The 142,678-nt window shown below is 43.9% G+C and overlaps 2 protein-coding genes across 5 annotated transcripts; both read left to right on the top strand.

Moving 5' to 3' along the window:
• The first annotated feature begins 34,916 nt into the window (after window positions 1-34,916).
• On the top strand, window positions 34,917-110,675 carry SRRM4 (serine/arginine repetitive matrix 4). The gene is made up of 13 exons (XM_087913216.1): window positions 34,917-35,615; window positions 84,759-84,899; window positions 88,480-88,563; window positions 89,400-89,474; window positions 90,065-90,091; window positions 91,683-91,733; window positions 93,772-93,864; window positions 96,607-96,763; window positions 104,108-104,436; window positions 105,365-105,574; window positions 106,777-106,887; window positions 107,054-107,200; window positions 108,093-110,675. The coding sequence occupies exons 1-13, from the start codon at window positions 35,482-35,484 to the stop codon at window positions 108,418-108,420; spliced, it is 1,887 nt and encodes a 628-aa protein (XP_087769342.1). The 5' UTR covers window positions 34,917-35,481; the 3' UTR covers window positions 108,421-110,675.
• A 3,771-nt stretch (window positions 110,676-114,446) lies between these two features.
• Window positions 114,447-135,232, top strand: HSPB8 (heat shock protein family B (small) member 8). 4 transcript variants are annotated; one of them, XM_087913215.1, is made up of 5 exons: window positions 114,571-114,633; window positions 116,062-116,129; window positions 122,599-123,021; window positions 127,505-127,568; window positions 133,491-135,232. In XM_087913215.1, exons 3-5 carry the CDS (start codon window positions 122,625-122,627, stop codon window positions 133,648-133,650), a joined length of 621 nt encoding a protein of 206 aa, XP_087769341.1. In that variant the 5' UTR covers window positions 114,571-114,633; window positions 116,062-116,129; window positions 122,599-122,624; the 3' UTR covers window positions 133,651-135,232. The 4 variants fall into 4 exon arrangements, with proteins under 4 accessions (XP_026574419.1, XP_087769341.1, XP_087769340.1 ...); XM_026718634.2 differs by lacking the exon at window positions 116,062-116,129 and having other exon boundaries at window positions 114,447-114,633; XM_087913214.1 differs by lacking the exons at window positions 114,571-114,633; window positions 116,062-116,129 and adding an exon at window positions 115,575-115,652.
• Window positions 135,233-142,678: the final 7,446 nt, after the last annotated feature.

Genomic DNA, 142,678 nt, shown 5'->3' with positions numbered 1-142,678 from the left:
AAAATTGTATTTATGTCTGATATACAGTGCGGATTCCAGACAGCAGAGCTGAATTCAAGTGGCACAAACTAGACATCTCATCCTTTTTCTTTCCTCTTTCTTTCTTTCCTTTCTTTCCTTCTCTTTCTCCTCTGCCTCCTTGCTTCCTCCCCTTCACAGATTTAACAGATTAACAGAGTTGGAAGGGACCTTGTAGGTCATCTAGTCCAACCCCCACCCACCCACCCAAGCAGGAGACCCTACACCATTTCTGACAGATGGCAGTCCAGTCTCTTCTTGAAAGCCTCCAGGGACGAAGCTCCCACAACTTCCGAGGGCAACTTCTGTTCCATGGGTTGATTGTTCTCACTGTCAGAAAATTCCTCCTTATTTCCAGGTTGAATCTCTCCTTGTTCAGTTTCCATCCATTCTTCCTTGTCTCGCCTTCAAAGGTGCTTTAGAAAATAGCTTTACCCCCTCCTCCTCTCTAGGGCAGCCCCTCAAGTATTGGAAGATGCTCTCCTGCCTCCCCTGGTCCTTCTCTTCATCAGATAAGTTCCAGTTCCTGAAACCATTCAACCGCCTCCCAAACAGGACACCCTATATACCATTTCAGACAAATGATCTATCACGTCTTCCTTCTTTTTTTTTTTGCCTCTTCTTCCTCCTTTCCTTTTTCCTTCTCCTTATCACTGCTTCCTCCTCATCCTCCTCTTTCTCCTCCTCTTTCAGAGTGAGATAAAAGTAAAATATAACAGAAAATCAGCTGCCGCCAGCCTCCCCCAGTTCCTACCCTTCCCTCCAAATAAATAAAACATAAAAATATCCAGAGAGTAATTCCAAGGCAACAGGAAGGGGTGGGGAAATCCCTCTCGGATTTGAGTAGCTGGAAAGGATTTAGAGTTATGGAAAGATAGGCAGCAGAATTAATAATAATAATAATAATAATAATAATAATAATAATAATAATAATAATAATAATAATAATAATAATAATAATAATAATGGCAATCTTCTTCACCATAGCTGCCTCATTCCACCTCCAGCAGTCAAAACCTGCCGAAAAAGTACCAGGCACCTTGCAAAGAAGATTTTTTTGAAAAACGTGATTTGAGAGAAAAAAAACCACAAACCCATAAGGGAGAAATTGTGAGGCTGGTTTCAGTTGCGGGATGGAAAACAACCCTCTCACGCTGCAGTTCGCCACAGGCGCCAGTGACAAATCCACCCACGATCACTTAATCGTGTTTGTCAAGGATTTGCAGCCACGGAAATCACCTTTGGCAACTCCCGACAGTGCCAGGCACTCATAATCTCGGTTTCGCTGGCTAAGATTAAGGAGTAGATTTGCAGTGGCTCCATCAAACGTGAAGCGCTAGCAAGAGTGCCTCTCACCGTGGCAGACGGCTTTGTGCTTTGCAGTGACCTTCCAACAGCTTTTTCATTGGGTGGCTGCCCTCTGGCCCTGCTCTGGAGCTGCCATGCTAAAATCCTGGGTGTGCATGTGGGGTGGGGTGGGGGGAAACGAGATGTGTTTCCAAGAGTATTAGTGGTTAATCATGAGAAAAAGAGGAGCTGTGATGAATGGAGGGCAGGAGGAGAGAAGAGAGTAAGACTCTAGAGTAGCATTCCTCCATAGGGGGGGATATTTATAGTTAGGGTGGGAAAGGATGGGTCCTTGGTGCCTCCTGGGCTTGGCTGCTTTCATTACTCAAGTGGGTAACCTCATCAGTGCTGGAAGGGAGGAGGAGGTGGAAGAAGGAGAAGGAGAAGGAGAAGGAGAAGGAGAAGGAGAAGGAGAAGGAGAAGGAGAAGGAGAAGGAGAAGGAGAAGGAGAAGGAGAAGGAGAAGGAGAAGGAGAAGGAGAAGGAGAAGGAGAAGGAGAAGGAGAAGGAGAAGGAGAAGGAGAAGGAGAAGAAGAAGAAGAAGAAGAAGAAGAAGAAGAAGAAGAAGAAGAAGAAGAAGAGAAGAAGAAGAAGAAGAAGAAGAAGAAGAAGAAGAAGAAGAAGAAGAAGAAGAAGAAGAAGAAGAAGAAGAAGAAGAAGAAGAAGAAGAAGAAGAAGAAGACCACTGTGGGGTCCTTGGTGCCTTCTGGGCTTGGCTGTTTTCTTGTAGATGTTTCATTACTCAAGTAGGTAACATCATCAGTGCTGGAAGGAAGGGAGGTTTGTGGAGAGGAGGAGGAGAAGGAAGACTGTAACATCATGAGGAGGAGGAGCTAGAAAGTAGGGAGGTTTGTGGAGAGGAGGAGGAGGAGGACTGTGGGGTCCTTGTGCTTCCTGAGTTTGAGAGGGGTTGCAAAGATGATGATGAGAAGAACTGTGGAGCCCTTGGTGTTCTCTCAACTTGGTGACTTTCTTCCAGACATTTCATTATCAATCTTGGTAACATCATCAGTGCTGGAAGGGAGTGGGGTTGGCAGAGAGGAGGAGGAGGAGGAGGAGGAAAACTGTGAGCTTGGTGGTTTTCTTACAGACGTTTCATTACCCAAACTAGCTTGATGAGTGATTCAAGGGCAACTAGATGGTTTTTAAGCAAAATCCCAACTTTTCCTTTCTATGAGCCTATATATTTTTCTTGAAATGATTCAGGGGGCCCGAGGTGCAAAGCTCTTCTCTTGTCTGAAAATTCAGAGAACGGTCCACAAATGCACCAAAGACATGGAAGGCGGTGCACAAATACATGAAGAATTTCTGCGAAGGGAACTGGGTAGAAAAAGGCAAGAGAATAGGACTGAACAAAAGGAAAGAGAAGAACTGAGAGGGGTTTAGCCGGGTTGCCTGTTAGTCTTGGTTTGTCTCTTGAAGCAGCCAGTAACCAGGCAACTAGGAAAGACGATGGGAGGAGAGAAAAAATAGAGGAGAGGTAAGAATAGGTTATTTCTACCGTAACAAAGATTCAGGTAAATAAGGAATGATGCGCCAGGGAGAAATACACGTAATCTCCTACTTACAACAGCTCATCTGAAGTAACAATCGTCGTCATCATCATCATTTAACAACCCTATAATCCATTGTGGGGTGGAGTCTGGGCAATTGAATGGAGCTAGGAGAGTGTTTTAATGGCCGGATGCCTCTCCTGTCACCGATGCGGAGTTTTGTTTGGCAGATATATTCTCAGTGTGCCCAGAGAGAGAAAAATATCTGCCTCTACTTAGGATTGAACTCACAGCCTCCTGCTTGGGAGGAGAGAGCTCCACCTCTAGGCCACCGCGCCACTCCACTGTCCAAAGCTACAATGCTGCTAACTTATGACCGCTGCAGCATCCTCATGAGGTCACGTGATCAAAATTCGGACGCCTTGGCAACTGGCTCGTGTTTATGACGGTCACCGTTGTAAGCCAAGGACTTCATCTTTAGTCAATTTTTTTTTTCCCCTGCATTGCCTGCACAAGGAATGTGTGCACGCAGTGTGTGGGGTGACATCACAACGTTTTGCAGCTAATTAGATTTAGAATGCAAATCCAAATTGGAAAGGAAAGCAGAAACTGCGGGTTGGAAGGTAAGGACAGCCAAACAATATTTTTTTTTTTAAAAAAAAGGAATTTATGTTTTTCAACGCCACTAGAAGCATTTGCACAATTATACACACATACGTACGCAGGACACGGCCAGCGAGCTCAATCCAAGCTGGCTGGCAGATTGTTTCTTGAGCTAGTATGCTTTTATGAGATAGAACAGGAGAAGGGGTGCGGCGGGAAGAGGATTTATATTTCTTGCAGACAGCTGGTCAGTTGCATCCTTTTTAGAGAGCCGTTGAGGCCACTTGGGGGCTGGGGGTGATCTGTGTCCTCAGGATCACCTGAGTGGTACGAATGGGTGTGGAGCCTTCCTGCCTACAGGACGTTTTTCTTTCTGCCTTGTGTCTCTTCACTGCTGGAGACAGGCACAGTCTGTTATTCTCTGCGCCTCAAACTGAAGCGCACATGGTTAGTGCGCAATTTTTTTTCTGGAAATCCAAGGATTCTCCCGCACCATTCGAAGGTGGTTTACCCCAAAGTGCATAGCTAAATGTCTGTGGAGCTTCTCCATCATCCAGGTTGTCCCCAAAAGGCAATTGGACTTTCTGGTTTCTCTTTGAAGACATTTCTCTTCTCATCCGAGAAGCTTCTTCAGCTCCAACCGGATGGTGGGGAAGGCAAGGATTTATATTCCTTGCAGACAGCTGGTCATTTGCATCCTTTTAGAGGGTTGTTGAGGCCACTTGGAGGCCTTTCTCTGTGTCCTTGGGGTCAATGGGTGTGCAGCCTTCTTGGAACCGCTGAAAGGATGGTGTCGTGGAGCTGTGCTCTCTGCACGATGTTTTCTGCTCTGTGGCCCTTCAGTGTTGAAGACAAGCACAGGCTTTGGGGGATGTGTTTCTGGTTATCTGCATCTCAAACGGAAGCGCAAAGGAACCATGTGAAAGCACAACTCCAGCTCTCTTTCAGCCGTTCCAAGAAGCCTCCGGACCCATTGGCACCACTCAGGGGACCCTCAGGACATAAAACCTCCAAGTGGCCTCAATGATTTTCTAAAAGGATGCAAATGACCAGCTGTCTGCGAGGAATATAAATCCTTTCCTTCCCCACCAACTGGTCAGAGCAGAAGAAGCTACTCAGATGCACATGACCAGCTGTCTGCAAGGATTACAGATTAACAGAGTTGGAAGGGACCTTCTAGGTCATCTAGTCCAACCCCCGAACCCAAGCGGGAGACCCAACACCATTTCTGACAAACGGCAGTCCAATCTTTTCTTGAAAGTCTCAACTGATGATGCTCCCACAACTTCCGAAGGCAACTTCTCTTCCATGGGTTGATTGTTCTCGCCGTCAGAAAGTTTCTCCTTATTTCCAGGTTGAATCTCTCCTTGCTCCGTTTCCATCCATTATTCCTTGTCTGGCTCTTCGGGCGCCTTCTATTCCCCACCATCCAGTCAGAGCCGAAGCAGCTTCTCGGACGAGAAGCGAAGCATCTACCAAGAAAAAACAAAGGAAGTCCAGTCGCCTCTTGGAAAAGAAAAAAAAATAAACACCACCTCTGGGGCAACTGTGACCTGGATGACTGAGAATCTCCATAGATGCTCTTCTAAACAAGCTGTGTTTGACCTGAAAAAAACAACAACAAAATCTAATTGAGAAACTCTTCGCCAACATCCTTTGTTGGAAATGAAGAAAGTCAGCCTTTCTCTCTAGCCTTAGGGGGAAACCAGCCTTCTTCCTTGATTGTGGAAACCAGCCCCTGTCGTAGCAAAACTAAGAGCTCAGCACCGCTGATAACAAGTACTAATCATCTTGTAAGCAATGCTGGAAGCCCGTAGCTGGCTGGTTTCGAGCACACATCTCAATTAACGCAGAAGTTCCCCCCACCATCCCTCTCCCTATTTTCAGGTAGCTGCTGGCAAATTTGTCTTGCTAATTCAACCCCTTGCTGACGGCCAGCGGAGAGGCATAGCTTGCGATCGACAGCGCGAGATGCCTCGGAATATATTTATTTACTTGCCTTGCTTGTTTGTTTATTGACAGAGTGCAGAATAACGGAGTCGGAAGGGTCCCCAGAGCTCTTCTAGTCCAACCTCCCCAAGAATCGGTAGTTTTTTAAAAAAATTGAATCCTACCAGTGGAATAGACTCTCCTGCTCGAGCAAGGGGGGGGGGGTTGGACTAGATGACCACCAAGGTCCCTTCCAACTCTGCTATTCTATGTTCTATGTTAACAGAACCTTTCCCTTTTTGGGGGGAGGCCCCTTGTTCCACCGATTCTTTTCAATGCCGCTCGGTCACTGAACTGAACCGTTGTAAGTCAAAGACTACTTGTAATGGGGTAACTCCACAGACCCCTCTCTTGTTTTTAGGTGGGCTTCCGTTCTCCCCCACTCTCCCCCTCTGTTCCTGCCAAGAACCGGAACATCCGTTGCCTTCTTGATCCAGACAATAGCCAGATGCCCCAGGAGAGAAACTGCAATAAAATTTGGCCACCGCACTCTCTTCTCCTGTCCCTTGGCAAAGATAATGCTTTGCGCTCCAATGCTCCGTTTACACACACACACACACACTCCCCAAAGCAGCAGGAACTTCTAAACGCAGCTGCTCAGATGGGGGTCAGTTCCTTTGTGAAGAGAGTGTTTCCGAGATTTATGGGTCTAGTTTTGATCTATCTCTTCGGGCACACGGTGAGAGGCAAACCATGAACAAATGGAGATAGACTGCATCCTGATGGACAGTTTTTATCTATAACCAAACAGCTGCTTGGTAAAAGCAAACTGCAGGCAGCTTGGCATGTTCCTTTCGGTGCATTGGTGGCCAGAAAAAAATGGAGGTTTTCTATTCAGCTGTGATGTTCCAGCAAAAAAAAATGGGATTTTTTCTTCTCCTCTGATATACGGCTGAAAGGTCGAAGCAGGCCTTGACCAGAAGGCTCCTGGTTTGCAAAGTCTTCTGAACCAGGCTAAAAACAAGAAGAGGATAGAACAGAACAACGAAGCTAGAAAGGAATTTCCAGGAGACCCTAAACCAAGGGTCTTCAAAACTTGGCCAAGTTTAAGACTTGTGGACTTTCAACTCCTAGAATTCCTGAGCTAACAGGACTGGAGGAGGAATTCTGGGAGTTGCACTCCAGAAGTCTTCAAGCTGTCAAGTTTGAAGACTCCCTGGAATAGATAGATAAAGAGAGATAGAAGAGATAGAGAGAAAGAGAGATAGATAGAATAGATAGATAGAAGGAGAGAGAGAGAGAGAGAGAGAGAGAGAGAAAGATAGAATAGACAGACAGACAGACAGACAGACAGACAGACAGACAGACAGACTACACCCAGTTGACAGTGGAAATGGCTCTGTGTGTCAAATCTCACTAACGCCAAAGTTTACAAAAGCCGCACTCTCCAGTGGTAGCAGAACCGAGTCATGGGGTGACATTCCCAAGTTATCAAAGAGGCTATTTGCGGAGCAATTAATCCTCTTCTGATCATCTGCTTTATGAAACATTGGCTGGCAGGAGTTAATCATGCGTAGGAAACGGCTCCTTTTTCTTCCTTAATGACTATTGAATCATGATCAGCATCTGTTTAGTCCCCACACTTTTCATCCGCTTGGCAGTTTAAACAATTAATTGAACCAATAAACGGCATTCTACTATTTAAAGAAGAAGAAAGCGGGAGGAGGAAAACCACCCCTCAAAGCAAACATCTTCCACTCCATTGCTGTCTGGCTTCATCTTTTCAATTTTTATCACTTTAATCCACCTTATTTATCATACAAATGAATACCGTCAGAGGCAGTCCATGAATCTATACATTACTGCTTGCATTTTTTGAGCTAATGAGATCCATAGCTCACGGGCAGAACATAATCAGAAAGTCCATTTCAGATTTCCCTGTGTCAGATAAACTCAAAATCTATTGAGGAAATTGCTTTTACTGGAGATCTTGGACACTCCTGCCCTTTATTTGAATAGTCAATGTTAGACTAGAGTGACCACTTAATTATAAAGTAGGTTCAAATGCTTATTTGTCCATTCATCCATCCATCCATCTACCTCTATCTCTACAGTATATCTATATATCTACATTACTCTCTGTCTGTCTGTCTGTCTATCTATCTATCTATCTATCTATCTATCTATCTATCTATCTATCTATCTATCTATCTATCTATCTATCTATTTATCTCTCTCTCTCTCTCTCTCTCTCTCTCTCTCTCCATCTGCCCATCTATCTGTGTCTGTGTCTGTCTTTCTCTCTCTCTCTCATCTATCCATCAATCCATCTGTCTGTCTGTCTATCTCTCTCTCTCTCTCTCTATTTATCTATCCATCTGTCTATCTCTCTATCTATCATCTATCTATCTATCTATCTATCTATCTATCTATCTATCTATCTATCTATCTATCTATCTTCATCATTATCCACCATCTCCACCCATCGACCCATCCATCTGTCCATCCGTCCATCTACTGTATCCATAGTTTTGGAGTCAATATGCAGCCATTGAGAAAACATAGACTTAGTCTTGAAAGACAGGAAGAGATAAGGAAGAAACCCAAGACTGTCTCTCTTTGACTCTCTTTGGCATAAGGAGAAGGGAGACGAATTCTGATATGCTTTCAAGACTGCTATCAGCCCTCCAAGGTAAACTAGAAGTATACTGGAACACTTCTATATTTTTATAGGGCATAATAATAATTAAAAAAAGCTTCAAAGCTTGGCTGAGGTTCTTTACATTAGTCTCTGACCCAGGAAGCTGATTAGTGCCGAATTTCATTATTCGGGTTTAACCGCCAGAAAAAAAGAAGATATATTACACAATATTGGAAACTTGATAAGCGTGCCATATTTTGCGTTAGACGTTTTTTTTAAAAGACTACAAAGCATGAAACTTAAAAGATATATAAAAGGATTAAAGGAATATGGTACAAGAGAACAAATAAGACCGAGGTGTGTGATGTTATGGAGGTTACAGTTTTTCCGTATACCTTTAGGGAAAGGAGGAGCACTTTTAGACTCACAAGGTTTTGTTAATGTACATAGACAGAGCTAATATTCATTGTTCTACCTCTTGTCTCCGAGGGCTAATTATTAAGCTTGGATTAGGGGACTGGAGACTAAAACATAGGAAGAATGGTTGCAGGAATTCGGTATATCTAATCTGGTGAAAAGAATGACCAGAAAAAAAAATAAAACACAAACACACATTCTTCACATTCTATACAATTGAATTGAAAAACCCCTGACATTGCATTAATATTGCACTATATACAGGATAATTCAATAGAGTTCCTGCCCTGGGATAGAAGCTGTTTTTCAGTCTCTCTGTCCTTGTTTTTATTATTATCCTGTACCGTCTGCCAGAGGGTAATAGTTAAAAAAAAAAAAAGGTGGCCAGGATGAGATGGATCTTTGAGGATGTTTTGAACTTTCTTAAGGCAGCGGGAGCTATAAAGCTCTTCCAAAGAGGGCAGAGGGCAACCCATGATCTTCTGGGCAATGACATTCACATATAGGGTGAATGTTTGAGCAGGAGATCCAGCTAGAAGACCTCCAAGGCCCCTTCCAATTCTGTTCTTCCATTAAGCTTGCCTCTCACGGTTGTTAATGCCCCATCACTGGCTGGACAACCATGTGACCAGGATGATATAAGGATAGGATATAAGGATACTCCTGCCTTGGCCAGGGGGTTGGACTAGAAGACCTCCAAGGTTCCTTCCAGCCCCATAATCCTGTAACTCTAACAAAAGTCAGGCAAAATCGCATTCAAATAAAGGATTCAAATCCCTCGGAGGCTTTGATTCAAGGTGGGTTTTAAGTTCAGTGTATAAAACCGACCCAGTGCCAGTCTGAATCAAACGGTCCTGTTCGATAAGAGACAAATGTTAAAAAATGGATTTGGAAAGAAAAGTTTCTTTGCAGAAGCGTTCAATTTCTTTTTCCCAAAATCCATTTGCAGATCCTGGCTCAATTTGAGAGGTCAAAGGCAGCCATTGAGTAAATTCACAACCCAGACGTGATTGAATCGCCTTTCAGCCAAACCTTTGTTGTTGCTGAGTATTGCTCTTGACCCGAGGATCAAAAATCAAATCGCAAGCTGGAAGATTTGAAATAACCACCTTATTTTTTTTTTCCCCAGCCCGTATTTTAAACTCAGAGGGATCATACCACCTTTTCCTTCCTTTGATGTTCTTCTTGCTTTTTCCTCTTACCTCAGTGTGATCCTTTCACTGGAGGAAGTCTTATCCATCCTCAGAGGAAACCACTTTGCCAAAATCATAAAGATGTTTTTTACTTGCATTTATTTATGCAGTTGTATCCCGACGTTATTATTTTTACAAATAACTTGTGGCAGTGAACATATCTAATGTTTCTTCTTCCTCCTGTTTTAGGGCTGGCAGGGGTTTTGGGGATCTTGTAGTCTAACCTGGAAGTTGATCTGATACCATCTGATACCATCTGATACCATCCCAGACAAATTATGCACTCTTTTCCTTTAAAACCTCCAGTGGTGGAGTACCCATAACTTCAGGAGTTGGCTATTCCATTGATCAATTGTTCTTATTGTCAGCCACTCTAGTGAAGAGAAGGACCAGGGGAGACAGGAGAGCAGTCTTCCAATATTTGAGGGCCTGCCACAGAGCGGAAGGGGTCAAGCTATTTTCCAAGACACTTGAAGACCAGACAAGGAATAATGGATGGAAACTGACCAAGGAGAGACTCAGCCTGGAAATAAAGAGAAATTTTCTGACAGTCAACCGAACAGAAGTTGCCCTCGGAAGTTGTGGGAGCTTCATCACTGGAGGCTTTCAAGAAGAGACTGAACTGCCATCTGTCAGAAATGGTGTAGAGTCTGTTGGGGCAGGGGGTTGGACTAGATGACTTACAAGGTCCCTTCCAAGTTTGTTAATCTGTAAAGTTACCTGAACAAATTAGTGGAATGGGTTCCCTCCAGAAATTTGAATGTTCCATCGCTGGAGATTTTCCAGAAGAGACTGGACAGCCATTTATCCAGAATGGTATAGGGTCTACGTTCTATGGTGGACTTCCTGGTTCCCTTCCCATTCTATTATCTCCCTCAGACTTCTTCGTTAATTGAAAATTAGTGAACGCTTATAGTTCATGGAATCGTTTCCATCCATCCAAATCCAGGTTTGAACACCCACACAGAGTTGACTCTCTGTTACATTCAACTTGGCCAGTTGTGTAACCTCTACAGATAAGAAGAGGGGCTAATTTTCTGCCTCTGCAGCTCTTTACCCACCAAAGTTTAGCCTTTTAATAAAATGTAAATTTAGCCCACTTTTATGGGCCTTTGCATTAGCCACAAATGGAAGCACTTCGAAATATGCCAACGGACGTAGCTACCGGATAGCTGAGAGAAACAAAATAAAATAAAAACCTTTTCACATTTCATTAGTGCTTCTAAATGGAAATAGTCTGCTCTTGAAATTTGCTATTTATTCTGTGGAGTCATAAATGTTTTACGATTAGCAGTTGGACTGGAGATGATTAAGCCCCAATGATTCATAGAATCCAAGCTTTGTCCGCTGCCAGATGTATATAAGCAAAGGGAGTGGATTCAGGAGGACAGGGATTCTCGGTGAATTCAGAACCGGGAAGATATCGTAAGGCTTCTCATTTAAAACCCAGAAGGAAGGGATAGTACTAGAGAGAAAAAAACCATAAAATTAAAGTTTCTGGATTGAGCTCACTTTTGATAGGATAGGAGCTAGGAGCTAGGATAAGAGCTAGCATAGGAGCTAGGATAGGGTAGGAGCTAGGAGCTAGGATAGGAGATAGAATAGGTTAGGATGAGTGGAATGGAATAGAGGATAAAGGAGAGGAGAGGAGAATAGAATATATAGAATAGAATAGAACAGAACAGAACAGAATAGAATAGAACAGAATAATAGAGAATTGAGTAGAGTAGAGTAGAATAGAGCAGAACTGAACTGAACAGAACAGAATAGGAGGGTAGAATAGAATAGAATAGAATAGAATAGAATAGAATAGAATAGAATAGAATAATAAAGAATTGAGTTGAGTAGAGTAGAATAGAACAGAACAGAATAGGAGAATAGAATAGAATAGAATAGAATAGAATAGAATAGAATAGAATAGAATAGAATAGAATAGAATAGTTGGAAAGGACCTTGGAGGTCTTCTAGTCCAACCCCTGCTCAAGCAGGAGCCCCTATAGTATTTCAGACTAATGGATGTCCAACGTCTTCTTGAAAACCTCCAGTGATGGAGCACCCAGAACTCCCGAAGGGAAGCTGTACCTCTGGTTAATTGTTCTCAGTGTCTGGAAATTTCTCCTTAATTCTAGGCTGCTTCTCTCCTTGATGAGTTTCCATCTGTTACTTCTTCTCCTGCCCTCTGGTGCTTCCAAGAGTAGGTTGACCCCCTTCTTCTCTGAGTCGGACCCTCAGTTCCCGAAGGACTGCTATCCGATCGTCCCTACCCCTTCTCTTCATTAACGAAGCTGTCGATTGCCCTCTGTGGCGGTGGGATGTGAAAAAATTCCCTCCTCCCCATGTGTGTTCAACACAAAATCCTCACCTACCTACGCAATTCTCTCTCCAAGGTGTCCACTGTACCTATCTTCGGTCTACCTTGTTAAAGGTAGGTCTCCCAGATTCTCCCGTGAACCTCTCTCTTCTTCCTGCATTCTGCATTCCACAGCCTCCTTCTCCAAATTGAAATTTCGGGAAGCGGGGTGACATCTGCCAGCAGCCCATCATGTGGCAATCAAGGCTGAATGCTATAATCCTCCTCAAAGTCCTTCACTTGTACTTCCTTCAAGTTCTTTTTTTTTCCTTCTCTCTCTCTCTCTCTCTCTCTCTCTCTCTCTCACTGAACTACTTCACACCACATTAGCCGGCAACCAAAGCTTCCAGCATTCATTTGCAAAAAAAGATTGACATCCCTGAGAAAAGCAGGGGGTGACTTTGGGGGGCTCTCAAGCATGCAAGAAAAATCTCTTTAATCAAGGCAAGTGAGCTTCCTCCTCCTCTTCCTCTTCGTCCTCCTCCCTCTTCACCTTTCATGGTGGAAAAGTCAGGTCTCGGAAGTGACTTCTCTCCCTCTGAAGTCTTGAGGTTGGCTGGAATTGTCTCCAGCTTTTCTCAGATTTGGTCGTAGGAAAAGGTCTGATGGCAACCCTGATAGAAACAACCCACCATTTCTGCTCTTGGGCCAAAAGGAAGAGAGCAAAGCCGGGTCACACACACACACCCCAAAGAACCACCCTAAAGCAGATACTACCTAAAATATATACAGGGACCGAAAGCTCTCTCCATGCCATGGAAGACCCATGGTGGACCCAGGCCCACCCCCTCTTCATCCTAGGACACGCAGGGAGGAACGGAGAAGAGAGCAATGTGGGTTGCATGGCTTACGGGGCAGGAAAGGGCCCTGATTCCCTTCATTAGCCACAGCTGGGAAGGGAGTTGAAAAGAGATGCATGCTGAGTGCGGCAATTGCTGGGAGCAAACGTGAGTTTATCTTGTGTGTACTTTGGTTACCTGTGTTCCTGGCATCCTCCCAACCGGGTTGAATTACTACCGTTCCTTTCACATCTGGAATTCCTTCTCCTGCCCTGCCAAACTAATTACCTCATCTTGCCTTGATTGGACTTATAGTTGCAGTTTTTGTTGATGACATTTTGGACTTGATTCTCTGCAGCCCAAGGCTGTTCCTGGGAGAGTTTTTCTCCAGCTCAGCAGGTAACCAGGACATTTGGGGGCAAAGTTGGAGCTAATAAAGGGACTCCTATGGATTCTCTGATCGTGTTGCTTTTGTGCCACGCCCCTTTGGGTCATCACACCTCCTTCCAGCTAAGCTTGACCTTTTCTAAGCATTGTTTGCGAAGAAGTGGTTGCCAGAAGACCCTTGGAGGCAGATTGTCTACCAGGCCTGGTGTTCTCGCTCAGCTTGTAAAAGAAAATTACATTTGATCTACACCCTTCCTCCCACGTCTAATGTTCATATCAGAGCCGGCAAGAGGATGAGAAGGTGAGCTGAGGGCACGGCCACACCGCTTCTTACTCCCCGCAGCCAGCAAACCATCCGTCTTCCGATAACAGCGGGCGTCTGTGGCCGTGAGTGCCATCTTCCATCTCGGGCACGAAAACGTTGGAGGCCAGGAGATGCCACGAGGCTGGGGAATGCCAGCACCCAAGAGGCATTCTTGGACGTTCTTAGTTCCCGTCTTTCTCCACCGCCACCCTAATGATTTCCACACAACGGTGATTTTTTTTTCTCTTTCTTTCTTCCCTCTTGCTGAGTGGTGGATTTGCAGGTTTTTATTTTTGTCTTTCCTTTTAAATTTTTTTTTTAAATGTAAAACAGATTTATTAAAAAAATGTAATGTCTGTAGAGGGATAGATACAGTAGCTACTGAGAGTCCATTAACCTGATCCATCCTTCCTTCCTTCCTTCCTTCCTTCCTTCCTTCCTTCCTTCCTTCCTTCCTTCCTCCCTCCCTCCCTCTTTGTTCTTCCCTCCCTCCTTGTTTTCCTTCCTTTTTCCCTTTCTCCTCCCTCCATCCCTCTTTTTCTTCTTCCCTACCTCTCACCCTCCCTTTTTCCATCCCTCCCTCTTTGTTCCTTTTCCCTCCCTCCCTTCCTGCCTCCTTTCCTCCCTCCCTCCCTCTTTATTCTCCTTCCTTTCCCCCTCCTTGTTTTTCTTCCTTTCCCCTCCCTCCCTCCTTCCTTCCTTCCTTCCTTCCTTTTTCCTCCCTCCCTCTGTTCTTCTTCCCCCCTCCCCTGTGTTTTCCTCCCTCCCTCTCTTCCCTCCCTCCCTCTGTTTTCCTCCCTCCGTCCTTCTCACCCTCCCTCCCTTCCTCCGTTTTCCATCCTTCCCTCCCTCCCTTCCTTCTGTCCTCCATCTGTTTTCCTCCCTCCCTCGCTTTCTCTCCCCTCCCTCCCTTCTCTCCCTTGTTTCCTGTCTCACCCGTCCCTTTCTCTGCCTCAATAGGCTGCTTGTGCCAAGCGTCAGGCAACCTCTGTCCCAAACTTTTGATGCACGGGGCAGCTCTTCCCTAGCGCAATATGATGAGAGGCCTGCAATCTTTCTGGAAGGCTGCACTTCCAAACATGACGCCTGTCACTCCTTGATTAAGAACCTGGAAGAGAAAATATAATATCTTCTTCCTCTCCCAGGCTGGCGTTTGTCCTTGAGGTCACTTGCTAAATACAGCAGAGAAGCCCCCGCGAGGTTGAAGTGACCCCCTTTACCTCTAATCAAGAACATCTATCATGGATCTCACCACCCTGGAGCCCCACGCAGTCCTTCAAGGCATCTTCCGTGGCCGGAACAATACTTTGCAGCACTTATCTCAGAAAAGAAAAAAAAAAAGATGACATCCATCTCGTGATAAAACCCCAAAATTGGAGCTCTGGTTAATGAAAGGCCCTGCTGGCTATCTTTATTAAATGAAAGAAGAACTTGAGGGCAAAAGAGAGCTAGGAAACGGAAGCCGTTTCTCTGTTCCGAAGCTCTCTTTTCCTGCATTTTTTTTTTTTAAGTTTAATAAATACACATTTAATGACAGGCTCTGATTGTTTTGGTTTTCCTCCATGGAAAGTATTCTGAAGTGGTCCTTGCCTGGCCCTAGGTGAATTTGAGTTTTTCAACGTATAGTCACATTCTGTGTCTTGCAAATCCCCTAATGATACCTCTGTATTTTTGTCTTCCATCCACCCTGCAGACAAGTGGCAAAAAGAAACCAGGTTTCTTGGTGGTTGAATCATAAAATCATACAATCCTAGAAGGGGCCTCGGAGGTCTTCTAGTCAGAGGTGGTATTCAGCTGGTTTGGACCGATTCTACAGAAACTGGTAGTGGGAATTTTGAGTAGTTTGGAGAACCGGCCAATCCCACTTCTGACTGGCCCCGCCCCCTCTATTCTCTGCCTCCCATTGTGTCCCAGCTGATCGGCTGGCTCTTCTTTGGTTGCCCTGCACAGGAGAACGGAGCTGGAAAGCAGGTTACTGGGGTGGGGAGGGAATGGGGATTTGCAGTATCCTTCCCTTGCCACGCCCACCAGGCCACACCCACAGAACCAGTAGTAAAAAATCTTTGAATCCCACCACTGCTTCTAGTCCAATCCCCTGCTCACGACAACCATCACCTGGATGACTGAGAACCTCCATAGATTCTCCCCTAGGTTAGGTCCAAGTCATAAAATACCAAGGCCTGCAAATAGAAGTCAAACGACGATGGCAAAAGAAAGCGAAGATGGTGCCAATTGCCATAGGTGCCTAAAAATACCCTTTTGAACACCGTGGGCATTGACACAATCCCCATCGGTCAATTGCCCAAAGACAGCTTTGCTCGGAACTAGCTTACATCCTGTGGTGAGATCTTTAACCCCATTCAAACATCCACATCTGCCTACCCAGGTCCTTGGGAAGGACTGATCCAGGACTGGACACCTGGCTGATGAATCCCAACCAGGGGAGGGATTCAGCCGGCTCGGACCGGTTTGGGCGAAACGGATGTTAAATTTACATCTCGTTCGCCAAACCAGGAGTTGAACCAATTGGCTGGCCCCACTCAGCCTTCCACTCCCCAGAGTCTCCACGCTGCCCGTTTTGGACGCAGGTAAGTGCAGGATCTGTGCAGAGGCTCTGGGCCTTCTGAAAGTCCAGAAATGGGCCTGTTTCTGGCTTCTGGGTGGCCTCCACACCCCAGGGGAGGCTATTTTTGCCCTCCCAGAGGTCCGAGGGAAGCCTCCTAACCCTGGGGAAGACCAAAAATGGCCCTCTCGGACGTTCTAGTAAGCCAAGCCCACCCTGGCCACGCCCACCGAGCAAACCAGTTACTGGGATTTTTGAGTCGCACCCCTGGGTGCAACCAACTATAATTTCCCATCTGTCCAACCACAGAAACCACATGATGGGTTTAAAGAAAACAAGTCCATCGATGGGAGAGAGGGGAAGAAAACAGCAACAACAAGAAGCCGTTTTGTTTAATATTTTAGGGCATCATTACCAATGTTCTCCGATACATTATTGAGGTGTGCCGTGCTCGAATGAAGCAAGCTGACCCTCTCCCGAGATCCTGCCAAGATTTTCATAAATTGATGAGGTTTTGTGAGTCCCGGTTCTGAAATTGGAACCAGAATAGAGGTTGGGGAATGCCGAGCCCATTTTCAGCTCTTAATTGGTTTGTTCGTGGCAGCATTTCGTGTTTTGGAGGAACAACGGGGAACGGGAGTGAAAGGAAGACGACGGAATAGCGGAAAGGGGAGTCCCAGAGAAGTGGCATTCCCAAGATCACCTTTACAGGGCAATCATGGGAACACAATCACGAGAACGGATTTTTCACCACCACCCTTTTTAATGTCGTTTGGCGTCAGACATGCCTCTGGAGCCATGAGGGCATATAAGAAGAAGAAGAAGGAGGAGAAGGAGAAGGAGGAGGAGGAGGAGGAGGAGGAGGAGGAGGAGGAGGAGGAGGAGGAGGAGGAGGCTGGAGATTATTGTTTGGCTAACCTGGTTTACTGGACTTCTTGCTCTCATTACTGTTTGGCTAACCTGGCTTATTGGATTACTCGCAGACAGAGGCTCCTGCAAGCGCATGTGAGAGCTTTGCTCCAGGACTTGTAGTAAACGTGCGGACATTTGGGGGCAAAGTCGGAGCGATAAAGGAGGGGAGTTAGACCTGTTCTCTGGTTGTGTTGCTTTCATGCCGTGCCCAGGGCTCATTCCACTCTGCCTTCAAAACTGAACAAATGGTTGTAATCAAAGACTACCTGTATCCAAAGCAGGCTGATAACTTTGAAAATGGGATACCCTTCACCAGTGGTGGGATTCAGATTGTTTTTACTACCAATTCTGTGGGTGTGGCTTGGTGGGAATGGCTTGATGGGCGTGGCAGGGGAAGGATACTGCAAAATCCCCATTTCCCCCCACCCCACCCCACTGACCTGCTTTCCAGCTCCATTCTCCTGGGCAGGGCAACCAAAGGAGAACCCAGCCAATTGGCTGGGACTCAAGACGCAGAGAAGAAGAGATGGGGTTGGCGGGGCCAGTCAGAGGTGGGATTTGCCGGTTCTCCGAACTACTCAAAATTTCCACTTCCAGTTCTTAAGAACTGGTCTGAACCGGCTGAATCCCACCTCTGCCCTTGACAATCGAACGCTTGATTTCTGTGAACCAATTTATCCCTCCTGCCCTTCTTCGTGTTTCTTTTTTTAAAAAAAAGGAAAGCAGACTAAAGCATCGAGCTTTCTTCCACCCGTTCTTTCTTGATGGAACCCCGCTTTTTTGTTTTTTTTTAAACTGACATGGCTTTCAGCTAGATTTGGCAAGGATCGCGAATTACATTAGCACAGGATGTCCAGCATCAAACGGTGGCTGACAAATTCGGCGGAATATAATGACACCTTGCAGATATTAGCAAGGAGGCCTGGTCTCTAGATGACAGTTGATGGACCCCTGGCTGCTATTTGCATGTCTCTTCCAAACAACGGAGAAGGGCTTCCAAGCCCTTCACGCCAATTGCGCATGTGGCATTTTGCATAAAAGCCTGTCTCCAGGAGAGCTGTGATTTACAGTTGCTTCCTGACCGGGGGGGTGGGTGGGTGGGGGGAACAGTCGCACCTTTTCGTCTTCGCTTGCAATCTTCATCAAGATGCTCGGTGCATCTCGGATTCCTTGTCCGTCAACTTTCCCAAGTCTAGAATGTTCTACTGTCTACACAAAGGTTTGCAAAACTGCATATTTCTACAATTACTACCAACAAGAAAAACCAACGGCTGCCAACCTGCCTTCCATGGAGAACCTGTATACTGCACGAGTCAAAAAGAGGGCTGTGAAAATATCTACAGACCCCTCACATCCCGGACATAAACTGTTTCAACTCCTTCCCTCAAAACGACACTATAGAGCACTGCACACCAGAACAACTAGACACAAGGACAGTTTTTCCCCGAACGCCATCACTCTGCTAAACAAATAATTCCCTCAACACTGTTCAACTATTTACAAAGTCTGCATTACTATTATTTTTAATCTTCTCATCACTCTTTATCACCCATCCTTTCCCACTTGTGACTGTATGACTGTAACTTTGTCGCTTGTATCCTTATGATTTATATCGACTGTTTCCTAGTATGATTTGATTGCTTATTTGTACTCTATGACTATTATTAAGTGCTGTACCTGATGATTCTTGACAAATATATCTTTTCTTTTATGTACACTGAGAGCATTTGCACCAAAGACAAATTCCTTGTGTGTCCAATCACACTTGGCCAATAAAGAATTCTATTCTTTCCATTCTATTCTATATTGGCCAGTTGCAAATGGCGGTTTTACTTGGATCAGGTTGGATCCTATCCTTTAACACCATCAAACAACAACACCTGCCTTGCTTGGGCACTTGGGAAAGACTCGATAGGTGGACAAAAATGCCAATTCCGATTTAAACATCTGGCCAATGGTGGGCATGTAAAACCGTAAGACCTGCATGTAAAAATAAAATAATGGTGACAAAACAAAGTCAAGATAGGACCTGATACCGCTTGGCGCCTTGGGTGCAGTCCCAAGCGTCTGGAGCACCACTTGAACACCGTCGGCATTGATAAAATCCCCACCAGTCAACTGCAAAAGGCAGCTCTACTCAGAACAGCTGACATCCTGCGATGAGACCTTTAACACCATCAACGTCAAATAACAATGTCTGCCTGTCCCAAGTCCCTGGGGAGGACTTGATAGGTGGACATGAATGCCAAAGACAGTCTAAATAGCTCGCTGACTGTGCAACAAACCATAATAATTATAAATCAAATCTTTATTGCAGTCAAAAGATCAGCATAAGGAGGGCAAGGTACAATCAGCTAAAAAGTTTAGAAGCCTATCAGAGTATATAAACACATTATGACTTGCTAGAAGATATTAAAAAAAATATCTTTATAGCAATTGCACTTAGACTTGTATAAAGCTTCACCGTGCTTTAGAGCCCTCTCTTAAGTGGCTTACAGAGTCAGCCTCTTGCCCCCAACAATCTGGGTCCTCATTTGACCAACCTTGGAAGGAGGGAAGGCTGAGTCAACCTTGAACCTTGTGAGATTTGAACTGCCAAGCAGTTGGTCAGCAGAAGTAGCCTGCAATACAGCAATTCTAACCACTGCACCACCGCTAAAGTTCTTGTGTCGGATTGTTTATAACCTTCAACTCGGCAAAACTATGTATCCTAGGGCCGTTTTAAATCAGTGAACCTTAAATGAGCTAACTTAAAGAATGTGTCCAAAATCTGGGTCCGATGACTCCTTTGGAATTGAAATTTAGGAAAGAAAGGGCTGTTTCCTCTAAGAAAAGCCACTGGGGAAGCCAGCAGGAAGTCGAAAGTTGTTCCGGCTCCCCCTGCCGACCTTGGTCATTCTTTTTCTGTGTTTAGGTCAGGAAATAACTTGTGCTTCCTTCCTTTTTTAACGGAATTGTGTCTGCTCTCCGCACACACAATTGTAGCTAGTTTTTCCCACCAAAGTGGTACCCATTTATCTACTCGCAATATTGCATGGTTTCAAAACTGCTGGGTGGGCAGGAGCTAGGGACAGAGCAATGGGAGCTCACTCTGTCTCATAGAGCTGGACTCGAACTGCCCATTTCTGACCAGCAATTCTCAGCATCCTCATTAAGATGGAGATACACAGAAATGTTAGATAGAGACAGAGACACCCTTAGAGATGTGGATTGTCTAGTACGTATTGATAAGCAGAGAGTAGATATATATAAAAAACAAAAGTTTTAAAGAAGGAGTAGGAGTATTGGATGGATATTAGGGAAAATAAAGATTATTATGCGGAAGGGTACATCTATCAAATTACAAAACCCGCTAGCATGGCAAAGTAGATGCTCATTAAAAGTAGTTTATGACCATATCGGAATACAAAACACAGAACGATAAAAAGACCATTTGTTACCAAAACAGAGTAAAAGGCAAAACCAAAATGAAAATGCAAATCATATTTTATGTCACAATTTACTCCAATCTGATCCACACATGCAGTTCTTAATTGTACTCCTGAGTTCAGATAAAGGGTGACGTTATGCATAACATTTAGGTTCTGACCGCACATAAAATACGTTGTTTTAATCTAGGCATCAGAATAGGTTGTGCATTTAATGGATGGTCTGAGGTATTAAAGTCTTCTCTTTCTTATACAGTTGGCATCCAGATAATAGATGTGGTGCATTTTCTTATCTCTTAGAGTTCAGAGTTTTAGAAAACTGTACAATGTAGATGGAGCCAAGCCTGCAGAGATGGAGATACAGAGAAATGATAGATAGAGACCGAGACCGAGATGGAGGTGGAGATTAGACATGAGATAGAAGAGATAGAGACAAAGATGGAGATTCGATGAGATAGAAGAGATAGAGACAGACAGAGATGGAGATGAGAGACGAAGATAAAACAGGAGACGAGAGATATAGAGATAGAGATTAGATGAGATAGAGACAGACAGAGATGGAGATTAGAGATGGAGATTAGAGATGGAGATTAGACATGAGATAGAAAAGCTAAAACAGAAATGGAGATTAGATGAGATAGAAGAGAGAGAGACAGAGATACATTTAATTGGACTAGCCAATATTCTGCATGGTGCAATCAATTGATTCATAAGGTACTTCCAAGGCTTGGATTTGCGCATGCTAAGCCACCCACACAAAATATCCAACATTTAAAACAAGCCAAGGTTCGCCTGTACTACAAAGGAAGGCATGGGGGTTCATAGATGAGTTGGCAAAGAAGGCTGCCCGAATGGTTCCACAGGGTTTCTGAAGTAGTATGAAGATAGTTCAACTAACGCTCTGTGGAGCCAGCAGGCCAAATCTCTGTTTCAGGCACTAATTTATTTATAGAGCTTCCGGGAAGATTTGAGGATTAACGCGTGTGAAATCTGGGCTTGGATGCATGGACACAATTATTAATCTTTCCCAGGAGTTTCTCTCCCTATGTCTGTAAAATCGAGAGTTCCACTTCACAAGTAAACAGGGAGGGAAAGGGAATTTTCTCATTACTACTCTACCCAGCTACTATGCAGAAAGAGACAGTCCAATACGGAGGAGGAGGAGGAGGAGGAGGAGGAGGAGGAGGAGGAGGAGGAGGAGGAGAAGAAGAAGAAGAAGAAGAAGAAGAAGAAGAAGAAGAAGAAGAAGAAGAAGAAGAAGAAGAAGAAGAAGAAGAAGAAGAAGAAGAAGAAGAAGAAGAAGAAGAAGAAGAAGAAACAACAACAGAGAGACAGACAGAAAGATAGGTAAATCAAGCAAGAGAGACAGAGAGATAATAGAGAGCAATACAATGGATAAATATGAGAGAAAGAGAGAAATATAGAGAGGCAGAGATAGAGAGATAGAAAAAAAAGATAAAAGTGAATACAAACTAACATGAAGTCAGGAACTAAAAAGAAAGAGAGAGAAAGCAGAGAAAGCAAAAAGTCCAAGAAAAGAAAAATAAGTTGAAGAAGAATAGAAAAGAAAGGGGGTAAAAAAAACCCACCAAGAAGTAACTTCCAATCTTCTTTCCAGCAATTATAAGTGCAATTATATTGTAATCTCTCTCTGGAGTTCCATCACGGCTCTCTTCTCTCCACAATCCATCCTGTCTCATCATCAAAGCTATAAATCACCAGCTCATTTTTTTTTATGCAAAAAGTCCACCCGAGGTTTCCAGTCACTAATAAAAGCCGCTAATGTCATTTCTCTAATCAAAGAAGTTTAATTCATCCATCTCAGCTCACCAGCTCTTCTAGAGCCATGAGACAAGAACAAAAGAAGAGAAGAAAACACAAACAGGAGAACAATACCAAAAAAACAAACAAACCCAACCCAGAGCGTTTCATGCCGAGACCTTATCGTGTTTGTCTTCCTGTGTTTTTCCACCCGTAGTAAATCACCATTGCTTGATTTGTTTGGATAAGCCAAATAAACCAATGCATCCACCTTCTTTGTAATTGCAAGCACCTTTTACGCCCCTGTTTGCATTTTTCCCCCTGGTCACAAGCCAACTAAAGCCCTTCCAAACATCTTAAGCAGACAAAGACCCAGCAACTCCAGAAGAAAAATAAAAACAGGAGTTTTCTACAATAGTGGTCGCCAACCAGTGGGCCGGAGACCACTGGTGGTCCATGAGAAATGTCCCCCTCCCCCACCAAAGCAATTAATCCAAGCTGTGCAGGAACACAAGGCTTGCCTCGCTTGCACTGTGAACAACACGAGGTAGTGGGGGGGGGGAGGGCGGGGGAGGGGGAACTTGCCCCACTCGACCCACACACTTTGCCTGCTGGAATCCTGACATCTACGTATTCTATTCTATTCTATTCTATTCTATTCTATTCTATTCTATTCTATTCTATTCTCCATTCCATATTCTATTCTATTCTATTCTATTCTATTTTATTGTATTCTATTCTATTCTCCATTCCATATTCTATTCTATTCTATTCTATTCTATTCTATTCTATTCTATTCTATTCTATTCTCCATTCCATAGTCTATTCTATTCTATTCTCCATTCCATAGTCTATTCTATTCTATTCTATTCTATTCTATTCTATTCTATTCTATTCTATTCTCCATTCCATAGTCTATTCTATTCTATTCTATTCTATTCTATTCTATTCTATTCTATTCTATTCTATTCTATTTTATTCTATTCTATTCTATTCTATTCTCCATTCCATAGTCTATTCTATTCTATTCTATTCTATTCTATTCTATTCTATTCTATTCTACATTCCATAGTCTATTCTACTCTACTCTACTCTACTCTACTCTACTCTACTCTACTCTATTCTATTCTCTATTCAACCTACAATTCTGGGCATCATAAATTCTGGCAGCGTTTGTCAAAGACCGGAGTCAAGTTTGTGCTTTGGCCTAATCTAAGCTTTCCTGAAGGTACTTTTCCAAAACTCAACGCCCTTCAAATAGGTGGGTGACAGTCTCCATCTTCCCCAGCCAGCAAGCGCAGGTACCAAACTTGAAGGACATCAGATGGGGTTAAGGGAAAAAGAGAAGAGGAGCTGTCCGTGGTCCTGTTTGAGAAATGATGAATGTTAATTCTTGGCTGGCTAGGCTGGAAAGTGTGATGGCGCTGCTGATAAAATATAAAGACGTGCAATTAATACAGGCTGTCAGGTAAGTTTTAAAGGCAGCCTGTAGTCAGGGATCAGCAAGCTGATTTCAGACTGACCAGAGGAAAATCTCTCACCCTCCAGACATTGTCTGGCACTCTACCTTGCCATAGCAACTTCGTTTATGACAGATAGATGCGACTTTATTTTTATCAGGCCATTAATTCTCATACCATTCATGTCTAAACATTGCTTGCCTGTAAAAAGATAAGATGCTGGAATCCCTGGTGGTTTCAAATTTAAGATCAAATCCAATTTCGATTGTGAACGATGAGGCAGGGGACTGGATGTTCTTTTCCTTCCTTCCTTCCTTCCTTCCTTCCTTCCTTCCTTCCTTCCTTCCTTCCTTCCTTCCTTCCTTCCTTCCTTCCTTCCTTCATGCAGTCTCCCTTTTTTTCTTTTTTCTCTGTGTTGCTTTCTTTTCCTTCCTTCCTTTCTTTGTCCTTTCTCCTTCTCTCTTTCTCTTTGCTCTTTATCTTTCTATTCCTTCCCTTTTTCTTTTTCTCCCCCCTTCTCTTCTTTCCCCCTCCGTCCTTTTGTAACTTCCTTCATTCCTCTTTTCTTCCCTTTCTTTTTCTCCCTCCGCCCTTTCCTCTTTCCTTCTCTTTCTTTTACTTCCTTTTCTCTCTTTCTTTTCCTCTCTCACTCTTTCCCTCCTTCTCTTTTTTTTTTCTTCCATAATGGGGCTGTAATAAGACCAGGCACAAGCAGTGTTTTGACAGCTGCTTAATTCCATTTTAAACTGGTCATTAAACCAGTTGTGGAATTCTCTCTGTTCCCATCTGATGTTGCAGGACGAAGCTTGCTGGCAATTAAAAATGCCATATTGCAAATACAGAAAGCCATTTTCCCAGCCGCAGTGAAGGACTATCGCCATTTCCTAGAAGAGTTTGATAGTCAGGGTCATAGGCTGAAGGGGTCACTGTGATGCAAAGCAGAAACATCACCTGCTCGGATGGCTTTCTGATTTACTCTTAGGGAAAGCCTCACTCTTCAAGAGCACTTCCAGCTCCATCTGCTAAGGCAGGCATTCGAACCCTTTTCTGGCTGCAGAAGTTGAAAACAATACCAACGGGGAGAAAAAGAGAGAGTCAGAGAGAGAGAGAGAGAGAGGGAGACAGACAAAGAAAGACAGAGAGAGAGAGAGAGAGACAGACAGACAGACAGAAAAAGAGAGACAGAAAGAAAAACAGAAAGAGAGAAAGAGAGAGAGAGACAGAGAGAGAAAGAGACACACAGACAGAGAGACAGACACATAGAGAAAGACAGGGACAGACAGAGAGAACCAGAGAGGAGAGAGAGAGAGAGAGAAACAGAAAGAGAAAGAGAGAGAGAGAGGGAGGGAGAGGGAGAGACACCTAGAAGTGTTATCTGATAAATCTGATTAAAACCCCAGTGGAACAATGTCCTTTCGACAGCTTTGCAAAATGTCAGAGGGAAGAATGAGGCTCTAACTGCCAGAGGCGAGCTGAAGACAATACGAGATTTTGGGGGGCGGGGGGATGGATAGGAAGCCCCCCACTCCTTGTTGTCTCCTAGAACAGGGGACATGCAGGAGAAGAGCAAAAGGACCTCTCTTCCCCTTCTACCCCAGGAATGGGAAACGTTGAATGAAACAGCACGATAAGAAGAAGAAGAAGAAGAAATAATGCACGTGGTTCTTTCATCCATTCAGCTCATCTCCTGCTGGCAAAGATTTTCTGTCTCTGCCGTGTAACCCATTCAAGTCTGCAGCCTGTGGATAGCACCCCACTTCTCCGGTGTCCATCATCCTGTGTTCTCCCTCCTCCCCTGGATCTGTTTTCTATCCCAGTCTGTTTGTTTTCCATTTGCACTGCAGACACAAGACAAGCTCCCATCACAACCGCATGCTCTAGTGCTTTTGAATAAGGTGAACACAATGGGCCTGTTTACAATGGCATTGATGGAGCAAAAAAGCCATGGGGAAGGTGAACCCATGGCTTGGTCTGACTCCATTGAAGTAGGGCTTTAAAAAGATGGAGGAGGAGGAGGAGGAGGAGGAGGAGGAGGAGGAGGAGGAGGAGGAGGAGGAGGAGGAGGAGGAGGAGGGAGGAGTAACAACAGTCCTGGGTTGGAAGAAATGTGTCCTTTAGAGGCTTCCTAGTGGCAATTTTTATTCAAGGGGAAGGAGGAGAAGGAGAAGGAGAAGGAGAAGGAGAAGGAGAAGGAGAAGAAGAAGAAGAAGAAGAAGAAGAAGAAGAAGAAGAAGAAGAAGAAGAAGAAGAGGAGGGAGGAGGAGGAGGAGGAGGAGGAGGAGGAGGAGGAGGAGGAGGAGGAGGAGGAGGAGGAGGAGGAGGAGGAGGAGGAGGAAGGCAAACATGCCATCCCCATCAAAGGAAAATTTGGTTTCTTCTTGGTTCTCTCTAAGCGGGGTTCCTACAATATGCATGTAGTCGTTGACTTACAAACATTTGTTTAAGTGACCATTGGAACTGAAAAAAGTGACTTATGACCACTTTTCTGCAAAGTGTAACAGAATTGGGAGGGACCTTGGAGGTCTGGGGCAGGGACCACCTAGTGGGGCAGGGACCACTAATAGGCCAGGGACCACCTAGTGGGCCAGGGACCGCCGTGGGTTGGACAGGGACCACAGGTGGGCCAGGGATCACCGACCAACGTGGTCCTTGGTCCCTGGCTCTGGCCCACCCACGGTGGTCCCTGGCCCACTGGTGGTCCCTGGCCCTGGCCCCTTCCCCTCAGAGCTCTCAGGCTGCCTGGATGCCGACCCCCTCCTCCTCCTCCTCCTCCTCCTCCTCCTCCTCCTCCTCCTCCTCTGATTCAGCTGCTAGAGGGGCCGGTTGGCCAATAGGCCCCGCATCCTCAAAAAGGCGAAATCTATCAATAGGATGAATAGCGGATGTATCAATAATCCAAGCAGGCGACCGTCGCTGTCAACGATGCTGCCTTGGAACCAAGCCAGAATTGTCTCAGGCTTTCAACCACGATGGGTTGAAGGCTCGGGATTTGTCGCCTTCATAGCTACGCTTCTTTCTGCTTATCTCTTTGCTCCTCTTAGTTTACCAAAAAAATAAAATAAAAAAGTAATCAGAGTTGTTTTATCTCGGAAGCATTCCCCTTGGGAAAAACGTTAAGGAGAAAACACACGCCTAGACTCTGTTAAAATAAGCAACACATTAAGCTCAGTTTACAAGCTGCTGCAGTCTATGCTTAATGACACCAACATCAAGGCTCTGCCTTCTTCCCTGACCGTCGACGTTGCCAGCCCTGTTATCTCTCTTCCCATGCCCTACACACACACACACACACACACACACACACACACACACACACACACCTTTCAGGGACGTGCCCAATCCCGTGTTTTCTGCAACCAGCAACGTTGGCCATTTTTATCCCTCCCCCATCACAACGAATTCACGTCCAGATAATAACAGCTTTTAGTGGGCAGCAGCCATTAGGTTTGAAAACAGTCATCGCTTCCCGAGCCTTTTCGAAAGGTGCCCTTTAAAAAACACCCCGAGACTGATGAGCTTCCCATCCCGAAGGCTATTTGGTGGCCGACAGCTGCCAAGAGAAGTGGAAGCAACGTTTCCCTTTCTATCTCTCCCTCCCTCCTTCTCTCTTTCCTCTCCTCTCCTCTCCTCACCTGCCCACTCCCAGTTTTAGAGGAGTGGACATTTGTTTGCAAAAACAGCCAGGAGTGATGGTGATGGAGCCCCAGAGAAAACACTTCATCGAATTCTCCCAGGCTTCCTAAAAGCCCGGCGTGTTTCTTTTTTTCCCAACTGCAGGACACATTCTAAGGCAGAGTATAGATAGAATATTGGAAGGGACCTTGAGGTCTTCTAGTCCAGCCCTCTGCCCAAGCAGGAAATCCTATTCCATGCCAAACAGATAGCTGTCCAAACTCTTCTTGAAAACCTCCAGTGTGGGAGAATCCACAACTTCTGAAGGCAATTTGGTCCACTGGTTGATTGTTCTCACTTTCAGAAAATTTCTCCTTAGTTCCAGGTTGCTTCTCTCCTCGATGAGTTTCCATCCTTATTGCTTCTTGTCCTGCCCTTCAGGTGCTTTGGAGAATAGCTTGACTCCCTCTTCTTTGGGGCAGCCCCTCAAATATTGGAAGACTGCTGTCATGTCCCCCCTAATCTTTGTTTGTGCCCCCTAACCCTCTGGGTTGCTCTTCTCTGCACTCTTTCCAGAGTCTCAACATCTGTTTTTGTTTTAATCTGTGAACGACTAATGCACTTGTTTATTTTGCTTTTCCTCCAAGGAGTTTAAGGTGGTGTGTTTAATTTTCCTCCAATCTTAAAGACAAAATTTCCACCCCGCTCAAAAAAAAATCTCCATTGGGACCTGTAGCTCTGAGCCATCTTTCAAATTTGATGCCTGTTTTCTTTTTTCTTCATTCCAGCTGTAATCCTTACGGTCTGTAGTACCTCCACCGGGTTAGCGCTTCTTTCCATGCTCAGATTATTATGGGCTAGATTGCCACTTCAGCCATTCCCAGCGGGCTTGCCTTCCCTCCTGGGAGCCCTTGAAAAGATGCAGGATTCGAAGTATCTATGTACCCAAAAGCTTGTCTAATCGCACAAGTAAATACACAGCATAGACAAGCTATGAAGCAGAATCGTATAACGGCAATATCATAAGCAGTTGATATCCCCGAGTAGCTACTTAGAGATAAAATTAATCTGTCTTGCTGAATTGGAAAAGGAGCTTAATGCTTTTTTTTTCATCACCTTTTCCTAATAATTTTGCTCACCAGAAATATCCCTTCGCCTGTAATGGTAGGTTGATGGTTTCATTATACAAATAGGCCTCTATGTACCACCGTTAGTGACCGTACAAAGTTACGATGTCACTGAAAAAAGTGTCTTACAACCGTTTTTCACACTTATGACCACTGCAGAATCCTCATGGTCAGGTGCTGTTCTGGCCAAGGCTTCCCGAGACCATGATTAAGCACACGCTTAGTCCAAATAACTCTTGTTTTTATTTCAACGCTGGGAATTATGTTCATTCCCAGCCCATAATGAGTCCCAAACAGTTCCTTGAGATAAGCACCCACCTTTCTCTCTTTTGAATGGCTGCCAACAGCTAAAGTGCATCCAGTTTTGGTCGCCGTGATGTAAAAAAAAGAATGTTGAGACTCTAGAAAGAGTGCAGAGAAGAGCGACAAGGATGACGCGGGGACTGGAGGCTGAAACATATAAACTGGAACTGGATATGTCTAGTTTAATGAAGAGAAAGCTTAGAAGCGACATGATAGCAATGTTCCAGCATCTCAGGGGCTGCCCCAAAGAAGAGGGAGTCAAGCTATTCCCCAAAGCACCTGAAGGCAGGACAAGAACCAACGGGTGGAAACTAACCAAGGAGAGAAGCAACCTAGAACTAAGTGGAAATTTCCCGACAGTGAGAACAATTCATCAGCGGAACAACCTGCCTCCAGAAGTTGTACATGCTCCAACACTGGAAGTTTTTAAGATGAGACCGGACAACCAGTTGTCTGAAGGGGGTAGGGTTTCCTGCCTAAGCAGGGGGTTGGACTAGAAGACCTCCAAGGTCTCTTCCAACTCTGTTATTCTATTCTGTTCAAGCAGAAGGCTGGATCATTTTTCAGCCTGGGGGGGCGGTCATTCAAAAAGGAGGCAAAACCAGAGAACTGGGCTCTCCAATTCACTTGAAACCATTTTCTCCTTTCGATCTTGGCCCAAGGCCTCTATCTTTAAAACAAAAATAAAAATAAAATAAGAGCTATGCAAATCAAACCATGATTAATAGCCACCCTGAATGATGTGCGTGCACTAGACCGGCAGGATATAAAAAAAAATTTTTTTTGGCATATTGTCTCGTCTTGTCCTTGAGTGACAAAAGGACTGTGGTTGCTAGGATCTACCCGAGGTTTTTTAAAACTCGTGATCCACCGGAGAAGACCCGGTGGCATCATAGACAGTTCACAATGCACGATGTGCTTAATTGGTCCTTATTTAAGGACTTGCGGCTGTAATTACACAACGAGCTAAATTCAGGTCAATCTTTGGCAGTGTGTATGTGTTGGGGGTGGTGGTGGAAATGTTTAGGTTTAGCATTTGATATGCACACATTAAAAAAAAAAGCAGATTCAATCTTAGGCTGCATTAACAGAGGGATCGAATGAAGAATGGTTGCAGGAACTGGGCCAGGCTAGTCTAGTGAAGAGAAAGACCAGGGGAGACAGGATAGCAGTCCTTCCAATATTTGGGGGGCTGCCACAGAGAGGAGGAGGGGGTCAAGCTATTTCCCAAAGCACTTGCAAGCCAAACAAGGAATAATTGATAGAAGCTGAACAAAGAGAGATTCAACCTGGAAATAAGGAGAAATTTTCTGACAGGGAGAACCATCAACTCATGGAACAGAAGTTGCCTTTGGAAGTTGTGGGAGCATCATCACTTGAGGCTTTCAAGAAGAGATTGGACTGCCATCTGTCAGAAATGGTGTAGGGTCTCCCGCTTGGGCTGAAGGTTGGACTAGATGACCTCCAAGGTCCCTTCCAACTCTGTTATTCTTTTATTTTGGTCAATACCGATGGATGCTGGTGGGCAGAGGCAGAATTCCGCCCCCCCCCCCTTATTTTCCTCCCCCCAAACTAAGCCCGACCACATCGTTTCATAGCGAAGCACGAGTATCGAGCTAGTTCTTCATAAGAGAGATACTTTTTTGGTATTGGTAAACTTTGGACTCAGAGAAGCCAAGTTAACCAAATCACAGACTCGATCAAGATTTTATCAAAGACTTTCAGTCATCTTGGAGTCAAAAAAGAGCCCCCTAAATACATCCCCAGCTATATATGTATGTATATGTATATTTTAAAAAAAGAACACAGCACCTTATTTTTAATGCTTCTCCAATCCACCAGAGGGCACACTTAACCATCGATCTCACCTGGCCATTTACTCTTAAAGCACCTGGATATTTAACCTTAGTTCCTGTTCCTTCCAATCCCTCGCCCTGGTTTATTAGAGGACCATTCCTGGTTTATTGGAGGGCTATTCCTGGTTTATCATAGGCCTATTTCTGGTAGGGTAGCTTAGCTCACACTGGAGGAAGAACAGGTGGGAATACTTCTATTTTGGGGCTTGAACTGGGCGGGGCCTTTGCTGTTATTTGTGGAGTAAATATGGAGGCAAAATATAACACTAAGTTTTTTAATAGATTACGAAGAGCTTATTATTCCCAGTTTACTTTACCCTGCTCAGCATGCTCTTCCATGATAAGCTATTGATAACTCTTACATTTCTGAAGGATGTAGACCACGGACTAATAATAGGCTTGGAAGGGACCTTGGAAGATCTTCTAGTCCAACCCCACCCTTGCTCAAGCAGGAGACAAATGGCTGCTCACTCTCTTCTTGGAAAAGCCGTGGAGATGGAGCGGCATCCACAACTTTTAAAGGTAAGCTGTTCTACTGATGAATTATTCTCACGGTCAGCATGTCATATTAGAAGCAATATGCGTGTGCATGTGTTTAAAAGGATATAGGAGGTTTCCTTCACTGCCGATTTCTAAAACCAGGCTAGCAATTCTGGGAGGAAGTTAAATTGTCTCAAGAGGCAGGTCTTAGTCCATGAGAGAGAGTTTTGAATGAGGAGAAGGATCAAGTCTCCAGCTCGTACAGCGAGTTGTAACCACAAATAGGCTCATTATCCTTATTCACTAGTAGCCAAAATGTCCATTTGCTAATAGCTGGTACAGATCTGTTGTATAAATCAGGGGTGTACAACGGGGGCAGTTTTAAGACTTGTGGACTTCAACTCCCAGAATTCCCCAGCCAGGACAGGGAATTCTGGGAGTTGAAGTCTCACCTCTAGTATCAATATCTTGTGAGTAAGGCCACCGGATTTAAGCTGCAAAAATCCATTTGGCCACTAGGTGGTGGGATAGACTTATGTGAAACAATGCTCTGATAATCCTTTGAAGTTCTAAAATCTGGTAGTTCTAATTTTATTCCTCCTTTTTCCAGTGCTTGTTTTGCAGAATTTTCTTCAGACTGACTCCTAAATTAGTCTTTCTTTCTTTCTTTCTTTCTTTCTTTCTTTCTTTCTTTCTTTCTTTCTTTCTTTCTTTCTTTCTTTCTTTCTTTCCCTTTCTTTGTTCCTTCCTTTCTTCTCTCTTTCTCTTTCTCTCTCTCTTTCTCTTTGTCTCTCTCTTTGTCTTTCTTTCTTTCTTTCCTTCTTTCTCTCCCTTTTTTTCTCTTTCTCTCCCTTTCTCTCTCTCTTTTACATGTTTTTTTTCCACCCTGCTTCTTAAATCCTGAATATTCACCTTTGAGCTTTGCCTTTTTAGAGAATCTCTGTTAATTCTTCCCAGTGAAATACTAATGTTTGGGTTTCCATACAAGCTATTTGAAACAAGCCTATTTTCTGGGTTCATAAAATATCTTGGACTCTAAACTAATTGGCCTGGAGTAACACAACCCACAATGCCAACAAGGCAAGAGAGAGAAAACAACCGATGTCACATGAACCAAGCGTAGCCGATTGTTTAATGCAGTTGCTTGGTCTTTAATTGGCCGGTTGGGCAAGGAATGTCAGCTCTGCTAATATCAGATTTTGGCAGCTTAAACTAGCTTTCTGCTCCTTCAGCAAGATGTGATCCTCTTGACTCTAAAGTCAACCCCCAGTCCTAGTTATTAACCTCCCGTCTCTAAATCTGGAAGGTTTTCATCATTCTATAACTATAATATTTTTCAGAATCCCTCCTGCCTGTTGTGAGGTTTATTCTGACATCGTTCCTGTCCCCTCTGTTGATTTTATTTTATTTTACGGTGACCCGTCTTTGCAAATTTCCTATTCGAAGCATGGAGAACACTAAACTACAAATCACTTCGATTTTGGCCATCTGGGAAAAATTCTTTAGTAAGAGAAAATAACCGGTTGGATTCCCAAAGTAAAGAGAATAAACCAAGGTTGGACTCAAAAGGAGAAAATATGATCCAGTGACTTGGACTGTACATTAAGTAATTAGAGGTGGTCCTTTTGACTTACAGAGGCTCGTTTAGTTCATTCTATTCATCTAGAATAGAGAATAGAGAATAGGAGAAGAAAAGAGAAAAGAAAAGAATGAGGGAAAGGAAGAGAAAGGAAGAGAGAATAGAATAGAATAGAATAGAATAGAATAGAATAGAATAGAATAGAATAGAATAGAATAGAAGAACAGGAAAGAAAGAAAGAAAGAAAGAAAGAAAGAAAGAAAGAAAAAGAAAGAAAGAAAGAAAGAAAGAAAAGGGAAAAGAGAATAGAATAGAAAGAAAGAAAGAAAGAAAGAAAGAAAGAAAGAAAGAAAGAAAGAAAGAAAGAAAGAAAGAAAAAAAAGAAAGAAAGAGAAGGGAAAGAGAATAGAATAGAAGAAAGAAAGAAAGAAAGAAAGAAAGAAAGAAAGAAAGAAAGAAAGAAAGAAAGAAAGGGAAAATAGAATAGAATAGAATAAGAAAGGAAGGAAGGAAGGAAGGAAGGAAGGAAGGAAGGAAGGAAGGAAGGAAGGAAGGAAGGAAGGAAAATAGAATAGAATAGAAGAAGAAAGAAAGAAAGGAAGGAAGGAAGGAAGGAAGGAAGGAAGGAAGGAAGGAAGGAAGGGAAAATAGAATAGAATAGAAGAAAGAAAGGAAGGAAGGAAGGAAGGAAGGAAGGAAGGAAGGAAGGAAGGAAGGAAGGAAGGAAGGAAGGAAAATAGAATAGAATAGAAGAAGAAAGAAAGAAAGGAAGGAAGGAAGGAAGGAAGGAAGGAAGGAAGGAAGGAAGGAAGGAAGGAAGGAAGGAAGGAAGGAAGGGAAAATAGAATAGAATAGAATAGAATAGAACAGTTAGAAAGGACCTTGGATGTCTTCTAGTCCAACCCCCTGCTTAGCCAGGAAAACTGTCTTGAGAGACAGTTTGATGTAGCAGTTAAAGTCCCCAAGCTAGAAAAACTGGGAGATGGAGAATTTCAATCTTGCCGTAGGCACAAAGCGAGCCATGGGTGACATTAAGCCAGTCTCTTTTTCTTAGCCCTAGGAAGGAGGCAATGGCCAACCACCTCTGGAAAACTCACCAAGAAAACAGCAGGGATTTTTTTTTTTCTAGGCAGTTGTCCGAAGTCAACACTGATTCGAGCAGACAGGGGAGGAATAAAGGCTTTAGATTAAAACTAATCTAAGTGAAAAGCTTTCTGAGTAATTTGGGAGGTGTGTCCCCTTCATTTAATAGAGCGGTAGACAGGTAGGACTTTATTTTGGTCATTGAACAATCAAAACCCAATCAATAAAATGAACAATGCAGAACGATCCCCTGACAACAAGAGCTACGAGCAACCACCGTTTGTGGGCAAAGCTTCCACACCCACCACGGAGCAAAAATATTGTGCTTCAAATTTATCTCGGTTATTTCACAGGTAGCGCAGAGTCCAGCTCGCCGAGTGCTTTTCTTTTCCTTAATTTAAATTTGTTTAATTAAAAGACCGGCAGGGAAGGAGCTTCAGCATTAAACCTTCAGAAGCTTAGAGGTGGCATTAAGAATGACTTGGATTTCAAGATAAGCATATTTTTTTAAAACTGAATTTACCTTCTGCAACCAAACCTCTTTCTCTCTTCAAGAGATTCTGAGTTGTGATACAACCACCACCACCACCACCCCAAAAAAATCCATATGGCACCATTTCTGATGGCTAGGACTTCAGCTCCTTCTCCTGAAGAGGCTGTGGTTAATGGGGGGTGTAATCCAGCGCACACACACACACACACACACACACACACACACACCCCAAGAGGACAGAAAATTGAAGAGCATCACACCTTGCTACCTAAAGCAAATTCATAGCAATTCCCCACCGCCCAATTTATCGTGTATGCTTATATGCACAACTTTTAACAGAAGAGAAGAGAAAAGAGAAGAGAAAAGAGAAGAGAAAATAGAGAAGAGAGGTGAAGAGAAGAGAGAAGAGAGACAAGAAGAGAGATGGCAGTCTTCTCACTTACTCGCCAAAGCTTCTTGGCCGACAGTTGGCACTCCTCCCAACTAGAGAGAAGCAGGTTGAAGAAAGCTGACAAATTGGCTCAGTCGGTGTGTGTGTGTGTGTGTGTGTGTGTGTGTGTTTATTTGTTTGTGTTTACCTCCCTCCTGAGTGGGGAAGTTGCCCAGACTTGGGGCCCCCAAGGAGCAGTGCTCTCTCTCACCCTTCACTTTACCACGAGGTGACGGATCATATCTGCCACCTCCCTCCTCCTCCTCCTCCTCCTCCTCCTCCTCCTCCTCCTCCTCCTCCTCCGGAGTGTGCCTCCGCGCGCTCACCCTGCGCGTGTGTCTTTGTGTGTGCCAAGGCAGCTCGGGGGGCTTCTGCGCCTTGCTCTCCTCCTCCCTTCCCCCAGTTCTGCCGCCTCTGACTCAGCGCCCTCGCCTCGCCCCCTTCCCCTCTCAAGCTATTGACAAGCACACGACCACTACCCTCGCCGGCACCGCCTCGCCCAGGGGTGGGGAAAGAGGGGGGGGGAGGGAGAGAGTGGGAGGGAACACGGGGCATCTTTTGTGATGCCAATCGGAGCGAAGAGCGCGCCTGTCTTTTGTGTCCTTTTCTGAGGCAGACGGAGCAGGAAGAGGAGGAGGAGGAGGAGGAGGAGGGAGAAGAAAGGGAGAAAGGGAGAAAGGAAGGAAGGAAAGAGGAAATTGAGCGTCCCTCAATTGTTCGTCGGATTGAAGGGGAAAGAAAGAAACGCCTCGGTCAAGGTAGCCCCGTAGCTGGACCGGGAGGCAGGAAAAAGCCCCCTCCTCCTCCAGGGTCGTCTACTGGGGAGTCCCCGGACCCAGGGTCCCAATCCTGAAACCCCCCTCCCTTCCCTCCCGCGCCCTTTCTGGATGTCCACGCGGGGGTGTGTTTTCAGCACCCCGGAGAGCTCCGCGACATGGCCAGCCTACAGCAAGAGGAGAAGCAGCTGTTTGAGAAGTTTTGGGAAGGGACCTTCCGTGCCGTGGCTACCCCCAGGCTGGGAAGCATCATCATGACCAAGATCGCATCCCGTGCCAAGCCCCTGGCCAGGTAAGACCTCCGTCCCCAACCGGCCACTCGTGGACCCAAGATCCTAGGTCTCTCTGCTGGTTGGTTGGCGGAGATCTTCGCCGTTGGGAGAGTGGATGGATCATCGGAAGGATGTTCTCATTGGGACGTGGGGGGCCGTTCATCACCGGGCAGGGTTGCAAACTTTTGTCAAGGTCCTGGGGAGCAGAGCCAGATTTCGCCTCGGATTCCTTGAACCTTTTGTCGCAGCAAATTATATTAACGGCGGCGGCCACCACTACATGGATTGCATTGATTACCATTCGTATTATTTACAACTCCGGCTTTTATATGCGCCTCTAATTCCGTTGACATTGTGTTGTCGTTCTGTTAATACCGCTGTTGCTGATGCCGCTGCTCTTTATTTCTGAGGTCGATTTTGCTTGGCTCGGCCTTCGAGTGAATCTTCTTTTGGGTTGCTTTGGATTTGAGTTGATCTCAGACGCTTTTTCAGATGAATTTTCCCTTGGATGAGTCTTCTTCTTCTGTTCCATGCCAACTCACGAGCCAAAGGAAAAGGATGGTTCTTAATCTTACCACCCAGTGATGGCAAACATCCTTATGGGTACAGAAGGTCACTCTTGACCCAAGAATATCAATTTTTCTGATTGATAGATAGATAGATAGAGATAGATTGATCATGTAATGGATTTCCTGTGACCTTCAAAGATCCAGACAGGAAGGGACGTTTTCAAGAGACAGAAACGCAGATGTGTACAAATTATTTGGTTCAAAAAAGTGAAGGAGGAATATTCTTTAGCCATAAGTATTTTCCTTCTGTCTTAAACTGCATTGGCCGTGCCAGTTTCATGCATCCCCGAAATAAAACTCCAGCAGGGTTATTTCGATGGGTGAGAGAAGGTAAACACCCCTGGGATTTCTCATTAAGGAATATTATGGATTAAGAAAGAAGAATGTAGAAACTAGATGTGATATCCCCCTACGGTGTGTCAGTTAAGAGTGTCGGTTTAGGACGGTGAGAACCTCACTCCTTGTTCAGCCGTGGTTTTTTCCTGGCTCTTCGGACCAGTCGTTCTCTCTCCCTCCAGCCTATCCCATGTGGTTGGGAGGAAAACGAAGGAGGAGAGAGAGAGGAGAGGGAGAGAGAAGGAGAGGGAGAGAGAGAGGGAGAGAGAGAGGAGAAGAGAGAGAGAGAAGGAGAGAGGAGAGAGAGAGAGAGAAGGAGAGAGAAGGAGAGGGAGAGAGAGGGAGAGAGAGAGGGAGAAGGAGAGAGAAGGAGAGAGGGAGAGGAGAGAGAGAGAGAGAGAGAGGGAGAGGAAGGAGAGAGAGAGGGAGAGGGAGGGAGAGGGAAGGAGAGAGAGGGAGAGAAGGAGAGGGAGAGAGGGAAGTGGAGGGGGAGAGAGGAAGGGAGAGGGAGAGGAAGAGAGGGAGAGAGAAGGAGAGAGAAGGAGAGGGAGGGAGGGAAAGAGGGAGAGAGAGGGAGGGAGAGAGGGAGAAAGAGAAGGAGAGGAAGAGAGGGAGAGAGAAGGAGGGGGGGAGAGAGGCATACAGCTTTGAATTCTTGGAGAAATATAAGACTTGTAAAGACTAGAAACCATAATATGACTTCCCAGAGGAGGAATTCCAGTGATGGTTTCATCCAAGCTTTTATGCCATTACTCGGGTGTCTGTCTGGAGAAGACGTATCACCTAGGAGCTCCCCGGAGGGCAACTATATGTAGCCTCTTGGCCCTGGTAGCAAAGAAGGGTGTTCTTGATAGCTTCCCTGTCTGCTTTTCTCTCTCAAGTGGCCCAAAATAACTCTCGCTCATTAGGAACAGGAGCAGAGCAGTGGTAATACAGTGTGTGAGTTGTTGTACTACCGGAGTCTCTCTTTTTTTTTTTTCTATTTGCTTTCAAGGTAATTGACAGGAGGTCTCTGGAGAGGCTGTTTCAGGGTTGTTTTGCCATCCCTGACTAACACTATCCTCAAAATCACAATGCACCAGGGTATATCCTTATGACGTTGGGTCGGAAGTGAGGAAGCTCTTAGAGAAATGAGCCTCTCGTAACAGAGGAGCAGGAGACTACAAAACGTGCACCGTCGCATCTCATATTTACGTGGAAGTTGCTTTGTTGTCGTTGGGAAGAGTTTTGAAGGGGCTGCTTGTTTAACGGCTAAAATGACCAAGGTTGTCTGGTCTTGACCAAGGTTGGACTTTAGAGAGAGTGTGAGAGATTAGGAGAAAAGCATATGGTTGTAATTTAGGGAAGGAAGGAAGGAAGGAAGGAAGGAAGGAAGGAAGGAAGGAAGGAAGGAAGGAAGGAAGGAAGACAGAAAGGAGAAGGATTGAAGGTGGTAAAGAGAATGATTATAAAAGAGGAAAGAGGGAAGGAAGGAGACGAATTGAAAGTGATAAAGAGAATGATTATAAAAGAGAAAAGGAAGGAAGAAAGACAGAAAGGAGAAGAATTGAAAGTGATAAAGAGAACGATTATAAAGGAGGGAGGAAGGGAGGAAGGTGAAGAATTGAAAGTGATAAGGAGAATGATTACAAAAGAGGGAAGGAAGGAAGGAAGACAGAAAGAAGAATTGAAAGTGATAAAGAGAATGATTATAAAAGAGAAAAGGAAGAAAGGAAGGAAGACAAAAAGGAGAAGAATTGAAAGTGATAAAGAGAACGATTACAAAAGAGGGAGGGAGGGAAGGAAGGAAGGAAGGAAGGAAGGAAGGAAGGAAGGAAGGAAGGAAGGAAGGAATCATTTGCTGCGAGACATGTAAAGTTACAGAATACTGAATACCGGAGTTGTGAAGGTCCTTTGAGGTCCTCTAGTCCAACCCCTGCTCAGGCAGGAGACCTTAGATCATTCTGGACAACTGGCCGTCCAATCTTTTTCTTGAAAACCTCCAAGTTTTGGAGCACTCACAACTTCCCAAGGCAAGCTGTTCCACTGATTAATTGTTCTGGCGGTGAGGAAACATCTACTCCCTTTTAGGTTGTATTTCTCTTTAATGATCTCCCACCCATTGCTTCTTCCTATCCTGCAGCTGATTAATGGTGGAACTTGAACCTGATGCTTGATAAGTAATTCAATAAATAAAACCCCTTCATTATTCTTCCGCAGCATTGCCCCCGCCTCCAAATATGTATCCGTGAGGCCTCTCAAAGTTGAGTTTGACTTGACCGAGTCTTGGCTATAGTTTCTGTTTGTTTCCCACTTCAAAATGGCAGGGGGGGTTTTCCCCCCAAAAAATCTGAAAAGGAATATATGGACCTGCCATTGTTGGTCTTTATTTCTTTCCAATTCCTGAGAATCTCCTTAGAAGGACAGAACCCATGCACGGTTTTCTGGGTTGCGTTTTCCCATCTCTCTCTCTCTCTCTCTCTCTCTCTCTCTCTCTCTCTCTCACTCTCTCTCTCTTCCTCCCTCTCTCTCTCTCTCTCTTTTATTTAGCCATGGAGGAGTCTGTAAAAAGCCATGTGGAATCTTTTCTTCCTGAGTGCAGCTGTAGAAGAAATTAATCTGTATTTGGGGTGAAATTGGGGCATTTTGTATGAAGTGAAGCCTTTTCTACAAGGCGATGTCAGAGGAGAAGTAAGGATTTTCGTGGTCTTCGTGGCCTGTTCTCTCCTGGAAGCTGTTCTGCCTTAATTGACCCTATGGCTCTTTTCTATTTCGAACAGTTGACAGTCTGCTTGATAAAACAGCTTTCTTTTCACTTATTTTTTTTTGCTAGTTCTCCACCCCCACCCCCTTTCTAATCTGACCTTCGGATCGTTTATGGAGGAATTCTCTTCCCGCATTTCCGTGGTTGGCCCATAACAACGGCCGTGTTTTAAATGGCTTGTGATTTCATTTAATGCAGCCATTTGGAGTGGTTGGAAATTTTGAAAGAGCATCCTTTTTTTTTGTCTTCCAAAAAGGAAACAACAGTCAGAAAAGAGTATGGTTTAATTATGGAGAGACTCCCAAGGTCAACTCAGCTGCCTTTCTTACATCTGTTCTTCCCTCTCACTGTTTATCCATCCATCCATCTCTAACTCTCTCGCTCTTGTTCCTTCTTCCGCTCTCCATCTCACTGTCCTATCCATCCATCCATCCATCCCTCTCTATCTCCAACCCTCTCACTCTTTTTCCTTCCTCCTCTCTCCTTCTCAGTGTCCTTCCATCCATCTCCATGTCCATCTCAACACTTTCACTGGCCCCGCCACCCTCCCTCCCTCCTTCCCTCCTTCTTACTGTCCATCCATTCATCTCTCCATCCCACTATCCATCTCCATCACCCTCCATCCCTTCCACCTATCTCCATCACCCTCTCAAACTCTCCCATTGTCCTTCCTCCATCCCTCTGCCTCGTTGTCCATCCATTCTTCCCCCCATATCCCAATGACCTACCTTCCATCTCCATCTTCCTTTCCAACCCTCTCACTGTCCTTCCTACCTTCCTCCTGTCATCCTTCTATCCTTCCCCCATCCTTCCATCCATCCATCCATACACACACAGAGACACAGAGACACACAGACACAAATACACACACACACATATATATACATATACATACATACATATATGTTTTTTTAAGTTTTCGTGGGTACTTACATGTATGGTATTCAGCTTTGTTCAGGTATTTTCCCACGTCATTATAGTTGTGCTTTTAAAGTTGTAGCAACATTTCGGCAGAATCTCATCTGCCATCATTAGGCTTCCGTATTGTGTTTGTATTGTATTGTGATGATACACACACACACACACACACACCCTCTCCATCTCCAACCCCCTCCCAACTAGGGGGATCTCCAGCCAAAACTTTGCGTCCTGTTGCTTTTTAAGGTATGCACCTACATATATCCAGAGCAATTTCCTAGTGGTGGTTTTTCTTTTTTCTTTTAATAAAACAAATCCCCCCTCAAAACCTACCAGGGAAAGAATCCTCCCAACTGAGAACAAATGATTTTGTTAGGTTGCAAATTCCCCCAACTTCTTTATGGACAGCTAAACTATTCCGACATTCTTTGGGGATAGTAAAACTGTCTAATCATTTCTCAACGTAGGATTTTCCCTTAGAATTCATAGTAACCCCAGAATTTTTTTGGGACGGTAAAAAAATATCCCTTCCCCTGGAGAGAATTTCCTCCTGATCTTCCCTGGGTGAAGTGTGCAAAACTAGACAGATTGCAAAAGCCCTGGAGAGAAGTTTGTAACCTAGAAGGCAAACCATTCCCACAAACAACATTTTACGGCCTGTCATTGCTTTGGTGTCCAAATCTCACCTTTCTCCCCTGAAATTTTCACTAGCAATTTCTTTTTTCCTCTGGAAAACAACAACAACAAGAAGCAAAGTCTCTTTCACCAAAGTTGAATGAGAGAGAAATGGTGGGAGGACGGTGCGGCGTTTCTGAGTTGCTACACCAAGGAAACCGGGTGTTTGTGACATCGCTCTGTGCGTTTTACCCAAAGCTGTCACTCATACGCGGCGTCGATCCCTCAAAATTTGAATAAGCGAGTAAGACGGCTTCCTGGAGATGAAAGGAAGGAAAAAGAGATTGTAAGGTGGTGAAGAGGAATCACTTTTCATCCCTTTGCAGTCTGTGACATGATAGCAGTCTTCCAGGACTTGAAGGGCTGTCATTGCAAAGAGGAGAGTCAATCTGCTCTCCAAAGCCCCCCGAGGGCAAGACAAGAAGCAACGGATGGAAACTCATCAAGGAGAGAAGCAACCTGGAATTAAGGAGGAACTTCCTAAACTCTGTGATCATATCGAGAGCAACTGCATTCTTTTTGCTGATGATGTAAAAGCTATTCAACACCACTGACAACACTGCTACCCTTGGTTGGAAGGGATCTTGGAGTCCAAGGAAGAGAAGGAGAAGGAGGAGGAGGAGGAAAGAAGGAAGGAGAATAAAATGGAATAGAATAATTGAATAGAATAGAATAATAGAAGAGAAGAGAAGAGTTGGAAGGGACCTTGGAGTCCAAGGAAGAGAAGAGAAGGAGGAGGAAAGAAGGAAGGAGAATAGAATGGAATAGAATAATTGAATAGAATAGAATAATAGAATAGAATAGAATGGAATGGAAGGGAAGGGAAGGAAAGGGAAGGGAAGGGAAGGGAAGGGAAGGGAATAGAAGAGTTGGAAGGGACCTTGGAGTCCAAGGAAGAGAAGAGAAGGAGAAGGAGGAGGAAAGAAGGAAGGAGAATAGAATGGAATAGAATAATTGAATAGAATAGAATAATAGAATAGAATGGAAGGGAAGGAAGGAAGGAAAGGGAAGGGAAGGGAAGGGAAGGGAAGAGAATAGAAGAGTTGGAAGGGACCTTGGAGTCCAAGGAAGAGAAGAAGGAGAAGGAGGAAAGAAGGAAGGAGAATTGAATAGAATAGAACAATTGAAGAGAAGAGAAGAGAAGAGAAGAGAAGAGAAGAGAAGAGAAGAGAAGAGTTGGAAGGGACCTTGGAGTCCAACACCACTTCAGACAAATGATTATCCAACATTTAAAAAAAAAAATTTCCAGTGTTGGAGCATTTACAACTTCTGGAGGCAAGTTGTTCCACTGATGAAATTGTTCCCACCATCCAGGAATTTCTCCTTAGTTCTAGGTTTCTTCTCTCCTTGATGAGTTTCCATCCGTCCCTTCTTGTCCTGCCTTAGAGAAGATGGGGGTGGTTTTTAAAATTGCACAGAGAAACATCAGCACCCTGTTCTGCACTGATGACACTATTCTGACAGCCGAGTTTGCAAATGATCTGCAGGCTCTAATAATGAAAATCAAGGCTCAGAGTGGCGGGAAAAAAAAATGAGAATATGATTAAATATCAGGAAGACCAAAACTACTGACAAGCGCAGAAACCTTAGAATTGACAGGTGGAATATTGAAACGGTGGCTGGGCTCTCTGTTTAGTGTCTGCTGTCAATTTGGGGGGTCTCAAGAGCATGTGAGCTGATGAGATGGTTCCACTTTATAAGTCAGAATCAGAACAGAGATGGAAGGGACTCTAAAGGCCTTCTAGTCCAGCCCCCTGTACAAGCAGGAGACCTGATGCACTCTCCTTGCTTTTTAATTATATACGTTATTGTTGATCGTTGTGTATATTGCTACCTTATCATTTCTTATTTTGTAAGGCACCCAGTCATGTTTTATGAGATCGGCAGCTCGATTAATACGATAAATAAAAACTTTTGGTCCCCCTATTATGAAAAAAAAAAGATGTTGAGACTCTGGAAAGAGTACAGAAAACAGCCACAAAGATGATTAGAGGCTAAAACGTATAAAGAACGGTTGCAGGAATTGGGTATATCTAGTTTACCAAAATAGAAGGACTAAGGGGTGACATGATAGCAGTCTTCCAGTATCTCAGGGGCTGCCTCAAAGAAGAAGCAGTCAAGCCACCACTGGTCTAGGGTCTCCTGCTTGAGCAGGGGGGTTGGACTAGAAAACCTCCAACCAGGGGTGGGATTCAAATTTTTTAACAACCGGTTCTGTGGGCGTGGCTTAGGTGGTAGGTGTGGCTTGGTGGTCATGTTATTGGTTGGGCACGGCCAACTCAGTATCCCTCACATCGAGGCATGCATCTCCTCGCCTGGCCTCTCACGACTGTGGGGATGCTGCAATAGTCGTAAGTGTGAAAAATGGTCATAAGTCACTTTTTTCAGTGCCATTGTAACTTTGAATGGTCCCTCCACACAAGCAAAATATCAGCAAAGGAGGGGGAAAAACTCCAGAGAAGTTCCTGAGACAGGAAGTCTAGTCCTGCTGAGAATGTAATAAGGGTTAACGGAGAGGCAGTTTCTGTAAGCAACACCAGAATGTTTCCTTCCTGCCTTCCTTACAGGATTAGGCCAGTAATTTCTTCTAATAACAGGTTCTCCGAACTGCTTAGAATGTTAACAACCGGTTCTGGTAGAATCCCACCCTTGCTTCCAACTCCATTATCCTGTTCTTCTTTTTAGAAGCCGTATTTCCTTTTCTTGGGGAGTCGACTTCTCGGTCTGCTCTCCTTAAATGCAACTGACAAGGCACCAGATCATGGGCCAGTCTCTTCTCCTGGCTGACAGTTTGCGCAGTTTGGAAGCCCTGCCTGACCTTTAGCCTGACCCATCCTTCCAGTTGCATTATTTCATCCGTTCCCCCCAGTCCCTGCCCTTTAAGGCAGGAGAAAATAAGTCTTCTATGTGACAATCTTTTTTCCCCCAAGAGGATGCTTGCTATCACAATGCCGTCATGAAATTGGCTGCTACCCCACCCTTGCTGATCTCTCTCTCTCTCTCTCTCTCTCTCTCTCCCTCTCTCTTTACTGCTTCTGTTAGTCCCTTTTCCCAATCCCCCCCACCCCACAATCTTCCGACGTCCCTCCAAGGCTGACAGTGACGAATCCTAGTTGGTTTTTCATTCCTGGAGGTTGGCATCAGGGAAAAGAGTATAACAGGGTGCAGCTGAGGACAACGGACGCCTGTCACTCCCTGCTAGGTTGGGGAAAACAAACATAGGGATTCTCCTAGAGGGACAGAAGAGGAAAAATAGCCAGGATTGGACCTCCGGGAGGAAACGGCTGCACACTGAGTAGGGCTGGAAGGCACTGTCTGAAGTCCTTGCTTTGTCATTGCCTTGGGTGAGCACTATTAATGTCATCCACAGATGCCCAACAAATCTGACCACAGGCTGCGGTTTTCAGAGAGGAAAACCCTTTTGGGTGGGGGGAAAAGCTTGCTTTTTTTGGATGTGTGTGGAGATTATTCAGGAAATTTATTTCCATCCAGCTAGTGTCATGCCCCTGTCAGAGTCTGAATCCAAAGAGGAAGACGAACAGCCGACAGGGAGTCAGAGTGTGGCTCCGTTGGCTGTGGAGGAAACTGGGGAAGGGCAAAGTCCGGCTGGACAGAGCAGGGGAGAGGTAGAACAAGGGAAAGGAAGTTCAGAGGAAGACTCAGGCCCACTCCCTCTTCATCCTAAGGCATGCAGGGAGGAATGGAGAAGGGAGCAACATGGGTTGCATGGCTTATGGGGGAAGAAAGGGCCCTGATTCCCTTCATTAGCCACACCTGGGAAGAGAGTTTAAAAGAGAGGCATGCTGAGTGCTGGGAATAAACATGAGTGTATCTTGTGTTGACTTTGCTTATCTGTGTTCCTGGCATCTTCCCAACTGTGTGCCATGCCTTCATATCTGGAATTCTTGCTCCTGCCCTGCCAAACTAATTACCTCATCTTGCCTTGATTGGACTTATAGTTACAGTTTGTTTTGACCACATTTTGGATAATAATAAACCATTAGCACCAGTCACTGGTATTTGTGATACATTTTCAAATGTTCAGTTGACTGAGTTTCATGTTTAATGAATAAAAGAGATAATAATAATAATAATAATAATAATAATAATAATAATAATAATAATAGGAGAAGGAGAAGGCGAAGAAGGAGGAGGAGGAGGAGGAGGAGGAGGAGGAGGAGGAGAAGAAGAAGAAGAAGAAGAAGAAGAAGAAGAAGAAGAAGAAGAAGAAGAAGAAGAAGAAGAAGAAGAAGAAGAAGAAGAAGAAGAAGAAGTCGTTGTCGATGTCTCTGGCTTTCTGCAGCTTCACCAGTTCTCTTCCACATATGGATGTTCAGTTTCAAACAGCCAGTGTTGTGTGGAAAGGCCTCTCCTACCTTTTCCAATTTTGCTGCCTCAGCCTGCTTCGTGAGTAATGAGGGCCTGCAGGCAACACCTCGATATTTTTCTTTCTTTCTTATTCTACTTGTTTTCTTGGAATTAATGCAGCCAAGGGCACTTTGTAAGTGCTGGAAACAGAACAATCCTGCAAAAAGGGAACAAAAGGATCGGTAGGGGAGAAGGAATGAAAAATGCAAACAAGATTGGCGAAAACATTCACCCAAAACTCTCTTCAAAAAGAGAGAGAGAGAATCTGTCCAAGTAAGATAAATTATCCTTCAATTTTTCCATGTCCTCTGGATCAAAATCCCTCCCCGAGATCCATATGGCTCCTGTTTTGTCCAAGAAATACACTGAAAACCTGGCTCTTTTCCCAGGACTTGATGTCGGGGAGCAGGGGAGCCCTGCGAGAGTTTGTTCTGCAAAACATACAGCATAGAATAATCAGGTTGGAATTCGGAAGGGATCTTGGAGGTCATCTAGTCCAACCCCCTGCTGCAGCAGGAGGTCCTATGCCATTCTGGACAAATGGTTCTCCCTCCCTGAGAGAAAATTTTTTCCTCCCTTCCCTTCCCGTTTCCTCCCTCCCTTCTTCCTTCCTTCCTTCCTTCCTTCCTTCCTTCCTTCCTTCCTTCCTTCCTTCCTTCCTTCCTTCCTTCCTTCCTTCCTTCCTTCTTTCCTTCCTGAAAGAAAACATATATTCCTTCCTTTTCTTCCCTTTTCCTCCCTCCCTCCCTTCTTCCTTCCTTCCTTCCTTTCTGAAAGAAAACATATATTCCTTCCCTTTTCTCCCCTTTTCCCCTCCCTCCCTCCCTTCTTCCTTCCTTCCTTCCTTCCTTCCTTCCTTCCTTCCTTCCTTCCTTCCTTCCTTCCTTCCTTCCTTCCTTCCTGAGATAAAACATATATTCTTTCCTTTTCCTTCCCTTTTCCTCCCTCCCTCCCTTCCTGAGAAAAAACATATCTTTATTCCCTTTCCCTCCTCCCTCCCTCCCTCCCTCCCTCCTTCCTTCCCTCCCTCCCTCCCTTCCTTCCTTCCTTCTTTCCTGAGAGAAAACATATCTTCCTTCCCTTCCCTTTTCCTCCTTCCCTCCCTCCCTTCCTTGCAGAAAAACGTATCTCCTGCTTATTTCAAAACTATCTGAAGACTCTTTGATTCAATCAAAATGGGGGGGTTTTATCCCCAAAGATCAGGTCCTGCTTCCGTGCTCCATGGTAACCCCCGTATAGTCAACGCACCCCCATGTTTTCTGCCTGCTTTTATTTTTGACAGCCGGTGGTTACGTCAGCCTATAGCTGTCTCTGGACGTAAAGCCCTTATTGGAATGGATGGATGTTTTTCTCTGAGCAGTAATTGATGTCATTACCAGATCTCTTGCAGCGGTGGTGGTGAGGAGGGAAGGGGTCTGCCCCATTTCTTCCAACAGGATAAATATAGACCATAAGCATGGAAATGGCTTGTTATTTTCTGTATTTTTTATTTTGGAAAGATGTACGTTGGAGTCCCTGCTAAGGACGTGGTGCAGTTCATAACTCAAGACAGGCCAGCCCTGTTCTGTGGTTAGGAAATGAACCAGAAAGCCAGGATGCAAAGGATATATAAGAGGTCTTTGGATTTGTTACGTCCAATTAATGTCCAGGCATGGACCCCATTCCAAGTAATTTGTCTTCAGAGAACATCAAGTTCTGTTTAAGAAGAGTGGGGAAAAAAGGAGAAGCTGGTTTCTAGTCCATAAGAATGCACAGTGGTGCTGCCTAGAACCCGGATGCTGGATGTATGCTCCGAAACCTGTATTATTATTTTAGTTCACAGCTGGATGTTCAGAATGGACTTGGAGTTGAAGTCCACAAGTCTTAAGGTTGCCAAGGTTGGAGACCCCTTGGAGGAAGACGAACAGACGACAGGGAGCGGGAGTGTGGCTCCATTGGCTGTGGAGGGCAAAGTCCGGCTGGGCAGAGCAGGGGAGAGGTAGAACAAGGGAGAGGGGGTTCAGAGGAAGACCCAGGCCCACCCACTCCTAATCCTAGGGCACACAGTGGCTTATTGAGAATATAAGAATTGAGGTAGATGAAGAAGGTTTAGGTCTTATTTTCTTTGGGGGAGAGGGCGAGGGGCTTCATTCATTCATTCGGTTTATATGCTGCTCATCTCGGCCCGTAGGAATTGATCAACTCATTTTTTTTAATCCACCTTGGTTATGCCAGATTCTGGGCTGTTGGCCAGAAGAATTTGCAGGATTCTAGATGCAGAAATGTTGCAGGTGGGGGAAGACTAGGAGGAGGATAATGCAAACATTGGAAATTCTCCAAGACTGACTGACTTTCTTTCTTTCTTTCTTTCTTTCTTTCTTTCTTTCTTTCTTTCTTTCTTTCTTTCTTTCTTTCTTTCCTTCCTTCCTTCCTTCCTTCCTTCCTTCCTTCCTTCCTTCCTTCCGTCGGTCTGTCTGTCTGTCTGTCTGTCTGTCTGTCTTTCCTTCTTTCTTGGATCCTGCTTTGGTTTGGTAAATATTCACCCCGCTTGCAGAAATGGAGTTGGGTAGGTGGTCCCTTCCCTGCCACACTTCGAAGCCCTTAGACACGAAGAAGAAATTCTTCTTCAAATCAGAAGGAAAAAAAAGACTTGCAGTCCACCCGTGAGTGTTAGGATCTCATTCACTCAAACCTCATTCTCACTGCAATCCCCTCCCCCACCAAAAAGGTGAATTTTACCTTTTAATCACTGGCTTATTCGTGATTTGATTATTTTTGGCTGGAAGGGAGGGGAGTTACTCTGGATTATTCCACAGAATGTCTCAAAGGTGCTTTTTCAAGAGGCAACTGGACTTTCTTGTTTTTTTTTTTCTTTTGAAGACGTTTCGCTTCTTTTCCAAGGAGCTTCTTCAGCTCTGACAGGACGGTGGGGAAGGAAAGGGTTTATATTCTTGGCGAGATATTCTACAGACTTTTAGCTACACAATTTGGGATGAACACCCTTGGGACGGTGGTGGGAGTCGGAATGGATTTCCAGAGAGGGGAAAAAATTGCAGACCACAGGAACCAGGAGGTGACCCTGAGGACACAGATAAACCTCTCCAAGTGGCCTCAACGACCCTCTAAAAGGATGCAAATGACCAGCTGTCTGCAAGGAGCATAATTATCGCCCTCTTTTTTTTTTTTAGATGTCTCAAGGGGGGGAAAAAATTGAAAGAAAGAAAAAATCCACCGAGATCCAGCCCTGAAATCAAGTGGATTAGAAACAAATTAAATTCACTCGGTGTGGGTGACAATTTTTGAAATGTCACCAAATGTTCAATCACACACTTTTTTTTAAGCCTGCAGGGAGAAGTCTGAATGGAAAACATATGTTGTGGGAGGGAAGTGGGTGGAAATATATCAAGAATCCCTGCTAGGGAAAATTATCCAGACCAGACAAATGAGTTATTTTGAATAAGATTTCTTTTCCTTGTCCATCAAGAAGAGGAACCGGAATACCTCTTTATTAACGAGGTTAGGAAAAACGCTGGGTTTATATTGATAAATAGTAGTATATTTCAGAGACCAATGCAGACTGGAAGTAGTAAATTTCAAGGGGGAAGAGGAAGAGGAGAGAGGGAGGAAGGAGAGCACAGGAGAGAGGGAGGAAGGAGTAGAGAGGAGGAGGAAGAGGAGAGCACAGGAGAGAGGGAGGAAGAAGAGGAGGAAAAGAGGAGGAAGAGAGAAGAGAGGAAGAGGAAGAAGAGGATAAATAGCAAATGGATGAATTGAATTACTGTGGCAGTGGGAGCACCATGGAAGTAGCTGGACCAAGTTAGAGACGGATTGTCATGGAGAAAAATCTATCTGTGTGGTGGCGAAGAACAGACCACAGTTTGATGGCACATAATCAATCAATCGATCGATGAAAAGAGATTATTAATGAAGCTATTCCCTGGTGATGGATATCTTACAGCATCCTAAATCAACTTTGGAAGCAGGATTTGCAAATATCAAGTAGATAGGGATTAGTCTCCCAAAAGCAGCTGGATTTTGCCTTTTCCCCCTATTATTTTGACTCGTCTTTGGCCGTTTAGAAGGCTTGGACCTAAACCTGAAAGCTGATATTGCTTTCCTGACACTGAGCTTTGACATTAGTCTTATAAACCTTCGAAGTCTGCCTCTCTCGTTTGTTTTGCATCTGTAAGTGTACATTTAGTGGAACTTTTAAAAATAGAGAAAGAGGAATGTCTTTAACTGGAAAAGTTATTCTTTGAAGTGATCCTTTTAGAACACATGATTGGGCAGAGAATGGACAATTTCTTGGGCTTTTTCCTTTGGATATTTTTTTAGCATGTTCTCATGGGTTATTCTATTCTATTCTATTCTATTCTATTCTATTCTATTCTATTCTATTCTATTCTATTCTATTCTATTCTATTCCATTCCATTCCATTCCATTCCATTCCATTCCTATTCCTATTCCTATTCCTATTCCTATTCCTATTCCTATTCCTATTTCTATTCTAAATAGTGTCCAATCTTTTCTTAAAAACCTCCAGTGATGGACTCCCCACAACTTCCAAAGGCAAGTTGTTCCATTAATTAATTGTTCTCCCTCTCAGGAAATTTCTTCTTACTTCCAAGTAGAATCACTTCTTTAGGAGATAACTTCCCATTCTGTTTCTTAATATTAATACGGATTCGTGCTGTTGAATTTTGTCCAAACCAGTCCCTTAGATTTTGACGCCATCATCTTCTTCTTCTGCCTGGATCTCCTTTGCCTTCAGTCTTTCCTTGGAGAGGATTAAGTGAAGTAGGGCTGTATTTTTTCCAGGGTGTCACATCACATATCCAAAATATTCTAACTTTTGGGTTTTTTTTTATGGTTTTGAAGATGCCCCTTGGCTTTCCCAAGCAGCTATTTCTGTATGCAGCTTTTGAAACAGATTTTTTTGGGGGTGTGTGTGTGGAAGCTTCTTTGACCAACCAGAGGAGTTTGTGCTGGCCTTAGCCTGGAGGATCTTTCTCCCCACAAAAAAAGAAAGGCTGAATTATTAGAAAAGCTCTCAGGTAGATTTCTTTAGATAAGCTGGGGCGGGTTCACTTTAGCATCTCTGCCTTCCAACTGATAATGATGTCCTGGAGGAACAGGAAAGAGGTTGGTCTGTTGCAAGTGGCATCTGCCTGCAAATTCCCCCTTCCCCCTTTTGGAGGCTAGTGGGGTGGGGGGTGGGGGAGGCAGCCAGATGGCAGATGGCCTCTTAAGGCAATCACTTGAGGTTGGGTCTCTAGAGAGAGAAGGAAAAAAGAACCTTTAACCCTTCATCTTCTGGGAAACGTGGCTAGAAAAAAACGGCGTGCTGAAGAAAGCCTTAGTAAGTCCACACCTAGAGTCCTGCATCTAGTTTTGGTCACCACACTTATAAAAAAGATATTGAGACTCTAGAAAGAGGGCAGAGAAGAGCAACCAGGATGATTAGGGGACTGGAGGCTAAAACATATGATGGACGGTTGCAGGAACTGGGCCTGGCTAGTCTAGGGAAGAGAAGGACCAGGGGAGACAGGAGAACAGCCTTCCAGTATTTGAGGGGCTGCCACAGGGAGGAGGAAGCGGGTCAAGCTATTTTCCAAGGCCAGAGAAGGAATAATGGATGGAAACTGATCAAGGAGAGATTCAGCCTGGAAATAAGGAGAAACTTTCTGACAGGGAGAACAACCAGCCATTGGAACAGAAGTTGCCCTTGGAAGTTGTGGGAGAGTCATCACTTGAGACTTTCAAGAAGAGATTGGACAGCCATTTGTCAGAAATAGTGTAGGGTCTCCCGCTTGGGGGTGGGTGGGGTTGGACTAGATGACCTACAAGCTCCCTTCCATCTCTGATTATCTGTAAATTATCTGTAAACTTCTGGCTGTGCAGATAGAGACCTCTTCCCCTGGAGTACGTTCCTCGTTTGGCTAATTAATCTCCCCCCCCCTGCACCTGCCCTTGTTCTCTGACCTTTGATGTTAATGGATACCAAGTGGCCTTTAATTCTCATCTCGCGCCCCCCCTCTCCCCTGCTCTTGTTCTTGGGGGCATCTGCTCAGCGAGGGGAGGAAGAGGAAGAGGAGGAGGTGGAGAAAGATGCCGGCTGGTGAACCGCCTGGCCGCCTGTTTGCCATCTGCTTCCACCCCGAGCTCCTTCTCCACCCTGGCGAGCAGAATCCTTAATGAACCGGGGCGAGCATCTGTCCAAAGGGGTGCGTGCGTGTGGTTGTGTGAATGGTAGGGAAGGAAGGGACAAGAGATTTGGGGAGGGGGGCAACGAGAGGGAACAAGAAAGGAAGCTGCTCGATCCCTCGCAATTAAGAGCCTGGCTTTTGTCGAGTGATCCTTGACCCGACATTGGAGCTGCACATGGACATTTCGAGGGGGTGCTGGGAGCAAGCCAGATTCCTAATGGAAACAAAAAAACCCACCCCACCATGCCCTGCCCACCCCCAGAGAGATGGAAGGTGGAGAGGAAGAGGATGCAAGCAGAGGCTGGGATGACTGGGAAAGACTGGGAGAGGAAAGAGTTTGCCTCCTCAGAACAAGGACTGGCTGCCATCTGCCTCTTCGCTTGGGCTTATCCCCGTATTGTCGGTAATCATCTGAGGACGCAGCTCAGCTTGGTTTCCTCATCTCTCTGTTCGGTCGGAGTCTGGCGGAAATAGAGTTCGATGCAGGACCATATGCATGTGGGAGGCAGAGCCGACGATGCAAACTGAACGGAAGGGAATTCAAGTTAAATTAAATAATTAATGGAGTAAAATAAAACAGTGAGGTAAAGTAAAATAAAGTAAAGTAAAATAGCGAGGTAAAGTAAAATAAAATAGTAAAGTAAAATAAAACAATGAGGTAAAGAAAAATAAAGTAAAAAAAACAGTGAGGTAAAGTAAAATAAAGTAAAGTAAAATAGCGAGGTAAAGTAAAATAAAATAGTAAAGTAAAATAAAACAATGAGGTAAAGAAAAATAAAGTAAAAAAAACAGTGAGGTAATGTAAAATAAATAAAATAAAATAGCGAGGTAAAGTAAAATAAAATAGTAAAGTAAAATAAAACAGTGAGGTAAAGTAAACTAAAGTAAACTAAAACAGTGAGGTAAAGTAAACTAAAGTAAAATAAAATAGCGAGGTAAAGTAAAACAGTGAGGTAAAGTAAAATAAAATAGTGAGGTAAAGTAAAAATAGTGAGGTAAAGTAAAATAAAACAGTGAGGTAAAGTAAAATAAAGTAAAATAAAATAGTGAGGTAAAGTAAAATAAAGTAAAAATAATGAGGTAAAGTAAAATAAAGTATAATAAAATAGTAAAGTAAAATAAAATAGTGAGGTAAAGTAAAATAATATAGGTAAAGTAAAATAAATTAAAATAAAATAGTGAGATAAATTAAAGGAAAACAGTAAAGTAAACAAAGCTAAAATAAAACAAAAAAATAAAATAAGGCCAAGTCAGGTAAAGTAAAATGAAGTACAATTACATTAAAAAAAGTAAATGTAAATTAAGTTGAACTAAAATTTAAAAAATAAAGTCAAAGAAAAATAAAGTAAAAGATAATAAACATGAAACAAAGTAAGATAAATTAAACTAAACAAATACAATTTGTTTAATTAAAAAATAAAGTAAGGTAAGGTTAAGAAAAATAAAATAGAATAAACTGAAATGAAGTAAGATTAACTTAAGTAAACTTAAAAAGTAAAATAAGACATAAAAGAACCTTCTCTCCCTCTTCACACACACACCCTCCCAAAATAATAAATTCAGGGGTTGAATGTGCAAAATTTTGCAGACGAAGCATTTCTAGCCAGCTTGGGTGCATGGATGCGTCATCAAGCATATGTCCCTTTAAAAAAGGAGATGCAAAAAAGATACCGCTTTGCATGCATTTGCATATTTGAAGGGACTATTTTTATGGACGAAGCTGAGATATTTTAGTTCACGCTGCTCGGTTGGGCCTGGGCAGCTGTGAGGTGAAGAAAAGAACAAAAAATAGAATTTATGAATGCTCAAAGAGGCAGGTTTTATTCTGGCCAGGTTCACACAACCAGCTAAACCCAGGTTAATAAAACACGGCCAACGGCTTTTATACAAAGTAGCTGCGCCCAAATGAAGAAATTGTATGAAGGAAGGAAGGGCAGGATCATTTCTTCTTAGTTCTAGGTTGCTTCTCTCCTTGATTAGTTTCCATCTGTTGCTTTTCGGGTGCCTTGGAAAATAGTTTGACCCCCTCTTATTTGTGGCAGCCCCTCAAATATTGGAACGCTGCTATCATGTCACCCCTAATCCATCTTTTCAGTCAAGCAGAGATACCTTCTGAACCTTGTTTAAAGAGGGAGTATCTATTGAAGTGACAGAATCATAGAAGTGGAAATCTCAAGGGTGCTTTTTCAGGAGGCAACTGAATTTCCTTGCTTTTTTCTTTTGAAGACATTTCACTTCTCCTGCAAGAAGCTTCTTCAACTCTGACTGGATGGTGGGGAACGGAAGGGTTTATACTCCTTGCGGGCAGCTGGTCATTTGCATCCTTTCAGAGGGTCGTTAAGGCCACTTGGAAGTTTATCTGAGTCCTCAGGGTCACCTGAATAGTGCTCCTGATTCCTGAGGACACGGAGAAACAGAACCAAGTGGCCTCAACGACCCTCTGAAAGGATGCAAATGACCAGCTGCCCGCAAGGAGTATAAACCCTTCCGTTCCCCACCATCCAGTCAGAAAGCTCCACACCCATTTACACCACTCAGGTGACTCTGATAACACAGACACACCTCCAAGTGTGGCCTCAACGACCCTCTAAAAGGATGCAAATGACCAGCTGTCTGCACGGAGTATCAATCCTTCCAATCCACACTTTCCTGTCAGAGCTGAAGAAGCTTCTTGGAGGAGAAGTGAAATGTCTTCACAACAACAACAACAATGACAACAAAAGAAATTCCAGTTGCCTCCTGAAAAAGCACCGTTGGGACAACCATGACCTGGATGATTGAGAATCTCTACAGACATAGAGCCGGAAGGAACTTCTTCTAGTACAGCCCCCTGCCCAAGGCAGAAGTCCTTATACCCTCCCAGACAAAGGGTTGTGCAATCTTTTCTTGAAAACCTCCAGCAAGGGAGCCAACTCCAAGAAGCAAGCTGTTCCATCGATTAATTATTCTCACGGTCAGGAAATACCTCCTTAGTTCCCAGTTGGATTGTCCTGCGTTGGGCTTCCATTCAATGCTTCTTGTCCAGCCCTCAGGCACTTTGGAGAATAGCTGTAAGCTTATTCCTATTTTTAACGTCAACATCCGCAGCTCTCTGAAATTTAAATCCTTTCCTTAATCTGTATCATTTGTCCAGAGAACAGGTCTATGTATTCTGGGCAGTCAAAGTAGGTCTGCACGGACTTGCAATAAATAAAAAAATTACGTTCAATAGTGAAGTTAATGGCTAGGATATATGGCATTAGCTAACTTCCTTCAGAGATCTGGCCTTCAGTAAGATCCTAATTCTTCCTGCAATTAAGCATTAGGCCTACTTGCTTTCAAGTGATTGATCCTCCGACTATTTCCATCGATTAATATGGGTTGGATGTTCAGAGTAGGTCAATGCTGTTGGTCCTCAGAGGCAATGACACTGAGTTAAGCCAAAGGGAAATGGGATAGAGAACATAGAATGATAGAGTTGGAAGCAGGGGTGGGATTCTACCAGTTTGGACCAGTTCTATAGAACCAGTTGTTACGATTCGGCGCAGTTCGGAGAACCGGCAAATCCTGCCACTGGCTGGCCCCTCCCCTCCCCACCCACCCCACCCAGGAGGCTTCCCTGAGGCCCACTCAAGGGTGGTATTCAGGGGGTTGAGGAAGGCAGAAGTGGCCTAAAAGCAGAGCTGAACCTTCCTTAGCATTGAAGCTTCTATTTTTCAGGGCAGACTCAAGCAGCAGATTGCAGAAAGGTAGATCTCTGAGTGAATCTGTGATTCTGCAAGCAGATCAATCTACCTGCCCGCTTTGCCTGATTTGGGGTAAAAGTTGCTCTTTTTTAAAAAAAAAATTCAATCTTTACATATATATTTACAATATTTACACACAAGCCACACCCGGCTAGTCACATGGCCAGCAAGCCACACCCACAAATTAGGCTATGCCCACAGAACTGGTTATTAAGAAATTTGAATCCCACCCTGGTTGGAAGGGACTTTGGAGGTCTTCTAGTCCAAGCAGGAGACCCGACACGAGTTCAAACAGTTGTCCAATCTTTTATTGAAAACTTCCAGTGTTGGAGCATTCACAACTTCTGGAGGCAAGTCGAACTAATGATTAATTCTCCCTGTCAGGAAATTCCTTTTAATTCCAGGTTGCTTCTCTCCTTGATTAGTTTCCATCCATTGCTTCTTATCCTGCCTTCAGGTGCTATGGAGAAGAGCTCGGCTCCCAAGAGATTGGACAAGTATTTGTCTGAAATGGGGTAGGGTTTCCTGCCTAAGCAGAGAATTGGACTAGAAGACCTCCAAGGTCTCTTCCAACTCTAATAATCTAGAGTTCTTTAATACTGGCTGGTTTTGAAGACATCTAACAGTATGGCTTCTGTATTGTGTTCGTCTGTGAGTCAGACTTTTACAGTTGTTTCAGTTGTACATTTGGGGCTAGCCTACTGCTGTGCCAGAATGTTTTTTTTTTCTTCATCCTGATTGGCAAAATTATATATACATAATTTTGGTCTAGTGTTGTGACAGGTCCCCGTTTTCAATTTTTACAAAGCAATATTTTCTTAATGCTCGGTTTTTCTTCCCTGTTTTAAACCACCGCTGACAGCATGATTGGAAGCCTCCTCCAGCTGTCTAAACAGTACAATAATTTAGACACGATTGATTCATTGGTTCTACCAGGTTTTCGGAAGCATCGGAGCACTGGTTTAAAAAGAGATGCATTTCTTCCTTCTGTTCCTTCTCAGCCACAACAATGTTTAATAAGAACAAATCCCGCGAAGGATGGGGGTGTTTTGGGGACTTGTGCTCTTGGATTCAGGAGAATTACTAACTCCCTCCAATTTATCTTGGGGAAATTGTCCACTTGAGACTGTGTCGCAAGCCTCTTGGAGAATTCTAGGAGACTCTTAGCTAGGTCACACGTGGTCTGGAAAGCTAAAAAAAAAAAAGAAAACTGTACAATTTAATGGTCAAGAAGGGCCAACAGAACAACTTGTGGCTATAGATAATCCAATTCATTTAAAGTATTTGAAGAGTTAGAGCGGTTGTGTCTTAATTCGCCAATGCCCCTGTCTCAGTGAAGCAACCTGTCATTACTCATGCTATTGTGTATTTCCTGCAACCACAACACTAAGTCAACGGGCAGCAGTCATTATCTGGAGAGAGAGAGAGAAAGGGGCACATTAGCAAGGCACGCCGGGCTGTAAGCTTGTGGATCATTTTGACAAGCCTATCTGCCACCCATGGAGCCCATATTCCCTTAAATACATTTTGCATGCATTTCCACCATCGTCCCCCGCCGACCCAAGCTCCGTATTTTAAAGTGTATTTTGGACAGTTGGTGACCTCTGATCAACTTATTTTCCAAAGCACCAGAAGGCAGGAGAAGAAACAATGGATGGAAACTGACCAAGGAGAGATTCAACCTGGAAATGAGGAGAAATTTCCTGACAGTGAGAACAATCAACCGATGGAACAGAAGTTGCCCTTGGAAGTTGTGGGAGTTTTATCACTGGAGGCTTTCAAGAAGAGATCGGACTGCCATCTATCAGCAATGTGCAGGGTATCCTGCTTGGGTGGGTGGTGGGTTGGACTAGAGAATAGAATAGAATAGAATAGAATAGAATAGAATAGAATAGAATAGAATAGAATAGAATAGAATAGAATAGCTTTATTGTCATTACATTCAAAATACAATGAAATTTGAAAGCTACTCCAGCACAGTGCCCCAAACACCACATCACAAATCATACTACACAGTATTTCCAAATTAAAATAGTTAAAGTAATAATAATAATAATTAAAAACCTAGTCTAAAACCTATTTAAAACATATATTAAGTTAGATAGTTTAAAAATGCCACTTTATACATAGAACTAAATCACAAATGCACTGTTTGATTCAAGACAATTATTGCCTTGGAAAAGAAACTGTTTTTCAGTCTATTGGTCCTCATTTTAAGACACCTATAATGTCTCCCTGGTGGTAACAATTCGAAATATGAATGACCAGGATGAGAACAGTCTGTGGAGATTTTTAGTGCTCTAGAGAGGAGTCTGGTCTTCACAATCTCTTCCAAAGAAGAAAGAGAGTAACTGATGATTTTTTTGTGCTGTGTTTATAACTCTCTGGAGCATCATCTTATCCACTACAGAGCATCCAGCATACTACACTGTCACACAGTATGGCAAAATGCTCTTGATGGTAGAACGGTAAAAAGTAACCAGCCACTTCTCACCCAGACCACTCTTTTTCAGCAAAAAAAGGCCATCTTTTTCAGATGACCTACAAGGTACCTTCCAACTCTGTTGTGGTTCACCGGCAGCAGGTGTGGACAGCTGAGGTCTCAGAGAGCGAGGACTCATATGAGGGGCTTGCATGTGATGCAGGGATGGGGCCAGGACCATCAGGGAGTGGAGTGCTGCCTTCGGAGGTTGTGGAGGCTGGCAGCAGTGAGGAAGAGGCCCCCGAGGAGCCTGTGCTCAGTGTGCGCGCACAGGGTTGCTTGAAGGAAAGATCAACTGCAGCAGCACGGCGACTCGGGAGTAAGGCCGCAAGGCAATGGCTCCTCCCATAAGGGATAAAAGCCAGCTGAGAAACTGGAGTTCTTTGCAAGAAACAAAAAAGTTTTTGCACTCAAGCCTCTTGGACATTCGGAATATCTTGGTTGGTGTTTGGAGCCTCTTTGTGTTTGAAATATTTCTTGGCAACTTTACCTAGTGTTCTTGGCAGCCTTGCACCACCTTGGCCAGGCTCGTTCTTATCAGAGACAATTAGTTCGAAACAGCCTTTTAGCCAGGAAGGAATTCGTAAAGATTCATAAAAAGGTTTTGCTGTTACCTCTGTTTCGTGTTTGTTTCCCTGGAACAAGGTTTGAGTCAGAACAGGAATGGGGATCTGACTGAAGGCGGCGTAGTTCTAGGTTTTCTAGGTCTAGAATTTCAAGTCTGGTGGCATAAGATATTCTGCAACGGGTAGAGGAGCAGAGAGCTCTTCTTGTGAAATATTTCTGGATTTTCTCAACTGCGTTTGTTGCAACTCACACCAGCAGAGCCTGAGATGAGATTGGGCGGTGGTGGGGGGAGGAAGGCTAACGGTTCCATGGGTTTTCAGCTTGTCCTTTTGGCTAAGGTCGATGGGGAGGGGTCTCTGTGCTTACATGCAGCAGATGCGGGCAGCGCGGCCTGCATTTCATCATTTAGGGTCTGCTTGCTCAGAAGTGGGGAGGGAAATTGGAAGCACCTGCCGCTAATGGACCAGAGAGAGAAACGAATGCTGTAATGAGAGGGCGGCACATCTCATTAGGTGAGCATTGTTCCAGTGGGTGGGAAGAGCATTTTGGTCCAATCCCACAAGAGTTGGTGGTGGAGAATCAACTTTCTGGAACGTGTCCTGCTCCCTCCAGGCTGGAAGGATGTCAGCAAATCCTCCGGGGAACTTGGGCCGAAGTGGATTTCAATTTGATGGCCTTGTCTAAGGAGAGCACCTGAAGCTTAAAATGTATCTAACACCTGGGAGGCTAAAATCTGGATTTTTGAACTAGAAAGAAAAGAGAAAGGGAGGGAGGGAGGGAGGAGGGAGGAAGGAAGGAAGGAAGGAAGGAAGGAAGGAAGGAAGGAAGGAAAGAAAGAAAGAAAGAAAGAAAGAAAGAAAGAAAGAAAGAAAGAAAGAAAGAAAGAAAGAAAGAAAGAAAAAAAAGGAAAAAAAAGAGAGGAAGGGAAGGAGGGAAGACGGAAGGAAAGAAAGAAAGAGAAAGAAAGAAAGAAAGAAAGAAAGAAAGAAAGAAAGAAAGAAAGAAAGAAAGAAAGAAAGAAAGAAAAGGAAAAAAGAGAGGAAGGGAAGGAGGGAAGACGGAAGGAAAGAAAGAGAAAGAGAAAGAAAGAAAGAAAGAAAGAAAAAAGAAAGAAAGGGAAGGAAAGAAAGGGAGGGAGGGAGGAAAGAAAGAGAAAGAAGAGAGGAAGGGAAGGAAAGAAAGGGAGGGAGGGAGGGAGGAAAGAGAAAGAAAGAAAAAAAGAAAGGGAAGGAAAGAAAGAGAGAAAGGGAAGGAGGGAAGAAGGAAGGAAGGAAAGAAAGAGAAAGAGAAAGAAAGAAAGAAAAAGAAAGGAAAGAAAGAAAGGGAAGGGAAGAAAGAAAGAGGGAGGGAAGAAGGGAAGAAGGAAGGAAAGAAAAAGTAAGAAAGAATGGAGAGAGAGAGAAAGAAAGAATGGAAGAGAAAGGAAGGAAGGAAGCAATGAAAGAAAGAGAAAAAAGAAAGGGAAGGAAAGGAAAGAAAGAAAGGGAGGGAGGGAGAATGAGTTCAGTTTGTGCTTTGTGTTAGAACTGTGGGTTCTTTCACGATCCATTTCTATCATTTTGTTTTGTTGGGTAGAGCAGCCACAAGATACACCTTGTTGCTATGTAAAAAAAAAAAAAAGACAAGAGTTCCTTCTAGGTACTTTTTATTTTATTACTGAAACACAAGCAAATATTTAGTCCTTATGATTCCATATAAATGCCGAAAAATAAATGAGGGGTGTGTGAAAATTTTTAAAATTGATGGGGAAAATGGGAGCGATGTGGCGAGATTGCTTATCCATTCTTCTTTTTATAATCATGCGCTCAGTCACGGAAGAGAAGGCAATTTGAAATCCCCAAAGGCTGAGAATATTTGTTCCATCCTTCAGTTGGAAGGGGGAATTGGCCCACAATACAAAATACTCTTGATGTTTAAAATTTCACCCTAATTCTATGTGTCCCCAGGGTGCAGTTGCTAAGATGCTGGGTTTGCTGGCTGGACAGCAGGCAGCCCAGGTTTGAAACCCGGGTACTGCGCGATGGGTCCTTGCTCTCGCTCCTGCCAACCTAGTAGTTTGAAACCGTGCAAACCATCCTCTCCTTTTAAGGACCCCCATAATCCCTTGCAGGGAGGAGTCTGGGCAACTGAATGGAGCTAGCAGAGTGTTTTACTGGCCGGATACCTTTCCTGTCACCAATGAGGAGTTTTGTTCAGCAGATATATTCTCAGTGTGGCCAAAGAGAGATATACCTGCCTCTACCTAGGATTGAACTCACAGCCTCCTGATTGTGAGTCGAGAGCTCTGCCTCTAGGCCACCACACCATTCCACAAAAATCCTACGAGTGGACATCAGATATTGTTCTGAGAGGCTTTGGGTTAACCAGGACCATGGACAGCACCAAAACCTTGGACAGATCCCTGGACAAGTGAGTCCTGCTGGGCTGTAATTATAGTGTTAGGTTGATAGAATGATGCCCTCCCAACAAGACTGGAAGATGAAGTTCACAACTTTTTCTGAACTTCAAGGGATGAGTTCAGGACAAAAATCTGATTTCATTGACACTGAGAGCCCATTCGGCCTAGTGGTTAAGGCAGAAGGCTAGAAACTGGGAGATGGGGAGTTCTAGTCCTGCCTTAGGGATGAAAACTTGGATGGGTAACCTTGGACCAGTCACCAGGAGATGGTGAGTTCTAGTCTCGCTTTAGGCATAAAAACTGGTAGGGGTGACTTTGGACCGAGCACCAGGAGATGGTGAATTCTAGTCCTGCCTTAGGCGTTGAAACTGGATGGCTAACTTTGGGCTGTTCACCAGGAGACGGTGAGTTCTTGTCTCGCTTTAGGCACAAAAACTAGTTGGGTAACTTTGAGCAGATCACTAGGAGACAGGGAGTTCTAGTCCTGCCTTAGGCATGAAAGCGGACTGGATGATCTTTGGCCAGTCGCTCTGTCTCAACCCAATCCACCTCACAGGGTTGTCATTCTATGGAAAGAAGGAGGAGGGAAAGCGTGTCGATTGTGTTCATCATCTTATTTGTAAAAAAATAATAAAGGCAGGGGCAAAGCTGACTCACTTAGCAACGGAAATTTGGGGCTCCATTGTGACCACAAGTCAAGGATTAGCCATTGCACAATCCATTTCTCCTTCCTTGAGGAACATCTCGGCTCTTGGATGATCCCCACCAATCGGCTGGCCGGGATTTTTGCAAGCCTGGATAGATCCTGGTTTCCTGGGAGAACATCCCCATTAACGTACGATTGCACGGATCTCGGAGAACTTTGCACCTCATCCTTGGAGAGGTTTATGGCCTTTTGGAAGTCCAAGGCATGGAAGCCATGGCAACCCCAGACCACTGAAAGACCCCCCGCTCCTTCGGCTTCTTAAAGGGCAGGCCAATTTTGCAAGCCTGCACTTAGAGCTGGACTAGCCCTGATCCTTCCCAGTGGAAGAATCCGGAGCAGATACTCCCTTGTTCCTCACCTCCTCGTGTGTGAAAAGCCCACAGTATCTGGATCCCAAGGTGGTTGTTTCTTTTATTAAGGCGGCTAATATGTTTATTTCTCTCCCAAATACACGTGTTCCTTTCCTGGAGCGAAAAAGCTCTTTCTGGGCACGGAACAATAGCCCGTAGCCGAGAGCAACGCGGTGACATTTTCCCAGCCATCATTTCAGGGGATAAAGAAAATTATCTGTTGAATTGCCACTTCAGTCAGGAACCTGATTGGGCGACCTCCTTCGAACTCTTTCAGCCCTGGAAGCCAGTCCAACAGATTTTAAAAGGCCAGGAAAGGGAGGCCGCCTTAAATAAAAACAGCCCAGCCGAAATTTCAGCCAAAGGAACAAGAACGTCTAGGGATTAGTTGACATAATAAAAATCGGCTTACACCAAATACAGAAGAGAAGGCTGTCTCATGGGATATTTTATATATGATAGATAAATAGGTAGATAGACAGGTAGGTATAGATAGATAGATGATAGATAGATAGATAGATAGATAGATAGATAGATAGATAGATAGATAGATAGATAGATAGATAGAGACAGAGATTAGATAGAGATAGACATAGAGAGGGGGACAGGCAAGCAAACAGGCAGGAAGAGATAGACAGAGATAGAAAGGTATATAGAGATAGGCAGGCAGGCAAGCAGGTAGAGATAGAGAGATAGATATAGAGAGATATAGAGATGTAGGTGGGCAGGCAGGCAGATAGATAGGTATGTAGGCAGATAGATAGGTAGGCAGGCAGGCAGATAGGTAGGTAGGGAGGCAGGCAGGCAGAGAGAGAGATGGGCGGGCAGGCAGGCAGGCAGGCAGGCAGATAAATAGGTAGGTAGGTAGGTAGGCAGGCAGAGAGAGAGAGAGGGAGGTGACCAAGCAGGCAGGCAGGCAGACAGACAGAAAGGTAGGTAGGCAGGTAGAGAGAGAGATGGGCAGGCAGGCAGGCAGAGATAAATGGATAGGTAGGTAGGTAGATAGGCAGGCAGGCAGAGAGAGAGGGGGGGAGGTGGGCAGGCAGACAGGCAGGCAGGTAGATAGGTAGATAGGTAGGCAGGCAGGCAGGCAGAGAGAGGGAGAGGGAGGGAGACTTGACTTACAACAGTTCATTTAGTGACAATTCGAAGTTACAACAGCACTGAAAAAGTAACTTATGACCATTGTTCACGCTTACGACCGTTACAGCATCTGCACGGTCATGCGATCAAAATTCAGACTCTTGGCAACTGACTCGTATTTAATGATGCTTGCAATGTCCCAGGAGTCACGTGGTCTCCCTTTTGCGACCTTTGGATGAGCCAAGTCCGTGGGGAATCCGGATTCACTTTACAACCGTGTGACTCACTGAACAGCCACAGCGATTCACTTTACAACGGTGGGAAGGTCGTAAGATGGGGTCAAATTCACCTAATTGCCTGCCTGCCTTAGCCACAGAAATGTGGGGCTCTCAATGATGGTCATAAATCAAGAACTCCTTACATCCTTTTAATTATTTTTTTTAAAGGATGGCCGGGTGATCTTCACAATTGCAACTGACTGATTATAATCCAGAAAGCTTCTAGATTAGAATAGTAAATAATTGATTTTTTTTAAAAAAAATCCTTTTCCTGCTTTGCGTGTTTCTTGATGGGCTCACTTACTCACAGGTATGTCCTTCCGAAATTAAGGTTTTGGAGGTTTTAACCAGCCTCAGCAACTTGATTTCCTGACATTTTAAAATCAATTGTACTTTAAACGAGTCTATTTTTAAAACGGCCTTGCTTTATTCCATGGTGAAAACAAAACATTGATGGAAAAACAGGGGATATTTTGGTGAATTGTGCGGGTTGTGGAACAAAAAGGGTTTTTAAATGCTGGGGGGGGGGAGAAGGAAACGGGCCTCCCTAGAGATAGTTACAACCATTTATTACTCTAATTTGTCCCCGGGGTGCAATTATTGGGACAGGAGGGAGAAATGGAGGCATAATGCGTTAAAGCCACAATATGCGGCATTTGAAGAGAAGTGTGGGCTGGTTTTCTGCAGAATGTGCTATCTCTGGCAGAACCTTTCATTCATTCAACAATGCCTTCCCTCCAGGGGTGGAAACCCTGTTCTTTCAAGCTAGAAAAAGGTATTTCTTATCTTTAGGGATATTTGTGGCTCTGACGTAGTGAGGTCCCTGGATCAATGTTCCTCAACCTTGGCTCCTTTGTAAGAGGTGTGGATTTCAACCATGGGAGCCTTTGCCTTTTTCAACCAACTTTGAACATGGTTAGATATTCTTGCCATTTGTAGGTAGGTAGGTAGGTGGATAGATGGATAGATATGGTTGGATGAAAGATAGATAGATAGATGATAGATAGATAGATAGATAGATAGATAGATAGATAGATAGATAGATAGATAATAGATAGACAGACAGACAGACAGATACATAGATAGATAGATAGATATGGTTGGATGAAAGGTGGATGGATGGATGGATGGAAGATAGGTGGATGGATGGATAAAGTTAGGTTGATAGCTAGGTAGGTAGGTGGAAGGATGGATAGATGGATAGATAAGGTTGGACGAAAGGTAGATAGATAGATGATAGATAGATAGATGATTGATAGATAGATAGATGATTGATAGATAGATAGATAGATAGATAGAGAGACAGACAGACCGACAGACTGACAGAGAGACAGACAGACAGACAGACAGATAGATATGGTTGGATGAAAGGTGGATGGATGGATGGAAGATAGGTGGATGGATAAAGTTAGGTTGATAGCTAGGTAGGTAGGTGGAAGGATGGATAGATGGATAGATAAGGTTGGACGAAAGGTAGATAGATAGATGATAGAGAGAGAGAGAGAGAGAGAGAGAGAGATGGTTGGATGAAAGATGGATGGATGGATAAAGTTAGGTTGATAGGTAGATAGGTAGGTAGGTGGATAGATGGATAGATGGATACATGTCATCATCATCATTTTAGCCATTGTCTATCTACTGCAGGCTCAAAAGTCCAATTTTTTTTAGGGGGGGGGAGCAGAAGGCCCATTTTCCACCTCCCAGAGCCTCCACGTGGATCCTGCACTTGCCTCCATCGAAAATGGGCCGCGTGGGAGGGGAGGGGTTGGGCTAGCTGGTCGTTTGAAATACCAGTTCAGCGAATCAGCTGTAACTTTTAACATCCGGTTTGCCCAAACCGGTCTGAACCTATACAATCCTGCCCCTGAATGCATTCTCATAGAACCGGTAGTAAAAAAAAAAAAAATTGAATCCCATCAATTTGCGCCAGGAGAAGTCTGGCCAAAGTCACTCCTCCCAATCTCCTCTGTGCTACAAAATATTTCAAACCAGTCTGGTTGCGGGGTAGGCGAAGCCAGCCTTCTCCTCCAGCCAATTATAATGGGATAAATGTTGTATATCCCTCGAGCAGAGCTCCGTACGTGCAGGAAATGTACGCATCAAATAGATTTCAGCCCATTTGGAGACCGAAACGGAATCTCTGCAGGGTACGGTTGTACCTGCCAGAAACCATTTCATCCGTCGGTTGGTTCCGGATATGATTCTAAGGGAGTCTTGACTCTGATTTTTTTTTTCTTGCTAAGCTATGCAAACAAATCAGATTTCCGAGATGGCCTGCTTATTGAAGAAAAGAAAAGATGGATCCAGTAGTTAAGGGTTATTAAAATGAACAGAGGCCAAGCCTCAAAATAGCTTTTGGGATTATTCCCTTACGGGGAAAGAGAATGACCTCTGCAAAAAGCCAAGTGGAAAAAAATTCAGTGGTTGCCTTTTCTTTCCGTTCCTTTTCAAAAAACAACAGTGTGCCAAAAATTTCCCTTTCTTGCACAAACAGCAACCAAAATCAGCCAGCTTTTAATGCCTAAGTTAATGTCCAAAGTTACTGACCCAGTTTTCATGCCTAAGGCAGGACTAGAACTCACTATCTCCTGGTGATTGGCCCAATGTCACCCAGCTGGCTTTCATGCCTAAGGTGAGACTAGAACTCACAATCTCCTGGCGATTGGTCCAAAGTTACTGACCCAGTTTTCATGCCTAAGGCAGGACTAGAACTCACTATCTCCTGGTGATTGGCCCAATGTCACCCAGCTGGCTTTCATGCCTAAGGTGAGACTAGAAATCACAATCTCCTGGTGATTGGTCCAAAGTTATTGAGCCAGCTTTCGTGCCTAAAATGGGATTAGAATTCCTTGTCTCCTTATGATTGACCCAAAGCCACCCAGCCAGTTTTCATGCTTTAAGGCAAAACTAGAATTCCACCGTCTCCCAGTTTTGGAGAGCCACTTTGGATAGCGAGAGGGACAGCATAGAAATTTAATAAATAAATGGTCACCGTGTCTTCCACCTTCCATAGGGGCCATTGGTGGGGTTCTGTTGTCTTTGGCAGATGCTGAGAAGGGCCACGCGTGCCTGGATTTTTGTGGCGAGGCTGGGATTGGAATCCCATGGTGCTTTGCCTGTAATTGCAGGCGCTCGGGATAAACAGATGCAGATGACAGGGAAGGAAGCGAACGCTGATTCCGAGGACCTAATTTTCATCAGCTCGCTTGACTTTTTATAGCAACTCAAAAAAGCGGGAGTGGGACTAATGAGCAGTGATTCTGAAGTGTGTTTGCCTTGATTGGGACTAATTATTTTTTTTTAATAAAGGAAAGAAAAATAATTAAAATGGGAAAGGGGAGAAAAACATGTGGCAATAAATGATTCGTTCCCCTTTTCGGTTGCCGTCCTTGAGACGGTTGGTGAATGTCTTATCGCGGGGAGCGTTTAAGGTAGAAGCTTTATATGGTAAGGTAGTCTAGAGATCATTTAGACCAGTGGTCATCAACCGGTGGGCTGGGGACCACTGGTGGTCCACAAGAAAATGTTGGTGATGCGCAAAGAAATGTCCCCCCCCCAAAGCAATTAATCCAGGCTGCGCGGGAACACAAGGCTTGCGTTGCTTGCGTTGTGAACAACATGAGGTAGTGAGGGGAGGGGGGGGGAAGGACGAAGGGGGGGAACTTGTCCCATTTGCCCCACACACCCGGTCTGGCCACCGGGCTGCTTCTTTCCGCTCCTTTCTTCTTCTGCTTTTGGCTGCACTCAAGGAAAGCAGCAAAAGTCTTTCTTTCTCTCCCCCAAACTCCACCAGAAATGAGTCTTTGGGACCCTGCAAGGCCTCCTGCTCCAAGAGGCTCTGCCGGCGCAACAAATGTCACCAAGACTCATTTCTGGTGGAGTTTCTGGGTGAGAAAGAAAGACTTCTGCTGCTTCTGCTGCTTTCCTTGCACGAAGCCAAAATGGAGCTGGAGACGGTATCCTGCAATCCAAATTAATGATTGATCGGTAGGAAAATGGCGTGGGGAATTTTCCTGCAGACTTTTTTTAGGGTTTTCCCAGGGTCTCTGGTCTGCGTTTATGAGTTTGGTGGTCCCTGAGGTCCAAAAGGTTGGCAACCCTGATCTAGACAAAGCCCACAGAGATGGGACAAAGTAACCTAAGTCCATCCGTTGTTTTGTAAATGATGGATGACTTCTTCTTCTTCTTCTTCTTCTTCTTCTTCTTCTTCTTCTTCTTCTTCTTCTTCTTCTTCTTCTTCTTCTTCTTCTTCTTCTTCTTCTTCTTCTTCTTCTTCTTCTTCTTCTTCTTCTTCTCCTCCTCCTCCTCCTCCTCCTCCTCCTCCTCCTCCTCCTCCTCCTCTTCCACCATCTAGCAGTCCTCTTGTTTTCTGCAGCCCACTCAGACATTCTTAAGTTCAACCCAAGTTCATTCTCATCGGCAGCGATAGGTGCACTTGAGGCTGTTTTCTTAACTCCCGGTTCAGTATTCGCGGAACGCGGAAAATGTTAAACTCTGGGATTCATTGCAATCATGGCCCAATTAAGGTGACTTAAGCAGCGTAGACAAATCCCTAAAGGACAGAAGCGTTCAGAGTGACTAGACTTGATCGCCATGTGACATTTTGAAGCAACACAGCCTAAATGTCAGTTGCTAAATGGGACAGGAGAACTGCCTTCTTCTCGGCTTCTTGGGATGCAATGGATCAGTCCAGGAGGCCAATGCATAAATGCCGTGCCATCTTAGCCTCTCAAGCTTTCATTGGATTATTGTTCGTTTATTATTTTAAACAGTCTGCCCATTTTTGCGGTCTTCATCCTGTTCCTCCTTCCGTTGGACTTGCCTGAAAGCTGTGCATTTTCGTTGGCTTGTTCTTGTGGTTGTTTTTAAAAAAGAAATATCCAGTTGGTGCATTTTGTTCTCGGTCAATCTTTTATTCTCCGAAGGGGGGAAAAAAAAAAGCAGAGAATAAATGGGCTTTTAAATAATTCATTTTGTGACACTTCCAGCCTGACCTGCCGTTATGAAGATCCATAGATTTCCCCAGGTGGGAATGATTGCCCAGTCTTTAAATCATCCCAAACATCCTTTTTTAAAAAACATCAGGTTTCCATTTTTCATTTTTTTTTAAAAAAAAAGCAGTGTGTTTTCCTTTCACTGCCTCTATGATTCCTTCATCGGGGTTTGAACAATTGCACAAAAAGTCAGCAAGGTCAATGCACTGGATTTAGAGTTCCTGGCTTCAGAAATTGAAATAAATGTTATGTGTTTTGCAGCACAGAGAATATCTAGGATGGATACGATCCGTTCTAGGAAAATCACTGCTTGCAGTGGAGGAGTGCATACAGAGTAGCAAACCTTGATGCTCCCCTTCTTCTTCTCTTCCCAAATAAATGTTCTCTTTATTTCCCAAGTTCACAAACTTTTGGCGTTCAGGTCATGCACTTCCACCAGGCTCATGGAAAGGGGAGGAGAAAAGGCAAGGTTTTTACACCTGGGCAGGAAAAAACAAAGAAAAGAGAATAGAATAGGAAATGGGAAATAGGAAAAGGAATAGAATAAGAAATAGGAACAGCAATAGAATAGAATAAGGAATAGGAATAGGAATAGGAATGGAAAAAAAGAGGGAAAGAGTAGAGTAGAGTAGAGTAGAGTAGGAGATAATAGAATAGAATAATAGGATAGAATAGGATAGGATAGAATAGGAGAGAATAATAGGATAGAAGAGGATAGGAGAGGAGAGGAAAGAATAGAGTAGAATAGAATATGCTAAGGTATGGTAGAGTAGAGTAGAGTAGAGTAGAGTAGAGTAGAGTAGAGTAGAGTAGAGTAGAGTAGAGTAGGAGATAATAGAAAGGATAGAGTAGGGTAGGGTAGAGTAGAGTAGAGTAGAGTAGAATAGAATAGAATAGAATAGAATAGAATAGAATAGAATAGAATAGAATAGAATAGAATAGAATAGAATAGAATAGGAGTTGGAAGGGACCTTGGAGCTCTTCAAGTCCAGCAACCTGGAATTAAGGAAAAACTTCCTAACAGTGAGGACAATTAACCAGTGGAACAACTTGCCACCAGAAATCATGGGCACTCCATTGGGGGGGCGGGTTTAAGAAGAGACTGGACAGTCACTCATCTAAAATAATATAGGTTCTCCTGCTTGAGAGGGCTGGACTAGAAGACCTTCAAGATCCCTTCCAGCTCTATTCTGACTTATCACTTGGCCACAGGGTTACTGCAATGGTCATGTCAAAATTCTTCCTTTTGCTTTCTTCCTTTTCTTTTTTTTTCTTTTTTTATTGGCCAAATGTGATTAGACACACAAGGAATTTGTCTTGCTGCATATGTTCTCAGTGCGCATAAAAAGAAAATCTACATTCGTCAAGAATCATCGGGTGCAACGTTTAATATAGCCGTGTAGGGTACAAGATCATAAGTCCCTTTTTCAGTGTTGTTGTAACGTTGAACGGTCATTCAACAAGCAGTTGTAAGTCAAGGACCGAGACTGGCTCTAGCAACAGAAGAGTGTAAGTCTGATTCTGCTGTATCTCTTCCTTCTTATACTGCAATGAATTGGGAAAGTGTTTGTTTGATCCACTTCCTGATGTTTATCTGACTGTTCTGGACTTAAAATCGTTTAGGCCCCTTTTTTCCTATATAACGGTTCCCACTTTTCTCCCTCAAGGTCATTTTTCCGATCTTCTCGAACCACACCGCTCTCCTCCCTTGCGGATTTTGCTCCCAGATGCAAGCAAACTGAGAGACGTGCTTTATAAAAGGTTTACTGCCCCTCAATGAAAGGGAAGGATTGAAGCTATTATGGAATCTTTGATTGCTTGATAGATATTGTGCTTAAAGAGCCGGAGACGCTGATGTAATTGCACTTATGGGTTTTATGTGATAAGAAGATTAAGAAGTCCTTTTCATAGGATATTTCTTTCTCCCTGATGTAAATAATTGGAGGCAGTAATCATACGTTGCTTAAAACATTTTGCACAGCTACCTGTGAACTAGAATAAACTTCCCTCACTGAGGACTGTTTGCATCTAAAGACATTTTGAACTGTATTTCCTGCCTATTTTCTTCCTTGGAATATCTGCCCGATTCCAAATTTGGAGATGGGCTCTCCAATCAGACTGAGTCCCAGCCTGGACTTGCAAACCACCCAAAAGCTTAGTCCGCAGTGGATATTTTCCTGAGAGAGGGACCAGGCAGGAGCAGCTAAGCTAACAATTTCCTCGTTTGATGATGACGATGTTATTCATTCAGTCCTGTATTGTTAAAATTTCTGTTTTCTAGAAAGCACCACAGAACAGACAAAGAGTACAGTCACCATGTGCTTTACTGCTCAATTATTTTAATTGTCATGGGGAAACTCAACTTGGAACAAAAGAGGTTAGAGTGTATACCATAGATCCAAACTTGTAAATACTGCCATCTACTGGCTGAATACTACTGTAGTTGTTGCATAGAAATACATTCCAATAATGAATTCCAACATGTATGACTCTTGGTAATTTTATAATTTCAAGTGCTGGAGAAATCAGGAGATTCAGGCAGTTTGAAAAAATATAAAGATTTATTATGAGCTTAAGCTCTCTACAAGAATCTGAGCTACTACTAATCAAGAGAAATGAGCAGGAGATAAGAAAGGAATTCAATAAAGGAGGCTGGACTTAGATTTCTTGTGGGTGCGCAGCAACTCATGACTGATGATGCGTTTTGACTCTTCCCTCAGTCTCAGCCTGGTCATTTCCTACAGCTAGGTCTTTTCACATCTTCCTATCTTGCACTATTTTTTTGAGTTGCTTAGCGACGTACCATGTTTAGCAACGGTAATTCTGATCTCAGTTGCAGTGATAAGTCGAGGACTGCCTGTTATAAGAAAAACAATAAAATACATTGATTGTATTCCCATAATGAGGGACGCAGTGGCTCTGTGGCTAAGACGCTGAACTTGTCAATCAGGAAGATCGGCAGTTTGGCGGTTCGAATCCCTAGCGCTGCGTCACGGAGTGAGCTCCCGTTCCTTGTCCCGGCTTCTGCCAACCTAGTTCGAAAGCATGTAAAAAAATGCAAGTAGAAAAATAGGGGCCCCTTTGGTGGGAAGGTGACAGTGTTCCGTGCCCCTTCAGCATTGAGTCATGCCGGCCACATCATCACGGAGACGTCTTCGGACAGCGCTGGCTCTTCAGCTTTGTAATGGAGATGAGCACCGCCCCCTAGAGCCGGAAACGAGTAGCACATATTATGCGTGAGGAGGGAACCTTTACCTTATTCCCAGAATGAACCTCAGCCCTCCACTGAATTGGTGCATTGGGCTCAGAAGGTAGCTTGAAAATGTGGTTTGCTGGGGTATCGTATTATCTCGGCCCAGGAATCGTAGATTTTCAATCAGAGCTTACAACCTAATTCCGGGCGACTGTGCTTTTATTAAGTAAGCCATGGTTATACACCAACTAGTGGTAGATGGCCTGGCACGGACGACTGACTCAGCAATCTCTTTTCCGAGGTATTCAATTCAATTTTGTGTGCCAGCAATCCCTGACACAGGACAGCTGCCACTGTCACGCAACGGCTATTTTTAGATAATGCCGAAGACACTGGAAAGCGTCCCATTTCCCTTGTCTTTCGTTTCCCCGTTGCCAGAATAATAATAATAATTTTTTTTTAAAAAAAATAAAGAAACAAAAGAAAAATCGGGGCAGATTTTATTGAAATGAGCATTGCTAGAGAGAGATGGGGGGAGGGGGGCAAATCCTCTCCTTTTTTATCCGTTCCTGTCCCGCTTTTATCCTCTGATCCAACTGCGGGAGGGGGTGGTGGGGGTGGGAACGCAAAACTCAGGATAGCAATAGAGTTGGCATTCCTAGAATGGCTCCGACTCCACAGGGCCGCTCTAGGGCATTGTTGTGTCCGCTATGATCCCTACCTCAGTCTGTTCAGAGGGTATTTATTTATTTATTTATTTATTTATTTATTTTTATTTTTTATTTGTCAATTGCTTACCAGATAATAGGTATAAGTAAAAACATAGTTATGAATACGTTTAGTATTTTTAGGATTTATCTGATTTGTCAATCGCTTACAAGATACAGGTATGAGAATAAATATAGTTTGGAATCCATGAGATAGACACTTAAATAAAAAGAAAAACAGAATAAAAAGAAACAATAGGACAGGAATGGTAGGCACATTGGTGCACTTGTACACGCCCCCAACAGACCTCGTAGGAAAGGGGTGAGGTCAATAGTAGACAGTCTAAGGTTAAAGTTTTTGGGGTTTGGGGAAGAAACCACAGAATCAGGTAGAGTATTCCAGACATTAACCAGTCTTTGCTGAAGTCGTATTTTCTGCAGTCAAGTTTGGTGCGGTTAACCTTGAGTTTGCATCTATTTGTGTGCTCTTGTATTGTTATGGTTGAAGCTGAAGTATTCATTTGCAGGTAGGACATTGCAATGTATGATTTTATATAATATACTTAGATTGGATTGGAGGCGGCGTAGTTCTAAGTTTTCTAGGTTTCGAGTTTGAAGTCTGGTGGCATAAGGTATTCTGCAACGAGTAGAGGAGCGGAGAACTCTTCCTGTGAAATATTTCTGGACATTTTCAATTGTGTTAAAATCAGATACATGACAATCACGTTTCTTTTTTTATTTTTCCCCAAGCAAGTTTGAATCCGGTGGCGGCTAAATTGAACATCCTGGGATTACAGTTTGCTAGATCAGTAACTACCCTGATTAAGTGTGGAATACTTTGTGCAAGTTGTTGTGCAAACACAACTCTATAGGTAAAGGTAAAGGTTCCCCTCACACCTATGTGCTATTCGTTTCCAGCTCTAGGGGGCGCTGCTCACCTCCATTACAAAGCCGAAGAGTCAGCACTGTCCGAAGACGTCTCCATGGTCATGTGGCTGGCAGGACTAAACGCCGAAGGCACACGGAACGCTGTTCCTTTCCCACCAAAGTGGCCCCTATTTTTCTACTTGCGTTTTTTTACATGCTTTCGAACTGCTAGGTTGGCAGAAGCTGAGACAAGGAACGGGAGCTCACTCCGTGACGCAGCACTAGGGATTCGAACCGGCGAACCGCAGACCTTTCTGATCGACAAGCTCAGCGTCTTAGTTACACGCAAAAAGTGTTTCTCAGAAGAACAGAATTGGAAGAGACCTTCCCCCCACCCCACCCCATCTTGTTCCTCAAATGTTGGGGTGCTGCTGTCGTGCTCTCACGCCTACCCCTTTTTCGTTCCCGCCCTCATGTTGTTCAGATTTCATTCAGACGTGCCTGAAAAAGCAATTGTGAGCTTTGTCGTCCTTACGCACAAAATCCAGCTTGGTGACTTTGGCAACAGTCTGTTTCTCTCAGCCCGAAGGCGCCTCATAGGGGTTGTTTTTGTGGGGAAAATAAGAGGAGGGAGGAATATTAGATATTATAAGTTACTTATAAATTAATAAAGGCAACGTAAACATCGAATGGATATTTAAAGGAATCAATAGCTTCCTGGTCTGATCTACCTTGAAGGGCTGATGTTATCTTAGTTCTGCATTCAAGTCCATCAGATCCATTTGCTGATTCCTGAACCTGGATCAAATTTTTGTGATTAATGCCCCTCTTTTCTTTGGAGTATTGAGTTCTGCTGCTCTTCTGATACCTGGTTCCTTCCTTCCTTCCTTCCTTCCTTCCTTCCTTCCCTCCTTCCTTCCTTCCTTCCTTCCCTCCTTCCTTCCTTCCTTCCTTGACCCCTCCCTCCCTTTCTTCATCTCATTCTTCCTTCCTTTCCTCCCCTTCCCTCCCTTCTTGGTTCAGCTAGATTCCTTCCTTCCTTCCTTCCTTCCTTCCTTCCTTCCTTCCTTCCTTCCTTCCTTCCTTCCTTCCTTCCTTCCTTCCCTCCTTCCTTCCTATCTTTTCTTCCTACCTCCCTGTTTCCTTCCCCGTCCCTCCCTCCCTCCCTTCTTTCTTTCTGTTCCTTCCTTCCTTCCTTCCTTCCTTCCTTCCTTCCTTCCTTCCTTCCTTCCTTCCTATCTTTTTCTTCCTACCTCCCTGTTTCCTTCCCTGTCCCTCCCTCCCTCCCTTCTTTCTTTCTGTTCCTTCCTTCCTTCCTTTCCTGGGATGCAGGTTCTCTTTGTGCCAGGCTGAAAGGTCTTCATGGCTTCCCATATTGAGCCCAGGAACACAGAGGTCAATTGAGGTTAAATCCAATCAAAACAGCACAAGGTGTAATTAACCCCCAGGACAACTTTTGGTCTTGGTTTTCTTATCCTTTCTGTCCTTTCTGCTTTCTGAAAGGCTCCCTTAGAAAAATGGAAAAGAAAAGAGGCTTAGAATAGGACAATACAGGTGGAAGGGTCCTTGGAGGTCTTCTAGTCCACCCCGCTGATCAAGCAGGAGACCTTGTACCATTTCAGACAAGGGGCTGTCCTGGAACTAGATCCCATGTCAGGTCATTTATATTTCAGGCAAGCTGACTGCAATTTGAGTCATTTTCTTCACTGCTTTCTTCCCGAAGTAACCTCATTCCAGCGAAAAGATTAGCTTAGACATTTCATGGTGTTTTGTCTGTGAGCGTGTTTCTCACTCGTGTCTGGTTGCACAGTTAAAACTACAGGGACCTTGTAAGGTACAAACGCCTCTCATTGTTTGTGTATGTGTTTAATTCCCTTCTCCTCTCTTCTCCTTCCTCCTCCTCCTTCTCCTTCCTCCTCCTCCTTCTCCTTCCTCTTCCTCCTTCTTCTTCTCCTCCTCCTTCTCTTCTTCTTCTTCTTCTTCTTCTTCTTCTTCTTCTTCTTCTTCTTCTTCTTCTTCTTCTTCTTCTTCTTCTTCTTCTTCTTCTTCTCCTCCTCCTCCTCCTCCTCCTCCTCCTCCTCCTCCTCCTCCTCCTCCTCCTTCTCCTCCTCCTCCTCCTCTTCCTCCTGCTCTCCTCCTTCTCCTTCCTCCTCCTCCTCCTTTTTCCAGTGAGGACCAAGTTACATAGACCACATTCCTGTTAGACCTGTCCTTGATTGGGAGTTATGATTATTACTACATTTTTTTAGCTTTTGACAAAGTCCCCAAGGGAATTACTACTTACAGACATCTCATTACAAGCCGCCAATAGACATAGAGATGAACCTGATCCTTTCTCTCTCCCTGTCCCTCGGTTCGTTCCTTCACAATGATTAGGTGCTATAATTAAGAGAACGCGGCATCTGATGTCTAATCTTTCTCTCTATTTAAATTTAATTCATTTCTCTCTGACTGAATCACCTTCCGCCCAGCTTAGCCTGAGCTGGGAATAAGCTTCTCGCGTTATAAAACCGCTTTTTCCCTTCGCTCGGCTTGCTTGAGGACACGGGTGTCCAACCTTGGCAATTTTCAGACCCATGGACTTCAACTCCCAGAATTCCCCAGGTGCCAGCTGTGCACCTCTGCTTGGACACTTGTGTTTTTAGATCCACATTTGCAACTGCAGGAATCTTCTCTGCTAACGGTTAGCACTTGCTTAAAGGTAAAGCTAAGGGTTTCCCTTGCACCGATGTGCTTGTCGTTTCCGGCTCTAGGGGGCGCTGCTCACCTCCGTTGCAAAGCCGAAGAGCCAGCGCTGTCCGAAGACGTCTCCGTGGTCATGTGGCTGGCAGGACAAAACGCCTTTGAAGGCGCACGGAACACTGTTCCCTTCCCACCAAAGGGGTCCCTAGTTTTCTCCTTGCATTTTTTATGTGCTTTCGAACTGCCAGGTTGGCAGAAGCTGGAACAAGGAACGGGAGCTCACTCGGTTATGCGGCGCTAGGAATTCGAACTGCTGAACTGCCAGCTTTCTGATCGACAAGCTCAGCGTCTTAGCCGTGGAGCCACCGCGTCCAGAGTGGCTAAGCACTTGCTTAGAGTTAGACCAAGGTCAATGGGATCCAAGGGAAGTTGGACTTGGTTTCTTGGTGACTACGTAACGATTCTAGGCTGGTTCCTCTTTTAACTCTGTCTCCAGGTTCTGCCATTCCTTCTCTTACACATTCAATTCAGTTTACTTTATTGATTAGCCCTTGGGCTACATCAAAGTGCAGAGTTCCAGACACAAATTATTACCAAAATCTGATTAAAAACAATTTAAAATGCAATTGGATAAAATATGATTTAAAATGAAATTGGAATAAAATACGATTAAAAATGAAATTTTAGACATTCTTAATTATTTTTCAGAAGGCAAGATTGGCTCCAAAAAATTTTTTGGGGGGGTGGGGTCATCCAGAGACCTTAAAATAGATTCTCCACCCTACCAGATTACACTGTTTGTAGGCTTAGAGTGCACGCTAGCCTATTTTGGGTGATTATAGTTTTCAACTATTTTAATTGCATTTTAATGGCTTTGTTTTTAATTATTTTGATGGTTTGGCTGTCGTTATTTCAACTGTGTGCATTGCCTGGAGTCACCCAGCATGAAATGGGCAGCTACATAAATTTATTATATGAAAGAGGGGGAAAAATGGTAAAGTATTGCTACAAAATAGTACAGCTGGGAACTCAGGATCGGTGTCTTTCAACCTTTCTCAAACCCTGGGGAGAAATTTATGTGCCCACCCCAGGAACACCCCAGCTCCTTTGATCAAAGATACATAAATGGAAGATAAATTAAGCCATTTTGTCTGCAGGATATCAAACACCACTCAAGAATAGCCTGTTGCAGAAAAGAATCTGTAATAGTTGCTGTAATAACAAATCCCCATAATAATTATAAATATTATAGGTAGAAACTATTATTACTTCTGTAACAGCATAACGATATGTGTATTAACGATGTGTATTAATAATAAATAATTAATAATATGCCATGACATATAATAAGCATCTTTAATAATTATAAACAGAGGTAGAAACTATTTCTGTAGCAATGTAATAACATGCTTATTAATAATATGTAAATTTATATTAACAATTAATAGCATCCTGTAATAATAATATGCTGTAAAAGGCCTATGTAAAAACTACAAATATTACAATTCATTGCAAATATTACAAATTACAAGTACCAGAGGTGAAAGCTGTAATATTTCTGTCATCTGTAAATATATTTGCTGTCTGTCAGGTGATCGCCAGGCAGACAGCCTGGAAGGGTTGTTGGAAGGGACCTTGGAGGTCTTCTAGTCCAACCCCCTGTGCCAGCAGACCATCTACCATTCCAGGCAGAGGAGCTGTCCAATCTCTTGTTGAAAACCTCCAATGATGAAGCACCGACAACTTCTGAAGGCAAGTTGTTTCACCGATTAATTGCTCTCACCGTCAGGAAATTTCTCCTTAGTTCCAAGGTTGCTTCTCTCTTTGGTTAGTTTCCATCCGTTGCTTCTTGTCCTGCCTTCAGGTGCTTTGGAAAGTAGATTGTATAGTTAGTATAGTATAGTTCAGTGGTGGGATTCAAAATTTTTACCACTGGTTCTGTGGAGGGTGGCTTGGTAGGCGTGGCAGGGAAAGGATACTGCAAAATCCCCCTTCCCTCCCCACCCCACTAACCTGCTTTCCAGCTCTGTTCTCCTGGGCAGGGCAACCAAAGAAGACCCAGCCAATCAGCTATGGGCGTGGCTTGATGGGCGTGGTGTTCTGTGGGCGTGGCTTGGTGGACATGGCAGAAGAAGGATACTTCAATATCTCCATTCCCTTCCCACGCCTGGGGAAAGGATATTGTAAATTCTCCATTTCCTCCCCCACCTCACTAACCTGCTTTCCAGCTCCGTTCTCCTAGGCAGGGCAACCAAAGGAGACCCAGCTGATCAGCTGTGGGCGTGGCTTGATGGGCGTGGTGTTCTGTGGGTGTGTCTTGGTGTCTTGGCAGGCATGGCAGTGGAAGGATATACTGCAAAATCCCCATTCTCTCCCCACCCCACTAACCTGCTTTCCAGCTCCGTTCTCCTGGGCAGAGCAACCAAAGAAGACCCAGCCAATCGGCTGGGACTCAATGGGAGGCAGAGATGGGATTTGCCGTTCTCCAAACTACTCAAAATTTCAGCTACTGGTTCTCTAGAACCGGTCCAAACTGGCTGAATTCCACCTCTTGTATAGTTAGACCACGTATAATTGACAGACTGGATTTATATCATAGGTTTTAGTTGTTATTTATTATTTTACACTAGAATTTTTAATGGTATATTTACGGAGTGTTTTTATTAGTTCTGGTCTCTGGTCTATGACTGTAATAAATGCAATTGAATTGAAAAGAGGTTGACCTCCTCTTGTTTGTAGCCGCCTTTCAAATATCAGGACATTATTAGAGAAAAGGCCTCCTTGCTTGATTTTAAAAGGAAATAAAATTAGAAAGTCTCAACTAGAACAGACATGGGGGTGTATTGGCTTTTAAATGAAGTTATTTAGTTGCTGGAATTCTTGTCTCTTCAGCAATAATCTACTTTCCTGCTTTGATTTTTGGTTTTTTGTTTTTAAAAAACGTGGACAGAAAAGTCAATACAGCTTGTAAGAGCTAAAATGCTGGATTAAGATCAAAGAATTGCTCAGGCAAGGACATTCGCTGCATAATGTTGAACCAGCCGGCGCAAAGTTGTTGTGGATAGTCCTCAACTTACGTCTGCAATGGAGCCCAACGTTTCTGTTGTTAAGCGAGGCATTGGTTAGGTGAGTCTTGCTCCATTTTATGACTGTCCTTGCCACCGTTATTAAGTGGATCCCTGCAGGGGTTAAGTTAGCTACATGGTCGTTAAGTGAATCTGGCTTCCCTGTTGACTTTGCTCGTTGGAAAGCCGCAAAAGGGGATCAAGTGAGCCCAGGACACTGCAATCGTCATAAACGTGAGTCAGTTGCCAAGCATCTGAATTTGGATCATGTGACCGTAGGGAGGCCGCAATGGTCATTAGCGTGAAAAATGTTCATCGGTCACATTTCTCAGTGCTGTTTGAACGGTCACTAAATGAACTGGAAGGGAAGGGAGGAGAGGAGAGGAGAGGAGAGAAGGGAAGAGAAGGGAAAGGAAGGGAAGGGAAGAGAGGAGAGGAGAGGAGAAGGGAAGAGAAGAGAATGGAAGAGAGGAGAGGAGAAGGGAAGGGAGAAGAGGAGAGGGGAGGAGAGAGGAGGGGAGGGGAAGAGAAGAGAATGGAAGAGAGGAGAGGAGAGGGGAGGGGAAGAGAAGGGAAGAGAATGGAAGAGAGGAGAGGAGAGATGGACTGGACTAGACAAGGCTAGACTAGACTAGCATGAGTTGGAAAGGCCCTTGGAGGTCTTCTCGTCCAGCCCCTTACTCAAGCAGGAGAACCTAGGCCACTTCATTTTCCAATCTTGTGGGTGATACCATAGTTACAATTGTGAGATGCGAGAGATGGAAGCCAAACAGTTACAGTTTAGAATGTTGTAAAAATAGTGCCAAGGCGTTTAGACTTTATTTTATTTTTTTCCTTCTTGCTCTAATTTCTTTTTAAACATATCCAAATGCTGTCTTGGAAACACTGCCTAGAATCCCTGGGTTATCGTACCACGATTCCAGCAATCGGAAATACCTAATTGGCAGTTATGCAAAACAGTTTGCTAGTTTCACAGATTTATTATAACTTAAAGCATATGTTTAAAACGTCGTTCGGGGAAGGCATTTCAAACACGCCTTGCATATATCTACAATCACTATATTCATAGGGGACAGTTTTAACTACAAGAAGCTCCCGACTTATAACGGTTCAGTTGAGCTCAATTGTTGGGCGTAAGTCAAAGGCCAAAGTAGCTTCAGAACCTGGTGGAGGCACTTCCCAAGCTCATAATCTTTTTTTTTAATATTTAAATACATTTTATTAAACAAACAAACACAAACACAAACAAAAAACAAACATTAAAAACATTGAACATGGTACAATCCTCCTAACTCACATATTTGTCATACATTGCTAAATCACATATAAAAATAGTGCATTTTTATATTCTCTATATATTCTATATATAGATTTAATCATTTCTTATTGTCTTCTTTTCTAACCAACCATAACACTTATCCCATACATTGTAATAATCTATTCATCCCCAAATTCATAATTTTGAGCTGACTATGGTCCCGACTGATTCTTGTTTCTTCATCTCCCCAACTGAAATATTAGTACTGCTTTGCAAAGTAAGGTCACACTTGGAATATTGCAACCAGTTTTGGTCACCGTACTGCAATAAAGATGTTAAGACTTTGGGGAAAAAATTCAGAGAAGGGCAACTAAGATGATCAAAAACCTGGAGACTAAAACTTATGAAGGATGGCTGAAGGATTTGGGTTTGGCTAGTCTAAAAAAAAAAAGAATTAGGTGCCACGTGTATAAAATGTTTAAAAATATGTCTACCAAATGTTGGGAATGTAATCAAAAACCGGGCACATATTATCACTTGTGGCGGATGTGTCCAAAAGCAAAAATAATAATAATAATAATAATTGATGAAAGTGCACACTCGGTTAGAAAAAGCATTAAGACAGCATATAGATTGTAAACAGGAATTATTTTTGTTAGACGTAATACCAGAAAAATATGATAGAGGGAATGTATATTTGACATTGCACGTTTTAACAGCAGCAAGAATTGTATTTGCACAACACTGGGAATGTGAAAAAAGACCTAGGGAAGAAGATGTAATTTAAAAAATATTGGACTGTGCAGAAATGGACAAGATTAACGCTGAAGAAAAAAGAAAAAGGAAGACACTGAATATTTTCGAACTTGGGATTTGTTTTATCAATGGCTGGATAAAAGGGATCTTGTAATTGACATGCCTGCTTGAAGTTTCTTGGAGTCCTGCTTCCTAAATTGAATCCTAGGGTACAATGTTTGATAAAGATTATGCCTGATCCACACACCCCCATTTTGTAAGCTGTCCCCGTAAGCTGAATGTGTAACTGGTTGAGCTGTTCACTGGGATAAGAAGATCCAGAAAATTGGATTAACTCAGGAATCTCTGGTTAAAGATTAGGTTAAGGTGCTGTGAGTGCATCTTCTAACTCGAAATGTAGACCGAGCTGTCATTTTGGACATCCCCTAAAAATATCCATGTCTCTTTTGGTCGTTCAGCTTTCTAAAATTGACAGTTTGCTCATTACCTTATGAGTTTTAGGGGCAAGGAAAGGAACATATTGGCTAGGTTCTCAACTCGCTCGAAGTCGTGGCTTGTTGAATCCTGGTTTATTCAAGAACTCATAATTTTCTGGGTTCACCCTATGTGCTAAGCCTCAAAGTGTGGTTTAGAAATGGCACTTGATGGACCTAATAAAAATAACCTTGAGAAATGGGAGGAAGAGACAATAGCCAGATCAATCGAAATCCAAAGTAGAAATGAAAATTTGTGAAAACACCTCCGTTTTGATCCTCCCTTGTTCTCATGAAGATGAAAAGAAGGAGAGGATAAATAAGATTGCATTTAGACTTGCAACATTATGTTACCTTAATCCTATAATAAAAGCAGTATCAGCTTTCATAATTTTGGTTTCCTAGCCTGGTCTACCTTGAAGTGCTAACCGCGATTGTATTTGCACAACATTCCCATGTCTAAAATAAAACCAACCACCGTTCATGTTGTAGTTTTTAGATTTCTTTTGATGCAGTTTGTGCTACTGGAGCTAATTTATACCTGGTCTTGGAATAAGAGCGCTACAGCTCTCTTACCATCTGTGAATTTTTATCCTTGCCTTGGGAGCAATTTTAATGGAAATAAACTACCTCCAATCCACTCCAGGCTACCTTGATTTCAGCGCTATACATTTTCATTGAACTATAGATGCTTGTAATCCTTTGGGTTAGTGCTTTGATGGATGTTCTCTTTCCTTCCTTCCTCCCTTCCACCCTGCTTCTGCCCTCCTTCATCTCCTTCCTTCTTCCCTTCCTCATACATTCATTCCCTCCTTCTCTCCCCCCTTCCTTTCTTTGTTCTTTCCTTTCTTTTCTTTCTTCCTTCCTTCCGTCCCTCTCTCCCTGTCCCACTGTTATCCCCCTTCCTTCCTCCCTCCCTCATCTCCTTCCTTCCTCCTTTACTCATCCACTCACTCACTCCTCACTCATTCTCCTCCTCTTCCTCCCTCCTTCATCTTTTCTTTCCTCCCTCCCTTTCTCCACCCTTCTTCATACCCTTCCTTAATTCCTCCCTCCCTCCCTCTCTCATCTCCTCCTCCTTCCTCTCTCCCTCCCTCCCTTTTTCATTTGCTTTCTCACTCACTCTCCTCCACCACCTGCCTCCCTCCTCTCCTCCACCCTTCTTCATATCCTTCCCTCCTTCCTTCTTTCCTCCCTCCCTCCCTTTCTCCACCCTTCTTCATACCCCTTCCTTAATTCCTCCCTCCCTCTCTCATCTCCTCCCCCTTCCTCTCATCCTCCCTCCCTTTTTTAATTTGCTTTCACACTCACTCTCCTCCACCATCCTCCATCTCCCTCCCTCCCTCCTCTCCTCCACCCTTCTTCATATCCTTCCCTCCTTCCTTCTTTCCTTCCTCCCTCCCTCCCTTTCTCTTGCAGACTCTATTTTCCATTGCTGGAAAAACCTCCGCGGCTAGCCTTATTCTAATCTTAAAGGAAAGGATTATCAGAAAGCTCTCCACAGGAAACGTTCATCAAAGAATGGGGCCCATTTCTTCCATGCAAGGATATGAGGCAGATTGAAAGCCTTTGGATGGAAACCTGGGGAATAGGCTCAACCAGCGGATTTTATTCGCTCGGTGCCATTCCGTATTTTGAAAGAGTGTCCGTGGTCTAATTTGGCTTCCTTTCCCTCCACGAGCCACGAGCAGGACCCTCAATTACAACTACTCAGTGTGGGCTACCCATGAAAGGAAGCTGGACAACTCAGTTTTGATACGGCCAAAATAAAAAGCCAACCTCTGCATCTGAGTCCTTCTTTTGGGACGTCCAGAATTCTCCAGATATAACATCGTTCATAAGTGGAGATACACACACTCACTCACACAAGACTTGGGACCAGGCGAAATATTAAACGTGATGTGGTTTCGTTTTACCTTTTAAATGCGATCTAAGACAAACAAAGTAATTCTGCATCGCAGACAAGAGGCCTTTCCTCACAGTTTTAGCAATTTTGTTTTAATAATTCAGAGGTAATATTTGGAAAGGTTTTGACAGCTGACCCATAACTTTGCACCCACGCTGCAAATTTCCACCCTGTTGCGGTAGTTCCCCGGGTTCTACCCTTTGGCAGAGCAATTCCAGGTAGCTGACTCTGTGTGTTTGTGTGTGTGTGTGTGTGTGTGTGTGTGTGTGTGTGTGTGTGTAAAGGGCAGGTTGTTATTCTTTAATTCACTGCGATTCATTTATTCTTTAATTTATGATTATTGCATCATTAGCGCCAAAGGTCAAGGAGCAATGGCTGTCTCTGTGGTTTTGTGTGCGTGCCACAAATGCCAAAACAACAGAGCAGAATCAGAAAGGGAAATGGGAGCTATTTACAATTCTCCCAGTTTGCAAAGATTGAAAGGCAGTATAATGGTATGTGAGAATGACCTTGCTGGCTGTCTAGGGACCAGTTAAATAAGAGATAGCTTAGCCCACAGCTGCATAACGGGCCAAGCTAGTGTTTTAGGAAGGATTCTCCCTTTGGGGCTGTAAAAGTAGATGCAATTAAAGATGATTAAAGGCCTGGAGACTGAAACATATGAAGAGTGCTTGCAGGATTTGGGTTGGGCTAGTCTAGAGAAAACAAGGACTAAGGCAGACATGATAGCAGTCTTCCAGTATTTGAGGGGCTGCCGCAAAAAATGTGGAGGTCAACTTATTTTCCAAAGCAACCGAAGGCGAGGCAAGAAACAAGGGATGGAAACTAACTAATGAGAGAAGCAATTAAGGATTGCTTAATTCCTCCTGGAATTAAGAAGGAGTTTCCTAACAGTAAGAACAATTAGCCAGTGGAACGACTTGCCACCAGAAATTGTGGGTGCTTAAAAACGGGAGGTTTTCTGCTTCAGATACGTATTTAATTATACATATTATCACAGCCATAAGACTATTGGTTGCCCAAACATGGAAATTAAAAGAAATACCTTATACCTCAATGATGAAATAATAATAATAAAAAAATCTATATTGTGCTGAGCTAGATAGTTTAACATTAGAACTGAAGGAACGAGATACTTCAGAATTCTATGAAATATGGGGAAACATTTATAATTGGAGGGATATGAAAGGAAGTAAAAAAAAAAAAGGTAAAATAGAAATCAAAAGAGTTTGTACTACAATAAAATGCCTAAGATGGAAGTGAATATGAAGAATTATAATGTAAAGATGTATATAAATATGTGTGTGTGTGTGTGTGTGTATGCTATATTGTTTGATGACATCCTGATATTATAATAAGGTAAAGACTACTGATATATGTCAAAAGATCACCGCATTCAAATTAAACCTGAATTTTCAATAAAAATTTTAAAAATCCTGGAGGTGTTTAAGAAGACACTGGGCAGTCATTTGTCTGGAATGGTATAGGGCAAGGATCTTCAAACTTGGCAAAGTTTAAGACTTGTGGACTTCAACGCCCAGAATTCCTGAGTTCACACGACTGGAGGAGGAGGGATTCTGGGAGTTGAAGTCCACAAGTCTTAAAGCTGTCAAGTTTGGAGACCCCTGGTCTAGGGTCTCCTGCTTGAGCAGGGGGGTTGGACTAGAAGACCTCTAAGGTCCCTTCCAAACTTTATTCTGATGGATTGAGATGGTGGGGAAATTCCCTTAATGTAGCTTTACAATAAAGTAGAATGAGCGTATCTGGCTTTTGTTTCCTGTCTGATCCACCTTGGGAAGGAAGACAGAGTAAAACAAGAACATTTTTAAAATAAAAATAAAAAATAAATAAAAGTTATTGTCTGTCTTCCTATTTTAGCACGGATGTCCCCAGCTGCCTGCCTCTTCCAACGGAAGTCACCCCTTCCGAAGAGCCACACCCAGCTCAAGAGACCACCAACATCAATGGTTGTGGTAGGCAGAAACACAGCTTGGAAGCCAAGATACACAAATCATGCAGGTAAGAACCGAGTCTCTTTAGTTCCCTGCTAAATGGCATTTCAGCTGAGCACTGCAATGGGTGGACATGCCTATCAATCAATCAATCAATCAATCAATCAATCAATCAATCAAAATAAAGCTGGAAGGGACCTTGGAGGTCCTACTCACCCTATATACCATTCCTGACAAGTGGCTGTCCAGTCTCTTCTCAAAATCCTCCAGTGATGGAACACCCACAAACTTCTGGTGGCAAGTTGTTCCCCTGGTTAATGGTCCTCACTGTTAGGAAGTTTCTCCTTAATTCCAGAGGTTGCTGCTCTCCTTGATGAGTTTCCATCCGTTGCTTCTTGTCCTGCCTTCTGCTGCTTTGGAGAAGAGCTTGACTCTCCTCTTCTTTGGGGCAGCCCCTCAAATGATGTATTTTGGATGTATGGTGTATTGTGTATAATTCTCTGTGCATTTGTATTTATATTCAGTGCGTCCATAAACATTTTGTACAGTTGTATATGTTCAAATATGTGCAGTCACACTTACCCTTCTGTGCTCGTGTACGTACATTTTGTTGCGTTTTCCACTGACATATTCATAGATGCCTTGCATATTTGCATACATATATTTATATTTTACTGTTGTTTTGCACTTCTGGTTGGATGCTAACTGCATTTCGTTGCCTGTATCCATGGCAATGACAATAAAGTTGAATCTAATCTAATCTAAATATTGGAAGACTGCTATCACGTCACCCGCTAATCTTTCTTTTCATTAGACTAGACATACCCAATTCCTGCAACTGGAATTCCTAAATCCAGTTTGTATAGTCTTAAGTAGTCCACGCAACCACAATTGAGACCCAAAGGTCTGCAGGGGGTTCAGCAAAGGGTTTCGGTGAGTTGTGCCCAGTTTTATGACCCTTTTGCCATGGATGTTAAGCGAACCACTGTAGTTGTTAAGTGAATCCTGGTCCTTAAGCGAATCCATTGACTTTGCTTGCCGGAAGCTGACTGGGAAGGTTTTAAATGGCGAACCCATGACCCCTGAAGTTCTGTGGTCGTGGCTTGGTGGGTGTAGAACACAATGAGTATCTCTTGATACCTAGCCATCACGGAAAGACAGTCAGAAAAGATCAATTTGGGGTTCACTCAACCTTTTTCTAAAAAATTCTAATAATACACCACAGTGCAGCCGTTCTGGCAATACAATTGTGTGTGTATATATATATGTGTGTGTGTGTGTTATATTTGCAATCCTCTTGTTTGACACATTGTTTATAAATTATTTTAATCATCATAATTACTCATATTCTGACCTTACCTTCTTCTATGCAACCACTGATAGAATTTATTCCACATTTCATAGTACTCAGATTCACCCTTGTTTGTTTTTTTTAATTCTAGATTTAACCTTTCCAATTCTTCACAGGCCATAATTTTCCTTATTATATCCGTTTCTGGCTATACGTTTTCCTTCTTCCAGAATTGCACCTATATTATTCTAGCTGCCATCAACACATGTACTATTAGATAAATTAAATCCTTCCTGTATCCTTCTGGTATTATTCCTAGGAGAAAAAAATTCTGGCTTAAATGGACTACACTGTCCCATATATATATATTTGCAGCATTGCAAATCTACCGCATGTGGGAAAAAAATGTGCCTGATACATCTTTGCACTTCCAACAACTTGGAGATAGACTTTTGAACATTTTGGAAAGCCTTTCTGGCAGAAGATGCCATCTGTAAAACATCTCTTTTTTAAAAAATCTCCTGGAGGCCAAGCCATTTCTTAAATGGAAATATGATTTTTTAAAAATAAAAAAAGCACTTGGCAAGTTCATCGCCTCTTTCTTTTCATCCTCCCTCTCTTTTCTTTCCTTCTGCTTTCCCTCTGACAATCTTTTTGCCTCCTTTGCTTTCAAGTCGGAGAAATCAAGGTTTGCTTGAACCCAATCCTGGAATTAAGGAGATTTTTTTTTTTCCATTTATCGTTATCTGCTGGAAGGGGAAAAGCGAAAAAAGAGAACAGAGAGGAAGCTACCTGGCTTTAAATCTCTGACTTTTAGGTCTCTCTCCTCTCTCTCTCTCTCTCTCTCTCTCTCTCTCTCTCTCTCTCTCTCTCTCTCTCTGTGTCTCTCCTTTTCAAACCGTCTTCAAGTGCCGTCGGAAAGAATCAAAGTCCGACCATCTTCTGAGGACATCAAATGCCCAAAATTGTCCTCTGAAAAAAAATGAAAAATGATTTTTTTATCTTGATGCATCCGATAGCACCCGCAGCTTTCTGTCTGGCTTTATACCATGCCATCTTAGTTGATAATCATGTTAGGTATTGGGGGGGGCACTCACAAAATGGCTTGCCATGGGGGACAGGTGCATTTACCTGAATGATCTTTGCTCCCATGAGCCAGCAGTGTGTGGCGGCAGCCCAAAAAGCCAATGCATTCCTAAGTTGCATTAACAGAGGGATACAATAGAGATCAAGGGTGGTATTAATACCACTCTATAAAGCCTTAGTAAGACCACACCTAGAGTACTGCATTGAGTTTTGGTCATCACACTATAGAAAAAGATGTTGAGACTCTAGAAAAAGTACAGAGAAGAGCAACCAGGATGATGAGGGGACTGGAGGCTAAAACATACGAAGGTTGCAGGAACTGGGCCTGGCTAAGTGAAGAGAAGGACATGATAACAATATTCCAATATTTGAGGGGCTGCCACAGAGAGGAGTAAGGGGTCAAGCTATTTCCCAAAGCACCTGAAGGCCAGACAAGGAATAACGGATGGAAACTCAACAAGGAGAGATTCAATCTGGAAATAAGGATAAATTATCTGACAGGGAGAACAATCAACCCCTGGAACAGAAGTTGCCTTTGGAAGTTGTGGGAGCATCATCACTTGAGACTTTCAAGAAGAGACTGGACTGCCGTTTGTCAGAAATGGTGCGGGGTCTCCTGTTTGGGTGGGAGGATGGACTAGATGACCTACAAGGTCCCTTCCAACTCTGTTAATCTGAAGATCTAATCATCCCACTTAATTCCAGTCCCACAGATCTGCTCAAGCTTGTCCTTTCTTTTTTTGCCCCCCCCCCCCAAGCCAATATGTCATTGAATGTCATTATTTTAATCATCAACAGCTCTTAAGTATATATTTTTCAGATTTATTTATTTATTCGTTTATTTTGAAAAAATCTTAACTGGCCGTCCTACCTAGCACCTCCAAAAGTCGAACTCTGACTAACTTATTCTCAAAACTCACTGAAAGTAAGCCAAATGTAGAAATCTATTACGGAGTTGTTAACCTCGATAAATGTGTATTTGAGTGCTAAATGAGCTAACATACAGTAACTTCCTCGTTATATCTGCAATTAATCCTTCCAAAAGACACTTAATTTCAGGCAGGACTAAATTATCCAGAACGTGGCAATTAAAGGTTTGCTTATGTTATGGATCTGCCACTATATAAAGCTACCAGGCAGAGACAATCAGATGTGGAGAATTGTCCGAGTGATGGCAAATGGGTCTAGAGATAACACCTAGAAACAATGTTGTTGTTGTTGTTGTTATTATTGTTGTTGTTTTTATTGTTGTTTTTATTGTTCTCCACAGTCCATCTTGGGTGGCTGAGTCTCCCCCACCTCCCTCCAAGGGGAAGAAAAAAAAGAAAAAATCAACAAGAAAGAAAAGGAGGAGGTAAGCGGAAGGACCGTCAGTCAATAGTCCTAAATAGTTAAAGTTAAAGTCTTTAGTTAAAAGTCCCTTTGTTTTCCCTGGAAGACCTTCCAATCAAACAATCGGAATGGAGTTGGAAGGGACCTTGGAGGTCTTCTAGTCAACCCCCTGCTCGAGCAGGTGACTCTAGACCATTTCAGACAAGGGGCTATCCAGTCTCTTCTTCAAAACTGCAGGTGTTGGGACTGGGTCATAATCCCCTTCTTCTCAAATTTTAGCTGATTCCAAAAAGGTTAAAATACAAAATACCGACGTGTTTTTTTTAAAAAGGGACAAAAGAAGAAAAAACAGAACAAACAAGACATTAAGAAGAAAAACTAAGATATGAAAAAGAAATTTCTTTCCTTCTCCACTATTTCCCTTTTCCTTTCCCATCTTCTTCCTTCTTTCCTTCCCTTTACTTCCTGTTTCCTTCCTTCGTTCTCTTTCCTTTTCCCTTTCTCATCTTCTTCCTTCTTTACTTCCTGTTTCCTTTCTTCCTTCTCTTTCCCTTTCCCTTTCCTGTTCTCACCTTCTTCTTTCCTTCCTGCTTCCTTCCTTCCTTCTCTTTCCTTTCCCATCTTGTTCCTTCTTTCCTTTCTTCCCATTTCTTTTTTTCCATCCTTCCTTTCTTCCTTCCTTCCTTCCTTTTTTTCTTTCTTAATTTTTGTTTGCATGTGTATTTTAACATACAATAAACTCTAATAGGAAAAAGAAAAAGAACCAAAGCACACGATTCTTTTCATCAACTTCAAAATTGCAAATCCCTCTGGCACGCTTAATCCGAGTAAACAGAACTTCTCTCAACTTCTTCTTAGATCTCCATCCTACAGTGTTTCTCCTCCAAAGAAGAAGAAGAAAAAGAAGAACTCAAAGAAAAGGAAAAGAAACAGGTACATTTTTTTTTTACTGGGCGTTAATTTTTCCTGGAATAGATCCATCTGGACTTTCCTTCAACGTAATTTGGGGGTTTTGCAAACCCAGCAATGAAGGGCAGATCCGGTGTTCCAGAGGCAGAAGTTGGTTGACTTATGATGAATGTATTTTATGATTATGATCATGATTTATCACTTGGAGAGCTGATGCACCGGAGACTAATTCCTTGTGTGTCCAATCACACTTGGCCAATAAAGAATTCTATTTATTAAAGGTTTTATTTAAGGTAAAATAAAATCAGGCATAAGGCACATAACGAACACTTTGTTTAGCAACAGAAAATCTGGTTTCAATTGTGGTCATACATTGAGGACGAACCTGGGGCATATCTGCTTCTGCTTTCTATTGTTTTGAAAGTCACATTTTTACCGGGGTGATTTCACGCGGATGTTCCACGGACGCGCAGTTCTGAGCGTTTGAAATAGCATCTTCCTTACTCTTATTTAAAACCTGTTTTGATCAAAATAGTCGCTGACTCTTGCAATCGGCCTGCACTTGATCTCCCAGTGTGCAAGCTTAAATGTATTTATATGTGTGTCTTTTGCAGGATTTCTTCAAAGAAGAAAAGACACAGGTAAGGATGGAGCTGGCTTTGATCCCTGCCTCCGCAACGTAATCCTAGCATCGTAGATTAAACTACTTTTTCCAGTGAGAATTGCTCAGTGAGAGCAATTCTTTGCCAGCATGAGCCCTAGAGCTATGAAAACGTTCCATGTGACATTTCTTGATGCTGAAATATCCTTATTTTAAAAGAGAATATGTGTAGCTCGGGGTTGAAATGAGGAGTCCTTGGTGCCCCCTGAGCTTGGTAGTTTTCTTGCAGGGGTTTCATTACCGACCTAGGTAACATCATCAGTGCTAGAAGGGAGGAGGGTTTGCAGGGAGGAGGAGGAGGACTGTGGGGTCCTTGGTGCTCTCTGAGCTGGGTGGTTTTCTTGCAGACATTTCATTACCCAACTAGGGAACATCACTAGTGCTAGAAGGCAGTGGGGGGTTGGGAGGAGGAAAGGGAGGAAGAGGAAGAAAAAAGGCAGCAGGAGAAGATTCACTTAACAAACCATGTTACTAACTTAACAACCACAATGATTTACCTGTGGCAAGAAAGATCCTTAGAACGGGGCAAAATTTGTTTACCCACTGCCTCTCTTAGCCATGGAAATTTTGGGCTCAATTGCAGCCATAAGTCAAGGACTACCTATAGAGAGCATTAGCATGTAATGTACCTGGATTCATTCGAACTGCCTGAGTTCCAGATTTCTTGACAATAGAGAAGAGCAGAGCAGAGCAGAGTCGAGTAGAAATAGAATAGGAATAGAAGAGAAGAGAAATATAGAAATAGAATAGAATAGAATAGAATAGAATAGAATAGAATGGAATGGAATGGAATGGAATGGAATGGAATGGAATGGAAAGGAATGGAATGGAATGGAATGGAATGGAATGGAACGGAACGGAACGGAACGGAACGGAACAGAACGGAGAGGAGAGGAGAGGAGAGGAGAGGAGAGAAGGAGAAGGAGAAGGAGAAGGAGAAGGAGAAGGAGAAGGAGAAGGAGAAGGAGAAGGAAAGAGAATGGAATGGAATGGAGAGGAGAGAAAGAAGAGAAGAGAAGAGAAAGAGAAGGAGAAGGAGAAAGAGGAGGAAAGAAGGAAGGAGAATAGAATGGAATGAAATGGAATGAAATAGAATAGAATAAGAAATAATAGAATAGAATAAGAAATTAGAATAGAGTGGAGTAGAATAGAATAGAATAGAATAGAATAGAATAGAATAGAATAGAATAGAATAGAATAGAATAGAATAGAAAATGGAATGGAATGGAATGGAATGGAAGAGAAGAGAAGAGAAGAGAAGAGAAGAGAAGAGAAGAGAAGAGAAGAGAAGAGAGGAGAGGAGAGGAGAGGAGAGGAGAGTAGAATAGAATAGAATAGAATAGAATAGAATAGAATAGAATAGAATAGTCAAAAGGGACCCTGGAGGTCTTCTAGCCCAACCCCCTGTGCTTAGGCAGGAAGCCCTATACTCTTTCAGACCAATGGTTATCCAATCTCTCCTTTAAAAGCCTCGGGAACAAACCGAATGACCTTCGGACCGATCTGCTCGCTCCGGGGGGCCTCTGAGAGACGGACGAGGCAGCCAAGTAATCAGTCTCTTTCTTATTTAGTTCCTCCAGCCCCAAGAGGAAGAGGAAGGAGGGAAGGAAACACAAGAAGCAGTAAGTTCCGGCTCGGCGGGCATCCGTCGGGTAGGCTAAACTGACACCCACGGTGGGGAGAGCGGGAGGCTTGTTTAGAATAACAGATTAACAGACTTGGAAGGAACCCTGGAGGCCCTCTAGTCCAACCCCCTGCCCAAGCTCAGCACAAGTTGTGAAATGATGGTATAACGGTGGCTCTCTTTCGGCTTAGCTGCTGAACAAAGGCAAGAAGGACCTCTTGGCTGTTAAAAGGAAGAGATTTGTGGGTGTTCGTTGTTTCTCCTCTTCCTCTCCTGCTTAAGTTCGCCGTGTTGGTTCCACGTCAAGAACCCCGTGGAGATGGGATGAGAATTGGGCAGCAACTACTGCCCAATTCTCACCACATGAGAGCTGCCCCGCTACGGCCCTTTGCGAGCTGCCCGTGGAGCGTTATAAAATACGGCCCACTTTTTATCCATCAAAAGGAAAAGAGTTAAGCTTTTCTCTGTAAGTTTCCCCAAGGGCAACATTTTTTTCTGCTGCATCAAATGACGCTGCATCGAATAAAGGATATTATCATATACTAGCGCGATCCCCGTGCTTCGCTACAAAACTATGTGGTGGGGCTTAGTTTTTAGGGAGGAAAATAAGGGAGGGAATTCTGCCTCTGCCTACCAGCATCCATCGGTATTCATCTGGCTAGCGTCCTGTCAGCGTGTGAGAGTTGAGGGCTGTTTGGAAACTGAAGCAGTGTTTGCTGTGTGAGCAAGAAGGGAGGCAGCAAGGAGCCTGGGCGTGGCTTAGCTCAACTGTTCTGTACTAAAGCTGCTTGGTGCTGTGAAACTAAAACTCATCTCCTCTGCTTGTGTTTTGCATTTGGAAGAGATTTCTTTTCAGGTGGTGAGGGGGAGCAGAACTCTTTAGCATCAGAGCATGTTAATTACAATAATATAGGATATCCTAATGCTCTGATGGTCATTTGGAAAAATCCTTTCTTAGTGAGCCCCTAGAAGCCATGAGGAACATACATGTCAGATTTCAAGTTTGTAGGCTTTACGGTCCTGGAGATTTTGGGATAATGCGTGGGTGGTCTTTTGCTTTTATATATATAGAGATTAATAAGGAATATTTATACTAAAGAACATAGAATCATAGCTCTGGAAGGTATCTAAGAGGTCACGTAGTCTCAAGCAGGAGAGCCTATATACCATCCTGGTCAAATGACTGTCCAATCTCTCATTAAATAGAATAATAAAATAAGAGAGGTGGAGGTCACTTAGTCCAACCCCCTGCTTAGGCAAAAACCTCTAGTGATGGAGCAGCCACAACTTTCCATGTTGTTCCACTGATTATTAATCAGTGATCAATCCCTCCCACTGTTAGGAAATTTCTCCTTCGTTCTTGGTTGGATTTCTTCTTGAGAAGTTTCCATCTGTTGCTTCTTGTCCTACCCTGCGGTGTCAACACATGTCATCATGACGTGGTTGCAATTCTTGCCATGTAACTGGCAGCTTTGACACAGGTGTGCTATTTGGACATGTTTTATTGATTTCTGTACTTGCCGCCGCTTGGACGTTGAGGATATTTTTCTGTATTCTTTGGGGAAATAATGAGGCCGTGTTCCTGAAGACACGGTTTAAATTGGATTTCTCGGTGAGCAAGATGGTTGGAGTTGATTGCTTAAGTGGCTTCTTCTAATTTTAGGATTGTGTGATATGGACTCACAGTATTTACGGAATTACAATTAAGTTACCCATTTACAATCAATCCGCAGGACAGTTTACCTCCAGAAGTCGTGGGTGCTCCAGCCCTGGACTGGAGGTTTTCAAGAAAATCTTGAGCAAGAAAAGGGTTGGACTAGAAGACCTCCAAGTTCCCTTATTCTGTGTTCTAAAACATTGAAAACTTTCTAGGAGACCCTGTTTGGTCTATATAGAGAACTATGAATTTAACGGTTTGCAAGTTTAACTTTTAGCAGTTCCTTAACAAGATTGGATGCCTTTAATGTTAAGAGCCGAAATTTCTTTGTTCCTGCGAATAAAACACATTTTATTCCCTTGCTTTCTTCTCTCAAAAGCTCTCGTAGCCATCCACAAAAATCTAGGCGCCGTCATTACCATTCTAGTTCGGACAGCAGCACCAATTCTCCATCGGAGAGCTACGGAAGCCGGTAAGCAACCTTCAAGGTTTCCGTGATTCTCTAACTTCATTCTCCTTGTTTTGCAAAGTCAGCTAGTACTCAAAAAGCTTTATTTAGTTCAACCACCGTGTGGGAAGTAGATGAGCAGAGGGGAGGGAAGAGTAAGAAACTTCACAAAAAAAGAAGAACTATAAAAGGGGAAGAAAGGAAAAGAGAACCGAGTTGCTTTGAAGTGCCTATATATAGGTGTTTTACGGAAGAGTGAAAAAAAAATACTTCCCAGAATTATTCTGCTGTCAATGAATCTCTTTGATGAATGAAGGTAAATATAGGTGTCCCCAGATAATGTTGCAGGATCCAATATGGGTTGGTCAGCGACCCAGTCTTCCGATCCGAAAGCTCGCATGGCACAAAGGCAACGCAGTCAGATAATCAATAGGAGTCCCTTTATTATCTCCAACTTTGCCCCCAATGTCCAAGTTACCTTCGGGCTGGAGGAAAACTCTCCCAGGAACAGCCTTTGGCTTGCAGAGAATTCAGTCCAAAACATGAGCAACACAAACTGTAACTTAAAGTCCAAACAAGCCAAACTGAAGTATTTAGTTTGGCAGGGCAGGAGCAAGAATTTCAGACTTGGAAGCATGGCAAAACTCACACAGTTGGGAAGTTGCCAGGAACACAGATAAGCAACGACAACACAGGATAAAGTCACATTTGCTCCCAAAAGCCTGCTGCCCACAACTTCCTTTTTTTTATATGCATTGTGTTCCCAGCTGCAGCAAATGAAGGGAATCAGGGCCCTTTCCTCCCCCGTAAGCCACCCAACTCACATTGCTCTCTTCTCCGTTCCTGCTGTGTAGCCTAGGATGATGAGGGGATGGGCCTGGGGTCTTCCTCTAAACTCCCTCTCCCTTGTTCTACCTCTCCCCTGCTCTGCCCAGCCGGACTTTGCCCTTCCCCAGTTTCCTCCACAGCCAATGGAGCCACACTCCCACTCCCTGTCAGCTGTGGCTTTTTAGTTGTTGATTTGGAGTGTTGATGGCTGGCTATTAAGTCATTGTCTGTTGTTTCCTTGTGCTGCCAAGTCCTCACTTCCTAAGTACACGATAAGTTGGTGGTAAACCAGCATTCTTGTTGATTGATGAGGGCCCTGTTTTCCAGGCTTCAATCACTTCCCTGGCTGTTTTTGAGCCTGCTCGTCCAACAAGCTTAATAGCTGCGAAATTGGATGTGTGTCCTTGTTCATTGCAATGTGAGGCTACCAATGGATTCAGGTCTCCTCACCTGACTGTTTGTTTGTATTCTTGTGATCTGGAGGTTAGCTTCCTCCCCATCTGTCCTATACAGTCATAGGGACAATCCATGCAGGGGATCCAGTAGATTATCCTGAAAGTAACTCCGACCTCCAAGCGATCTTTGCAATCTCTTCGAGCCCAGTGAACAAGATTTAGTAGGAAAACGGTGAAAAGGTTTTCCTCCTAAGTCTTTTTAACTGGACTCAGATTAATTCTGGGGAAATTCAATATTTCTCCACCCTGAATATTGTTCAAAATGTCGAAACTGACTCAAGATTCATTGAGGGTTCTGTTTTTTAATGCTAAATTTACCTCCGAGCAAAGCTACCGTGTCAACAGTTGTTGTCATTTTTGATCTGGGGGCTCTATCGCTCTGCCTTGTGCAACCTTGTGAATTTTTCAAGAAAAACAAAACTATAATTCTCATGAGATGGCAAACTCATCAGACCATTGGAAGAGCCATTAGGAATGACAGATTCCGGTGGCGATATTGCTGAAAATGTTAATCATGGGGGAAGGTGGCAGCTGTAATCACCAGAAGACAACCTACGATTGGAAGTGATTCCTGTTTGCGGTGTCACAATAAATATAGTTCATTATTAGCCATTCCGTGTCAACTTATTAGGAGAATTCAACCAAGACTGAGCTAGCCAAGAAGAGCTGAAAAGCTGTAGACATTAATCTCTCCTTCCAGATCTCATCCAAGGAGTTTCAACCTTGGAATAAATGACAGTTTTCGTGAAATGACATGGAATTACAGAATAGGGACGCGGTGGCTCGGTGGCTAAGATGCTGAGCTTGTCAATCAGAAAGGTTGGCAGTGGTTCGAATCCCTAGCGCCGCGTCACGGAGTGAGCTCCCGTTCCTTGTCCCAGCTTCTGCCAACCTAGCAGTTCGAAAGCATGTAAAAAATGCAAGTAGAAAAAATAGGGACCCCTTTGGTGGGAAGGTCACAGCGTTCCGTGCGCCTTCGATGTTGAGTCATGCCAGCCACATGACCACGGAGACGTCTTCGGGCATCGCTGGCTCTTTGGCTTTGTCATGGAGATTAGCACCAACCCCCCTGTGGGAGGGGGAGCCTTAGAAACCTCCAGTGATGGGGCACCCAGAGGCAAGTCATTCCACTGATTAATTGTTTTCACTGTCAGGACATTTCTCCTTCATTCTAAAGTTGCTTCTCTCCTTTCCATCCTTTGAGTCTTGTCCCGCCTTCAGGGGCTTTAGAGAATAGCTTGACTCCCTCTTCTTTGGGGCAGCCCCTGAGATATTGAAACATGGCTATCATCACCCCCTTAGTCCTTCTTTTCATTGAACTAAACACCCCCAATTCCTGCAACCGTTCTTCGCCTGGTTTAGCCTCCAGTCCCCTATTATTCTTGTTATCGCCACTGCTAACTTGACAGGCTCTGGGAGTGCTATTTAAGAATATCTGTGCGACGTGGGGAGGGAAAAAAATAAAACATCTTTATTTTGACAGGCATAGGCCGAGAAGCAGATTCCAAGACGAAAGCCGTAAAGGTAGACCCGGCCGTTCAAGGCACTCGTCGAAGAAAATGTCTCGCTCCGACAACGCAGGGAGCCCTTTCCTTGGCTGCACCCTGCAGAACGATTACTTCCTCTCCACCACTGAACTTGTAAGTACCCCCTGTCTACTAAATCTCCTTAGTTTTGGGCTTGAGGGGCTTGTCTGGTGTGTGGTGGATACGTTGAAAGGCTCCATCGTTTTAGTTAGAGGGGCAGCCTGTTTAAAATCACGTTCTTTATTAGAAATATACTAATTTTTGTTTGTTTGCTGGTCTGGTGGAAGTGAGGAAGGAAAGGAGGGTTTGGGCAGGTGGGGAGGGTCATAGAAGACAGAGGCCTTACGCTCTTTGACCGTGAATAATAAAGAGGAGGCATTGATGAAAGTCGTGGCCTCTAGCTTTGATCTTTGGTGAGATGTGTTTTTATGTACCTCTTCTGCTCGGTGTCTGAATCCCTGCTGGCTCTCTTCTGTACCCATTCTCTCAATCTTTGGAGGCGTAAAAGATGAAACCTATAAAAAGAAACATCTCTGTGAATTTAATTGCAGCAAGAAATGTGGGGAGAAGGAGGAGGGCAGAGGGGGGAAGAGGTCGAGCAGCCTTTGCTGCCTTCAAACTCAACGTCCCTTTTAGAGAAGATACAATAAGATAACCTTTATTGTCGTTTTGTACTGGGTGCATGCTGGCACACCTTAAAAATGAAATTGTGTGGCCTGCTCTCAAAAGAAAGTATATATCTACCCATACCCCTACACAACACGCATACACACATGCTGTGTGTGTATGTATATGTATATGTGTATATATATATATATATATATATATATATATATATATATATATATATATATATATATATATATATAAAAGTGAAATACCACACACGCCTCATCACAAAATCTCCAGAACCGTAAAGCCTACAAACTTGAAATTTAGCAGGTATGTTCCTCTTGGCTTTTAGGTGCTCACTAAGAAAGGATTTTTCCAAATGACCATCAGAGCATTTAGTATTTCCTATATTATTATTATTAACACGCTCTGATGCTAAGGAGTTCTACTCCCCCTCCCCACCTGAAAAAAAGAAACCTGTTCCAACTGCAGAACACAAGCAGAGGAGTTTTAGTATCAGTTTCAGTTTCACAGCAGCAAGCAGCTTTAGTACAGAACAATTGAGCTAAGCCACGCCCAGGCTCCTTGCTGTCTCCTTCTTTGCTCACACAGCAAATACTCTTTCAGTTTCCAAACAGCCCTCAACTCTCTCACACACTGACAGGACGCTAGCCAGATGAATACCGATGGATGCTGGTAGGCAGAGGCAGAATTTCCCCCCCTTATTTTCCTCCCCCCAAAACTAAGCCCGACCACATAGTTTTTTAGCGGGTATCGAGCTAATACATACCTAAAATATATACCTGCTCCCATACTTATATATACATATAGTATCCGTTAATCACCGACCATTTGGAATACATAGCGGGAAGAGGAAAGTTGAGAGTTTACAAATTTGTGCTGTACGGAATGAAACGGTGGCCGAATCTGCATTCGGATACCACGGATCCCCCTCCCAGAAGGTAACAAAGAAAACAGGTGGTGAAGATGGTGCATCGCATCCCAGGTAATACTACGGGCCCTGCTTAAGCATCGCTTATATACCCTATCCTGGATAGAAGGAAGCGAAATAGTCTTTTCTGCTGTCCTCACCACTCTCTTGTATCGCCTTCCTGTCCAAAGCAGGAATGCTTCCAAACCAGGCAGCAATGCCGTATGACAGGACGCTCTCCATCATCCTATAGAAAGTGGTGAGGACAGCGGGGAGGAAAATGTACCTTTCTCATGCGATGCAAAAAATGTAGGCACCGCTGTGCCTGTTTCACTAGTGCCTCGCCATTGAGCAACCAAGCTAAGCAGCACGGGCCCAACTCATAGTTGCAAAGAGAGAGTAGGTGAGCATCCAAGAAGAAAGGATGTGTTTTGAGTTTGAGCGGTGTTTATTTCTTTGCCCAGGGAGGTTGGCAGTGCCAGCTTAAGGTCAGTTGACGGTTTGGGTCTCAACTTTCTCTCGTTTTGGAGTCGCGTTGAAAAGGATTCTTTTGAACGAAATAAAATGAAGGAGGGGGCTTCTCCTGTTTTCCACCAGCCAAGGAAACCGGGCACCCCACAATCCGTGGCAAGGCTTCCGTGGGGTTTTATACATCCACAACTTTCACCCTCTCCTATTTAAGGAAATCTTTGGTTTGGTCCACAAATCACTTCTGTACCAGAGAGAACCGAGGCGATGTTTCTGCAAGGTTTTCCCATTTAAGACCAAAGGACACCACTTTTTAAATGCGCTTCTCTCCTTTCTCCCTGGATTTTTTTTTTTAATTTTATTTATTTGTTTGTACTCCACTTCTATTATTTTGACAAATAATACAAGTCGATGAATGTATCCAACATACCTTCCTCTTATTTTCCTCTTAACAACAACCCTGTGAGGTGACTTGGCTGAGAAAGCAATTGGCCCAAAGCCACCCAGCTGGTTTTCATGCCTAAGGCGGGACTAGAACTCACAATCTCTTGGTGATTGACCCAAAGCAACCCAGCTGGCGGTGACGCCTAAGGTGGGACTAGAACTCACAATCTCTTGGCGATGGCCCCAAAGTCACTCAATTGGTTTTCCAATATTCATAGCTAAGGTGGGACTAGAACTCACAGCTCCAGGTTGATGGCTCAAAGTTACCCAGCTGTCTTTTTTCTTCCTAAAATGGAACTAGAACTCACCATCTCTTGGCAATTGGCCCAAAGTCACCCAGCTGGCATTCATGGCTAAGGTAGGATTAGAATTCATGCTCTCCTGCTTTCTAACCTCGTGCTTTAACCACTAGGCCAAACTGGTTCCGTTAACCCTTTCATGAAGAATCCTCAGAAATTTGCATCTTGCAACAGTCCTTCTGTTGGCCTAATTTTGCCTTAATTAGGATTTTAGGATTTATTTATTTTTTAATTCACTCTTGGGAGTCAACCTGATGGCTTTCCCATTTTTTATAAGACCAAAAATGTAGATTAATCTGCTAATCTTTAGTTTAGTTTATCCTTGTTGGATTAAACATTACTCTGACATCATGAGGTGGTGGAAAATGTCTTTGTCTGAGCTTGGAAGCTATGCAGGGTCAGTCCTGGTCAGTATTTGGATGGGAGACGAGCAGAAAATGTTGGAGCTGTTGGCTCAACTACAAAAAAATTTTTAAAAAAGAAAACAGTGACCCAAAATAATAAAGAAAAAACCCCACCAAGGAAACAGTGACAAATCACTTTCCTCTTGCAGCCAAGAAAACGACATGAATATGTCCCTTAAGCCCTTCAAAACCAAGCTTGATTGGAAGTCTTTATTATCATTCCAGCTTTCACCGTATCTTCCTCGTACGTTCGCCCACCAAGGTAGAACTTCGGAGTTAATTAAAAATAAACGAGGCGCGTATTTAAAAGAACAAGGCTTCAATCAGTGCCAGCTGCCAGTCTGACTTTGTCAACCACGGCACGAAGGTTCCCATGGAAGGCAGCTCTGTTCAGACTGAGACCCCGCTATAAATATTCTTTTATATTCTTTAAACCATCAACAATTTCAATCTGGAAAGTGGACGACGATGCTCCTTTCACAAGCTGTATAAGTAGGCCTCGACTTATAACCACAATCAAGCCCCAGATTTCCAGTGGCTAATTGAGTTTTGCCCCATTTTATGACCTCCTGGCCATGTTGTTAAGTGAATCACTGCAGCTGTTCAGTTAGGAACACAGTTGTTAAGTGAATCCGGCTTCCCCATTGACTTTTTTGGGGGTGGGGAGCATTTGTTGAGTGGGGCTGAGGAGCCAAAGAATGGAATGAAACGGAATAGAATATCAGGGAGGGGAGGAGAGGAGGAGGAGGAGGAGGAGGAAGAGGAAGAAGAAGAAGAGGAGGAGGAGGAGGAGGAGGAGGAGGAGGAAGAAGAAGAAGAAGAAGAAGAAGAAGAAGAAGAAGAAGAAGAAGAAGAAGAAGAAGAAGAAGAAGAAGAAGAAGAAGAAGAAGAAGAAGAAGAAGAAGAAGAAGAAGTCAATCATTCACAAGACAAAGGATGACTCATATTACTTTGTCCCACCTCTAGGATAATAGAAATAGAAATAGTTAGAAGGGACCTTGGAGGTCTTCTAGTCCAACCCCCTGCTTAGGCAAGAAACCCTATACCACTTCAGACAAATGGTTGTTATTCAATCTCTTCTTAAAAACCTCCAGTGTTGGAGCAGCCAGAAGTTCTGGAGGAAAGTTGTTCCACTGGTGAATTGTTCTCACAGTCAGGAAATTCCTCCGTAGTTCTAGGTTGCTTCTCTCCTTGGTTAGTTTCCATCCGTTGCTTCTTATCCGGCCTTCTCTGGCGCTTTGGAGAAGAGCTCTTCCTTCTTTATGGCAACCGCTGAGATAGAAGGAACACTTTAACATATGTGGATTTCAACTCCCAGCATTGCTGGCTGGGGAATTCTGGGAGTCGAAGTCCACATAGCCTAAATTTGAGAAACGTGAGGTTGAGAAACGCTGCATTAGAGGCAGAGCGATGCCGTTGAACACCAAGACAGCTGGTTTCCTCTGGCTCAGTCCTCAAATTTATCTTTATTTCCCCAAGGGCCCATTCAGTGTCCAGTAAACAATGTTCTTCAGCTTAATTGAAAACCTCATCGCAATGGTGCTCGAGCAAACCTCTTCCGATCGGCTGCTTCTTTGGGAAAAATGTTCAGAGCAAATTAAAAAAAAACAACAAGCTGAAAATATAGACTGGGTCAACTTATAAAATATTTCTGTGGTCTTTTTACAGTTGCCAGCAGAAAGGGAGGGGGGAGCAGTGTGCAGCTTGCATTCCATCAATGTTTTCAAAGATAGTTTCTAGGTGACTGAAGTTTCTGCTGGCTATGGATGTGTCCCATTGGAGACAATGAATTATGATACACCCAGGGAGTGGGGGAAAACCAGGGTCAAGAGTGACAATGAATGATGTGTCTCAGAGTCGGCTACATCCAGGCAGTGCCGGCATGTTTACTCCTAATAAATCTTCTTTAAGTTTTGAAAATCTGGCTAGGGACCCATGGTTTAAATGGGGGAAACTGCCAGAGCCCTGACAGACTGTTCATTCAGATTTGTCTTGTCTGCCTGGGCTTCCTTCTGCTTTTTTTAGTGAAATTAACCCCTCAAAGCTCGTACACCCACATCCTAAAATCAAAGCAAGGGGAAAGTGTTCTCTCAAGAGAGGGAAATCTTATCACATTAACATGTAAATAAATGCAGCATCCATGTTTGTTGAATTAATAGCATCTGTTCTGTGAATGAATGAATGAATGAATGAATGGAATGAATGAATGAACGAACGAACATACCCTATCTTTTTGTGTTGTCATTCTGTTTTCAAATCTTTGATATCCTGGGCAATTTTTTTTAAAATTTTTGCATTCTCTGTGAGCCCAAGATCAATGGCTTGGGATCCATTAGACTGGAGGAATTTGAGAGGATTTTTTTAAAAAGCACAGAACATTAAAAAAAATAAAATAGAAAGCACATACTTGATTGGTCTAACGGAAGAGGGAAAGAAAGAAAGAAAGAAAGAAAGAAAGAAAGAAAGAAAGAAAGAAAGAAAGAAAGAAAGAAAGAAAGAAAGAAAGAAAGAATTGAATTTTGATTTTCATTCTTTTTTTTTTAATCTCTCTTGTAATTTAAAACTCTAACCATGGACTTACATTCCCCAATCTTCCCTTTTTCTTACACCTTACCTTCTAAAGGAGGAAGTCTTGCTTGGTAAGTGAATGCTAACCACAAGCTGTCAGGATATTAATTATTAGAGGTCACGCAGAAATATTCTACCAGGGGGATTACACACAGCCATCTATGTCTGCCTTCTTTCTCTAAAGGAACGTTTAATTTTTAATTGATTTGGTTTTCCTTATTTTGTTTCCCCCACCCCCCACTCTTTCTCTATCTCTCTTTCTTTCTTTCCTTCTCTTCCTCTTCTCTCTCTCTCTCTCTCTCTGTTGTTAGTTACGATGTAAAAAAAAATTAACATTTGGGGAGCTGGGTTTTCTTTATTTCATTTCTAAAAAGTCATATTCTGTCATCCTGTTTGTCCTCAAAGGGTTTTTAAAAGGGAGACAAAACCGTTACGTAAACCTTAATTAGACTAGACTCAGTAGGGAGTGAGAAAGAAACTCAAGGTTGCCCTACCGTGATTTTCTTCACATCAGCCCTTCAAGGTAGATGAGACTAGGAATCCAACTCTCTTCACGAGAATAAAGAATTGCCTGTGATGTTTGAGCAGCCCGGTGGCCTAGAAGCGAAGACACCTGCCTCCCACTCAGAAAGTTGAGAGTTCAATCCTAGGTAGCGACAGATGTTTCTCCATCAGGGCACAATGAGAAATTTTTTGCTGTGAACTCCACATAGGCATCAGGAAGGGCGTCTGGCCAGTAAATTCTCAGCTCTATTCAGTTGCCCTGACCTCACCTTTAAGCAAGGGATTACAGGCTCAGGAAAAGAAAGTTAGTTCCTGACCTGTCTACTTTCAGAGGGCTGGCAGAATACAGACCCGGCAAACTGGGCTACAGCTTAACCATGATTGATTCTAGCATTCAAGCATTCAGACAACTGTTCCCCTGCAGTTGAATAGAACAACAAAAGCACACAGATTTGCCTGGATGGTGCCAGTAGGATTTTTGTACCATTTGGTCTGATTTCTATAACTAGATGTCTTTTTTTTTTCCTGTGACAATCTATTTCTATTGCTTCTTTTTTTTTGTCTCTTTTGGTTTGTTTAAGGTTTTTCTTACATTTTCTTAACCTCCTTTGATTTCTACCTTATAGAAAAGATTACACAGATTCGCCTTTCCGTCAACATGGAGCGCATGCTGTTAGTATTCTTTGCATGATTTAAAAACCTTCCAATTATATCTGGGGGACAGAGAGAGAAAAAGACAGCGACAGATGCATTTCTTTCTTTTAGGAAGATGTGATTTGACTTCAAACTTTTTTCCTTCTTTCCTTCCTTCCTTCTTTCCTTCCTTCTTTCCTTCCTTCCTTCCTTCCTTCCTTCCTTCCTTCCTTCCTTTTTCTTTCTTTTCTTTTTCTTTCTTTTTTTTCTTCTTTCTTTCCTTTCTTTTTTCTCTTTCTTTCTTTCTTTCTTTCTTTCTTTCTTTCTTTCTTTCTTTCTTTCTTTCTTTCTTTCTTTCTTTCTTTCTCTTTCTTACCTTCTAACTTTCTTCCTTCTTTGCCTTTGATTACAGACTGAATCCTAATGGTAAATAAGAACAAAAACACCAAAATTAAAAAGGGTGAATTTGTCAAGCAAGTAAATAGAGCCCAACATCTTACACACACCACCCAATTTTGGGGTGGGATTTGACTTTTCTTTTTTGGTGGGTAAGTGGAATTAAACCCTGGCAAAACATGTCTCTTTTTGCTTACAGATCTCAAATTCCGGTTCTGCCACTGGCCTCTTTAAAAAAGCAGCGGGTCAGTTAGGGAGCCAAATCAAAGAGAACGGAGATGCGCACGAATATGATTCGGGCAATGCAACCTCTTCCCCGCCGTCTGTTCAGACAAGCACCTCCAGGTCAAAAGGCAGCCAAGAAACCAAGGGCGAAGCCCACGAGGGCTTCGTCCAGGCCTTCTCTTCCAGGAAGGCCAACAGTGTCAGCAGTCCTGACTCGGGGAATTCATTGCACAGCTACAGCTCCCAATCCAAAGGAGCAGTTTTGGAAGAACCGTCTCAACGGGATCTGCGCAAAGATCAAAAGTACGTAGCCTTGCCAGCTTACGTTATCAAAAGCTTTCTGAGCATCTAAAAAGATTAGTGCCATTTTGTTTTCCTGGGTCTGTTTCATAGTATTCTAATGTATCTAGAATAATAACAGATAATCAGAGTTGGAAGGGACCTTATAGGTCATCCAGTCCAACCCCCTGCCCAAGTAGGAGACCCTACACCATTTCTGACAGATGGCAGTCCATTCTCTTCATGAAGGTCTCAAGTGATGGAGCTCCGACAACTTCCGAGAACAAAGTGTTCCATTGGTTGGTTGTTCTCACTGTCAGAAAGTTTCTCCTTATTTCCAGGTTAAATCTCTCCTTGTTTAGTTTCCATCCATTATTCCTTGTCTGGCCTACAGGCGCTTTAGAAAATAGCTTGACCCCTTCCTCCTCTCTGTGGCAGCCCCTCAAATATTGGAAGACTGCTATCCTGTCTCCCCTGGTCCTTCTCTTCACTAGACTAGCCAGGCCCAGTTCCTGCAACCATTCATCGTACGTTTTAGCCTCCTAATCATCCTGGTTGCTTTTCTCTGCACTTTTAATCCTTAAGTTGTGTTTTATTTGTTGGTTTTTTGTAAGGAACCATTTTGATCTGAGTGGATGAATTCAATCAGAATTTTTTTCCCCCAATCTCTCTGCTATTATAATAATCTCTGCTGTCCTCAGCACTCTCTGTAGGGACTTTTTATCTGAGGCAGTGCTGCCACCAAACAAAACGGTGATGCAATTTGTTAAAATGCTCTCAATCACACCTCTGTAAAAAGTGGCCAGGATAGAAGGAGAAAGCTGTGCTCCCCTCAGAAAGGAGGTGGACTTTTCTGTTTTTGAAAGCTGTGTGTCTTTGTAAAAGAGGCGTGTCCTCACAGGTCCCCGGCCATCTAGAATCACTGTCCTTTCTGGAAAACTTCTCTTTTCAGTGGAGAGCTTTGGCCATCTCTTGAGCCTCTTGGAAAGAAGAAGGCCAACATTCTCTCCTCACCATTTTCCAGTTCTTCACTTCAGCCATGTCTTCGAAATGTATCTCCTTCTAGCCAGTCATCTCTGGACTCTAGCCACTCTGAACCCTTGCATGACAAGGTGGGACGCAGATCTTCACCAAGCCTGTCTTGTTGTTCATCAAAATCAAGGTGAGTAATCTGCTTGGTAATTTGCTTATTTTATTTATTTGTATCCAGCCTTTGCTATTTTTTTTTTACAAATAACTCATGACAGTGAACACATCCCTACCTCCTCCAATTTTTTTCCCACCCCAGCAACCCTGGGACTAGAACTCACCATCTCCTGGGGATCGGCCCAAGGTCATCCGGTTGGCTTTCATGACTGAGATGGGACTAGAACTCACAGTCCCCAGCTTTTTTAGCTTAGTGCCTTAACCGCTAGACCAAACTACTCTAGGGAAAAACTGAGAGCATCAGGTATTCAAATCAGAAGACCTGTTTCTCAGTGACTGTGCACTGACTGGTACCTGTTCTGTTCCCAAATAAATCAGCTAAGACTCCTGAGCAAAGTGCTTAGGTTTGTTGATTTCCAAGTGGGTTTGCCACTGGTGGTGGTTGTTTGCTTGCAGATGAGAGTTTATGGAGTTATATACAGGAACTTTTCCTGATGTTTGATAGGGGTTGGTTTTCTTCTTGTTAGTTCCTCAATTAGGATATTGTTTTCCACCGGATTGTTTGTCTGGTATTAATCCCTGCTTATCTGGGTATTGGCTACTGGAGAAGGTGTGTTCTGCCTTTTGATTTTTTTTTATTGTCTCTTTTCAATGGTGAGTTACTGTGGTTATGTGTCAAAAAAAGCAATATCCTAATCGAGAAACTATAACGAGAAAAAACAGACCACCACCATCGTTTGCAGGGCGTGTCACTGTATATAAACAGGGAGCAAACCCCACTTCCCTCACATTGATAATGTTACTTAGTCAGGTAATGAAACACCTGCAGACAAACAACCAAGCTCAGAGAGCAACAAGGATTCGTGATTCAATCTGAGTTATACTTACTTATTGTCTTCTGTTGTAAAAAATTCTTTCCAGAACTTCGTCCCAGATGCAAAACTACTGATGTTCTCCCTGTATTTGTGGTTGTCACTGTAAAATCACAAGAACTTCCTTTTCTCGGCCATAAACGAATGGCTAAACCAGTTGTGCACCTCACAATAAACCAGATTGGCCAAGAGAGGAAGGAAGAAGGAAAGGAGGGAGGGATAAGAGAGTCAAGAAAGGAAGGAAGGAGAGGGAGGGAGGGAGGGAGGGTGTATCGAAGGAAGGAAGGACCAGTCTGGACCAGAAACCAATCCCCACTTTTCTCCATATTCTCTCTTCTCTTCTCAGATTCTCTTCCCGTTCTCCCAGTTACTCTCTGAAATCCTGCAAGAGAGCAACCGGCAGCAGGAATTCAAGATCCCAACACAGCCCCAGCTATTCCCAATATAGGGCTGGCAGGTAGGTCTAAACATCCCTGACCCGCTGCTGAAATCCACCCACTGCCCCGGGAATCCACCTCGCCGATTTCAACCCTACCTGCCCAGCCTGGGTTTTTAGCAGTCGTGGCGCTTCCCAGCACCATCCTCAAGGCAACGCCTAACCTTCCAGTTATGTCTTTTCTCAGAGGTCGTGAAGAAGATCACAGTTACAGCTCCAGTGGGAAGGAGTCCCACAGGCATCAGGGCCGCCAGCGGCGCAAACAACGCTATTCCCCCATGAGGAAGCGGCGGAGAGATTCTCCCAGCCATTTGGAAGCCCGGCGGATAACCAGGTGAGGGAGGTCTTTTGTCTCTACTACCCCTCACACCTTAAATATCGCCTCTCTTTGTGGCAGGAAAAGTGACAAGAAGGAGTCGTAGGAGAATCCTTATATTCCTCCTTTTCAAGTTTGTTGTCGCAACTTTAAGTGGCAATAAACCAGGATATTTGGGTGGAAAGAGATATCAATGGGATTTTATTCACATGCCCACACAAAGGAAGAGAGAGCGGGGTGGAAAAATCACAATATTAGAAGTCAAACGCAACCCACAGCCTATTCGACGGGGCCATCTTGGTGGGGCATGTTTGTTATTTAAATTGTTTTAAATGCCATGAATCACTTTCAGATTAGTAGTAGTAGTAATTGATTGTATTTGTATAGCACTTGATTCCCAGGGTCCCAGTATAAAAGAGGTCAAAATATTTTGTGTTTTTACATGGGCATAAAAATGTAATAAAGGAGGAGAAGGAAGGGAGGGAAGGGAAGGGAATGAAGAAAAGAGAAAAGGAAGGGAAGGGAAGGGGAAAGGGAAGGAAAGAGAAAGGGAAGGGAAGGAAAAAGGAAAGAGAAGGGAAGAGAAGAAAAGGAAGAAAAGAGAAAGGGGAGGGAAGGAAGACGGAAAGAAGAGAAGGGAAGGGAAGGAAGAAAAGAGAAAGGAAAGGAAAGAAAGGAAGAAGGGAAGGAGAGGAAGAAAAGAGGAGAGGGAAGGGAAGGGAAGGAAGAAGGGAAGGAGAGGGAAGGAAAGGAAAGGAAAAAGAAAGGGAGAAAAGGAAAGGAAAGGAAGGGAAAGATAACCTATTAGTCACAAGTTCAGTTATTTTCCTTGTTTTCATAGCTGCAAAAAAAAGGATAGAAAGCAAATAGTGGACGCAAATCTCACACCTCTCAATTTTTCCCTCTCCAGTGCCCGAAAGCGCCCCATCCCTTACTACAGACCGAGTCCTTCCTCCTCCTCCTCCTCCTCCTCCTCTCCCAGCAGTTCGAGCATTTACTCCAAGGGGTACAGCTGCTTCGGTTACTCTCCAGCCCGGAGCCGCAGTTACTCCAGTGATAGGACCAGCTGCAGCCGGAGTTGGAGTAGCTACGTCAAGAGCAGCCGAAGCCGGAGTAGCGGAGGGAGGAGCCGTCCGCGAAGTAGTAGAAGTAGCAGCAGCAGCAGCAGCCGCAGCCGCCGGGGCAGCCGCCACGGTTCTGCCTCGGTGGGCAGCTGTGACAGTTTGCGGCATTCGTAGCGGCCCGCGGTTGTGGATGGCGACCATCGGCGTCTTCTGCTCCAACCCCGCCCCAATGGGACAACCTTCTCCAGATGATCCTTCATCCATCAAGTTCTTGGAACCATGTAGCTCTACCATGGCCTGGGGTCGAGGGAATGTTCTGGAAGGAGGACCTGCCCTTTCCCGTGTCATGTGGTTCCCCGTCATAGAAATCCTGGCTCTCACTCTGGTTGTGGTTGCATTTCCACCACACAATCGGGCCTCGGTTTGCGGCTTGCGGCTTCTTTTTGTGTCAACGGGAATCTCCCAATGGGAATCTCCCAATCTCCCACCAAGGTCTAGCCCCCACCCCTCCCAAAAGGGCCACTCCAGGGACCCTAACAATCCTTCTCTTTTTACTCTGTCAATTCAGGGTTGGTCTATGTTTCTTCCATTATTTATTCATTATTTATTATTATCTTGTCTGTTCTGTTGGAACGAGCGGGAAATGGTGGCACTGCCGTTATCCATTTTTAATTTATTGCATTGTTGTTGTTGTTTTCAGTATTCTAATGTTGTTAGATTGGCTTGGAGTCCCACAAGCTACGTTTCTGCCTACTGACCTCTTCCGCTGGCTTAATGGTGGCACCCGCTAAGCCAGCTGCCAAACCTGGTTGATTTTCTAAAGAAATGATGTCTCAATGATCACGGCTATTTATTCTCCTCTTTTTTTTTTTTTTTTGTTCTGTTCTGTTTTAAATCATTTGAGTCATAAAGTAGTTAAGTAGAAGAGATAAACTATAACTACAGGCATTCCTTGACTTACCAACAGTTCATGTGGTGAAAACAATGCCACTGGAAAAAGTGACTTGGGACTGTTTTGCATGCTTACAACCATTAAAGCATCCGAGGGAGGAGTCAAACGGGGAATTAGCCTGCAATCCTTACATCGGCAAGGTCTGATAATCAATCAATCAGAATAAAGCTGGAAGGGACCTTGGAGGTCTTCTAGTCCAACCCATCTGCTCAAGCAGGAGAGCCTGTACCAATTCATACAGTTGGCTGTCCAGTTTCTTCTTAAAAACTTCCAGTGATGAAGGCCTCACAACCTCTGGTGGCAAACTGTTCCACCGGTTAATTGTACTCACTGTTAGGAAGTTTCTCCTTAATGCCTCCTTGAATGTCCTTGAACTATCTATAACTTTCTGTCTCTAAACTAGATAAGATACTCATCTAGATAAGATATCTATTTTCCCTACTCTGGCTCAAGAGAGAAACTACCAATCTGGAAATATTCCTACCGCAATGGGGACCAGAATTTTCACTGCTGAACAAGGCAGTGGTTGTATTGGAGTTGTGCCCAACTGTACAATCTTTTTTGTTAGGATCAGAGAATCATCCGGCCCTTAGCAAACCCGGCTTCGCTCGTTGTTGGGAGCCAGCTGAGAAAGTCACTGGGGACTGGACAACCGGGGCAAAAATGGCCATAAATAAGCAAAAATAATGTAATGAGTCTTCCATTCAGCAACGTAAATTTGGGGCTCAACCATGGTCGTAAGTCAAGGATTACCTGTACTTCTTTAGAAAGGGAAAGGAAAGGAAAGGAAAGGAAAGGAAAGGAAAGGAAAGGAAAGGAAAGGAAAGGAAAGGAAAGGAGAGGAGAGGAGAGGAGAGGAGAGGAGAGGAAAGGAAAGGAAAGGAAAAGAGAGGAAAGGAAAGGAAAGGAAAGGAAAGGAGAGGGAAGAAGGGAAAGAAATGAAAGAAAATGAAGGGAAGGAAGAAGGGGAGGGAAGGAAAGGAAGGAAAAAGGGACGGAAGAAGGGAAAGGAAGCGAAGAAAGGAAAGGAAGGAGGGAGGGAGGGAAGAAGGAAATGAAAGAAAAGAAAATGAAGGGAGGGAAGAAGGGAAGGAAAGGAAGAAGAGAAGGAAAGGAAGGGAAGGGAAAAAAAGGAGGAAGGGAGGGAAGAAAGAAAGGAAAGGAATCAGGCTCACCTTCCAGCACATTCTAGAAGCATCTGAGGTGGTTTGACACACCGTATAACCCCCACCTGAGTTCATTCAACGAATGGGCAAGGAATGAATGAGGACAGGGACCGTACTTCCTGTTTCCCCTTTGCCCTTGGCAACTGAGTGGCTCGAAAACAATCGTTCCCCGACTTTCTGATTTTTAAATGCTACCTTGGACCTGTCTGTATTCTTTGATCTTCCCAACCGGAGTTCATGTAACAACACACCCAAAGGAGCCAATAAAAGACAAAGAAAAACCCCAAAAAAAACAAAAAAGAAAAAAGCAACACCGCACACCACCTGCAGTGTTTCCTGGCCATGATGTTCGGTTTCTATTCCCGGAAATTCAACATCCCTTCGCATAACCTGTCCGATCTGGAATAATTTGTGCTTCCCGTGGGAATTCTGGGTTGGGTTTGTTTGTTGATCCCACTGGTTGCCTTTCTTGATTGCATTCTCGGGAGCCTTCCCAAAGGTGTCCATACTGTGTCATACAGGTGCAGTATAGGTAGCACCTCGCTCGATAGTAACCGCCAGAGGGATCTTGGCAGCGGTGGGCTTCAAAAAAATTTTTTACTACCGGTTCTGTGGGCGTGGCTTGGTGGGCGTGGCTTGGTGGGCATGGCAAGGGAAGGGATACTGTAAAATCTCCATTCCCTCCCCACTCTTGGGGGAAGGATACTGCAAACCCCCATTTCTTCCCCTCCCTACCCCACTAACCTGCTTTGCAGTTCCGTTCTCCTGTGCAGGGCAACCAAACTCAGGAGGCAGAGAATAGGTGGGGTTGGCGGGGGCCAGCTCAGAGGTGGCACGTTCCACTTCTCCGAAGTGCTCAAAATGTCCACTTCCGGTTCTCCAGAACTGGTCATAACCTGTGGAATGCCACCTCTGGATCTTGGAGTCCTTCCTAGTGGATATGAACTGAAATGGGAGCCAGGCGTGTGATTCAGTTGCCGCACACACACACAAAAAAAAGAAAGTCGACACAATTCTAGACTGCATCAACAGAGGGATAGAAACAAGATCACGGGAAGTGTTAATACCACTTGAAAAATGCCTTGGTCATAAGGTAACCTGGCATATTTTGGTCATCACGATGTAAAAAGAGATGTTGAGATTCCAGAAAGAGTGCAGAGAAGAGCAACCAAGATGAATAGGAGCAGTGGCGGGATTCAAAGTTGGTTCTGTTGACTTGAAGGATCTTCAAAACTATGTCCCTGGGAGCTGAGACACGGTAGTGTTCTAGCCTCCTTTTCTTTAGATTTATTTTATGTCTTTTGAAAGTTTTTGGTGACAGAGAACTTAGCTGACCTCCGTTGATTTGGGAAAAGCCAAATGTTATCAAATTGGACTCATTCTTGGACGAGAGTCATCCGAAAGTCCCAGGGCCATAGATCAGTTGAAAAAACATCTTCAAGAATTGACAAACCCTATCGAAGCTACCAGATGAGGTCATTCGTGTAATCCGTAAGACTCAAATTCTGCTCAAGTGAATCTTTATTTTTTTAAAGGTTTCTAATGAAATGGATTTTTGGAGAAACGGAGGCCAATTGCAAAAGATATTAGCTGGGACTCGGTATACTTCCATGCATTTCAAAAAAGGGGAATTGTCTTTTTTTGAAAAAATAAAATAAAATAAAATTAAGGCACCTTTGAGATCTGCCGCCAGGCAGAAGAATTTGCATTCCAGTAAGCCATTTAAGCTGCAAAGTAAAATTGGAGAGGAACAAATTTATTACGGCTTAATCCTAGATGGATCCAGGTAGATATTGGCAGTGAGCATATCTGATTAATTTGAAATGAATGAAATGGTCTCCGGAAAGCGTAGTGGGAAGCGAATGTTCCCATTTGAAATGTGTTATTATTTTCAGCAACGGGCAGAGCTCTGATTAAGTGCAATAAACTTAATTCTGAATAATTAATGGTTGTAAGTTCCACAGAAGCTTACAGAAGTCTACTCAGAAAGGGGACAGGTGGCAGTGACTGTAGCTTTGATAAGATATAAAAGAACAACAAATCTGGAGGATAACAATGAGGGAGGGAGGAGGGAGGGAGGAAAGAAGGAAAGAAGGAAAGAAGAAAAGAAAAGGAAATGGGGAGGGAGGAAGAGAGGAGGAAGGAGAAGGAAGGAAGGAAGGAAGGAAGGAAGGAAGGAAGGAAGGAAGGAAGGAAGGAAGGAAGGAAGGAAGGAAGGAAGGAAGGAAGGGAGGGGAAAGGAAGGAAGGGGAAGGAACAAAGGAAGGAAAATGGGGGAGAGGGAGAGAGGAAGGAAGGAAAGAAGGAAAGAAAATGGGGAGGGAGGAAGGGAGGGAGGGAGGAGAAGGGAGGGAGGGAGGGAGGAAGGAAGGAAGGAAGGAAGGAAGGAAGGAAAATGGGGAGGGGGAAAGGAAGGAAGGGAAGGAACAAAGGAAGGAAAATGGGGAGAGGGAGAGAGGAAAGAAGGAAAGAAAATGGGGAGGGAGGGAGGAGAAGGAAGGAAGGAAAATGGGGAGAGAGGAAGGAAGGGAAGGAGGAAGGGAAGGAAGGAAGAAAGAAAAGGAAACTGGGGAGGGGGGAGAGAGGAAGGAAGGAAGGGGAAGGAAGAAAGGAAGGAAAATCGGGAGAGAGGGAGAGAGGAAGGAAGGAAGGGGAAGGAAGAAAGGAAGGAAAATGGGGGAGAGAGGGAGGGAGAAAGGGAGGGAGGGAGGAATCTCTAAAGATATACAAGCCATTTGTTTTGATTCATTCTAATACTTCCGTGTCAGAAGTACCCAAGTGCTTCCATGGTGAAAGGATTTGCCAGTGATACCACCATTGCCCAAGGGACCTCCAGTCGGGGGGTACCTTCCATGTCCCTGTGAAGTTGCCCACCAAAGGGTTACCCATTAATCCACTTGTGATTGCCTACATTCAATCTGCTGCGCCAGCCGAAGCTGGAGCCTGAGGCGGGAGCTCCCCCCCCGCCCTGCAGCAGCAACGGGTCTCCAACACAAGACCGCCAATCGTCAGCCTAGCGTCCTAACCTTGTGAGCCACTGAGCCCCCTCGATTTTAGATTTTGCCTCTCCGTAGAACAGACCAACTGGAGAAGGAAGTCGGCAGTTGAGAAAGAAAGGGAAACTTTAAGGATCCAATGCTTTCTTTTGCTGTACCCAAAAGTAACTATCAAGCACTGGATGAGACGTCAGAAGAGGGAGAAAGGTTTATTCTTTGCACCTATATGGATTCCAATTCCCATAATCCCTAGCAATAGACTTATTTATTATTTGATGGGGCTCCTCCTCTCCACGAACCTCCCTCCCTTCTCGCTCCTCCTCTTGATGATGTTACCTAGTTGGGTCATGAAACGTCTGCAAGAAAACAAGCAAACTCAGAGAGCACCAAGGATCCCACAGTCTTCCTCCTTCTCCTCCCTTTCTTCTTCTCCTCCTCCTCTCCACAAACCTCCCTCCCTTCTCCCTCCTCCTCTTGATGATGTTACCTAGTTGGGTCATGAAACATCTGCAAGAAAACAAGCAAACTTCCTCTTCCTCCTCCTCCTCGCCCCCTTTCTTCTCCTCCTCCATTCTGCAAACCCCACTCCCTTCTAACACCGATGACCTTCCCTAGCTGGGTTATGAAACGTCCGCAAGAACGCAACCCAACTCCAAGAGCACCAAGGACAGCGCCCCTTCTTTCGACCCCCAAGCTGCAGATATATTCCCCTTTTGGAGACACCACTCTGGAAACCAAACGGCCTTGCATTGGTAAAGATCTCGGGTTGAGAAGAGAGGCAGGCAGGCAGGCCGGCAGGCCGATGGACACAATCTTGTCCATTTCACTCTTTTCTCCTCCTTTTTTCTTTTTCTTCCCCCGCCCAGAGTCGATCGCTTTCAGCTGCTCCCGCAGAGGAAACAGGTTGCGGGCTGGGCGGAGTAAGCTTTCTCAAGGCTTTCGAACCTCACTCATCCGCTGTGCTGGAAGCGCAGCACTTAGCCTATCCCAAAGCTGGCTTGCAGCCAGACCTTTTTTCAGCGGCAGAGAAAGCCAAGTCCCTCCTAAAGCCCTCAAGACAGTCAGCTGGCCAGCTGCCCAGCTCCACCTTCTGTCTGCAGTGACTGCCTGCCCAAGGAAGCCAAGGACGCTGCAAATAGGAGTTGTTGCTCTTTAAAAAAAACACACACACACACACAACAACCAACCAACCCTCTTTAAACCGTCCTTCTTAAGAACGGCTTCTAACCCCGGTCGTCTTGTCTCGGAGCTCCTTGGCTGTTGAACATCCTGGGTAAGGCATGCCAACCTTGCAAAAAAACCAACAACCCAGCCACCCCCTCCAGAAGGCGAAAGGAGGGTGGGGATAAATGGGGGGAGGGATTTGCAGGCTCACCTCTGCAGCTGGGGTGTGTCCGTGGGGGGGTGGGGTCGGGAGTTGAACCACAATGTTTTACCGATGGAGTTAGTTCAAAGCCTCTTGCGGGTTTTGCATTCCTGGACACAAGCAAGGCGCTGGGGCAGCCGCTTTTGTCTGCTTGAGCAGGGGTAGGGGGTTGGACTAGAAGACCTCCAAGGTCTCTTCTGACTCTTGCTATTCCATGCTTCCCCTTGGTTAAGGGCTGGTTTCAGCCCGTAGAGAGTGGAGTTCCCTTTGGCAAGGATGCTGCGTGCACCATGATGAGTAGGAGGAGGGGGGTGGGATATCCAGTTTGTCTCTGAGCGAGGACCAGGCCGAAGGACCTCTTCGAGTCCTCCCTTGCAAAAGGTCGCCAGGGCCGAGAGCAGCCATGATGGCCTGTTGTGTCTCCAGGTCTAGAATAAAATCCTTGGTTCCCCAAAGATCGGGGGGCAGAAGGAAGAAGAGCTTTGGTGACTCAGCATTTTTGCTTGGGAACTATCAGCTGCGTGGTTTAATGCTGAGCCATCGGACTCAGCGTTTTCAACTTTTATTGCTTCTATCTTTCCTGGTTCTGCTTTTAACATCTCGAAAAAGTTCTGGAAGACCCCAAGGCTGGCTGACAATTTGAGATCATTTGAGTAGATCCAAATGGATTCTGAATTCTTATCGTTGCTCTTTCTCTTGCTGTGCTCTTCCTCTTCCTTCCTTCTTCCCTCCCTTCCTCCCTCCCTCCCTCCCTCCCTTCCTCCCTTCCTTCCTTCCTTCCTTCCTTCCTCCCTCCCTCCTTCCCTCCCTCCCTCCCTTCCTTCCTGTGCAATAATTAGAAAGGAATATTGCAGACTAACTTTGCCAACTGCCAGGAGTTTGATCCTGACTGGCTCAAGGTGGACTCAGCCTTCCATCCTTCCAAGGTGGGTAAAATGAGGGCCCAGATTGGGGTTTGCAAGAGGCTGACTCTTAGAGAGGCCTGGGAAGCACCCAAAAGCAGTATGTAAGTCTAAGGGCTGTTGCTATGGCTTTGCTTTTCCTTTCCCCCTTCTTTCCTTCCTTCCCTTCCTCCCTTCCTCCCTTCCATCCATCCATGGTGCACAGTTTTAGAATGCCATAACTGCAAGCTAACCCTGCCGACTGCCGGCAGTTCGATTCTCACCAGGTTCAACGTTGACTCGGCCTTCCCTCCTTCCGGGGTCGGTAAATGAAAGACCCAGATTGTTGGGGGCAAGAGGCCGATTCTGTAAAACCGCTTTAGAGAGGGCTGTAAAAAGTTCTGTGAAGCGGTACCTAAGTCTAAGGGCGATATTTCTATTGCTTTCTGGCCAGAGAGAAGCTGTGTTGCCTTTAGAACAGGCTGGCGTCCATCAGGCGAACGAAGCGAGCGGACTGTAATGGTGAGAAGGATGAACAAGCAAAACCCGTTTTTTTTTTCCCCTGCTCTCAGAGCGAGCAGGTGTGACTGCAGTTGTGCCAGGCAGATAATTGTTGAACCATTTAAATGTACAGGGATGCCATCTGAGACTGGCAGAGCTAGGCAGGAGCCTAAATTCCTATAAAAACCACCTTGCCTGGCATTGAATTTCAACGATCGAATGTTGTGGGCATTTCCAGTGTGTGTATGTGTGTGTGTGTGTGTGTATTTGCGATCTTCAGGTTTCAAGGACAGCACCTGGTTGACCTGGAATAAACTAGCAGGGTGTGGGAGATGAAGTAGATGGGCAAAATAGATTGCATGAAAATACAGGCAGTTCTCGACTTACAACAGTTCACTTAGTGACCTGAACGACACTGAGAAAAGGGACCGTATTTCACAATTACAACCAGGGTTACATGACCCCCTCTTTTGACCTTCTTCTGTCAAATCTTCCACCTCTCTACGAAATCCCCAAATCCCCCAAGCAATAAAAGGTGGCAGCTTGGAAGTTTCTAAGTAAAATATGAACAGTGGTGGGATTCAAATAATTTAACGACCGGTTCTCTGCCCTTACGATTTCTTCCAACGACCAGTTCGCCAAACTGCTCAGAGAGTTGACAACCGGTTCTCTCAAACCGGTGTGAACCGGCTGAATCCCACCACTGAAAATATGGCTTCCAAAGGTGACCCCTCCCCCCTACCCCCCCCAATGTTCTCCAGGCAGTTCTTGGTTCCTCAAATCTGGCATTCTGAACCCAGAAGGGACATGCTACGCTCTTCCTTGACCAAAACTAGGACATATACATGTCGCTAGTCTTCAAAAGCAGGAGTCATGGTGATGTTTGTTGATTCTGTATTACGTTGCTCTGTTATTATTTGGAAGCCCAGATGGGATGATGTTCTCTTTTGGAAAAAGAGGTAGGCGACTTCCTGTTTATTTGGCCTTCGGTAAGTCGTGCGTAGTCCAAGCTGAATTCTGCACGAGGAAGGGAATATCTGGGCGGAATTTCTATCACGTGATTCAAGGGAAGAAGTAAAGGAGAGAAAGATTAAACGGATGACCGTTTGCTAGTTTTATAACAGAAGCTAATGATTAAACACTTCGGTTTTTCGTTTTGCTTTTTTTTTTCATCTGATTTAAGCCAAAGTTGACTCCTGGTGGATTCATCCCTGTGGTTTTCTTGGCAAAAGTGATTTGCCATTGCTTGAGAGAGAGTGACTGGCCCAAGCTCAGAGGTGCAATTCTACCAGTTCAGACACCGGTTCTATAGAACCGGTTGTTATGCTTCCGCACAGTTTGGAGCATCCCTCCCCACGCTCCATTTTTGCCTTCCTGGGACCCAGGGAAACCTTCTGGGAGCAAAAATGCCACCCCAGGAGGCTTCCCTGAGGCCTAGGAGCCCCCCCCAAAAGGGGGGGGGTGTTGCAAAAAAGCCACACCCACCTAGACACATGGCCATGTTCGCCTAGCCACGCCCACAGGACCAGTTGTTAAAAAAATTTGAATCCCACCGCTGCCTGAGCTGGGTTGGTGCCTACGCTGGGAATAGATCTCCAGTCTCCCCGTTTCTAGACTGGGGCCTTCGCTCCTACATCACTGGGAAATGAAATACACTGGGGGGGGAAAAAAAATGGGTCTTCACTGCTACATCTAAACTGGCCCGTTGCTTTATGGAATGAATCCATGTCTGGGCCGAACTCAGCAGAGAAAATTAATTTTGAAAAAAAAAATGTAATGGGTGCTTTTTAATTGGTTTAATTAAATTAATGGATTTCCACCAGACGAAGGCTCCACTTGAATTGTTAAAAGAAAAAAAAAGGGGGAACGAGGTCCTGTTGGCTGGCAAGAGAGGCAGACAAGGAGACGTCAGAAATTAGATGCAACCCTCGTGTTTACACCCATTGTTTAGGAAGGTTCAAAGCTCCGTCTGCAGCCTGCCCCTCCCAATTCAAACCGGATAGTCACCGCAAGAGTTTATATATTTATTTATTTATTCACCCCTTCATGCTGACTTGCCTTCTGAAAATTCATCCCTTCGGTAATTCCAGGAGAAGGTCTCCTGGCCACTTGGTGGAACATCTGCGCAAGCAAACATTTGACACCCGTGCTCAAGAATACAGTGTTTCCCTGAAAATAAGACCCTGTCTTATATTTTTGTTGCCACCCCCCAAAAAAGGCACCAGGTCTTATTTTCAGGGGATGTCATCCACTGACTAACCTCACTTGTGCACATCGCCCCCGGCCTCCTTTTCGCGGTCAGAAGCCTTCAGGAACTTCTTCTTCTGCAGCTGGCAAGGCTTTCCTGAAGGCAACTCTGCAGCCTTCAGGATCGATCCAGAGCTTTGTTCTCAGCTCCAGAGGCCTTGAGGAAAGCCTTGTCAGCCTTGCCAGCTGCAGAAGAAATGGGCCAGCAAGGCAGGTGTTCAGGTGTGCGAGGCCTGGCTACAACTGTCCAAAGGTAAGTAGTAGGGCAACTCCACCACCAGCCATCCCCACCCTGGTTTACTTTTTAACCAGGCACTCTGGAGTGGGCAGGGTCTTATTTTGGGGGGTAGGGCTTGAAGGAGTTGATGTCCGGGATGTGAGGGATCTGTAAATATTTTTCATAGCCCTCTTTTTGACTCGTGCAGTAGACAGGTCCTCGATGAAAGGCAGATGGGTAGCCATTGTTTTTTCCGAAGTCCTAATTACTCTCTGGAGTCTGTGTCTGTCCTGTTGGGTTGCAGAACCAAACCAGACAGTTATAGAGGTGCAGATGATAAGACTCAATAATTCTTCTCAATAATAATAATAATAATAATAATAATAATAATAATAATAATAATAATAATAATAATAATAATAATAATAATTGCTGTTGTTATTATTTAGAATTATTAGAGGGCCACGCCCATCCAGCAACTGGACAGCAAACTGATTGTTGGGATTTTTCAATCCCACCCCTGATGAAATCTGCTCGATGCCTTCGATATGATCTTACGTGATATCTAAAGCTCGATTCAAGCTTCAGTGTTTCTTCATCTCTTTGCATCTTGTTGCTTAAAAACAAACACAAAATTCAATCCCTCCCTGTGCCTTGGTCCCTTGAGGGAAGCAGAGATCAAAGGGGCCCACACCCCTGTGTTCTTAGCAAATTGCTTGCAGGCTCTCTCATCTATTTCCCATGTACACAGTCATTAATATCTGGTTGGCCGGTCCTTTCCTTTTCGTCAGTTTCACAATCCTTGTAGAAACTTCCCAGGCTGAAGTCTTGCCAAGCAAATGAAACTCAGGTTGTTGCAATATGAAGGCAGCGCATTGTGCTTAGCTGTGTGGGAGAGCTGCAACTGCCTTCAAGGACTGTGGGAGGGGAGGGATTAAACCCCCCACCCCCAAAAATTTTTTAGGATGGAATAGAACATCTGGAAAATGGGTGAGATACGTTGCGTTCCTTGAGTAGGGTAATCAAAAATGAGAATTGTGGGGTCGTTGGTGCTCTCTGAGCTGGGTTGTTTTCTTGCAGATGTTTCATGACCCAACTAGGTAACATTATCATTGCAAGGAAGAGTGAGGTTTATTCCTGAAAAATGTTTACAAGCGGACAACCAAACTCAGAGAGCACTAAGGATTCCACGGACTAATAGAAGAAAATATTTGTAGCTCGGGGTTGAACTGTGAGGTCCTTGGTGCTCTCTGAGCTTGGTGGTTTTCTTGCAGATGTTTCACTACCAAGCTAGGTAACATCATCAGTGCTGGAAGAGGGAGGAGGAGGAGGAGGAGGAGGAGGAGAGGGGGAGGAGAAAGAGGAGAAGTAGAAGGAGAAGGAGAAGAGGAGGAGAAGGAGAAGAAGAGGAGGAGGAGGAGGAGGAGGAAAAGGAGAGGAGGAAGAAGAGGAGGAGGAGAAGGAGAAGGAGAAGAGGAGAAGAGGAGGAGAGGAGGAGGAGGAGAAGGAGAGGAGGAGGAGGAGAAGGAGAAGAGGAGGAGGAGGAGAAGAAGAGGAGGAGAAAGAGAGGAGGAGGAGGAGAAGGAAGAGGGGGATAAGAAGAAGGAGAGGAAGAGCGGAAGGAGGAGAAGTATGAAAAACCGTCACAAGTCACTTTTTATAGAGCCGTCGAAACCGTGAACGGTCACTATAAATGAACAGTTGTAAGACGAGGTCTATCTGTAGTCTGCCGTCAAGGTGACCTCCGAACCGAGGACTTCTTCTGAATCCCTGGGGTTGCATTTTTCACACCGTGTTTCCAAAGTCTTCCGCAGAATTTGGGAGGCAAGGCTCCAAAGAGAAATTATCTCCATTGTGATCTCTGGTGGATTTAATATCTGGCTGCCGAGATAGGTCTGTGCTTAAATCTTTTTTTCCCGATGGAATTGATTGGATCTGGAATAGCGTTCCAGCTCCTCTTATCTTCTAAAATCATCTTATTCTCTAGATCAGGTGTAGCAAGGCTTTTCGGGTGTTAGGTATTTATGGCCCACTCTTTGCCAAAGTTTGCAAGCAAAATACTCCCTTGTGCAGAGTTGGTGGCTCTCCTAAAGGGGGAATAACAATCGATTGCTTTCGCCCCAAGGTCCTAAAAGCCGTGGGAACGTCCTGAACCGTTGATCCAGGTCAGCTTTGGTGCAATTTTAAAAGGAGCTTCTGAGAGTTTCGTGTGTTTTGCAATGTGGTGGCTTATTTAGTTTTCGGAATGACAGAGTGGGAAGGGACCTTGGAGGTCATCTAGTCCAACCCCCCCTCACCCAAGCAGGAGACCTTACACCATTACCAACAGATGGCACTCCAGCCCTCCAGACTGATGCTGACTAGAAAAATCAGGGATGGGCAGCACCGAGAGATTTTTTTTTTTTTTTGAGGTTGCCTGATGATAGGACAGTCCTAAAATAGACGAGTGGAGTCAGCTTCTTAAGAACGGCACTTAATCCAGAATCTTATTTCAGGAAGTCACTGTTTCGGGAAGTCACTGTTTCTCAACTTAGCCAGGTGGGTGGATTCCAATCTCCAGAATGCTTACTTGTAGGGAATTCTAGGAATTGTGGTCCATGGTGATTGGCCCAAAGTCACCCAGACGGCTTTCATGCCTAAGGCAGGATTAGAACTCACCGTCTCCTGGCGATTGACTCAAAGTCACCCAACCGGCTTTCATGGCTAAGGCAAAACTAGAACTCACCGTCTCCTCTTTTTTTCTAGCCTGGTGCCCTTAATCACCAGATCAAAAGGAATCAAGCCAGAACAAAGAAATGGGCCAGATCTCATCCCCATTCTCACCCACCCACTCACACAAACACTTCGCCTCAATTCGGTTCAACGTACATTAAATCCAAATCAGTTTACTGACCGTTCTTGAGTCCATCAGTTGAGGATTTAGCACGCTTTTTACCAAAATCAATCAGCACCCCTTTTCCTCGACCAAAACCCCTGATTTGCAAAATGAGAATTTTATGGGCTTCTCCTTTGGGGAATTTTAGAGGAGGCGGGTGTTGTTTGTTTGCCTTTATTTTATTTTATTTTATTTTGCTCTCAAGGCAAAAAAGCCCAAGCGGTTTTTAGAAGAGAACCGAGCAGAAAGAGACAGGCCTAACACCCCAAGCTAATAATAGGTTGCTTTGCTAAGCTCACCATGCCAAAAAAGAAAAAGAAAAAAAATAGGAGAGAGCGAGGGGTGAAAAATGAGAGCCAAGCCAGTCTAAACTTGGAATTCCATTTAGCAAAGCAGTCGGTCCCTTTGGGATGAGGTCAGCTCACTTCAGGCTCTCCAAAAATACAAGCTCGTGGGGCGGGTTGCAACAGCCCTCCTCCTCCTCCTCCTCCTCCCCCTTCTGCCAATCCTTTCCCCTCCCCAGCGCTGGAGCCTTGCCTATAAATAGGGGGCAGAGTTTGGAAGTTTAGGGAAGCTTCTGGACTGGTACAAGCCAGTTGATTTAAGCTTCTGTCTGGCACAGAGTGGCATTGTTGGTGGATTCACTCCCGAGGAAAAAGGGAAGGCCGGCGCTTTGTTCTTCTACTTTTCTTCTTCTTCTTCTTTTTGTCATTTCCAGAGGGGTTGATTCTTGAATCCCAAAGGTGCTTTTTTTTTTTCCCAAAAAAGGCAACCGGATTTTTTTTTTTTTTTCCTTGAAGACGTTTCGCTTCTCTCCTTCCAAGAGGCTTTTCATATTTCCCCTGGTTCTGAACTTTTAAATTTTGTTGGCTCGGTTTGGACTTCTCCCCACTCCAAAAAAAAAAACTTCTGAAAGAAATTCAGGGTTGGTTGGTTTGTTTTTCCCTTTTTTTAAAAACAAAAACAAAAACCGATTGGGCCAGGAGAAGGCAAAGCAGATTTATTTGCGTCCCGCGCAAACAGGAGAGAAAAGTTGTGCTCGGAATAAGAACTGCGGAGTTCAGATTTAGCCTTTTTTTTTTTTCCTTCTTCTTCTTCCTGCACCTGTTGGAAAACTTTTTCGTTCTTTCTTGTTTTGATTCTGCTTTTAGTTTCCTCCCGCTGAATCTCTCCCAGGATGGCTGACAACCAGATTCCGTTCTCGTGCTACCCTGGCCGGCCTCGGAATATCAGAGATCCCTTCAGGGAATCTAGTCTGTCCTCTCGGCTTCTGGACGATGACTTTAACATGCCAGCTTTCCCCGGGGATCTGACCGCCAACTGGCCGGACTGGGCCCGCTCGCCCCTCACCTCAGGCTGGGCGAGCCCTCTGAGATCAGGAATGACCCGGAGCAGCGGTTTCTCCCCTCCGGGCTATGGATCACGTTTTGGGGCTCACCCCGAAGGGGGTCCCTTTAGATCCAGCAGCCCCCAGACTTTTTCGGGCGAGCCCTGGAAAGTCTGCGTCAACGTGCAGAGTTTCAAACCCGAAGAGCTGTCGGTGAAGACCAAGGAAGGTTACGTGGAAGTGTCAGGTGAGAAACGGATTGTGTTGGGTGCGTGTTTCTCAGTTGGGTGCGTGTGTGTGTGTGTTTTAAATTATTTTATTTTTCACACAAACAATTGATTTTGCATTAACAGATAACAGATAATTCGAGTTGGAAGGGACCTTGTAGGTCATCTAGTCCAACCCCCCCCCCCCCCAAGCAGGAGACCCTTCACCAGGGGTCTTCAATCTTGACAGCTTTAAGACTTGTGGACTTCAACTCCCAGAATTCTTCCTCCCCCTCATGTCAGCTCAGGAATTCTGGGAGTTAAACTTGGCCAAGTTTGAAGACCCTTGTTCTACACCATTTCTGACAGGTGGCCATCCAGTTTCTTCTTGGAAGCCCCCAGGGATGAAGCTCCCACAATTTCCAAGGGCAACTTCTGTTCCATGGGTGTTGTAATGACGAGGCAGTCGAGTTGTTTGATCATGAACAACTGAATCATGATGATCGTTATTGGAGTCACAGACACAGATAGATGGGCAGATGGAGAGAGGGAGAGAGAGGGAGGGAGGGAGGGAGGGAGAGAGAGAGAAAGAGAGAGAGAGAGAGAGCCAAAGTCCCTGGGAATTCCATCCCTAAAGCAGGATTAGAACGTTGCTCCTAATCCAGCAGTTCTCTTGGCTCTTGGTTTGAGATGGAAGACCTCAAAGTAATCTAGTGAGCTTCTATGACCAGGGGGAGGACTAGAATCCAAGTTTCCCTACTCTTAATCCAGAATCTTCATTATTGGGCCATCTTGGTTTGGGGCAGAGATGGAGAGAGACTGGCTCAACGTCACACAGGGAACTTCAGGAATCTGTCTTTCTTTCCTGCTAGTCAAGCCCCTTCCCCACTGGACCCCATGGCCTCTTGGGCTGAGTGAAGGACTGGGTAAAAATCCTCTAGGGAGCTTCTGTACCCAAAGGAGAACCTAGATCTTCCCATTCCTAGTCTAGAACCATCTAGACCCCATGGACTCTTGGGATGAACGAAGCTAATGAGAACGTTCACAGGATTCAAACTGAGGGGGTTGTGAGAACACAGGCATGGTATTAACCCTGGTTAATATAGCTTAGTGCATTTGTCTAAAGTAAACCCAGCCAATTTTGAGCTTAGTTAATAAATCACGGAGAATAAAAGATTCTTGAAAGCCTCCCAAGAGAGATTGTGCCTTTAAAAAAAAAATCTGGATGAAATAATAATAGTGCTGTAAAGAATATAGAAAGGAGACAGGCGTGTTTATAGCTGCCCTTTTCCATTTTTTTTAATCCTATCCTAGGAAAATATTAACCCCTCTCTTCTCCTTACCTTCATTTGCAAGTCACAAATGTATTACTTTTAGACTTTTAAAAAAAAATCACGACAAAAGAGAAGGATCTGAATCGTTTTTTCTTGCTATGCCGTGGCACAAAAGAAGCTTTTAGAAAAATGCAGTCCCTTGTCTATTTTTAAGAAGAAAATCTGTGATTAACAAACTTTTAGAGAGAAACCCAAGTCATTGTTAAAAGAAACTCCATGCTTGCTGATCATCTCCTTTTTAAGAACTGCCAGTTTTTTAGCAGGAGGTTTTAAAACGTAGCAAACTTGGCAAGAATTGGCACGTGATTATGTGAAATCAGTCGTGCGGTGAAATTTCTAAAGTTTTGCTGACAAGACAAACCCACCTTTGTCTTTTCACTGTCTAATCTAGTATTAGTGTGGTTAGACAACATGTGTGGCCTTTCTGGTTAGGTAACTCTTTTGACTACAAAGAGTATTGAGTGTTTAAATAAATCTTAAGTATTCGTCTCTAAGGAAACTATCCAAAAATAATACTTTTTTTTTGGTCTTCTTAACTTTATCTCTCTCTCTGTGTGTGTAGGTGTTAAGTATGTGTCTTATCTATTCAACATAGGTGATATTTTGAGTGCAAAGTGCCATTCAACATCCCCGGTTGCTTTTTTTCCCTCTCAGTCTCGGTTTTCCCATCTGTAAAATGGATCCATTCTTTTATTTATCACACACAATTTTTGCCTTATGCAAAGGAATATTTGGAAAATAGCTTTCACATTCGTTCTTTTTGCCTCTTGCTCCTTTGTGGCACGCCCAGAAGCTGGCAGGGAGCGTGGCCATCTGCCAGCAGCCCCATTCTTGCCCGTGAATGCCATTCTGGGCACAGTTTCTTGGTGTTTATAGTGCTACCTCAAACTGCAGCTGTTCCTGGAATCTCAGCCTGCCCACGTGCAGCATGGCGAAAAGGTTAGTTTTTAGAGCTTCAGCCACCATTGAGGGGTAGAGCAGACCAGGAAGCAGAGTGGCAGCTTTCTTCTTCTTCTCCTCCTCCTCTTCCTCCTCCTCCTCCTTCTTCTTCCTCTTCCTCTCCTCCTCCTCCTCCTCCTCCTCCTCCTCCTCCTCCTCCTCCTCCTCCTCCTCCTTCTTCTTCTTCTTCCTCTTTCTCTTCTTCTCCTCCTCCTCCTCCTTCTTTCTCTTCCTCTTCTTCTTCTTCTCCTCCTCCTCCCCCTCCTCCTCCTCCTCCTTCTCCTCCTCCTTCCTCCTCCTCCTCCTCCTCCTCCTTCTTCTTCTTCTTCTTCTGGTGGCAGCTGTAAAGCTACAAATAGGTTAAAATACATAAAACCAGGCAGAATTTCAATGCTGGAGGGAGTGAGCTTTTTTTTTTTTTTAATGAAATGTCGAACTCACATTTTCATTAAAAACAGGAAGCCAAATTTACAGGATTCTGAAATACTGGCATTTAAAATTTATATAATGTAATTTTTTTTAAATGTTGCATTTAAAGCTACCGGCCCTTAAAACAGGCGCTGGGTTGAGAACGCCAAATGTTACCCATTATCAGCTATTAATAATATAGCCCCCAGTGCAACATACAGTATTTTATAACTCAATTTTCTTTTTTTTCGCGGCATCAAATTTCAGCTGGAATAGATTTCTTTGAAAGACAGGATTTAGTTAAATGGAAGTGGCTATTTCAGTTGCCCGCAGAGGGAAATTCACAATCTGTTATGCTTCCTTGGAAAAAAAAAATTTTTTTATGCACAGAAAATTAGCATCTGAATAGAAGGCTATATTTTTTTTAAAAAAAGTAAAGTGGTACAAAACTATTTAAAATGTAATCTATAAAATAAAGCTATCCCTTCTTTGGATAGCCACTTTTCCTTATGTAACCTACATTTAACCTTGGTGATAATAAGGCATCTCTTTTAGGCAGAGAGCTCCACATAGGTTGCCTCACTGAGGACTAGAGTGGTGAGATGTTGGAGGCCACCACCTTAAATAACTTTACTAAACCAGGGTTAACTACTGTAGTTCTCAATTCAGCTGTGGGCCCACTTTGCAATGCCACAATTTCGACTTCATCCAAAGTTCCAGAACGGATTAACCAAAACCAGAAAAATGTCTTTATGGGATCAAACAAAACTTGAGGGAATCGGTTGTTCGTTTCATGTTTCTAGTAATATTTATATCTTGATCGTTAGTCAAGAATAGGTGGCGTGTAATGAATGAGAGACAGGTGATAATAAAACTCTTAAGAATTCAATATCAGTAATTAAAGTTTCAGGCTTAGGGATTTCAAGCAGTATTAATAAAAATTTAGAGAAACAGAGTCACTAACCTTTGGAGGGCAAGAATTCTAAAGATAGATGTCATCAGAAAAGGGGGTTTAATTTAGTGGTTAAAGCATCAGGCTAGGAACCAGGAGTTGGTGAGTTCTAGTCCCATCCTAGGCATGAAAGCCAGCTAGGTGACCTTGGACCAATCACCAGGAGACTGGGAGTTCTAGTCCCATCTTAGGTATGAAAGCTGTCAGGGTGACTTTGGGTCGATCACCAGGAGTCTGGGAGTTCTAGTCCCACTTTAGGTATGAAAGCTGTCTGGGTGACCTTGGACCAATCACCAGGAGTCTGGGAGTTCTAGTCCCATTTTAGGTATGAAAGCTGACTGGGTGACTTTGGGTCGATCATCAGGAGTCTGGGAGTTCTAGTCCCACTTTAGGTATGAAAGCTGGCTGGGTGACTTTGGGTTGATCACCAGGAGACTGGGAGTTCTAGTCCCACTTTAGGTATGAAAGCTGTCTGGGTGACTTTGGGTCAATCACCAGGAGACTGGGAGTTCTAGTCCCACTTTAGGTATGAAAGCTGTCTGGGTGACCTTGGACCAATCACCAGGAGTCTGGGAGTTCTAGTCCCATTTTAGGTATGAAAGCTGGCTGGGTGACTTTGGGTCGATCACCAGGAGTCTGGGAGTTCTAGTCCCACTTTAGGTATGAAAGCTGGCTGGGTGACTTTGGGTTGATCACCAGGAGATTGGGAGTTCTAGTCCCACCTTAGGTATGAAAATCAGCTGGGTGATTTGGGCCAGTTCCTCTCTCTCAGCCCAACTCACCTCACTCTTCCTTCCTTCCTCTTTCTTTCTTTCTTTCTTTCTTTCTTTCTTTCTTTCTTTCTTTCTTTCTTACTTCCTTTCTTTCTAACTTTTTTCTTTCTTTCACCAGGTAAACATGAAGAACAACAAGCAGAAGGAGGAATCGTTTCCAAGAATTTCACCAAGAAAATCCAGTAAGTATTTCTGAGTTTTAAGATCACTTCCTTACTAGGCTCTTGAGTTCAGCCATGGATGCTTTTTTTTAAAAAAAAAAAAACCTTCCTTTTCACATATGAAATCAGAGCGGTCTTTCTCAGCCGTGACAAGTTTGAGACAAGGGAACTTCCCAACTCCCAGAATTCCCCCCGTTTAAACCCCAACCCAAAGATCAAGTTTAATCCTCAAATACCAATGTCAAAAGCAGGATGCCTCCGCTCCTACTCTTTCAGGGTGCCAGTTACACAGTTCCCTGCCTCTGCCAGGGCTTCAAAGAAATAGGATCCTTGGGTTTCAATCTGGGTATGTCCCAGCGACTCACCAAATTCATTTACTGACGTTCTAGCCAAGGAATGTATCTGAAATGCAAGCTTCCCTTCCCCCACACCCCGCTCATCCTTATCACACAACCTCTTCCCCATCTTTCCAATTCAAGACATAAAAGACTTGAATTAGAATAAGAGAGGTGGAAGGGACCTCGGAGGTCTTCTAGTCCAACCCACTGCTTAGGCAGGAAGCCCTACACCGCTTCAGACAAATGGTTATCCAATCTCTTCTTAAAAACTTCCAGTGCTTCTTAAAACTTCCATTTACAACTTCTGGTGGCAATCTGTTCCACTGATTAATTCTTCTAACAGTCAGGAAATTTTTCCTTAGTTTTAGGTTGCCTCTCTCCTTGATGAGTTTCCATCTTGTTGCTTCTTGTCCTCCTTCGGTTTAGTTCAGTTGGTTCTGTTAATCCACAGCTGAATCACTGAGCCCCATTGACTAATCAAGGTGCTTCCGGTGAGCAAATATTTGCAGGGTGGGCAGCTAAATTTGAGATCTTCCTCTCATTGAAGGAACTTGCTAGCTTTTCTCTTGGTCACCGGGCAGGAATGGAGTTGGCCTCCTCTGTTGAGGATCTAAATTTAAGCAGCCAATGAGCTCGTGATGCAAGACGGACGTTGACCTACTTCACACCAAACCAGACCCTCTTCTCGTAGGGACTTGGCTTTCATATTCTGTGGAGCCTTGAGAGAAACAGAACCTAGAACATGAAGATAGAAGGGAGAACAACAGGGTTGGAAGGGATTGAGGAGGACTTGGACCTTATATTATTCTGGACAAATGGTTGTCTGGTGTCTTCTTGAAAATCTCCAGTGATGGAGAGCCCATAACTTTCGGAAGGAAGCTGTCCTACTGATTAATTGTTGTCATTGTCAATAAATTCTTCCTTAGTTCAAGCTAGAATCTTTCTTTAATGATTAACTACTTGTCTTCCCTCAAGTGCTTTGGAGAATAGATTTGAGAAACCTTCAAATATTGGACGACTGCTATCGTATCACCCCTTAACTAAATCTTTATTTGGGCCATAGGCCCCCCACCAGCATAAACTAACGTAAAAACCATCCAAATCACAGCCATTCCCATCAAATATTTAAGAATAATACATCAAATGTTTAGAATAATACAAAACAAACATTTGTTTGTAAATCTATGGGGACGGGGAGGAAAATGACTAAGCCCAAACTACGATACTAAAGGATGAATTTAATTAAAACAATCAGAATTACAGTATAGGCAATAAAACTATTGTTTTATTAATTTACTAGCTCTATACCTGTGCTTCGCTACGAAACTATGTGGTGGGGCTAAGTTTTGGGGGAGGAAGATAAGGGGAAAAATTGTTCCTCTGCCTACTAGCATCTGTCAGTATTCATCTGGCTAGCGTCCTGTCAGTGTGTGAGAGAGTTGAGAGCTGTTTGGAAACTGAAGCAGTATTTGCTGTATGAGCACGAAGAAGAAAGCAAGGAGCCAGGGTCTGGCTTAGATTAACTGTTCTGTACTAAAGCTGTTTGGTGCTGTGAAACTGAAAGTGAAACTCCTCTCCCCTGCTTGTGTTTTGCAGTTGGAACAGGTTTCTTTTTTTCAGGTGAGGAGGGGGAGTAGAACTCCTTAGCATCAGATCGTGTTAATAATAATAATATAGGAAATATTTAAATGCTCTGATGGTCATTTCGAAAAATCCTTTCTTAGCGAGCACCTAGAAGCTAAGAGGAACATAATGTGCCAAATTCCAAGTTTGTAGACTTTAGGGTCCTGGAGATTTTGTGATGATGCATGACTGGTATTTCGCTTTTATATATATATATAGATTATTTGATGGTTTTCTTCTATTAGTTTTATTTTGTATATACAACATAAATGGACAATATTTTTTACAGTATTAGCTATGTTTCCTTCTTTTTATCCGGACAAAATGCTGTATTCAAGAATGTTTATGAATAAAATCCAAAAGAAAGAAAGAAAGAAAGAAAGAAAGAAAGAAAGAAAGAAAGAAAGAAAGAAAGAAAGAAAGAAAGGGAGAGAGAAAGAGAAAGAAAGAAAGAAAGAAAGAAAGAAAGAAAGAAAGAAAGAAAGAAAGAAAGAAAGAAAGAAAGAAAGAAAATATGCATAATATGTTGAAACTCACACTGCTTGTGGATTCGCTGGGAAGGAAGGGGAATTTTAGAAGGCTGATGGACAATCTGGGACGAGCTCAGCTGCCGAGTCACCCGAGAACTGGTGACTCATCAAACATGCTCTTCTAACTTATTTTGGCACTGTTGCCTAATGGTGCTTCCAGATGCTTGTTTACCCGTCGGCTTTGAAAGTTCATCTAGAACTTTCTCTCTCTCTTCCCCCAAAATGGGGAGCCGGTGACGGGGAGGCGGGGAGGAAGAAGAGTCACTGTCCAGATTAAACTTTTCCAAATTTGTTGGAGACCCACGTTAAAAGTTTTCACAAGCATCCCGGGAAGGCTTGGATCCAGCATAAACATTAGGGTGAAGAACGCTGGGCAAGATGCCTTCCGTAATATATTTTTATTAAGCCGTACGATGAATGATGGAGGGAACTAAGTATGGCTAGATTAGCCAATTGAAGGAACAGAATAACAGAGTTGGAAGGGACCTTGTGGGTCATCTAGTCCAACCCCCCTCTGCCCAAGCAGGAAACCCTACATCATTTCTGACCGATGGCAGTCCAATCTCTTCTTGAAAGCTTCCAGGGATGAAGCTCCCACAATGTCCTAAGGCAGGGGTAGGGAAACTTGGCTCTTTTATCACTTATGGACTTCAACTCCCAGAATTCCTGAGTGAGCCATAAAAGGTTCCCCATCCCTGGCCTACTGGTTTTTCGGTTGTGAGGGAAATCAATTTTTGACTTGAATGGGACTGTTTAATATACAAATGTAGGATATATTCTTTATATGTCCTACATTTGTATATTAAACAGTCCTATTCAAGTCAAAAATTGATTTTCCTCACAACCGAAAACCAGTAGGCCAGGATGGGGAACCTTTATGGCTCACTCAGGAATTCTGGGAGTTGAAGTCCATAAGTGATAAAAGAGCCAAGATTCCCTACCCCTGTCCTAAGGCAACTTCTGTCCCATGGGTTGATTGTTCTCCCTGTCACAAACTGTCTCCTTATTTCTAGGTTGAATCTCTTCTTGATCAGTTTCCATCCATTATTCCTTAGCTGGTCTTCAGGTGCCTTGGAAAATAGCTTAACTCCCTCCTCCTCTCTGGGGCAGCCCCTCAAATATTGGAAGACTGCTATCATTACCAAAAAAACAGATTGAAAAGAGCTGCGAGATAAAACTTTCAGCTTCTAGAGGGCCCACGGTCTCTCCTTAAGAGAGTAATAACAAAGAATAACAAAGTTGGAAGAGACCTTGTAGGTCATCTAGTCCAACCCCACTCTGCCCAAGCAGGAGACCCTACGCCATTTCTGACCCATGGCAGTCCAATCTCTTCTTGGAAGCCTCCAGTGATGAAGCTCCCATAACTTCCAAAGGCAACTTCCATTCCATGGGTTGATTGCTCTCACTGTCAGAAAATTCCTCCTTATTTCCAGGTTGAATCTCTCCTTGTTCCCTCCATTACCCCTTGTCTGGCCTTCAGGTGCTTTGGAAAATAGCTTGACCCCTCACTCTCTGTGGCTCTCAGGGTCTCCTGCTTGGACTAGAAGATCTCTAAAGTCCCTTCCAGCCCTGTGATTCTATGTTCTAAGATATAACCTTTATGCTGCCATAGGACTGTTGACTTGTTTTGCCTATCACCTGGTGTGTGAATGCCGTTCTTGTGGCCTCGTCAACACAGGGCTGTGGATGGTAGGTTGTGTGAACTCAGCTCAAGGAATCTCTTGGGCAACTCTGTTCAGTTCTCATCTTCTGAATCTGGATTTTCCTGACAATAGGAGAGAATGCCAAGCAACTATGAAGAGTGTTTCAACAGGAATGAGGGTTGTGGGTCCTCAAAGAACACACAACACCTGTAGCTCAAGCTGTAACTTGAACATGGAAAATGTGCAAAGGGTTATAAAGAGCTAAACCACCATAGGTGTGGAATCTTGGGTTTCATTAAGAGTTCCTTATTAGGGCAATATTTTCTTACCTCCGTGCTGGTGTTTACTTTGATGCATTCAACTGGGCACAATTTGAAAAGGCATCCGGCCAAACCTGCTTGCCAAAGAATTTTCTCTGAGTTAACCCAAAGTTGGAGCTGCAACTTTAGAAGGAGGGAGGAAAAACAAACCACAAAAATAAATCCTGTACAAATCTTTCTTTTGTATCTTCCTTCATGATGCATCGAAGCAGGTGGTCCAATCTTGGAGTCTTTGAACACCCCTGGACTTCAACGCCCAGAATTCTCCAGCCAGCCATGTTGGCTTGGCTGGCCGGGGAATTTTGGGCGTTGAAGTCCACAAACTCTTAAAATTATCCGGATTGGACATCGCTGCTTTAAAGCTAAAGGAAGTGGATTTGTTGTCAGGGATTTTGGATGATTCATTATGTCCATAAAGATTTCTTCCAGCCAAACTTATGTTTGTGACCCAAACATGTCCTTGGCAATATTCTGTTTTTCCAGGGATGTTTCTTTCCGCCTCACTGTGAAGCCATAACCCCAAAATTCCCAGAGGTGTTTTATCAAAGTGCTAACAAGCCCATCCTGTTTAGCTTCTGAGGCCAGAGAAGATCAGCCAAAGTCCCAGTGCCTGCTAAATCCTCATTAATCATTAATAAGGACCAAAACTGTAGATAAGAAGTTGGCTCCCCCAAAGATATTGCAGTGTTTGCTTTACTGGTTCTTTGAAGATTAACACAGAGCTGGACTCACAAAACACAGTAGGTAAGATTCACAGAGAGTTGATGTTTTAATCTGTTCCAGAAATTCAGCATATTCTGTGACCTCTTTAACCAAGGCTCTCAACTCTTAACGGTTTATCTTTCGAGGCATTATCTGTTGTGTGTCAGACTGTGAAGTCGCACAAATCGGATCAAAAGCATAGACACAGGAATTGTCTTTTGTTCACCTACGGCGAGATTGTGGCCTTTTTATCTATCTCTATATAAGCAAAATACCACTCATGCATCAGTACAAAAATCTCCAGAACCGTAAAGCCTACAAACTTGAAATTTGGCTTCTAGGGGCTCACTAAGAAAGGATACGGCAGCTTGGAAACTGAAAGTGTATTCCATAAATAGTTTTCAAAGATAATAACTAGGAGACTGAAGTTTCTGCCGGCAAAATTCTAACTGGAGAACATGATTGATGATTCTTGGCTATGGATGTGTCCCACTGGAGAATATGAATTATGATACACTCAGAGAAGTGGGGGGAAAACCAGGGTCAAGGGTGACAATGAATGATGTGTCTCAGAGTCGGCTACATCCAGGCAGTGCTGGACATGTTAATTCCCAATAAATCCTTTTGAAGTTTTGAAAGTTTGGCTCGAGACTTACGATTTAATTGGGGGAACTGCTAGAATCCTGACAGCTATTTTTGTCAAGGAGAAAGCAGAAAGAAGCCTGAAACTTACTTGAGACTTGGAAGATCTTCCATTTAATTGTTTCTTCTTCTTTGTGTTCCTTAGACTTCCCGTGGAGGTGGATCCCACCACAGTCTTCGCTTCCTTGTCCCCTGAGGGTCTGCTGATCATTGAAGCTCCTCAGATACCTCCTTACTGTCAGTACGGGGATGGCAGCTATGGCAACGAGATTCCCCTGGATACCCAAGAAGCCACCTGTGCCTGAAGAAGACCCTACCCTTCCCCCGAAAAGAAGTCCCTTCCATCTTTTTGACTACCCCCTGCAGCTGCCTTCACTCAAAGCCTTCTTCCTTGTAGGTGTCCTGGTCAACCCTACTCTTGAATGGACTTGTTGAGCTCCCGCATTGGGCTTGGGGGCCGAGGGAGAGGAAGGGTAGCGTTGACCTGGTCTTTGAGACTTTCAAATCAGTGGTGTAAAATTATATTCATCGGGGATGCCCTCTCTCAAACAGGGGTGATGTTGAGTCAGAAGGATTCAGTTCAAGAAAGCTTCTTTGATTTTATCATGTAGCATATTTTGGGGCGGGGGGAGGAGAATCCTTTCCGGAAGATTTTGAGGAAGTGTTGAAAGTTAAGATTGGTTCTTTAGATCTTTCAGGATAAAGATTAAGAGCCGGGGCAAATCCAGAAGAAGGGAGGGAAACCTTGCAATGTGACTTCAAGGGGAAGTAAACTTAGTGGCACTGTTGTGTCCATTTCCCACAATGCCTGGTGTTGGCATTGCACTGGGGCATTGTGGGAAGTGAGCAGGCTAGCTCCGCAACTTTCTAAGCCAGGACATCTTCACTGCATGAGGGATGTACAATAATCTTTGGTCCTGCTGAGAAGGGACTCCATTCACCATCCAAGCTTTCATTGATTCCATGTTCAGAAACGGTCAAAGTTCCCAGACCCATCATTCTGATCTAGGCCTCTTTATCGCTTGCTTCATCATCCTACCAATAGAGATCCTAGCCTTTGAAACGAGGAAGTCATTTTGCCAAAACACGCCAAGAGATCGTTTCAAGGTATCTGGAGATCTTGCGAAGGTCTCATGAAATGTTTGGTCTTCTCAAATGGAGAGATGGAGCAATTAAGGCCAAGATAGGTCATCAGCCCCTGGTGGAGGACTCACCTCCAAGATGAAACCTGATTCATAACACAATTTTTGTCCAAGAACCATTTGGGGGTGATTCCTCTCCAACTTCTACACCAACCTTGGCCATTTTAAGACTTGTGGACTTCAACTCCCAGAAGTCCACAAGTCTTAAAGTGGCCAAGGTTGGATGGAATGAGACAATTCTTCATGACCACATGACCCTACCCAAGTTGGACGCCCCTGTTCTACACCATGGGCTGCTGAAGTCTCACCTAAGTGCTTAAAGTTCTACTACTGATATTGCACTAAAATAATTTATCTGAGTTGCTATCCTCCATCCAAGTTTACAGATGTCCAGAGCACTGATTTACGATGCGTTGAAGAATATATATATTTTTAAGTTGTTCTCAGCACACTTGGTTCTTTTCTCGCTGACTTGTCTTCATCATAAAAGAGTCTCTTTTAATCTCAAGGGCTGATCTGGCCTCTGATCCCAAAATTGCAATTGTAACAGTGCTGCCATCGCCTTGTCCTTCTTCCGTAACTGCTCCTAGCCAGAACACCCATTTCTGTTCCCCGGTTTCATGGAGGACTTAACTGATATATTGTCATTGTTTTTTTCCTGTATACTGTATCCGATGTAGCAACCAACTGTCCTTAATAAACGTTTGGGTATATGTGAGGTATTTATGCCAATAGGAATAAGTAATTGTTGTGTTTCATATTTCTTTCCTTGGTGGAGTGTCCCACCACAAGCACACCTGGGTTTTAGGGAACAGATTCCTCTAAAATGAGAGGACATTGAAATGTGACTTTGGGGCAGAGGTGGTATTCAGCCGGATCTGACCAGTTCTGGAGAACCGGTAGCAGGAATTTTGGGTGGTTCGGAGAACCGGCAAATACCACCTCTGACTGACCCCATCTCTTCTCTGCCTCCCATTGAGTCCCAGCTGATTGGCTGGGTCTCCTTTGGTTGCCCTGCACAGGAGAACAGAGCTGGAAAGCAGGTTAGTGGGATGGGGAGGGAAAGGGGATTTTGCAGTATATCCTTCCCCTGCCACACCCAGCAAGCCACACCCACAGAACTGGTAATAAAAAAAAAATTGAATCCCACCACTGCTTTGGGGTTGTTCCTAAGCCTGAGAATCTGGTTGGATCTTCCAAGAGCTGAAAGTATAAAAAGGGGTGAATTGGCAACACGAGCATCTTGCAATCCCAACTTCTCTACCCCAGGAGGTCCTAGTATTGGGAAGGACCACAGGAGGACCACGTATGACTGACATGGAAGTTCTAGAGAACCTACCATGAGGTCCCACACTTGGATAATTCAACTGGTTCTTCAACAGGAGACAGCCTTATCTTCTTTGAAAAGGGATGGACGGATGGACGGATGGATGGAGCAACATGATGAATGGATGGATGGATGGATGAACAGATGGGCAGACAGATGGATGGATGGACGGATGATGAATGACATGATGAATGGATGAATGGATGCTTGCTTGTGACGGATGGCTTTGAGTTACTTTACTTCTTGAAGCAATGGATGAAATGATACTCCTGTATTCACTCACCCATACACACCCCACACACAATGGGCTCCAGTACTCACTTGTTGCAACATACAGTGAGAAGGTGTGCTTTCATTCTTTTCTGGTTCTACACACTAACTTTGGTGGTGGCCATGTCACACTCTCTTGTCAACCTCACAAGGCAGACCAGGCATGACAAAAAAAAACACCACAGGAGCTAGTCCCAAAGATGCTTTCTCAAAAGGCAACTGGACTTCCTTTTAATTTTTTTTTGAAGACATTTCGCTTCTCATCTGAGAAGCTACTTCAGTTCCCAAAGCCAACTGGACTTCCTTTGCTTTTTCTTGAAGATGTTTTGCTTCCCAGCGAAGAAGGTTCTTCCGTTCAGAACTGACAACTATGATGGATGTCCGAGAATCTCCATAGACATAGGAGCTAACACTACTTATTGTTAGATTACATTGGTAGAATCTTGCAAATCTCAAAGAACACTTCTCCCTTTGTCTCGCTACATCTCCTTTATATAGCCCAAGAAACTATGGAGGGTCCCTTGTCCAGCCCATGATGCTGCTGTGGGCTGAGCTGCCTTTTATCTGATTATTCCCTTAGCTGCCTCTTGTTGGATTGTGTGCACAGGGTTTACTTCTCTTCTGTTGTGTTCTCATTGTACGCTAAATCATAAGTAATATACAGAATTCTTTATTGGCCAAGTGTGATTGGACACACAAGGAATTTGTCTGTGGTGAATAAGCTCTCAGTGTACATCAAAGATATAAGTGCTGAATCATGATCACATCATAAATACATCACGAATCGTAAGATACAACACTTAGCGATAGTCATAGGATACTAAATAAGCCATCCACATAAATCCTACTAGGAACTAATCATAAAAATTGTAAGGTTAACTGTAAGGTTATAGTCATAAGCAGAAAATGAGATAGGTAATAGGAAAGATGAGAAGAAGAATAGTAATAGTCTTTGTCAATCGTTGGACAGGGTTGAGGGAATTACTTGTTTAGCAGAGTGATGGCGTTTGGGGAAAACTGTCTTTGTGTCTGGTTGTTCTGGTGTGCAGTGCTCTATAGTGTCGTTTTGAGGGTAGAATTGTAGAGGGACAGTTTACGTCCAGGATGTGAGGGGGCTGTAGTAATAATAATAATGTCTAACGTTGCCTTTGGATGCTGCCCAACCCTGTGTCCACGCAGAGTGGGTTGACACCCTCTTCTCCGATGTATCCGTGGGCCAACAAATCTAGCTGGGTGGCTGAGTTGACTCACCGCCTTCGGGGCGGCTGTTCCTCCCATTATTTATGACTAAGCGGCCTCGCCATCAACGCCATTCTGCAAGGAGGCATTTCAGTGTTAAGCAGGTCTTTTCCAACAAAGTCTCACTGAGAGCCTCGGGTGAGGGTGGAGAGAGAATTACATTCCACGGGGCTCCCAAAACAAACATGTTCTGACTAAGAGGTGAAGGCACATTTGGTAAAATGTGCTTTCCCTAATGGCTCTCATCTCCACATCCTTTGGGGTCACTTGCTACCTGAGCCCAAAATGGGAACGTAAGGGAACCGGGAAGCAGTGGCCGCAGAGAAATGGACCTGCGAAAGCAGCAGTGACCAATCTTTGTGGCTCAGTGGCATGGGGAGAGGGGAATTGGGCCACATGAGGTTAAGGACCACTGGACTATAAATGTCTATGGTTTTTAAGTCCTCCAGGTCATGGTTGTCCCAGAGACAACCATGGTTCAAGAGACAACTGGATTTTCTGGTTTTTCTTTGAAGAAGTTTTGCTTCTTATCCAAGGAGCTTCTTCAGGGGTGGTATTTTACCGGTTCAGACCGGTTTGAGAGAACCAGGTGTTAATTTCCTGCTTCTGGAGGGCCTCCAGAGCCCAGGGGAGGCTGTTTTCACCCTCCCAGAGGTCCAGGGGAGGCCTCTGGACCCTTGAGAGGGTGAAAAACGGCCTCCCAGGGGTCCGAGGGGCCCACCGGAAGTCGGAAGTTCCGGTAGGTCCCTCCCATCATGGCCATGCTTACCCAGCCACCGAGCAGCGAACCTGAGCTGGGATTTTTGAATCCCACCCGTGAGCTTCTTCAGTTTTCAGTTCAGTTCTTCTTCAGAACTGAAGAAGCTTCTTTGGATGAGAAGTGAAACCTCTTCAAAGACAAAAACCAGAAAGCCCAGTCGCCTCTTGGGGAAAAAAAGCAACTTTGGGACGCTAGACGAGATGAGATCTCCATGGTCTTTTCATTCCTGCGTTCTATTGCTCTCAGGGAAAAGCTGAAAAACAATTCCCACTTCCTGATATTGCAGGAAACATGGAAGGCCATTCTGTTGCTTAAAGATGTGGCTAGCTCAAAGATTTCCCCTGGTGATCAGTGGTTTGCTTTATCCGGCATGCTCCATTCCACTCCGAAGCCGTTACAGCTGGGGGGGGTGTGGAAAAGGGAGAGGAAAAGATAATAGCCGTCGAGCCAACTACATTACATTTTATGGTTTCGTGGCAATTACGCTGCATTTTATGGTGTCATAACATATTACGTTTTATGCCTTAATATTGGCGTTCATACTGAGACAGGGATGCACAGAATTTTAAGAAGGAGAAGAGTCTCTACGCGGAACAAAAAGAAGCTTTCAGCGGGAGGGGGACTGGAAAAGACACGGCAGTTGAGACGGGAAATTCACTTAATGATAGATCAGTCAATCAGAACAGAGCTGGAAAGGACCTTGGAAGTCTTCTAGTCCAACCCTCCCGCTTAAGCAGGAGAATAGACCGTTCCAACGATTGTCCAACCTCTTCTTTAAAACCTCCAGCGATGGAGCATCCACAACTTCTGGTGGCAAGTTGTTCCACTGGTTAATTGCTTGTTAACATTGCTTAGAATGTTAACAACTGGTTCTAGCGGAGAGGTACGAACTGGTAGAATCCCACCCTAGTCTCTCTGCTAACCTTTAATGGACTTTTGCTGATCAGGATGGAGGATTAAAAATCGGTTTATGAATAAGAAAGGAGATATGAGAAGGAGGAATTATTTGTTGTGTTGGAAGAGAAGGAGATAAGAGACTAACTAATGGAAAGAGAGAGAAATTCCCAATGAGGTGATAAAGAAGATATTGATATGTGCTGAAATGGATAGATTGACTCTGGAATTAAAAAAAATAAGGAAGAGACAGAATACTACAATAGAATAGAATAGAATAGAATAGAATAGAATAGAATAGAATAGAATAGAATAGAATAGAATAGAATACTTTATTGGCCAATGTGATTGGACACGCAAAGAATTTGTCTTGGTGTAAATACTCTCAGTGTACATAAAAGAAAAGATACATTCGTTAAGAATCAAGAATCATAACGTCCAACACTTAATGATAGTCATAGGATACAATAGAGTAAAAACAAAATATGGAACCAATTTTATCAATGGTGGGAAAAGAAAGGAAGAACCCAGAACAAAAAAGGAGGATCTGTAGAATGGGTAATTATGAATAAAAATGAATTGTACAAGTCTATAAATGCATAAATGTATATCAAATATGTATTATATATGATAACTTATATAAGAAGGAACATCAGGACGACTACACCGTGTCCAATATTTTAATAATTTAATCAATAAAAATTTTTTGGGGAAAAAAAAGATAAGAGACTAACATTGTTCATGCTTGTTATAAATTAATAATATACAGGTACTGCTCCACATTACCAGCCCAACTGGGCCCAACATTTATGTTGTTAAGTGATACAGTTGTTAAGTGGGGTTTGCCCCATTTTATGACCTCTCTTGGTTGTTAAGCAAATCTTGGCTTGTCAGAAGGTTGCAAAAGGGGATCACGGGGCACTGCCACCGTCATAAATATGAGTCAGTTGCCTCTGAATTTTGACCACGTGACCTTGAGGATGCTGCGAAAAATGGTCGCGAGTCCCTTTTTCCAGTGCCGTCGTTAACTTTGAATGGTCACTAAACGAACTGTCGTAAGTTGAGAATTACCTGACGGATTGCCACATCTGGAATCAGCCAAGGGAAGTCCCTTCCTTTCCATCACCACCCCATCTCTCCCTCCTCCTCCTCTTCTACTGCTCTCTCCTCTCATGCATGCAATTTGATTAATCCAGGCAGATTAACCTCTCTTTAACTTTCTTGATTAGCTGCATTTTAAAATTTCCATTTGTTTTCCTTTTTCATCAGGAGAGAGACTCATTTGCATTGATAAAAAAAAAAGAAGAAGAGTCTGCAATCTTTTTCAAAATCAGTGCAAAACTCGTGCTTGGAATCCCAAGGACTTTTCATGGAAAACTTGAATGTGTGGGCACTTGTATTTACACACGCACACTCACATAGACGGTGTGTATATATGTGTGTGTGTAGGATTAAGTGATTGGCATTGATTATCCAGATTATTTCCTCAGCTTGAGCAAAAAATGAGCCAATTCTTCATTAATAAATTAATGAAGAGTTAATTAATACATTTATTTATTAATAAAATAAATTCATTAATGCATCAGCGCACAAGGGGGCGTGCATAAGTGCACCAACGTGCTGACCATCTCTGTCCTATTGTTTCTTCTTCTTTTTTCTTATTCGTATCCATTTCATGTATTCATAACCATGTTTATACTTATACCTGTTATCTAACAATTGCTTGACAAAATAAAATAAATAAAAAATAATCTGTTTGTATGTTTGCAGCTTAGCCTGTTCTGTGAACTCAAGTCCAGCTAGTTATCTTAGGTTATATTGTGGAAACTTTCTGAAATGAATTAAAACCCAGTAAACTGGTTAAGTTTGGCGCTGTAAATGCAGCCCCTAAAAAAGAATCTGGTTAATCCAGATTAAGAGGTTATAGTAGGAGGGGCGAGCTCATCTTTACGTATGAGTATCACTCAACTCATTCAATATCTTTCGTTCCAAAATAGGGTTAGTGTTGATGGCAAACTGAAAGGACAAACTACATTCTGCCTGCCTGCCTGCCTGCCTGCCTGCCTGCCTGCCTGCCTGCCTGCCTGCCTGCCTGCCTATCTATCTATCTATCTATCTATCTATCTATCTATCTATCTATCTATCTATCTATCTATCTATCCTTTCTCTCCTCTCTTCTTCTTTCCCTTCTCTCTCCTTACTTTCTTCTTCCCTCCCTTGCATCTGTCTCTCTGTCTGTCTGTCTGTCTATCTATCTATCCATCTACCATCTATATTCAGAAGTACAGAAGACCCTATACTATTCCAGACACATGGCTGTCCAATCTCTTCTTCAAAACCTCCAGTGAAAAGAAGCTATTCTAGTAGTTTACTGTCTTCTTCACTGTTGGGAAATTTCTTCTTCGTTCCAGGTTGCTTCTCTCCTTGATTGATTTCCATCTATTGCTACTTCTGCCTTCAGGTGCTTTGGAGAAGAGCTCGACTCCCTCTCCTTTGTGGTTTTGGGGACAAAGAAGATCCGTTGCGTCAGCATCAACACACGAGCAAGAAAAAGCTTGTTTTCTCCACCCTAGTTTTTTTTCCCCTTCGGCCACACAATGGATCCTTCAGCCAAGAAAAAAAAAAAACCCACTCAGCTTTGATGCTTCAGGAACAAGAAAATCAACAATGCGATGCCAGGTTGGATCCGCGTCGAGCTGCTGAGAATTATGCGCTGGCAGCCACATCTGGAATGACCCATGACTGAATCACAGCACGGGTTGAATGTCGCCCATTTGTGCCCCCCGTTTTTAAGAACCCTTTGCCCTGAGCTAAATGGGTGCCCTGGTTTCAGCGAGGATTGTTCCCACACCATCCCTTCAGCTGCCATGGAGACTAGATGACAAACTCCACAACTTAGAAGTTGGCTTCCTGCCTGCTTCCCCAAAGGCAGGTGTGGCCATGCACGCTCCCCACAATGGAGTGCTGTACGCGGGCAGTGCCAATTACATGCAGTGACTCAACCCTAAGATATAACATTTAATTATTAAAATTATCCAGGAAGGCAAAAGTAACAATTAGATGGGAAGAGGCACAGGTTATGCATGCATGCATGCATTCATTCATTCATTCATTCATTCATTCATTCATTCATTCAATTTCTTCAATTTCTAATCCTCAATCTCAATGGAAAGAGAGAGAGACAGAGACAGAGAGAGACACAGAGAGAGAGAGACAGAGAGACAGAGAGAGACTCAGAGAGAGACAGACAGAAAGAAACAGAGAGAGAGAGAGAGAGAGAGAGAGACAGAGACAGAGACAGAGAGACAAAGACACACAGAGAGAGAGAGAGACAGACAGAAAGAAACAGAGAGAGAGAGAGAGAGACGGAAAGGGAGGTAGGCAACCCGGAGACTGTACATCCCTCCTTTTCTTTAATTAATGAAATAAAATATAAAGGCCGCTGCAAAAAGAGAAAAAGGAAACAAAGAAGAAAAAAAGAACCCCGAGAAAATTCATTCATTCATTCATTCAGTCCTGCATTTATTTATTTTTTTTAAAAAGGGCAAACCGTCTGGGCGGAAGCAGCTTCAGCTGGCTTGCTACGGACAGCGTCGAGGGACATACCAGCCCACGCGTTCGCCCCCCCCCCCGTTGCGGTTGCCAAGGGCAACAGGCGACGCCGTCTCCTCTCTGCCCCGCCTGCCTTCCAAAGCAGTTGG

The sequence above is a fragment of the Pseudonaja textilis genome, chromosome 15 (genome assembly GCF_049901715.1).
Source record: "Pseudonaja textilis isolate UNSWEBS1 chromosome 15, rPseTex1.2, whole genome shotgun sequence".
NCBI lineage: Eukaryota > Metazoa > Chordata > Lepidosauria > Squamata > Elapidae > Pseudonaja > Pseudonaja textilis.
This window is presented reverse-complemented; position numbering and strand designations above follow the sequence as displayed.

Coding starts and splice junctions, on each gene's coding strand:
- SRRM4 (XM_087913216.1), top strand. CDS start 35,482: ATGGCCAGCCTACAGCAAGAGGAGAAGCAGCTGTTTGAGAAGTTTTGG. Junction 93,865..96,606: donor TCGGAGAGCTACGGAAGCCG/GTAAGCAACCTT, acceptor TTATTTTGACAG/GCATAGGCCGAGAAGCAGAT. Junction 104,437..105,364: donor GATCTGCGCAAAGATCAAAA/GTACGTAGCCTT, acceptor TTCTCTTTTCAG/TGGAGAGCTTTGGCCATCTC.
- HSPB8 (XM_026718634.2), top strand. CDS start 122,625: ATGGCTGACAACCAGATTCCGTTCTCGTGCTACCCTGGCCGGCCTCGG. Junction 123,022..127,504: donor AGGTTACGTGGAAGTGTCAG/GTGAGAAACGGA, acceptor TTCTTTCACCAG/GTAAACATGAAGAACAACAA. Junction 127,569..133,490: donor AATTTCACCAAGAAAATCCA/GTAAGTATTTCT, acceptor TGTGTTCCTTAG/ACTTCCCGTGGAGGTGGATC.